This window comes from Malaclemys terrapin, chromosome 2, assembly GCF_027887155.1.
Source record: "Malaclemys terrapin pileata isolate rMalTer1 chromosome 2, rMalTer1.hap1, whole genome shotgun sequence".
Classification (NCBI taxonomy): Eukaryota; Metazoa; Chordata; order Testudines; family Emydidae; genus Malaclemys; species Malaclemys terrapin.
In genome coordinates this window covers 60,646,936-60,753,291 of record NC_071506.1, presented here as the reverse complement: position 1 = coordinate 60,753,291, position 106,356 = coordinate 60,646,936, and the positions used below count along the sequence as shown (strand labels likewise).

The 106,356-nt window shown below is 42.6% G+C and overlaps 2 protein-coding genes, 1 long non-coding RNA gene and 1 other non-coding gene across 5 annotated transcripts; 1 reads left to right on the top strand and 3 right to left on the bottom strand.

Annotated features, from left to right (window-relative positions):
• Positions 1–19,423: 19,423 nt before the first annotated feature.
• MYBL1 (MYB proto-oncogene like 1) lies at positions 19,424–61,986 on the bottom strand. 2 transcript variants are annotated; one of them, XM_054018975.1, is made up of 16 exons: positions 61,705–61,986; positions 55,824–55,929; positions 55,673–55,744; positions 48,097–48,189; positions 44,809–45,029; positions 43,284–43,467; positions 42,484–42,558; positions 39,018–39,122; positions 35,520–35,753; positions 34,502–34,864; positions 33,829–33,971; positions 33,299–33,413; positions 29,167–29,283; positions 28,964–29,068; positions 21,005–21,184; positions 19,424–19,770 (listed from the first exon to the last, which is right to left on the bottom strand). In XM_054018975.1, exons 1-16 carry the CDS (start codon positions 61,722–61,724, stop codon positions 19,642–19,644), a joined length of 2,262 nt encoding a protein of 753 aa, XP_053874950.1. In that variant the 5' UTR covers positions 61,725–61,986; the 3' UTR covers positions 19,424–19,641. The 2 variants fall into 2 exon arrangements, with proteins under 2 accessions (XP_053874950.1, XP_053874951.1); XM_054018976.1 differs by lacking the exon at positions 21,005–21,184.
• Positions 61,987–62,535: 549 nt separating this feature from the next.
• On the top strand, positions 62,536–86,014 carry LOC128831649 (uncharacterized). Its single transcript, XR_008443834.1, has 3 exons — positions 62,536–62,856; positions 83,140–83,209; positions 84,022–86,014. It is a non-coding gene; the product is annotated as an uncharacterized LOC128831649 (long non-coding RNA).
• On the bottom strand, positions 62,757–62,846 carry TRNAY-GUA (transfer RNA tyrosine (anticodon GUA)). Its single transcript is given in 2 exon segments — positions 62,757–62,792; positions 62,810–62,846. It is a non-coding gene; the product is annotated as a tRNA-Tyr (tRNA).
• VCPIP1 (valosin containing protein interacting protein 1) lies at positions 77,955–105,913 on the bottom strand. Its single transcript, XM_054018266.1, has 3 exons — positions 103,066–105,913; positions 92,882–92,968; positions 77,955–83,711 (listed from the first exon to the last, which is right to left on the bottom strand). The coding sequence occupies exons 1-3, from the start codon at positions 105,749–105,751 to the stop codon at positions 82,837–82,839; spliced, it is 3,648 nt and encodes a 1,215-aa protein (XP_053874241.1). The 5' UTR covers positions 105,752–105,913; the 3' UTR covers positions 77,955–82,836.
• Between the last annotated feature and the right edge of the window lie 443 nt (positions 105,914–106,356).

The following is a 106,356-nucleotide window of genomic DNA, read 5'->3' as shown; positions in this document are numbered from 1 at the left end:
ATTCAGTAAACTAGTACATAGACATTTCCAACATCTTGAAATAGAGCTAGCAAGTTGTAGTGCTAATTCTGTTGACTTTAAGTTAGTGCCCAAAACAATCAATTTAAAGTCCCACTGCAGCACACCACCTTACCTCCGATATTCCACAAAGTCATCATTTAATAACAATTATCTTGAAATGACAGCCAGGCCATACAGATGAGAGGAATGTAACGTGCTTCACATACAGGAACTCCTCACTTAACGTTGTAGTTATGTTCCTGAAAAATGCGACTTTAAGCGAAACGATGTTAAGCGAATCCAATTTCCCCATAAGAATTAATGTAAATGAGGGGGTTAGATGCCAGGGAAATTTTTTTCACCAGACAAAAGACTTATACACACACACAGTATAAGTTTTAAACAAACAATTTAATACTGGTACACAGTGATGATGATTGTGAAGCTTGGTTGAGGTGGAGGAGTCAGAGGGTGGGATATTTCCCAGGGAATGCCTTACTGCTAAATGAACTAGCAATTGACTGAGCCCTCAAGGGTTAACTCTCACAACACTCTACCAGGCAGCAGGAAAGGAGGGAGGGCAGACAGAGACACACACCCTGTGTGTGCGAGAGAAAAAAGGCACATTTCCCCTTTAAGTAGCTGACCCCAGGCTTAAGTACATTGCCTTGTTAATTAAATCAGCTTGCTGAGACCTGAGACCGCAGCTACTGCCTAGAAGCTCCTTCTGTTGGTCGCGTGTCCAGGACCGGCTCTGGCTTTTTTGCCACCCCAGGCAAAAAAGCCTCCCGCTGCCCTCCCACCCCCCACAACGGCGCGGCAGGGGAGGGCGCCGATCCCGGCCGCGGGCCACTCTCCCCGACTGGCCAGAGCGCCGGGGGAGGGCGGCGAGCCCGCCGCAGCTCCGCTGGTGGCCGGAGCCCCAGGCGGAGGGCGGCGAGCCCGGCCGGGGCTCCGCTCTCCCCGGCGGCCAGAGCGCCGCAGGGAGGGCGGCGAGCCCGGCCGGGGCTCCGCTCTCCCCGGCGGCCAGAGCGCCGCAGGGAGGGCGGCGAGCCCACTGCGGCTCCGCTCTGCCCGGCGGCCGGAGCCGGAGCACCGCACCGCCCCCCTCCAGGTGCCGCTCCAAGCACAAGCTTGGTGGGCTGGTGCCTGGAGCCGGCCCTGCGTGTGTCCCCCCTGTTCTATGGAAGTTGGGGTAAGCGGGGTGCAGGAGCAGGGAGGAGGGGGAGACACCCTGACATTAGCCCCACTCTTCCCCCCCTCCAGCAAGCAGGAGTCTCTGGGAGCAGCTCCAAGGCAGAGGACAGGAGCAGCACATGGCAGTGGGGGGAGGGACAGCTGCTGCACAGGGAATTTAGAGGAGTTGGGAGCTGATAGGGGAGCTGCTGGTCCACCCTGGTTCCAACCACCCACCAGCTAGCTGCAAGGGGCTGCTCTTCCTCCAAGTAGTGGACAAAGTAGGCAGCTGCCAAACGGACGTTAGAAGGGAGCATTTCACAACTTTAAACAAGCATGTTCCCAACTGATCAGCAACTTCACATCGAAACAACGTTAACAGGGACGACTTTAAGTGAGGAGTTCCTGTACTCCAGATTTCTTACCTTATTTAAAACACAGACTTCTCCTGCATTTCTTTAAGACTTTAAAACCAAATCAATTGTACAATACTGCTTACTAAAACCAGACAGATACATTTAGTTGACTATTCTATAACAAAACAGATTAACAGGGTCAATTTAAGGCATGCATTGTAGTATGACTTCTAGTTCTCTCATGTGTGTAACCCACTGGTCATCATGTTTACATGTTCGCCTCCGTGCCCGATCCACAGAGGATAAAGCTGTTACAGCCCCAGCTACACAGTCTGACTCTAGCCCAAACTGCAGAAACTCAAACTTTTAGCTCTAGCGGTCTCTGGTGTAATCTTCAGCGTGTTAACCTGTGCACTGAGATGATAGCATCGTCCAGTTACAACTGAGGCCCTGTCTACACTGAAGAAATACGTGCAACTATAAGTGTCATTACACCAGTACAAGCCCCAATGTAGATGCACTGCACCAGCACAACGCATGGCGTAAGCACGCAGCTTAATCCAGTACCAGACTCGACCACATTGTGCCACTGCAGCACATCTACATTAAGGTTTTGAACTAGTGTCACTGCATTAATGCAATTAACACCAAGGCATGTACCCTTAAGGTAGACAGGGACTTGAGTATTTAGTATGTTGGTGTGATACAGTGTTGTGATAGCAGCAAGCTAATGCTTGGAGATTGAGACAATGTCAGGTGTGACAACTTCGGATTTCCTTGCTTTTTAGTGTTTGTGTTATGAGGTAATACATTTGAGCAACCTTAACTCAAGATTTTTTTGTGGCGAGGATCTGAGATTAGCTATTTGTCTCCTCCGTCTGCCATCTTCATGCTTTATTCAATGTGTGTGCTATCCCATTCCACCCAACCACCTCTCTAGCATAAGTCCCTCCTAAAAACTTACTTTTTAATAAGTGTATAATAAATATAAGTTCTAGTTATTTTTTCCTTCCCCCATCCCGCATTTGCTCTCCTTTAGGTTGCAGGCCCTGGGAGATAGGAGCTGCCATCATTTTGTATTTTGTACAGTACAAAGCATATTTTATTTACCTGTTTAAGCACCAGTAATATTTGTTTTATAGTCAAATCACTGCAGCACAAACAAATTGTGACGGGTTGGACCCCCTGGGATGTAACCTGGTGGGCTGGGATGCCCCTGAAGCAGACTATCCTGCCAGCCTGGGCCCCCTTTTACCTGGTCTTGCTGGGCTCGGCTCCCCATGTTTTTCCAGCCAAGCACACGGGCAGGGCCACACCCAGCTGCAGAAAGAGACAGAATTCCACTCTGAGAAGGCTCAGCATAAGGGGCTTGCCACAGCACCCAGATGTCCATCCCCCTTGGAGTACAAACCCCAAATTATATAAGATTCGCCTCTTCCCTCAGTGTGAAGAAGGGTGTACACAACGTCTTGCCCCTCTCCCCCCATTAGAAATCAGATAAACTGGGTTATATTATAAACCAGAAATACATTTAGTAACTATCGCAGGTGTATTTTAAGTAGTTAAGAAGGTAGCAGACAGAACAAGGCAGAAAACTAAGAAAAATAAAACAGAGCTTGCAAACTAAGCTTAATACACAAAGAAACTGATTACATGTAAGTTCTCACCCTAAATGTGGTTCTAATAATCTTCTTCACAGGCCAGATGCCCTTCCAGCCTGGGTCCAGTTCTTTCCCCCAGTTCAGTCTTAATTGTTACTAGCAATCATCTTGGGTGGGGTAGCAGGGGTTACCTCACTCCCCACCCTTAAATAGGATTTGCATAAGGCAGGAGTCCTTTGTTTCCTAGTTTGATCCCCACTCCAGCTTCTCCTGGAAAAGAACAGAATTCAAGATGGGTTCCAGTATCAGGTGACATGTCACATGCCTCTGTAGGGCCCCTGTAGCCATTCTTCACAGGCTGACCCACAGGTTCACAGGAAGACTAAGCTCTTTTAGTCCATTGTCTCTTGCTGATGGGCCATCAGCACTGTCGAGCTTTTACATTGTTGTACCTGAAGTGTTACCAGGGGGCATCACCCAAAGTAGCATAGTTGAAATATAGATTCATAGTCAATATTCCTAACTTCAGATACAGAAATGATACATGCATACACATAGGATAATCACATTAAATAAATCATAACTTTTCCAATGATATCTTACATGAGCCATCTTGCATAAAGTATATCAGTTATGTCATTCATATCATAAGCATAGTTTCATAAAGAATATGACATGACATCACACAAATATTGCAGTAAATAGATTACTTTGTACTACTAGACCAAATAGCAGCAGTGTTTAAACCACTCTTCCGATTGGTTCCTTTTATAAATTCATAGATTCCAAGGGACCAATATGAACATCTAGTCTGACTTCCTGTATAGCATAGGCCACGGAATTTACCCAAAATATCTCCTAGACCATCTTTTAGAAAAACATCCAATCTTGATTTGAAAATTGTCCGTGAAATTAACAATTGGTTAATTGTTCCAATTATTAATTACTCACTGTTAAAAAGGCCTCTCTTTCTCTGCTAGACCGAAGAGTCCATTATTAAATATTTGCTGCCCATGTAGGTACTGATAGACAGTAATCATATCATCCCTTAACCTTCTCTTTGTTAAGCTAAATAAACTGAGCGCCTTGTGTCTATCACTGGAAGGCAGGTTTTCTAATCCTTTAATCATTCTTCTTTGAACCCTCTCCAATTTATCAACATCTTTCTTGAATTGTGGGCAGCAGACCTGGACACAGTAATCCAGCAGTGGTTGCACCAGTGCCAAATATAGAGGTAAAACAACATATCTACTCCTAGTCGAGATTCTTCTGTTTATACATCTAAGGATTGCATTAGCTATTTTGACCACAGAATTGCACTGCAAGTTCATGTTAAAAAACAGTTACTTACCTTTTTGTAACTGTTGTTCTTCGAGATGTATTGCTCATATCTATTCCAGTTAGGTGTGTGCGTGCGCCACGTGCACGGATGTCGGAAACTTTTACTCTAGCAATTACCCGTTGGGCCGGCTGGGGAGCCCCCTGGAGTAGCGCCGAAATGGGGATCTATATAAGCCCCTGCCGGCCCAACCCCCCTTCAGTTCCTTCTTGCCGGCTACTCCGACAGCGGGGAAGGTGGGGGGGGAATGGAATAGACATTAGCAACACATCTCGAAGAACAACAGTTACAAAAAGGTAAGTAACGGTTTTTCTTCTTCGAGTGATTGCTCATATCAATTCCAGTTAGGTGACTCCCAAGCCTTACCTCAGAGGTGGGGTCGGAGTCAAGGAACCGCAGATTGAAGGATCGTTTTGCCAAAGGCTAAATCATCCCGAGAGTGCTGGACGATGGCATAGTGGGACGTGAAGGTATGAACCGAGGCCCACGTGGCAGCCCTACAGATTTCCTGGAGAGGAATGTGTGTCAGGAAGGCAGCTGACGACGCCTGAGCTCTCGTGGAGTCAGCCGTAACAGCTGGCGGAGGGACGTTTGTGAGGTTATAGCAAGCACGAATGCACCCGGTGATCCACAAAGATATTCGTTGAGAGGAAACTGGGGCGCCTTTCATCCACTCCGCAATGGCAACAAACAATTGGGTTGTTTTACGAAAGGGCTCTGTCTGGTCTATATAGAAGGTGAGTGCCCTTCTAACATCAAGAGAATGGAGGCATTGTTTATGTATGTCAGCATATGGTTTCGGGTAGAAAACCGGTAGAAAGATATCCTGGCTCACGTGGAAGCGGGACACCACTTTTGGGAGAAAGACTGGGTGAGGTGTTAGTTGGACTTTATCTTTATGAAAGATGGTATAGGGCGGCTCACAGGTGAGAGCGTGTAGTTCTGAGACCTGTCGAGCGGAAGTGATGGCCACTAGGAAGGTGACCTTCCAGGACAGATAGAGAAGAGAACAGTTGGCCAGTGGCTCGAAAGGAGGACCCATAAGGCAGGAGAGGACCAAGTTGAGGTCCCAGGCAGGTACGGGTAGCTTCGTTGGAGGATGGATTTGGATAGAATATCCCATTTGCACCGTGCGGAGGACCCAGTGGTCTGAGATAATATGGGACCAGGCATGGTAGAAACGGGATAGACGATTTAGAAAGGGATAAGCGTCCTGGGTGAGAACTGGTAGTCCGTCCTCTGGCGCACCTTCAAAATGGGCGCTTAGGGCCCGGGGGTGGCTTAGACTGTCTTTGACCTTGTCCAGGGGAAGGACGAGACTGTCTACGTCGAGAGTATCTACCTCTGCGACGAGAGGGGTCTTGCCTCGGTCTCAGAGGGAAAGGACGTTGCTGGGTGGTCTGTGGCCTAAAGGGCTTCCTCTGGGTAACTGGGGTATGCATACCTAAGGACTTAATGGTGTTTCTTGTGTCCTTTAAGGTATGCAGGCAGGAGTCAGTTTGATCCGCAAACAAGCCCTGGCCATCGAAAGGGAGGTCCTGGATGGTATGCTGGACCTCGGGCGGGAGGCCGGAGGACTGGAGCCAGGCATTCCGCCGCATAGCGATTCCCGACGCCAGGGTGCGTGCAGCTGCGTCCACAGCATCGAGGGAACCCTGGAGGGAGGGAAGTCCTAGCAACCAGCTTACCCTCCTCAGCAATGGCCCCCAGTTCCGTACGAGCCTCTGCTGGGAGAAGGTCTTGGAACTTAAGGACCGCAGACCAAGAATTAAAATTGTACCTACTGAGGATCGCTAGCTGGTTAGCAATCCGCAGCGAGAGACCCCCAGTAGAATAAACCTAACCTTTCTCCCAAAAAGGTCCAGGCATTTTGCGTCTTTTGATTTGGGAACAGGTTCTTGCTGGCCCATCTCTCCCTGGCATTTACCGCATCTACCACAAGCGAACATGGGGCAGGGTGGGTAAAAAGATATTCATAACCCCTGGTGGGAACAAAGTATTTTTGTTCCACCCCCTTAGCTGTGGAATGGAGGCTGGGGTTTGCCGAGGGTTTTTGCATTGTTCTGTATGGTTTTGTCCATAGGAAGGGCCACCCTGGAGGGCCCTTCTGGGCCGAGAATGTCCACCATGGGGACATCCTCCACAACCTCCTCAATTTGGAGGTTCATATTGAGGGCCACACACCTCAACAATTCCTGGAGGACCTTAAAGTCCATGGGGGGGGGGGTCCAGACGTGGACGTGCCAGCCACAGCCTCGTCCGGGGAGGACAGGTGCAGATATAACATCCTGATCAGACATGGGTGGCTCCTCCTGGGGAGCTGGAGTAGCCTCTATCGCAGGCGCTGGTTCCACAGTTCCGTCTGTGTCAGGAGGAGGACGGCTAAGGGTTGCCTCAGGAGGCCTGGCGCTCAAGCGAGACAGTGGCCGGGCAACTGAGGGAGCGCCCTGGGCTTGATGGTATGCCCAGGGTGTCCAAAATTGCCACTGGGGTTGCCAGTGGGCTGATGGAACTTGTCCGAGGCTCCCTGGGCGAGAGTGAGGGAGGTCCTAGACCCCTGATGCTCTCTCCGACCTGCCAGAAGGGGATCGGGATTGTGATGGCCAAGGGGGGGGCGGTGCGGGAGTGGATCAATGCAGGCAACCAATCTCTTGGCAGATGCAGGTCACGTTGTGATCGGCGCCGTGAGGCTGATCGTAACTGCAACTGGTGCTGAGCAGGCGAGCGGTGCCGTGATGGTGAGCGCTGCCGCCATGGCGATCGCTGACTCAGGGATCGGGAAACCACAGCTCGTCGGTCCGAGCGGTGCCACGAGGTCACAGATCGAGACCTAGACCTCGAGCGGGACCATGTATGCGCAGTCGAAAACTACCTCGAGCGTGAATGGCTCAGAGGTTCGAGACCGCGGGACCAGCGCCATGAGTCATACTGGTGCCGTGAGTCAGACTGAGACCGGCACTGGGACTCCAAGCGGGACTGAGATGCTGGTCTGGGGGCTGACAGCCGGAACATCGCTGGCTTGCCCTTGGATGGCACCGGGACCCGAATTGGGGCTGGTGCTGGGGCCGGAGGCACTGGAGCCATCATCTCTATGATGGCACCGTCAGACCCATGGGAAGTGTCTCGAGCCTACGAGAGGATCTTCCTACCACTTGCTTCTTGGCAGCAACCGGGGAATGGGAACGGTGCCGAGGTGAGCGTTTTTGAGGCCCAGGAGATTGCCGGTACCGAGATGAGCGCGGGATCTTCTGCGGTGCCGGAGCCAGTACCACCGGAGGGGCAATCCGCACCGAGGCGCTCGGGCCCACATCTTGAAAGGGCCGCAGGGCCGACTCCATGAGAAGTTGCCTAAGATGGAACTCCCTCTCCTTACACGTTCGGGGTTTGAACGGTTTACAAATTTTGCACTTGTCTGCTTGATGGCCCTCCCCAAGACACCTGAGACAGGAATCGTGGGGGTCACCCGGAGGCATGGGCCTGTTGCAAGACTTGCAAGGCTTGAAGCCCTGAGACAGCATGCCCCAGGGCCCTGCAGGGAGTTGTTGACAAGACCGCCCTGTAACAGCTAAACTACACTTAATACTATAGAAAAACAATGAACACTTACTACTACTACTTACAATGAAGATAAGAGAACGCTAGGGATAAGTGGAACTCTTGAAAAGACAAGAGACCACTGTTCCAAAACCGGCACAGGCGGTAAGAAGGAACTGAAGGGGGGGGTCGGGCTGGCAGGGGTTTATATAGCTCGCCATTTCAGCACCACTCCAGGGGGCTCCCCAGCCAGCCCGACGGGTAGCTGCTAGGGTAAAAGTTTCCGACATCCGTGCATGTGGCGCGCGCACACCTAACTGGAATTGATATGAGCAATGACTCGAAGAAGAAGCTGATTAACCAACCCAAGCCCCAAATCTTTTTCAGAGTTACTACTTCTCACAGTAGAGTCCCCCATCACGTAAATATGGACTACAGTCTTTATTTGTAGGTATATACCTTTACCTTTAGCCATATTAAAATGCATAGTTTGCTTTCCCCATCTTACCAAGTATTCCAGATCGCTTTAGATCAGTGACCTGTCCTTTTCATTATTTACCATTCCCTCAATTTGTGTGTCATCGGCAAATGTTATCAGTGATGATTTTGCTTTCTTCCAGATCATAAACAAAAATGTTAAATAGTCTAGGGCCAAGAACCAATCTCCATGGGGACCCCACATAAACACACATCTGCTCAATGATGGTTCTCCATTTACAATTACATTTTGGGACCTATGAATTAGCCATCTTTTAATCCATTTAACGTGGGCCATGTTATTTATATCTTTCTAGTTGTTTAATCAAAATGTCACGTGGCACCAAGTCAAACGCCTTACAGAAGTTTAAATACATTACATCAACACTATTATCTTTATTAACCAAACTTTAATCTCATCAAAAAATATCAATTTAGTTTGAGGGAATCTATTTTCCATAAACCCCTATTGATTGGCATTAATGATATTACCCTTCTTTAAATCTTTATTAATCAAGTCTCGACTCAGCCACTCCTGGAGTAGATATCAGACTAAGGGTACATCTACACTACAGGGGGGAGTCGATTTAAGATACGCAAATTCAGCTACGTGAATAGCGTAGATGAATTCGACGTATCGCAGCCGACTTACCCCGTTGTGAGGACGGCGGCAAAATCGACTTCTGCGGCTTTCTGTCGGCGGCGCTTACTACCACCTCCGCTGGTGGAGTAAGAGCGCCGTTTCGGGGATCGATTGTCGCGTCCCGTTGGGACACGATAAGTCGATCCCCGAGAGGTCAATTTCTACCCGCCGATTCAGGCGGGTAGTATAGACCTAGCCTGAGAGGCCTATTATGACCAGGGTCACCCCATTTACCCTTTTAAAATATTGGCACGACATTAGCTTTCTTCCAGTCTTCTGGAACCTCCCTGGTGTTCCAACACTTATTGAAAATCAACATTTATGGTCCATCAAGCTCTTCAGCCAGCTCTCTTAACACTCTGGGATGTAAGGTATTCAGGGTATGTCTACACTACGGGATTACTCCGAATTTACAGAATTCGATTTTTGGCAACCGATTGTATAAAGTCGAGTGCATGCGGCCACACTAAGCACATTAATTCAGCGGTGTGCATCCATGTACCGAGGCTAGCGTCGACTTCCGGAGCGTTGCACTGTGGGTAGCTATCTCATAGCTATCCCATAGTTCCCGCAGTCTCCCCCGCCCATTGGAATTCTGGGTTGAGATCCCAATGCCTGATGGGGCCAAAAATTTGTCGCAGATGGTTATGGGTAAATGTCATCAGTCAATCCTCCCTCCGTGAAAGCAATGGCAGACAATCATTTCGCGCCCTTTTCCCTGGCTTGCCCAGGCAGACGCCATAGCATGGCAACCATGGAGCACGTTCAGCCTTTTTTCACTGTCACCGTATGTCTACTGCATGCTGCTGACAGACGCGGTACTGCAGCGCTACACAGCAGCATCCCCTTGCCTTTGCAAGTTAGCAAAGACGGTTACCAGCCATACTGTACCATCTGCTGCTGTCATGGGTGCTCCTGGCCAGCCTCGGTGAGGTCGGTCGGGGGCGCATGGACAAAAATGGGAATGACTTCCCAGGTCTTTCTCTTCTTTAAGTTTTGTCTAATGGAGCATCAGTCCTGCCTAGAATATCAGGCAAGCCTACTAAAGAACCAGAGAGGCAAATGGCCGCTCCGGGTCAGAGCCCCAGACATCCTGCAGAAATGATGAGCTGCATGCCATTCTAGGGGGTGTCCCTACAACAACCCCACCCGTTGCTTCGCTCCTCCCCTACCCCTCCCGGGCTACCTTGGCAGTTATCCCCCTATTTGTGTGATGAAGTAATAAAGAATGCATGAATTTGAAACAACACTGACTTTATTGCCTCTGCAAGCAGAGATCGGGGGGGGGGGGGGGGGGGCAGTTGGCTTACAGCGAAATCGAGTGAACCACCATTCTGCACTTGCTCAGCCTATAGCTGAAAATGGGAATCTGTGATAAGTACTAGGATAGAAGCACAGGCAGGACTGAATCTCCATTTGTGTGTGGGCCTTTGGTTGACACGGGTAAAATACAAAATGTCCCAGGATATGTATGTTGGGGGACAGTTCTAAACAGCAGCTTTATTTTTTTATTTGCAGCAAAAATGTAGTGGTCTACGTATCTGATTGTGAGCCCGGGGAGCAAGGGGTAGGCGTGACTGCGTGGTGCTGCCGACTAGGAGAGCAGCCTGAGGCAGAAGCCTCCAACTGGCATGATATTCCAGGCAGGACTGAATCTCCCTTATACAAAACTTAAAGAAGAGGATGACCTGGAGTCATTCCCTTTTTTGTCCAGGCGCCTCTGACTGACCTCAGCGAGGCCAGCCAAGAGCACCCATGGGACGATGATGACAGTTACCAGTCATACTACACCAGCTGCCATCGGCAAGGCAAGGGGATGCTGCTGGGTAGCGCTGCAGCACCGCGTCTGCCAGCAGCATCCAGTAGACATACGGTGACAGTGAAAAAAGGCGAGAAACAATTTTTTTCCCTTTGCTTTCAGGGGGCGGCGGGGTGGCTTGACGCCATATACCCTGAACCACCCGTGACAATGTTTTTGACCCTTCAGACATTGGGAGCTCAACCCAGAATTCAAATGGTTTTCGGAGAGTGCGGGAACTGTGGGATAGCTACAGTCATCAGTCGCCCATCCCTCCATGAGCGTCCATTTGATTCTTTGGCTTTCTGGTACGCTTGTCTTGGCTCCTTAAGTTTCACGCAGCACTGTGTTGAGTCCCTGTTCTGGCTTCTGTCCATCGTGGCCTTGGAGATTTTTTCAAATGTTTTGGCATTTCATCTTTTGGAACAGAGTTCTGATAGAACAGATTCATCTCCCCATACAGAGATCAGATTCAGTATCTCCCGTATGGTCCACGCTGGAGCTCTTTTTTTATTCTGGCTGTGCTGATATGCTCTGCCTGGTCACCTGTGCTGATCAGCACTCCACGCTGGGCAAACAGGAAATGAAATTCAAAAGTTCACGGGGCTTTTCCTGTCTACCTGGCCAGTGCATCCGAGTTCAGATTGCTATCCAGAGTGGTCACAATGGTGCACTGTGGGATAGCTCCCAGAGACCAATACCGTCGAATTGCAGCCATACTAATCCTAATTCGAAATGGCAATGTCGATTTTGGTGCTACTCCTTCTCGGGGAGGAGTAAAGAAATCGATTTTAAGAGCCCTTTATGTCAAAGTAAATGGCTTCGTTGTGTGGACGGGAGCAGGGTTAATTCAATTTAACGCTGCTAAATTCGAACTAAACTTGTTGTGTAGACCAGGCCTCAGATCAGCTGATTTTAAAATGTCAAACTTTAGTAACCTATGCTTAACATCCTCCTGAGATAGTTGTGGAAAGAGTGTTACCATATGATATGACCAAATTTGTTTCTTCTCAACTGCAGAATAGAAATATTTATTGAACATTTGTTTTTGTTCCTAATATACTTTAAATAAACCTGTTTTGTCCTTAATGCTGCTGACCTTAAATTTTTCCCGTGTCCCTTTGCTTCGCTTATCAATTTTCTACCATTTCTAGCATCTGATGTATATTCATTACTATCAAATTCCCCTTTCTTCCATTTGTTATTTTATATATACACATACATACATACATACATACATACAAATAAAAAAATATTTAAGAACGCTTTACTACATATCCAAAAATCCACAATCAAAGAAGAAGGCCATATTAGTTAAAACAGCAACATTGTTTAGAGGGAAAATTTAGGCAGCTATAATATATTATATAAATCCTTCTTCCTTGATTGTGGATTTTTGGATATGTAGTAAAGCGTTCTTAAATCATTTCCAATTATCATTTACATTTTCCAATTAAGTTACTCCTCACAGCTGATTTGGCTCATAATTGTTTTCAGGTTTGTGAAATTGGCCCTTTTAAAGCACCACATATGTATATAGCTGGTCTGGACTTTATGATTTGATTACATTTATAATGTGCAAACAGAATAATCACTTGTATTTAAACTGCCATTATTTTTTACTTCTGTGATCAATTCCTTTTTATCTGACAAAATGAGGTGTAATACAGAATCCCCTCATGTTGTATGAAACACAATTGACTGAGGAAATTGCCATCTACAATATTTAGAAATTCCAAGGATATTTTAGTGATACCTCTCACCTGTCACTCAAATTAGGGTCCCCCTTTATCAAGCACCTTTTCTCCCCCTACACATTATAGATAGGTGTGTAAGGAGCAAGTTTTCCTAGTATGATTGGGTGGTTTATAGCAGAAACTAATATTATATCTTTTGCTTTATCTGTTAGGATATTGATCCATAAGCATTCAAGATCATTTTCTTCTGAGTTCTCAATGACTCAAACAGCTAATGCAATATTGGTGTAATATAATCTTCTGTATTTACTGAGATGGTTCTTTGCTTTGTTAGTTTAACTCCCTTCATGTAACAGTTCTGAAAACAATTAAATATAACAGGCAAGACTGAGTCCATGGGCCAAGAGGTGGCAAATCTCCTGGGAAAAAGTTTTAGCCACAAATACAGCAGCAATTTCAGTTACACTGAGAGGACATAGGTAGTGTGTATAGCTCTCAAATGAGTGGTTTTCTCCAGGAAAGGGAGGGCGAGTTAAGTAGTTCATTCCTGTCTATCTTAACAGAAACCAAGAGACCAGGAGAAGTTACCCAACACCTAACAATGATCTGACTCAATGTAGTTTCAATAGGGAACCACAGCACTTACAGTATGGATGAGTACCAACTTTATGTATAATATCTTTAAAATACTTTTCCACATTTATTCTTAAAAGATTGTCAAGAATTTAAGTACATCTCACAACAGCACTGGAGAAGGGTATATTGTTATTTCTAGTAATATGATCAAGCTGAAATTGCTGGCCTTAGAACACAAGAGTGGTTAATTTCATAGGCCATGTCCACACTACAAAATTACCTCGACCTAACTTATGTCAGCATACAGCTGCTGCAGTTATTAAATCGCTTGTGTGCATGCACACTTGGCTCCTTCGGTCAGCAGTACACATCCTCACCAGAAGTGCTTATATCAATTGTACTGTCAGTGTGGGTATTGTGGAATGGCTCCTGGAAGCCAGTAACAGTTGACATAAGCAATGCTCTGTCTACAGTGATACTGCATCGACCCAATTATATTGACCGTTACTCTATGCCGCTCAGGGAGATGATGTTACTAAATCGGCATTGAGAGGCACTTACATTTGCCCAAGCCAAATTTAAATGAAGACACTTCCACAGCTAGGTCGATGCAAGGCAGCTTATGTCAACCTAACCCTGTAGTGTAGACCAGGCTTTAGCGTAACTTCTGATAGCAGGTTGAAACAACAGATGTCAAGACAGAAAGGTTGCAAATGTGGTTATTGCATGCTATGCTGAGTGTGCATGGTGCATATTGCTGACCCTGGGGGGAAAAATCATCCAGGCTATTTGATTTCAATCAACTGAGACCACCTAGGAGCAATATAAAGCCCCTTTTGTGTACTAGTTGGTTGTGCTGGTCGGCTTTCTTTCGTTCCATCTCAAGCACTTTGTAACTACAAAGAATCCTTTTCCCCATAGAAGAAATGCAAACACTGCTGGCATGAACCGTAGCAGCTTTATAAACCATGGAGAATCCTCTAAATGAAATTATGGGGAAAATTTTAGGTCAGCAGAACTGAAACATACCAACTTTAATATTCCCATTTGAGAAAAGTTCTATCAGAGGCCTTAATCACAACAAATATTCAAGATCTGTTCATCTAAATTATGGCATGGTCAGCAATAGTCCAACACTGGAATGAAAGAAGTGCTATCCGCTAAACTGCCATTCCTACTTCCACAGCAAGAGAAAGTTACTCACCTTGTGCAGTAATATAGGTTCTTTGAGATGTGTGTCCCTGTGGTTACTCCACTCTAGGTGTTCGGGCACTCCTGAAACGAAAGGAGTTAACTATCTATAACAAAACTAGAACTAACTAGGGTATACTATGCTAACTAAGCTCTGAGGCACTGCTGAATGCTTCAACTCATAGCCAAGGGCGGTAAGGAAGAAACGGAGGGGGGAGTTGATCGTACTGCGCTAATTAACTGCCTGAAATGGCGCGAGACAGAGACCATGCATGTGCGATCCAACCAGGCACTGCTACCAAAAATCTCCAATTACGAGCACAGGGGCACCCAGACACCTAGAGTGGAGCACCCAAAGGGACATCACTCAGAGAAGAGCTTAGTTCTGAAGCCTCCAAGGAAAGCTTAAGTATTGGAAGCATTAGACATTTTTCAAGTTTTCAGAGCCCGGCTCCACACAGATTTTGTACTGGTATAATTACTTTAGCTAAGGATGTGGTTTTTTTTTTTAACTGAAGTAGTCATACAGATACAACCCCAAGTGCAGATGCAGTTATACCAGTATGGTTTATTTCCTTTCCTGCATAGGGATAAGCTACACCTGTATAAGCAGTGTTGTAGCCATGTCTCTCTAATATCCTGGGCCCTACAAGATGGATGAGGTAATATCTCTTATTGGACCAACTTCTGTTGGTGAGAGAGAGAAGCTTTTGAACTTACACAGAGCTCTTCTTCTTCAGGTCTGGGAAATGTACTCAGACTGTCACAGATAAATACAAGATGGAATAGATTGTTTAGCATAAGTAGTTAAGACATATTTCAAGGGATGATTCAAGGTGAAGTGGTCTGTTAACAACCCTCCAGTCATTGGGGGGGGGGGGAGAGGGGGTAGTGTAATCTCCTCAGACACTTGCATAAGATCCAATAGCAAACGTTACAGTATCCATAGAGACCGTGACCTCACACAAGTTCCAACTGTTAAAAGTTGCAAGTTTCATGAACTGCATTTTTTTTTAAAATGGGAATTACAGGTTGCATCAGTGAATCTTTTATTCTTTGTTATAACCCACTGACGACCCCCCCACACACCCCCAGCTGCATGTTCTGTCCCCCCGTTTTCCTCCTTATTAACTGGAGGGGTGTTGATGGGCTACTTCACCTTGAATGGTCCCTTGACATGTGTTTACACTACTTATGCTAAACAATCTGTTCCATCTTGTATTTAGCCGTGACACTGAGTTTCTCAAATGTTTTTGATAACAATATATATCCATATAGTTAATTGGCATTGCTGAGATTATGGACATACCAAGAGAACAAATCCTTGCAAATGTTTAAATGCGTCAAACACGGGGTCAAATTCCACTTCTTTATACAGCAGTGCACTCACGGAAGAAAAAGAGGAATTGAGGTACAATAAGTAGAATTATAATAATTTAGCATAGTAGTTCTCAACCTTTTCCATCCCATATTAAGTGAAAGATGTTAGGAGCCTTTACGGTGTAGCCATAAAGAGAGGGTGAGAGTGGTCATGACTCCTAGGTTGAGAATCTATGAATTAGAATAAATTGTAAAAAACTACACCTGTCTGTTCTATGCTGCTAATGGTTGCTGTTCCCACTGCTTTCCATCCCTCCCCACTAAGGCCAAGACAGGAAGAGTAACAGGAGCTATAGTCACAGCTGACCAATCAAAAAACCCTGTATGCAGAATAGCTGATTTTCTAGAAGCCACCTACTGAAAAAAGCAAAAGTAACGTGGAGAAGGAGGACAACAGAAAAAGCTGCCAAGCATCCTAAGCTTGTAGCCGAGACACAGGATGAGGTCACATTGCTCTTACTGAGATCCAGGAAGGTTTGGCTGGGGTATATGGCCCTGTGAAAAGACCAAAGTATTATTTTCCCTTTTAACAAGGCGTGGCTTGAGGAACTGTGTGTCTAAGACCAATAATGAGACTGCCATAAACTGAAATCTCAGACACTTGCATGAGAAGATCCAATAAGCAAAGATTACAGTATCCATAGAGCCAGTGACCTCACACCGGTTCCAACTGTTAAAAGTTGCAAGCATCATGCACTGCAATTTTTTTTTTTTTTAAAAAAAAGGACAATTACAGGTTACATCAGTGAAGCTTTTATTCTTTGAGTCCTAAACTAGATAGTTCTCTTGCAGATTTTCCAGTCTGCCAGTGAAGTTTGTCAGTTTCATCAACTCTTATTTGTTCCACAAATTTTATTCAATAAATCACCCTTCACGTTAATTTAAAAAACCCTGCCGCACGCAGCCTCCCTCAGAAATTAATCATTCATGTAACTAAAAAAAGTAGGGAATGCAATACCAAAATGAGCTTTCTTCTGAATATTAAGAGAGAAGCTAAAAATCAAGGTAATGGAAACCACATTACAACCTCTACTTGACAGTCACGATCACAAATCTATACCAAAAAGATGATCCCCACAGATATGTTTTCCCTTCTCCATACTGATAACTGTGGAATTATTGCAGCATTTCACTCCCTTTGGATGCATACCTAATTATTATTAGACTCTCACAAAATGTGTAACTAGAACATTTACAATAAATAAACCACACAGACTACTCTTATTTCTCATAAAAAACAAGAAGCTTTTCGAGTAACCTTGTACATAGATGCTTTATTTCTGCTGTTAATAGGGTCTGCATTATATGCAAGATTCTCTTACATGAAACAAAGTTTGTAGTACAACCAAAAAACTAAACTTAATCAAGGCATTTGTTGTATATTATATCAAAACCTTAAAACAAAATGAATTATATATGTAGTCAGTTTTCATGCATGTTTGGCTGCTGCATGTATAGTCTACTTATAAACTGAAAGAAATGCAAATGCACACAACATTCAAAAGGTGATAAAAAGATGCCTGACGTCAAAGATTAAAACCTTCTCACTAACGCAGCAAAGAAGCAGTTAACTAGATGATTCAACCAATACCAACTCAAATAAATACTACTTATCATAACTATGTCTAACCTTGACACTGGTGTCTTTGGTGCAACCATTTCTAAGACATCATTCAGGGGAAAATAAATCCAGTTCCTGGCATGAAAGGCTTACAAGAATCTCTCCACATGTTATGCAACTTAATCACCTTCATTAATTCATTTTGTGCCACAAATTGGATTCTCCTTGTGAAATCTACTGCTAGCAATGAATACACCAAAACCACCACTGCCAAGGGGTTCTAACTGGCTCCTCCCATTTGACATAAATGGGGAATAATTCTGGCACAGCTGCGATTTTCAGATCTCTTTTCTACAAGAATTTGTCTTCCTTTTAATCTGATTGCTGAAACTTTTTAAGCCTACTACAGAATCTAGGCATTCAAACATTCAATATTTAAATGTTCCTTTAAAAATACTGGAACCCATGAGCTGTTTTTAAAAGTATTTTAATAACCACACAGAGTGCTTTTCACATACCACATACCAAGTGTTAAAATTAAGTAACAAAAACCATTTTCTAAAGGTCTTGGTATTATGTGGTATAAATTCTGTGGTATGAATTTTGCTACATCCTGCATAGTAATGGTTGATCTCATTAAGATAACTGGAGAACCTGCCATCATTTTTTTGGGGGAAATTTTACATACAGTGCATATGATGCGCGCTCTTTCCATCTCTCATAGCAGCAAGCCGATTCTGCTATTATCTATAGCAGCACACCCAGGAGTGGAGAGGAAGAGTGTCTGAATTATAAATAGCTAAAGCTACAGTGTACAATTCTATTTACTTGTCAGTATTGTTGATAGCACACAATTATAATCTGCAAGAAATTAACTAGATAAAATCTCTACAACAAAAGCAAACCAAAACATTCCTTCAAAAAAGACAAAATAAGTGCAAATACCTAAAATAGGCAACTGAAGCAACTGTTGTAACCTGTAGAGGTTTAAATAAGGACAAAGATTTTCATAAATAAAAACATTCTCTTCTCTCTTCAAATATTTAGTATAGTAAATATACAATGGTCAAACTTCTAAGTGCAGATAAGACTGTTTTAAAAACCAAGGTGCCAAGTTTTTTTTTTTAAATGTAGTAAAATGCATTAATTTTTAATTCATGAATAGGACTCAATAATAGGGTCACATAAAGGACCTCAGGCTTGCTCTTATATATATATATATATAATTAAATTAAAAACAAGTTATTGGAATACTTGTATTATAATAAAGGGATAGTTTAGAACTACTTTGCTGACCAACATGATTTAAAGGGTATATAGTGCAATCCTTAGGTAGATGTAACATATAGTATAGATTTATATGCTTCACAGCCTGTAATGATGCAGCTATTCCATACTTCAAGGTTAAAATTTGTCCTTTACCACTTTAGCTGTTACAACAGGAAACAACGTTGGCTTCTAGACAACCTACATACACATAAATATCTACATTTAAGCTTTAAAATGAAAATAAATTATAAAAACAGACTCCTTTCCAATTTACAAAAGTTTCCCTGCTCCTACATACTGTACAATACATTCAACAATGGTCTCAGTTTCTGAGATTTATGAAGAAAATACTGATGTTTTACACTAATGAAAAACTTAATTCATCCCATTTGCCTACTATCTTATTTCTAGTACCATTCTCAAATAAATATATTTAACACTGTAGTTAATTTTATTGTTTTTGCAGCATACCAAAAACTAGTAGTGCAACTTTCTATCCTTCCTTTAGACTCCTTTCCATTGTGTTTCTTTATATGGTAGAAAAAAATTGCTACATAAGCAACTGAGCACTTAAGCAAAAGCATTTTCATACAGCTATGTATGTTGCTTATTTAGAAATCAGAAGTACCTGTAAACCTACCTACATTCAAAAGGCATTAACTGGAGAGTAGCAATGTATGTTGTGAAGAATAAATGTGAAAAACTGGGCTTAAAAAAAAAAAAAAAAAAAAAAGAGTGTATGTCGACATTTACTCCAATATTTTGGACTATTCTTTACACCCTGCTTTAGATTTAAAAAAAAAAAAAAAAAATCTATTAAAAAAGTTAATTGCAGGATTTTTTGTGCTATCCTTACTTGAAAAGGCAAAGCTTCGTATGTTTGTTTTGTCAATTAAAAAGAAGTTTTCCTTTACAAGGTTGTCTCAAAAAAACAAAAAAACCAAACCACCCAGAGACTTCATTCACATATATTTAACTGGAATGTCCTTCAGTGTAGTGTTAATTGTAAGGGGAAGGGATGGTTTTGTCAGTTGCAGTGATCCTCACAGAATTAGAGCTCTTGAAGTGCTGCCGGAAGCTGTATATGTGCTCAGATACCTTCTTGCTTGTTCGGTCATGATAAGCTGATCTTCTGTTTTTCCATAAACAACTGCTTCCCACTCACAATTTGACTATATAGAGATATATTAAAAAAAAAAAAAAAAACAGTTAAAAGGAAATTTTATTTTTTAAACAGCTGTATCTGAATACTTCAGCATTTAAATACAATCCGAATTCAGATTTTCTTTTAAAAGCTATTTCCACACTAAATTTCACAACAGTTTATGTAATCAAAATTCAAGTAATATCACATTTTATTGTCAGGGCCCATGTATTCAGCAATACTTGGTACATAAATTCTGTGACAAAGCTTACTGCTTTTTCAGCACACCAGCAGTGCCTCTGAGCCAGGTTGAAAGTTCTAAGGCAACGGAAGTAGCGAGAGAGGGGCTTTCTTGAATTGAAATATTCATTGTAATTGATGCTGTAATAGCAAATTCAATAAAACCCCTCTTTTAGAATGTTTTCCCATTTATTTTACTTTGAAGTTCCAAAGGGCAGCAGAATGCAGTATTGACAATGCACAGTAATCGCCGTTCAGAGGAAATGCAGAAAGTAGCTTTGGCAGCTGGGAAGGGTGTGGTGGCTGGAAAGGAGGTAAGGTACTTTTTTTATATAAACACAGAAAGGAGGGTTTGGCAGCTGTGAAGCGGGGGGGCGGGGTGAGAGAGGAGGAGAAATCAAACAGACATTTTGGGATGAATGGGATATGGTGGTGGACATTGGGGCTACCAATATGGGGAGGAGGAGGAATCATTTATCCACTAGCCCACCCCGCAGAAAACCTGAGCACTGAAATTCAAGCATGGGAAGCAAATCTGTAGAATGTCTCTGGATCAGGCCTGACTTGTGGTGGACCATTATAGAGCTAGCATAAGTAGCAGTGAGGAATTCAATGTCCTTTACTGCCATGTAACCACGAACTAGAATCTGGCCCAAAAAAAAATTTGTGACTGCACAGAAACACTTTTCAGAGAAATCTTAGCCATTTAACATTACCAAGTGTTTCATCAATCCTAAAATAGACTGATAAGTCAAATTTCAGAATTTAAGTAGTTTGAATAAAAAGAGTTTATTTAAAAATTGTCCAGAGTTCAGACATGGAGTAAGTTTTCATCACCGAATTACTAGCTTGAACAACAGGAATCATAGAAACAGACCCAAACTAAATAATGGTGGCAAAAATATTGGCCAAGATTCCTATCAGTTATCAAAAAACTGAGGTACAAACTAAAAAATTATTCGAGACCATTTAACAGTTAAAATAGGTAATGAAATTAACAAAAAAGTATCTTGAATCCAGACCTGAAGAGACTTTTCCATTTTGACATTTTTTGAAGTGCAAGAATTCAGTTTCTTTTTAATTACTGCATTTGTTTTGTTTGTTGAAGTTGTAGCCTGTTTCTCCAATGTCAGATTACATCTGTTGTCATGTATTTCCAGCAACGGTATCATTAGTAAAGATGTAGTATAGATATTTTCTGACTAATGGCAAAAAGACAGAGGAATGGGGAAGAGGAATAAAAGTTAGTATTAAGTAAAACAACCTTTAACTGTTAATTTAAAAAAAAAAAAAAAAAAAAGGAAAATAAAGCAACTATGTAGCAGGTGGAATCAATGAGTAAACATTTCTGAGAAAACTAGTGTCAATTCAGTATAAAGTACTAGACCAGGGGTTATCAACCTTTTTCTTTATGAGGCCCCCCCAACATGCTATAAAAACTCCATAGTCCAACTGTGCCACAACAAAACACGGTTACTCACCGTTGTAACTGTTGTTCTTCGAGATGTGTTGCTCATATCCATTCCATTAGGTGTGCGCGCGCCGCGTGCACGATCGTCGGAGAATTTTCTACCCTAGCAACACCGGCGGGTCGGCTGTGGAGCCCCCTAGAGTGGCGCCTTCATGGCGCTGAATATATACCCCAGCCGACCCGGCGCCCCCTCAGTTCCTTCTTGCCGGCTACTCCGACAGTGGGGAAGGGGGGCGGGTTTGGAATGGATATGAGCAACACATCTCGAAGAACAACAGTTACAACGGTGAGTAACCGTCTTCTTCTTCGAGTGCTTGCTCATATCCATTCCATTAGGTGACTCCCAAGCCCAACTTAGGTGGTGGGGTCGGAGTGAGACATTGCTGTGTGCAAAACCGCTGATCCGAATGCAGCATCGTCCCTGGACTGCTGCACTAGTGCATAGTGAGCTGTAAATGTGTGGACTGATGACCAAACCGCAGCTCTACAAATGTCCTGGATCGGAACTTGCGCCAGGAAAGCCGTCGAGGAAGCTTGGGCCCTCGTGGAGTGAGCGGTGAGGTGCGGTGCTGAGACACCTGCCAGGTCATAGCAAGTCCGGATGCAAGACGTAATCCAGGAGGATAGGCGTTGTGAGGAGACCGGTGAGCCTTTCATTCGGTCGGCCACTGCAACGAAGAGTTGCGTCGTCTTTCTAAAGTGCCTTGTGCGGTCAATATAGAAAGCCAGGGCCCTGCGTACGTCCAGAGAATGCAAACGTTGATCCTGGCGAGTAGCATGTGGTTTAGGATGAAAGACCGGGAGAAATATATCCTGGTTGATATGAAACGGAGAAACCACCTTAGGGAGAAAGGCAGGATGTGGACGAAGCTGCACTTTATCCTTATGGAAAACTGTGTAAGGGGGCTCGGATGTAAGCGCCCTGAGTTCAGAAACGCGCCTTGCTGAGGTGATGGCTACGAGGAAGGCTGTCTTCCAGGATAGGTACAAAAGTGAACAGGTGGCCAGTGGCTCGAATGGAGGACCTGTGAGCTTGGAGAGAACCAGGTTGAGGTCCCACGTCGGGACGGGCTGACGTTGTTGTGGGTACATCCGGTCTAAGCCCTTGAGGAATCTAACGACCATCGGGTTAGAGAATACCGAGGACGCGAGTTCCCCTGGGTGAAAGGCTGATATAGCGGCCAGGTGAACTCTAATTGAAGATATCGCCAACCCCTGCTGTTTTAGGGAGAGGAGATATTCCAATATGAGAGGAATAGGTGCCTGTAACGGGGACGTGGCCCGTTGTTCGCACCAACAGGAGAACCGCTTCCACTTGGCCAAGTACGTGGCTCGTGTTGAGGGCTTCCTACTGCTCAACAGAATCTGTTGGACTGAGAGTGAGCATTGTTGCTCTGCCTGGGTGAACCATGGAGCAGCCACGCCGTGAGGTGAAGAGATTGCAGGTCGGGGTGACGCAGCCGGATGTGGTCCTGAGAGATGAGATCCGGACATAATGGAAGCGGGATCGGTGTCTGAACCGAGAGCTCCAACAGTGTGGTGTACCAATGTTGTCTCGGCCACGCTGGAGCGATCAGAATTACCTGTGCCTGGTCTCTGCGCAATTTGAGCAGTACCTTGTGGACCAGAGGAAACGGAGGGAAGGCATAAAACAGGTGGTCTTTCCAGGGAAGGAGAAACGCATCCGAGAGGGAGCCCGGAGCTCGACCTTGTAGGGAGCAGAACACGTGGCACTTCCTGTTGTCTCGAGATGCAAACAGGTCTATCTGGGGAAACCCCCACTTCTGGAAGACGGAATGTATGATGTCTGGACGGATGGACCACTCGTGCGTCTGAAAAGACCTGCTGAGTCGGTCCGCTAAAGTGTTCTGGACTCCAGGGAGGAACGATGCCGTGAGATGGATTGAGTGGGCGATGCAGAAGTCCCACAGGCGAATGGCCTCTTGGCATAGAATTGACGAACGTGCTCCTCCTTGCTTGTTGATGTAAAACATGGCCGTGGTGTTGTCGATGAGAACTAACACACAGCGGCCACGTAGGAGATTGAGAAATGCCTGGCACGCCAGGCGCACCGCCATCAGTTCCCGAACATTGATGTGCAGGGCTAGCTGGGATGCAGTCCACAGGCCCTGAGTATGGTGTTCGCTGAGGTGGGCGCCCCAACCCAGAGATGAAGCGTCTGTAACCAGGTGCAGAGAGGGTTGTGGTGCGTGAAATGGCATCCCCTCGCAAACCACATTGTGATCTAGCCACCAGGTGAGGGAGGTCAGGACCGAGTTCGGGATCGTGACCACCATGTTCAGGCTGTCCCGATGTGGGCGGTATATCGATGACACCCAGGTCTGGAGTGGGCGAAGCCGAAGTCTGGCATGCCTGGTTACGTACGTGCAGGAAGCCATGTGACCCAGCAGGGTGAGGCACGACCTCACCGTGGTAGTTGGGAAGGCCCTGAGCCCTTGAATGAGGCTTGTGATGGTACAAAAGCGGTTGTCTGGCAGGATGGCTTGTGCACGTCTGGAGTCTAGGACTGCGCTGATGAATTCTATTCTCTGGGTAGGTTCTAGAGTGGATTTGTCCTTGTTGAGAAGGATGCCCAACTTGTTGAATGTGTGCACTATTATGTGGACGTGAGCTCGAACTTGCTCTTTGGTGCGACCGCGTACCAGCCAGTCGTCTAGGTACGGGAACACCTGTATCCCTTGCCGACGAAGGTACGCTGCCACGACAGCCATACATTTCGTGAACACTCTTGGGGCCGAGGATAGGCCGAAGGGAAGGACTGCAAATTGATAGTGCACTCTGCTTACCACGAATCGCAGGAAGCGTCTGTGAGGCGGGTAAATTGCGATATGAAAGTATGCGTCTTTCATGTCGAGGGCGGCGAACCAGTCTCCAGGATCGAGGGAAGGGATAATGGCCCCCAAAGAGACCATGCGGAACTTCAACTTTACTACGAATTTGTTGAGTCCGCGCAAGTCCAAGATGGGCCGCAGACCTCCTTTGGACTTGGGGATCAGGAAGTAACGGGAATAAAATCCCCTGCCCCTTAACTCTACTGGAACCTCCTCTATGGCCCCCATAGCAAGGAGCGTGGAAACCTCCTGTATAAGAAGTTGCTCGTGAGAAGGGTCCCTGAAGAGGGACGGGGAAGGGGGGTGGGAGTGAGCGATTGAAGAAAACTGGATATCGTATCCCCTCTCCACCGTGCGAAGGACCCAACGGTCCGAAGTTATAAGGGACCAAACACGGTGGAAGTGGGAGAGGCGATCTCGAAAGGAGAGGGTTGGATCCTGGGGGATGACTGGGGTGCCGTCCTCAACCGCACCTTCAAAAGTTCTGCCTAGGGCCTGAAGGTGGCCTTGGTGGCCCCTGGTTCTGACCGGGTTGAGGGCCAGTCCACCTTCTCCTACCACCTCGCCCTCGCCTTCTGGCAGAGTCCTGTCTCTGACGAGGTGGAGGGGGGTAGAAACGTTGAGGCTGGGGCCTAAATGGTCTGCGCTGGGGACCCGCAACATGCATCCCCCAGGGAGCGCATGATTGTCCTGGAGTCCTTGAGGCTCTGCAATCGAGAGTCCGTCTTCTCCGAGAACAACCCCTGTCCTTCAAAGGGCAAATCCTGCAGGGTTTGCTGTAACTCAGGGGGTAAACCCGAAACTTGGAGCCAGGAGGTCCTTCGCATAGCGATACCTGCGGCCAGGGTTCTCGCAGCCGAGTCCGCTATGTCCAGGGAGGCCTGTAAGGAGGTCCGAGTCACCTTCTTACCCTCCTCTACCAAGGCCCCAAACTCTTCCCTGGACTCTTGGGGAACCAATTCCTTGAACTTCCCCATAGAGTTCCAGGAATTAAAGTTGTAGCGGCTCAGGAGCGCCTGCTGGTTAGCCGCTCTAAGTTGCAGCCCTCCAGCTGAATAAACTTTACGGCCAAACAAATCGAGGCGCTTAGCCTCCTTCGATTTGGGTGCTGCGGCCTGTTGACCGTGGCGCTCCCTTGCATTCACTGATGACACCACCAGTGAACACGGCTGGGGATGGGTATACAAGTACTCGTAGTCTTTGGAGGGGACAAAGTACTTTCTTTCCACCCCTCTCGCTGTGGGTGAGATAGAGGCAGGAGTTTGCCATATCGTAGTGGCGTTCGCCTGGATCGTGCGGATCAGGGGCAACGCCACTCTTGATGGGGCATCCGCCGCGAGGGTATTTACAATGGGGTCCTGCACCTCCACTATCTCCTCCGTCTTTAGGTCCATATTACGGGCCATCCTACGTAAGAGGTCCTGATGAGCCCGAAGATCTATTGGGGGTGGACCTGTGCACGACGTGCCCGCCACTGCCTCATCCGGAGAGGAAGAGGAAGATGCCTCCGGTGGTAAGGGATCCAAGGGAGGATCCTGGGTCGGAGCATCACCTGCCCTTGGGTCCAGGACGTCAGGTGGTGCAGACACGGAGGCCTCCATGCCCCCTGGAGGAGGGCGAGAGATGGTGGACTCTGGGGCCCTTCTATCGGAGTGACCCGAGCGAGAGGTTGAAGTTATTGGAGCCCCTTGCGCCTGATGGTACGCCCACGGGGTCCAGAACGACCAGTGAGATGGGCCATGAACAGGGTCCTCTGCTACCTCTTGCCAATGGCCTATATCTTGCTCCTCGGCTTGCCCCTGAGGGGGGTATGCCGATCTCGATATGTCCTCAGAGGAGCGAGACACCGATCTCGATGGCCATGGTGGTGCCGAATGCGTAGAGACGAATCCCGTGGGATACGGTGCCGCACGGTGCCGGTCTGGAGATGTTCTATCTCTACGCGGTGCCGGCGATCGGTGCCGAGATCGCGATCGGTGCCGATGACCTCACCGGTGCCGGGAGTCGAATCTGGACCTAGACGATGACCTGGAGTAGGCCCGGTGCCGGGAGCGGCCTCTCGACGTTGATCGGTGTCGACGATCATAGCGGTGCCGAGACGTAGAGCGGTGCCGCGATGATCTTGGCCGCGAGTACGACCGGTGCCGAGGTGATATCCGGCGCCGGGACTGCGAGCGGCGTGGGGACCTGCTTTGGGACCTGGACCGGTGCCGTGGTTCCAGCCCCTGCGATGGAGGGCGCATCAAGGCAGGTTTCCCCCTAGATTGGACCGGACGAGTCAACGGTGCCGACGGTGCCGGTGGTTGGGGCGGTGCCGGCTCCGTGAGGCCGATCAAGTCTCTCGCCGTCGCGAAGGTCTCTGGTGTCGACGGGAGGCACTGTATCACCGCCGGTCGCGGTGGTGACTCTGTCTGCACCGGACTCAACGGCCTCGGAGCCGGAGTCGACGGTGCTGGAGGCACCTGTTTTCGGTGCTCCACAGGCGGACGCGGCTCTACCCCCGGCACCGGGGGAGCCGGCGTCTTCGGCACTGAGGTCCCCGTCTTATGGGATTTTTTATGTCCCGGGGATAATGAACGGCGCCAAGGCACTTGCTGTGAGTGCGGTGCCGACGAGGTCCGGTGCCGTGGAGGCTTGTCCGACGTGGTCGGAATGGTCGGTGCCGCCGGGGCACTGCGCACCGAGGTGCTAGGTGCCGGGGCCTGACGCGCCGATGGAGCGTCCGGGCTAAGTGCCGCCTCCATAAGGAGTTGCCGGAGCCGAAAGTCCCGCTCCTTCTTGGTCCTCGGTCTGAAGGCCTTACAGATCTTGCACTTATCTGTTTGATGGGACTCTCCCAGGCACTTCAGACACGAGTCGTGCGGGTCACTCGTTGGCATAGGCTTAGCGCAGGAGGCGCACTGTTTGAAGCCGGGAGCCTTGGGCATGAGCCCGGCCACGCGGCCGGGGGAAAAAGGGGGAGATAACCCCCTTAATCCCCTTCAACTATATAACAACTATAAACAAAGTGAATAACCAACTATTTAACTATAAACAACTAGAACTATAACTATAACTGTGAATAACTGGATAAGCTAGGGAGAGTGGAGAACAGCTACGCCGCGCTCCACAGTTCCAACGACCGTCAGGGGCGGTAAGAAGGAACTGAGGGGGCGCCGGGTCGGCTGGGGTATATATTCAGCGCCATGAAGGCGCCACTCTAGGGGGCTCCACAGCCGACCCGCCGGTGTTGCTAGGGTAGAAAATTCTCCGACGATCGTGCACGCGGCGCGCGCACACCTAATGGAATGGATATGAGCAAGCACTCGAAGAAGAACGGTTTTTCTGCATATAAAAGCCAGGGCCAATATTGTGGGTAGCAAGGAGGGCAATTGTCCAGGACCCCACACCACAGAGGGCCCCACGAAGCTAAGTTGCTCAGGCTTTGGCTTCAGCCCTGGGTGGTGGGACTCAGGGATCTGGGCTGCAGTCCTGCGTGGCAGAATTTTGGCTTTGTGCCCTGGGCCTTGGCGAGTCTAATGCCAGCCATGCTTGGTGGACCCCCTGAAACCTGCTCATGGCCCCCAGAGGGCCCTGAACCCCTGGTTGAGAACCACTGTACTAGACTATACTGGGATCCAAAATATATTGGTAACAACTGAATTTAAACACAGTTGGTGCTGGCATTGTTCTGATGCTAAATCCTTGACCAGGGTGGACCAGTTTTTCTTCTCCCTTATGTTATACATTCATACTACAGCTTCAATTATATTTTCTTAAAAATAAGTTATATAAAACTTGATAGCTTGGCATGGTTTTAGAAACAGTTATAAAAATAAATCTCTGTCCACACTAAGACAAAGTTATACTAGAAGCCTGCTATTAAAACACATGTTTAATACTGATCACCAGTTCTTTGAGTGTGTTTTTTTGTTTACCGATACTGAGGGAGACACTGGACTGATTGTTTCAAAAACTGGTTTAATATATTCTCCCAAATTTTATTCAAAAGCAATACATTCAACAAGCCAGTTTCATCATTGCCATGCACCACTGGCCACAATTTTGGTATGCAAATTTTTACAGAACCATCAAACAGAAATAAAAGAAAACCACTGTGTAGGAAATTCACTTGCTAGCATTTAAAAAAAAGTATTTTTTTTTTTTTAAGCAGTGTTGAATTGCCAGGAATCTTTGCATCTTTCCTCCACAGCGGATCCTCCACGTACTTACTAAGATATTGAAATTCCTCATTTTCCCCCTTCATTTCAAAGGTTGCCCATCCTATAATGACAGTACTACAGCCAACAGCCTTCTTCCCAAGGATGGAACAGGGCTGCTCATCACCATCCTTCCTTAAAACTGACTAAAAAGGCAAAATTTCCCTTGTCCCACTGCCATTAATGTCATCCAAGAATCCAGTGATCCAACAAGCGAAAGTTCAACAGTTGCAATACAATCCATACATTGCCAAAACCCATAATCCCACACACCATAGCATGGAGGCCAAGCGGGTACTGGAGACAACTACTTTTTAAATTGCTACAGGTTTACTCTTACTGGTCAATAGTTAGACCCCAAGGTGACTATTTACTAGCGCTGATAAAAAAAATGGGGAAATATTTCTTCCCTTTTTCATCAAAATTTCTACCAGTTCTACTATTTATTAGTATACCAACCTGTACATCCAAAACATTATCTTCTGTGAAGAGTCGGGCACCAAGTTCTTCTTTTTCCCAAGAATCCAAGACCAATGATTTTCTGACTTTCTTGGCAGAAGTGTGCTGTGATCAACATTTTATAAAGAAAAAATTTAAGATTGCAATTTAAGAGTTGCCATTTTTTGCTACCACTATTATAAAGTAACATACTGCACCATCACCTCTTGCTTGCAGCTTTTATAGACAGAGTCATCTTCCTCCTTAAGGAATATGTCTGTTCCAGTTTCCTCTTTTAAAACCTCTCTAATATCTTCTTCCAAGAAGGCAAGTGGTTGTGACTAATTTAAATAGGAGTGGGGAGGGAAGCCAGAGAAAAATGTATCAGTTGCTGGTTTTCACCACATTTTACATTCGTTTTGGTTATTATAACAAGGAGGTATCATCTACTCCATGGGAGGTAGAAAGCCTCAGTAAAATCCACCAACATATTAAGGAATAAAAATTACTGCATTTGATAACTACAGTTTAGCATTTCAAGACTGAACAGATTTTAACAATGCTGTATTATTCCAAGTTATTTTTAGCCAGCTTGTTTTCTCATTAGGTACACCGCTACCTCAATATAACGCGACCCGATATAATGTGGTAAAGCAGTGCTCCGGGGGGAGGGGGAGCTGCGCACTCTGGTGGATCAAAGCAAGTTCAATATAACGCGGTTTCACCTATAACGCGATAAGATTTTTTGGCTCCCGAGGACAGCATTATATCGAGGTAGAGGTGTATATAAACATATTTTAACCCTAAAGAAAGAAAGTTTACCTAAACTACATACCAGTTTGTGTTTATTAACCAATGGAACTATGAATGATAATTTTCTCCCATAAGAATCACATTGTTTGAAAGTACAAACCATTGTGCTACTTTTTGTAGGAGACATTTCAAACTGAAAATGTACATTATTGGATTAAAGTGCCCAGCTTTATTTTATACTTCCAAATTCAAACCACATACATACATACACACACACACACACAGGGGATGAAGCATCCCCTACAAATAGCACTATGGTTTATGCACTACAAAAATGTGATCCTTGTTGGGAAGAAATTTGTATTTACACCAATAATATATCTTTGCATAAGGCACTAAACTATAAAATACAGTGTATAATTTCACATACAGATGGTCCCTTTATGTACCAGCAGGGGGAGAGGATTCCACTAAGCCCAAAACTTTGGCTTTAAAAGCCAACATAGTAGTGGATAAAAGCAGGAGTGCAGAGCTACTATTTGCATTGTGAGGAGCAGAGGTTAGAATCTAGAGTAAGGGTAGCAAGGATGGTGCCGATCCCGATGGCTGAATCTGAACAGCCTTTAGTATTTGTGGGAACAAAGGAGCAGCCAAAATATAATGGATTGGAAAGGAAAGGGGAAAATGTAAATCAACTAGGGCTGCCAAGCAATTAAACAAATTAAGTTTTTAATCACATGATTAATCACAATTAATCATGATTAATCATGCTGTTAAAACAATAGATACTAATTACATAAATATTTTGGATTTTTCCACATTTTCAAATATATTGATTTCAATTACAACATAGAATATAAAGTGTGCAGTGCTCACTTTATATTTATTTTTATTATAAATATTTGCACTGTAAAAGTATTTTTCAATTCACCTAATACAAGTACTGTAGTGCAATCTCTTTATCATGAAAGTTGAACTTACAAATGTAGAGTTATGTACAAAAAAATAACTGCATTCAAAAAATAAAACAATGTAAAATATTAGCGCCTGTAAGTCCACTCAGTCCTACTTCTCGTTCAGCCAATCGCTCAGACAAACAAGTTTGTTTGCATTTGCAGGAGATAATGCTGCCCACTTCTTGTTTACAATGTCACCTGAAAGTGAGAACAGGGATTCACATAACACTGCTGTAGCTGGCATTTCAAGATATTTACATGCCAGATATGCTAAACATTTGTATGTCCCTTCATGCTTCAACCACCGTTCCAGAGGACATGCGTCCATGCTGATGATGGGTCGATAACAATCCAAAGCAATGCGGACCAACGCATGTTCATTTTCATCATCTGAGTCAGACGCCACCAGCAGAAGGTTGATTTTCTTTTTTGATAGTTTGGGTTCTGTGGTTTCCGCATCTAAGTGCTGCTCTTTTCAGATTTCTGGAAGCAAGCTCCACACTTCATCCCTCTCAGATTTTGGAAGACACTTCAGATTCTTAAACCTTGGGTCGAGTGCAGTAGCTATCTTTTGACATCTCACATTGGCGCCTTGTGTGAAACCTGCAGCAAGTGTTCTTAAAATGAACAATGAGCTGAGTCATCATCAGAGACTACTATAACATGAAATATATGGCAGAATGCGAGTAAAATAGAGCTGGAGACATACAATTCTCCTCCAAGGAGTTCAGTCACAAATGTAATTAACGCATTTTTTTTAAACGAGTGTCATCCACATGGAAGCATGTCCTCTGGAACGGTGACCGAAGCATGAATGGGGCATACGAATGTTTAGCATATCTGGCACATAAATACCTTGTAATGCCGGCTACAAAAGTGCCATGTGAACTTCTGTTCTCACTTTCAGGTGACACTGTAAGAAAGAATTGGGCAGAATTATCTCCCGTAAATGTAAACAAACTTGTTCCTCTTAGCGATTGGCTAAACAAGAAGTAGGATTGAGTGGACTTGTAGGCTCGAAAGTTTTTAAATTGTTTTAGTTTTGAGTGCAGTTACGTAACAAAACAAAAAAAAAATCTACCTTTGTAATTTGTGCTTTCAGGATAAAGAGATTGCACTATGGTACTTGTATTAGGTGAATTGAAAAATACTATTTATTTTATCATTTTTACAGTGCAAATATTTGTAATAAAAATATAAAGTGATACTGTACACTTTGTATTATGTGTTGTAATTGAAATCAATATATTTGAAAATGTAGAAAAACGTCCAAAATATTTAATAAATTTCAATTGGTATTCTATTGTTTAACAGTATGATTAAAACTGCGATTAATTTGAGTTAATCATGTGAGTTAACTGCAATTAATTGACAGCCCTAAAATCAACTAAATTCAAAAGATTCTTGTGCACCAGCAAGCAATTCAGCAGGAAGAGGCAAAGCAAAAATGAGCAGACTTAGTTTGAAAATGCATACGTGTAAAGCTATAATATAGTCACAATGGCAAAGAGAAGTTACCCACAAAAGCCAGAAGAATCAAACAAACACACGGACATTTTATATAAAGATGTGTGACTCAGTTGTACATTTCATGAAAGCTCCCTTTTCTCAGAATATTCCAGATTTTATTTTAAGAACGTATAACTAAGGATGAAAGATACTCCACTTCTAAATATTAAATCGAGAGCACCACAGTGCAGTGATAGACTATGCTTGGGTCAGAGAGCAGAACCTTAAGGACCAAATTCAGTCTCGGTGTGAAGGGGCTGAATTACCACTGACTAGAAATTGCACCAGTTTACACCAGGACTAACTTGGTTTTTAAGTGTCAAAAAGTGAGAGTCACCCACACTTTCATCTGCACCAGCTCAGAAAGTCTCCATTGTCATACCCTCTGGCCTGGAAAACATGGTTTGATTCAAAAATAAAGACAACAATTAAAATATTTGTAGATCATGGCATTACCACATGTGTAATTTCAAGCTATATGCATGAGAATTGATTAATGTATAGCGATTCAAGAAAACAAATAAAATGCTTAAGTCTACCCTTGTTGATATTCTTAGGACTTGTCTTCACTACCGCATTGCAGCGGCACTGACGTAGTGCAGCTTATGTAGGTGCTCTACATCAATGGGAAAGCACTCTCCCGTCAACATAATTACTACACCTCAATGAGAGGCAGAAACTATGTCAATGGGAGAGTGTCTCCCGCTGACAGTACAGTGTAGCCTCCGCTTTAAGTCAAAGTAACTTACATCACTCGGGGGGTGGTTTTTTCACACCCCTGAGTTACGTAAGATATCGACTTAAGCAGTAGCGTAGACAGGCCCTTAGAGGATATAAATTGAATGAGCCTGGGATCTAGAGATGGTCCCTTCAAAAAATGATTGGAGCATACTGGTGGGGCAGAAAGGGGAAGACTGCACTGTTGCTGCCCTAGGCTGTAACTGTCCTGTGGATAAACAGAAGACTATCTTTCAGCATCGGAAAGTTCTACACCTTTCAACAACACTAATAATTTTACTTTTTTTTTTTTTTTAAATGTTCACATTAAGGCTCACTTTGTAAGTCAATATTTTGTATGGTGAGGGCATTCAGACTCACTTAAGAGAAACATTAACGAACAGGCAAAGAGATCACATACCACAATTTTGAGAGGGCCATATTTTTTCTCCTGAGCAGCTAGAGCATTCTTAAAAGGAGTTGGAGTCCTTGGTGTGGTACCCAGTAAAGATCTTCTAATTGTTGGAGTTCTAAAACTATCCAAGCAGAGAAAAATGTTCATATGTATTTTAACATTTCATGATTCCTGATAGAGTTAAACTTATATAACAAATTCATCAAAATTTGCTATTCTGTTTACTTCTTTATACAATGGAATACATAGGCACACAAAAATCAATCAAGCAATACATCACTGTGCATTTGCCCCAAGTACATCTGAACTAATTTTCATTTAGTACAATATTAAAAAGATTAAAGGGAAAATTAAAATTAAACATAATAAAGTCACTTCTTGGGAAATCAAAGAAAAACAAGGCCGAGCTACGTTTGCATGCAAATATTTAAACTTCCTTTTAAAAATATTAATAGTTGTGTATACAGCTAAATTGGCTTTGCATAGTCTCAGGATCTTGCTTTTATTTCAACATCTGATCTTTAGTGTCATCCTACCCTGCATTTTCCTTTTGGTCTTTTGGTGTCATTTCCTTGTGGAGAGGAGTTGTAATAAGGACTTTCTGCCCACAGATTGGAGTTGATGTAAATGCAGGATTTTCAAGGTTAAATGGTTCATTTCCGGAGCATGTGTTGAAAAACTAGAAGAAAAACTAAGCCAACTTACAAAACATGAACGCTTACATTATGTTGAGCAATAAAAAAAAAACCAATTTCCCAGGTGATGTCCATTGAAAATGTCTAACAACTTGTTTAAAATTTATATGCCTCTATCCCCACAATATGAGCTGAATTTACCAGTGAAACCTCAATCCGAATTTTCTTTAAAAAAAAAAAAAAAAAAAAATTCACAGAATGTGGCAAGGCCCTGTAGCTACACAGTCAAATCTGAACAACCTCCAGTATGTGCAGGAAGAAAATTGAAGCCCAGTTGTCAAGCCGCAGTAGAGGTCAGTCCCAGAAAGGAAATCAGGTAACCAATTCCACCATTTTTAAAAGAACCCATTTCTTCCATATTAAAACTCTCCCTTAAATTCGGCCAATCCTTTAACACGTTCTAAGCTGTTTCCTAATACATTCAATTAAGGTACAATGTACTATTCAAAAAATCCCGTAATTTGTGTCGGTTCATTGCAATCTTAGCTTTCTAGCTGTATTAAAAAATTCATACCTGTGATGGGGAAAAGGGTAGTGTTTTTACGGGTGTTTGTTTTAGTGCAACATTGACAGCATCATTATATGACCCATCATTCAGCTCATTGACTGGTGACTGTCCAACTCGCAATCTTTTTTTCTTCCTTAGGATAGCAGGTGGAGTGCTGAACTTGGCTATGGAAGGAGATGTTGAAAGAATCTCTTCTTCTCCACTGCTACAACTATTTTTTTTGCCATCAAGAACAACACTGACATTAAACTGGCACTCCATAGCCCCTTCATTGTGTTGAATCCTCAATGTTACTGGAGCAGGTTTGACAGGGGAATTAGCAGCCTCAGAAAGGTCAAAGCTGGTGACATCACTCCATGCTACTGGATCCTACAATGTAAGGATACAAGACACTCAGGCATGGACATACTCACGTTTTAGCTAAATTTTTGCTTATCTGAAATGTTCCAAGTGGAAGTTGTAGATCGCAAAGTTCCTGTCTGGAATATTTCAAGTCAGCAACAGTTTCTCTCATTATATTGCATTCTATATATGAGCTTTGGAAGCCAGTTATAATTCACTGCAAGCATTCAGAGAAGTTATATATTGAGTATTAATTCTCACATTTTAAAAGCTACAAAAATATATTCATTACTCACCCCCATCACACACACAATCTAATTTAGGGATACATTTACAGTCCAGACAGAAGTAGCTTGATGCAATTAAGATTGGTTGTTTGGTTATAACAACCAGCTACCCCAGCTTCTGGCATTCCAGTAAAAAAATGTCAATTTAACTCAGTTATATCAAGCTTGTAACTAAGGCATTACACTCTGGATTAAATATTTCCCCTACCCCTCTTACACAACCAGATAATTTTATATAGTTTGTTTTCAGTACAATTCACTCATGACTTCCAATAAAGCAAAGCAATCAACAGCAGTGCAACTATACCTATCAGTACTGTGCAAATATGAACATACCCAAATATAAACGGATTGCATCTTTATTGAAAACTAGAGAATCACACATCCCAACTTACAGATTCAATAAGCTCTAGTGTCTCTGCAAATTCTGGAATGGTCTGTAGAGATGACAACACTGCATTCGCCTCCACAGCTAGATACTTGGTGGGTGAATTCTGCTGCGCAGATGTGCCCTGGGCCTCATCCATACTGTAAAACTCACTTGTTTGTTCCTCAAGGCTATTTAGAGTATTAGACATGCTATCTTCCATGATGAAGCTTCCAGACCAGCTAGAGAAACTTCCAGTTTGCTAGTAGTAGAATAGAAATGTGTTGATGTTTTATTCAAATTAGAAATTGAAAATAAAACAAACAATTTTGGGGCAAGTTTCATAAACATACTATTATGGACACATTGTATAGTAATATTTTGTTTCAGACTGAACTTTTACCATTCTCCAGTGGATGTACTCTACAACAGTTTTATTCAGCTCAATGATCTCCCCACCTTTCCCCAGCCAACTTACTTTTTGAAGTAATGCAATTACATTATTTCCCATAAGTTTACAGGACACATTCAACTTTCCCCTTCTCTTACATTTATTCCTTTCCTACCCTCTACTCGTTACTATGATTGAAATTCTATTTATGTATGGTTCCCTATTGCTCACGTCACTGGTGATGTAAGCTTCCCCACTCTCCTGAACATTGAGACATTATCAATGTCATCTACATAATAGTTCAAAGGCACATTTTCAGGTTAAAATATTTCATTCTTAAAAATTTTCTATTTTAAAGTTGACTTTACTTTTTACTGATTATGCTATTTTGTTTCATTGCTGACTAATAAAGGGATGTTATTTTGTTTATAGCCTACTTCTTTTCCAGCTTCTCATGCACCATTATAACATAGTGCTTACGAAGAGACATTGGAATTATCATACTGGATCATACCAGAGTCCATCTAGTCCAGTATCCTATCTCTGATACTGGCCAGTGCCATATGTTTGAGGAGGAAAGAGGAAGAATTCCACAATAGGCAGATGTGGAATTGTCTGCCGTTATCCCCTGGACCTCAAAGATAGTTATCATCAGGGTCTCCATCAGAGAATCGTTTAAGCCTGAAGCACAAGGTTTCATATTCCTTCCAAAATTCATCATTAAATGACAACTCTGGATATTTTTGATATCCACATTAGCATCCATTCCCTTTTGCAAACGTGCCAATTTCTTGGTGTCAACAACATCCTGTGGCAACAAGCTCTATAGTCAAAATAAGTGTTGTGTGATACAAAGTATTTTCTTATCAGTTTTGAATTTACCACCTTTTAATTTCATATGATGTCCCCTTGTTCTTGTGTTGAGAGATGGAGAACGGAGAACAGAAGTTCCTGATCTACCTTTATATATGCCATTCATTATTTTGCATACTTGCATCATGTCCCCTCCCTCTTATCTGTCTCCTTTCTAAGGTAAACAATCCCCAACTTTTAAATCTCTTTTCACATGATAGTGTTTCCAGGCCCTTGATCATTCTTGTTACTCTTCTCTTTTCCCCTCCAATGTGCATTACTTTGCATTTATTGACACTGAACTTCATTTGTAATTGTGTTGCCCACTCACCTAGATTGTTTCAGTCTTTCCTGAGGTTCCTCACAGTCCTCGCTGGTCCTGACTAACTTAAATAACTTTGTCTCCTGCAAATTTTGCTGCTTCACTACTCCCTTCCCCTTTATAGATCATTAAAGTTTGCATGGCAGGTGAAAGTATTTTTTTTTAAATAAATGTCCCCTTATGAACCCTGTGGTGTTTCAGATTGTAAATACATGTAGGAACTGCAGAGGACACTAATGTTCTACTGGACCCATAGGTAGGGCCCTACCAAATTCACAGCTATGAAAAATGTGTCACAGACTGAAAACTGGTCTCTCCCGTGAAATCTAGTCTTTTGTGTACTTTTACCCTATACCAGAGGTCTCAAAGTCCCGGCCCTCGGGCCATCTGCGGCCTGAGAACCACCCCAATATGGACCACGGGGCTCCAGCACCACACGCTGCCCCCACCCTGAGTGCTCTTGTGGCCAATGGGAAGCTGTGGGGTGGTGCCAGGGGGCAGCAGCGTGTGGAGGCCCTCCGCCCCGCCTTGGATCCCCAGGTAAGCACCGCACCCCCTGATCCCCTCCCAGAGCCTGCACTCCCTCCCCACACCCCCTCCCACCACCAAACTCCCTCCCAGAACCTGCACCCCGCATCCCAATCCCCTACCCCAAACCTCCTACCCCACCCAAACTCCCTCCCAGAGCCTTAGGCAAGTGGTGGGCGGAGTTTGGAGGGGGGAGCAGGTTCTGGGCGGCATGAGTGACATTATTGGCCCATTGGGAGGATTTGAGGACTGGCACTAGCCCTAAGATAAATTGAGCTTGAGACCCCTGCTCTATACTATACAGATTTCACGTGGGAGACCAGTGTTTCTCAAAGTGGGGGCCCTGACCCAAAAAGGGGTTGCACGGGGGAGGTCACAGTATTTCCACCCTTACATCTGCACTGCCTTCAGTGCTGGGTGGCCAGAGACCAGCAGCAGCACAGATTTAAGGGCGACAATACCATACTATCCCAGCCTTACTTCTGTGTTGCTGCCTTCAGAGCTGGACAGCTGGAAAGTGGCAACTGCTGGCCAAGTGCCCAGCTCTGAAGGCAGCAGTGCAGAAGTAAGGGTGAAAGTATCATACCATGCTATCCTTACTTCTGCAGTGCACTGCATTCAGAGCTGGGCTTCTGGCCAGAAGCCACTGCTCTCCAGGCACCCAGCTCTGAATGCAGTGCTGCCACTACCAGCAGCACAGAAGTAAGGGTGGTAATACCGCAAACCCGCTCCCCTACAATAACCTTGCGATCACCCCCCTACAATCCTCTTTTGGGTCAGGACCTCTAGTTACAACACCGTGAAATTTCGGATTTAAATATCTGAAATCATGAAATTTACAATTTTTAAAATCCTATGACCATGAAATTAACCAAAACGGACCATGAATTTGGTAGTGCTCTAACCATAGGTCTCCTTTGCTATCTTTTCTGAGAGTCAATGGTAGAAAATCAAATATAGCAAAATACTGAAAAACATTTTTCATTATCTATGTTGATCAACTAAATGGTTTATCTATGGAAATAAGTACTTTCAATTCTGGGCTGTTCTTAAACCAACAAAATTTTGCAGCCCTTATTCACATGGTTACCCCTTCAAAAGTAACACAATTACTCAGTACATGAAGTGTTGCTGGAGTGGATCTCAAATAAGGGCTGAGTGAAACCAGTAGCAGGTGAAATTACCATTCTAAAAGTCATCTCTTTCTCTAGGATTACGAAAAAAAGCACTTGACTATACTACAGTATTATCACCACATTAAAAGAAAAATAATGTACATTCCCCAAATTAAAGTCCTACATGTACACCAAGTTTGATCAGTTTTGGAAGAGCATATTAAAGCTATTATAGAATTACTAGCATCCATTAACGAACTGCTGATCAATCTTTGTGTAAAGCCAATGCACGTATTTATACAAATGCACAGTCCTTACAGATGATACTCGCTTTCTTCTGATTTCATTCTCAGCTGACATAAGGAGCAACTCAAGTTCCTTTATTTTCTTTTCTTTATCAGGATCATCATCAACAAATGGATGCTGAAAAGGGTATTAGAAAACAGGATAGAAGCTGTTAATAGAACGTAATAAATGTAAGGCTTCATAGACTTTAAGGTCAGAAGGGACCATTATGATCATCTAGTCTGACCTCCTGCATGATGCGGGCCACAAAGCCGCCCCAACCCCTTTCCCTTGACTCTGCTGTTGAAGTCCCCAAATCCTGTGGTTTAGAGACTTCAAGTAGCAGAGAATCCTCCAGCTAGCAACCCCCGCCCCATGCTGCGGAGGAAGGCGAAAAACCTCCAGGGCCTCTGCCAATCTACCCTGGAGGAAAATTCCTTCCCGACCCCAAATATGGCGATCATTAGAACCCCGAGTATGTAGGCAAGATTCTCCAGCCAGACCCTCATTGGCCATTGATACTATTTACCAGCGATGGCACGCTGTTCATCTGACTAGAATCATGTTATCCCATTAAACCATTCCCTCCATAAACTTATCTAGCTTAATCTTAAAACCAGACAGGTCCTTCGTCCCCACCGTTTCCCTCGGAAGGCTGTTCCAACATTTCACCCCTAACGGTCAGAAACCTTCGTCTAATTTCAAGCCTAAACTTCCCCACAGCCAGTTTATATCCATTCGTTCTCGTGTCCACATTAGTACTGAGCTGAAATAATTCCTCTCCCTCCCTGGTATTTATTCCCCTGATATATTTAAAGAGAGCAATCGTATCCCCCCTCAGCCTTCGTTTGGTTAGGCTAAACAACCCGAGCTCCTCGAGTCTCCTTTCATACGACAGGTTTTCCATTCCTCTGATCATCCTAGTGGTCCTTCTCTGTACCCGTTCCAGTTTGAGTTCATCTTTTTTAAACATCGGAGACCAGAACTGCACACAGTACTCCAAATGAGGTCTCACCAGTGCCTTGTACAACGGAAGCAGCACCTCCTTATCCCTACTAGATATACCTCGCCTAATGCATCCCAAGACCGCATTGGCTTTTTTCACCGCCACGTCACATTGTCGACTCAGTCATCCTGCGGTCTACCAGGACTCCGAGGTCTTTCTCCTCCTCTTACTTCTAACTGTTGTTAGTTATCCCTAAATGCATCACCTTACACTTTTCACTATTAAAATTTCATCCTATTTGTTACTCCAATTTACAAGGTCATTCAAGTCTCCCTGCAGAATATCCCGATCCTCCTCCGAATTGGCAATACCTCCCAACTTTGTGTCATCCGCAAACTTTATCAGCCCACTCCTACAATTGGTTCCGAGGTCAGTAATAAATAGATTAAATAAAATCGGTCCCAAAACCGAACCTTGAGGAACTCCACTGGTGACCTCCCTCCAACCTGACAGTTCACCTTTCAATTCGACCTGCTGCAGTCTCCCCATTAACCAGTTCCTTATCCACCTCTGGATTTTCATATCGATCCCCATCTTCTCCAATTTAACCAATAATTGCTCGTGCGGTACAGTATCAAATGCTTTACTGAAGTCAAGGTATATTAGGTCCACTGCATTTCCCTTATCTAATAAGTCTTATTTTCTCAAAGAAGGAGATTAGATTGGTTTGGCACGATCTGCCTTTGGTAAAACCCTGCTGTAATTTGTCGCTTCCCTTTACTAGCTAGACTTCTACTTTCTTACATCCTGCACATGCTGAGAGCAGAACTATGTAAGCTACAAAGCCACACTTGACAACCATTTTAGAATAAGGTTGTCAATTGCACGGTTTTGGCACAATTTCAGTGCCCAGCACAGACAGATGTGTGATTTTCAATTTATGCATGTAGAAATCATGCTAGCTCTCTAGTAAGTTTTAGTACTGTTTGTGAACATTCAGCATGCTATACTAGGCTTCTCTGACAAAAGTTCCCCAGTTCTAGCTTTAGTGGAAGTACCCGGGGAAAGAGAAGTATAGAGCACACTCCAGATGACCACCTGCATTTTAAGCAGCTGTGTGGCTAACCCTACTCAAAATAGATCTGCATGACATGGGTTTCAAACATTGAGAGTTGCTGGTGTTCTGTCTACACTAGTGCTCCCACCAGTGGAAGTGGATTGATTGTAACAAAAACAGGGAAGTTTCTGGAGAAACAAGTATAGCTTAGACAAGTTTTAAAATCACGGTCAATATGGTTCTGCAGGAATTAAATTGTGTTAAACTGTAAATGATAAATTTCAAATATAGTTACTAAGTCAGAGTTTAAAAAGGGTCTTAAAAGAAGGCAGCATTTTTAATTTCTCTCTCTCTCATATATAATAATATCTAGAGTGGGTTAACAGTGTCTCCTGCTTCTTTCAAGGCTATCCTAGGGCATTCAATCATGGTTTGCATTCACACCAAGGGTGTCAGGAAGGAGGAATGGACAATTTTATTTAAAGATGAACTACATAGCAAAAATCAAAGTTAAAGGCGTTCTTCACAGAAATCCATGCCTATCTAACTGTGAGAGGAACATGCTGTACAAAAAAGTTAGTTTATTTAGCTTAGTTTTTCCAAATGTATGCATTTTCTGCCATTTCTTAGGCTATTAACAATATCCCAGAATGCCACCTCACAAACAGAAGGCTCCTTGCAGTGCCCAATATTTATGATGGTACTGAGTGTATCATGAGCATGTCACAAAGGAAGTTTTTCTTCTAACAAGTTAATTCAAACGTATTTCTGCTCTGAATACCAATACAGCCAACATAAAACTTTTGGTTTTGCTTTGTGAAGATTGACCACTGTTTAGATTACCCAGAAGAGGTGAGAAAAATTATATGAATAAAATAAGCTTACTGATTTATTTACTACATGGGCTTAATACATTTTAGATGAATCTTTCAATTGCTTAGGTCTACAGTAATACATATGCTGCACACATAAAGAGCAACACACAGCCTTTGGCTAAATTTAATGGGAGCTATGCACGTAGTCAGGGACAGAAGTTAGACCAAAGGATTTAATTAGTGAGCAGATCTGAATTAGTTGATCACATTTCCATATATCAGAAATAAACAGGCATCCTCTGATGAGCAACTGCAGCCTGCACTTGAAGGGGATGGGGACTCCTTTCATTTCTCAGTACAGTACTATGATCCTGTAAAGTCGCAACAGCTTTTTCAAGAAAAAAGGCACAAATACAATCTTAGGCACCAATCCTGCAACTAGATCTATGCAGGAAGACCTCTGCTCCTGTACAGCACCCCTTAAGTCGATAGGGTTCTGCATGGCGACAGAGGTCCACCAATGAAGATTTAGCTGAATGGTCAAGGCCTTAAATTAAAAAAATGTGATGACTTACAACTTTAAAAATAAATAACAGAATCCTTGTGTTATCAGGCTAAGAAATGAGACAGAATAAGTTAAACTCTAACCTCATTTCATTTACAATAGCCAATGAAAATTACCTGAATAAAGTTTGAAGAAGTTGAAACATGTTCTATACAGCTGCCTTCTGATGACACATACTGGTAACTTGGAATCTAAAAGAATTCAAAAAATTATCTTTGCACATTATAAAAAACACAGCTTTAGAGACTGATTCAAATTTTAGAAAATAGTATAGTTTTAATTAGAGAGTTTAGAAAACAAATTACTAAATGGCTGAAAACTGACTTAAATTAAATGATCTTTTATTTTACAGACTGTCTATTTTCAAACTTGATAAATAATTTTGAAACTGGAAAAAACTGCCAAACTATGTAGCCTGATTTTAGCTTGAGCAGAAGACTGACATTTGCACTGCAGTCACATTTTAAAGCAACATTCAATTTAAAAAAATGTTTTAAACATCTTACTAATACTTGATACAGTTTAAAATCCAGTCTGCGTTTCTACTCTGAAGTATTTTTTCAGCGTGAAAATAAAAATGAAGGAAGACCGTTGCATTTTCCAGCTTTTCGAATTGCAGGGTTTGATTGGGGAACACTGCTAGGAAATTTTAGTTAGAAAACAACTACCCTACTGAATTTAAAACATATCATGGAAACAGTTCTAACAGTAAAAGGTTTTTATGTTTCCTTTTACAAAACGTAATTTAGGTCAAAATTAATAAATTTTGAAGTCTCTAAGGTGCCACAAGTACTCCTGTTCTTTTTGTCGACAGGTGGCCTCTTCAGAGACCAGCTTATATTTTATAATATGCCAACAGTATGGAAGAAATATACAGTGCAATGAATGAATTTTTGTATGTACATTTAAAACTTACTTGTGCCTGAACAGGTATGTAAAACTGATTTTGGGTTTGTAAGTGTTCTACAGTGGCACAAGGTTTGTGTTGAAGTTTTGATGAACTAGGCTGCTCAGTCTTGATTCCATCTTGTAAGTATCCTTCCTGTTCCACTTTTCTTCGCATAGTGGAATTCCAATGATTTTTTATTGAATTGTCTGTCCTAAAACAAAGTCATGTAGTAGGAAGATATGGAAATAAAATTATTTCAGGAACAAATTTTTAATTAGGTAGATTCCACAACTTTACAAACCACCCCCATCACATTGCAAACTTCATAAATTACACCAATATTTTTTTTACTCATCGCATACATTTCACCACTTCCCTAACTGGTGAGGAACATCTTTTTCTTGACTGGATACCTCAACAGCTGGATATGCTATATGACCATACTTTTTTCACCTCTAACTTTATCAAATATAAAGTTGTTAAAAAAATACCCCACAATTTAATTCCTGCAGAACTTTGGACAATTACTTTTGGATCTATAATTTCTTTGAAAATGAATTAGAATCACCCAAAAATTCATTAGATACTTTCTCAGCTAACTACCACACATGGACGCCAAATTCTTGCACCACTACTCAAGATGAATACCCTGCTCTTCAGTCCCACTGAAGTTCATTAGACTACTTGCAGAATAAGAGTAAGGATTTAAATAAAAAAAAAATGAGGGTATCTACAGATTTTTGTAGAATACATTTCAAAACTTGTAACAAATTGACAGTTAGCAAGCCCTTTACTCTCTGTTGAGCAGTTACATAAGAAGTTCCACTAACTTCAACTGAGCTACTCGTACAATTAATTTAGCAGTCTGAGTAAGGGGCTCACAATCTGACTCTGAATTTGTCACAAGTTAGCTAACCTGTGGAGAAAAGTAAATAAAAAACTAGAAAGATTAGAAATCACACTTTTTAAAAACACTAATTACAGTAAGCTTGCCCAAGATCTTTTTCAAAGTCTGTTTAGGATTGGGTGTTTTGGGGGCATGTGTCTTCAGTGAAAAGCCAAAAATGTATCCCCATCACATTTAACCACCTTTTTGGATGTCAGAATATGCACATATTCTAGCAACATTTTGCCTTGCAATGTCCTTAAAAACAGATGGAAAAATCAGGATGTGATAGGTATTGTATTTATTAGTAAAACAGTTAACAGTATTGGCATTTGAACGATATAAATGGAGGAAGTTCACATTACTCCAGCTGATAATGTTTTTGTGGGTCTGGGCAACAAACAAGAAATCATTGCTTAATCACAAGTGTGATCTTTAACTAGAAGACATAAGCTTTGTTTTTTTAAGCAGAACTTAAATTTTGGCAAACACCACAAAAATCCATAGGAAGACAATTAGGTTTCTGTGGATTTTTTTTTTTTTTTTTTTTTTTTTTTTTGGGTTTACATTTAGATTACCGTTACATTAGTTACATGGATTTTGGAAAGACCTTGTAACAACTGGCTTTCATACTCTTACATTTAATACAAAAATGTTGAAAAGCACCTTCCAGGAAGAAGTTTTGCAATTTCAGCCCATCTGTTTCCCAAACGCTTGTGAGCTTCATAGATTATTCTGTCTTCATCTTCTGTCCATGAAGATTTCTTTACCTCAGGATTGAGGTGGTTATGCCATCTCTCTCTGCACTGCTTGCCTATTCTCCCTTTTAGGTGTTTTGCAATTAAAGACCAGCGTTTTGGACCATACTTCTGAACTAGTTCAATAACCTGGAACACAAATCAAACAGTAGCAATGATAGACAGTTTAGTATGTTTGAAAAATTAGATTTGAAATCCCATTAAAGAGCATTTGTAAAATTAACATCTCAAAAGATGAATAATAAAACTGATTTGTTAAAAACTTAAGTTAAGGATTAGAAAAGGCCTATAGAGGCAAAGAGTCATGGTGCTTTCAAAAGTCATTGGCAGGAATCCTGGTTTCAGAATTATGTATAAACTCCTGCTTCTAAAGTTAAAGGAGACTATGTTGTGACGGCAATATTACCTATAGAAAAATATATGCTAAATTAGATTTCTGCCAACTGATGCACTGGCACTGGGAAATACTTAAATTACTTGATTAAATGATTAAAGGCCTAGAAAACAGGACCTTGAGGGAAAATTGAAAAAATTTGGTTTGTTTAGTCTGGAGAAGAAAAGACTGAGGGGTCATAACAGTTTAAGTATATAACTGGTTGTTACATGGAGGAGGGAAGTAAATTGTTCTCATTAACATCTGAGGATAGGACAAGAAGCAATGAACTTAAATTGCAGCAAGGGCGGTTTAGGTTGGACTTAAGGAAAAACTTCCTGTCAGGGTACTTAAGCACTGGAATAAATTGCCTAGAGAGGTTGTGGAATATCTGTCATTGGAGATTTTAAAGAACAGGTTAGACAAACACCTTTCAGGGATGGTCTAGATCAAGGGTTCTCAAACTTTTTCTTGCTAAGGCCCCCCTCAACACGCTATAAAAATGCCAGGGACCCGTGGGGGCAGGGAACTCAGGGCTCTGGGCGGGTCTTGGGCATAGGCATAGTTTTACTTTTAATTTGGGGGGGGGGGCAAGGGCTGGCAGGGCTCAAGCCAGCTCTGCACAGCGGGGTCCAGGGAGCACCACCTCCACCCCCTGACTCATTACGGTGGCCACCAAGCCTGTCAGGGCTGTGGGGGGATGCAACCAAAAACTATAACTCCAAGGGAGGACACAGTTCAAAAAGTTTGAAAACCGCTCAGGGTGCAGGCCGGGGGGGTAGTTAGGGGTTGGGAGGGGGCTCCCAGCTTCAGTGGGGGTTGGGCGCTGGGGCTCCCAGCATCAGTCCCTCCTTGTTTGGGGGGGGGGGGGGGGGGAAGGGGAGGGAGGGAGGGAGGTTTGTCAGCTTCAGCCCCACACCGCTCCCTGCTGGAGATGAGGGACCGCCGCCAGCTTCAGCCACATGCGCCGCTCCCAGCTTGGGGGTGAGGGGGGACTGCTGCCAGCTTCAGCCCCAAGTGCCGCTCCCAGCTTGCGGGGGGACACTGCTCCCAGCTTTTTGGGGGGGGGGGACCGCCACCAGCTTCAGGCATGCATGCCATTCCTGGCTTCAGCACTGGGGCTTGGGGCACCAGGTTTCAGCTGCAGGGCTCCGCGGAACCCCTGAAAGGGCTCGCGGACCCCTGGTTGAGAACCACTGGTCTAGATAATACTTAGTCCTGCTTGACTTCTAGAGGTCCCTTCCAGTCCTACAATTCTAGAACTCTATACTTCTTGTAAAGAAGTGTGTGCCAACACTGCTTGTTTTACACATTAGTAGTGAAAGGTCTTGTCTGTTTTTCCTGGAAAGCTATATGTAACTGAAGAACTGAGATCATCACCAAATGAGATATTAAGTAAAGCCATACGAGGAGGGGATGATTTTTTATTCCAACTGTTTAAAAACGGCATTTCTTTCTTTTTAAACACTTATGGGTTTTAAACAGTTTGAATAAAAATCATTTCCACTCTCACTCAGGTTTCACTTGTTTGGTATCTGTTATGTCGATCCTCTTAGTTTTCCAGTGATTCTGTTTTCACAGAAAACAGATAAGATGTGAATTAATACTATATTAATACTATATGTAACAGGCAGAAAAAGGGAAGGGTTTTGTTTTCATTATTTTTTTTTAAGTCTTATAAGCGTCTTTCACAAGAGAATACAAATCCATTTTCCCCCCATCAGGGCAGGTCATCTGTTACGTCTGGTGGTCTGGGGGAGCACAAGGTGTAAGGCCTGGTCCCCACTAAGCCCCCACTTCAGACTAAGGTACGCAAATTCAGCTACGTTAATAACATAGCTGAATTCGAAGTATCTTAGTCCGAACTTACCGCGGGTCCAGACACGGCAGGAAGGCTCCCCCGTCGATGCCGCGTACTCCTCTCGGCGAGCTGGAGTACCGGCGTCGACGGCGAGCACTTCCGGAATCGATCCCAGAACATCGATTGCCTGCCGCCGGACCCTCCGGTAAGTGAAGACGTACCCAGAGACAGGCCAGATTATGGCCTATGAATGTCAGTTCCAAACACAGAGGTCTCTTCTACTCAGAGAGTTAGAGAAGCTGTTCAACTAGCATGGGGAAATGATAAACCCCGGAGCAGGCCTCGCATTTTATGTCATCCAGGGAAGTGGCATATACCCAGCGTAACATAGTGAACTAGCTAGTATGTACAAAAACAACAAGGAGTCCTTGTAGCACCTTAGACACTAAGGAATTTATTTGGACATAAGCTTTCATGGGCTAAAACCCACTTCATCAGATGCATGGAGTGAAAAATACAGCAGGCAGATTATATTATATATATATATATTACAGCACATGAAGAGATGGGAGTTGCCTTACCAAGTGCAAGGACAGTGCTAACGGGGCCAATTCAGTCAAGGTGGAAGTTTCCTATTCCCATTTGCGTACCTTAGTCTGAAGTGGGGGCTTAGTGGGGACCAGGCCTTACACCTTGTGCTCCCCCAGACCACCAGACGTAACAGATGACCTGCCCTGATGGGGGGAAAATGGATTTGTATTCTCTTGTGAAAGACGCTTATAAGACTTAAAAAAAAATAATGAAAACAAAACAGTTGACAAGAAGGGGTGAATATCAGAGGGAAAATTACTTTTTGTAGTGCTAACAAGGCCAATTCAATCTAGTATGTGTCATCTGGGATCTGAGAATCCAACAAAACCATGGTAATTGGGGTAGGGTGGAGACAACACAGAAAGAAGTCTTGATATGCTTTTGCTACAGTCAAAAAATAACCAAGCACAATGTGAAACAGGTTCCATTACCCTCTGATCCTCTTCTTTAGTCCAGGGACCTTTAATCAATTCTGGATTTAGAACCTTCTGCCAGCGATGCTGGCACTGAAAATCCGAACGATTCTGAAACAGTTTTAAAAAACAACTTTGCTAAAGATTATCTTTATAGACAGTTTTCTAGACCATTTTCCTAGCAAACAGTAATAGTTTTGACTAATGCCAAATGTACAACTAAATAATGAACTATAGATGATTAGCATTACACAGGTTATTCCAAAGTGGCAAAGACTCAATCACGGAGCTTCCTAGCCACTATTATAGTTGAGCTCTTTTTGTTATGAAAAAGTTACTTACCCATTCTGTACTTGTTCTTCGAGATGTAGATGCAGATATGTATTACACTCAATATGTTGCTGCCTTGTGCACAAAAAGCCAGAGACTTTTTTTTACTACAACAGTAACCATTAGGGCACTGCACATGCACTTTATGTCCTCATGGCCCCTCCCAAGGTCACATAAGACAAAGCACTTGGGTACTGCCTTTGACCAAAAAATGAGCTGCATTTTGGTCAGGCTTAGCTAGCATGATAGCTACACTCTGCCACTTTTTTGGTCAAGGCAAAGCTAAAGAGTTTAACAGACTGACTACAAAACCCTTTCAAATTCAGTGCCAATAACCTGTCACAGAACCGCAGATTTTTGTAAAGGTCATATCTACAGAACACCCTAGCCTGCCTACTTTTTTTTTTTTTTTTTTAAATAAAGAATATCCGCAACAGATCACAGCTCCAGTTCCTGCCCACAATTACTATTTGACTTTGGGAATGATGCTTGATCCTTCCCCATATTTTTCCCAGGCTGGTTGGGGGGGGGGTCCCCTTAACTGTTCCCCTCACTGCCACATAGCAGCTAAATAACTTCTCTTTTCAGAAGTTAGGCTGATTTCCTTTGATGCTACCAAAAGGGAGACTTCGGGGGCACCCACCCAGCTACTGAGGTGAGATTAGTCCTCAAACCAGGCAGACCCCCATAAAGACTTAAAAAACCACAAACAACCCCAAGTTTTTAAGAGTTAGACTCACATTGGTCTATAATTGATCCTGTCCTTGCCTTTAAAAAAAAAGTTAACCACACCTTTATCAATCTCGTCAGCTTTGGCTCATTTCCTTCTCCCTACAAGTAGGTTTTAGGAACCTCTTAGCTTGGGGAAAGTTACCGTATTTCCTCCCTTTCCCTCTAAGGTCCTAAAGTCATTTTGTATGTTGAAAACAATTTACAGGCATTAACTAATTAGACTTCTCCAATGCAACTGCACATCATTAAGTTTGGTCATACTCTAACCTATTTGTATTTTTTATTCAAGCATCTTTGAGAAAATACAAGAAACACCCCTACTTGCACTCACACAACCCCCCTTCCCCCCCACCACCACCACCACCACCACACACACTATCTCCACCAAAAAAGGTTAGTCTCTGATGGAGGAGGAGGAGGAAGGAAGAGAAAAGCCAAAAGTTTTCATACCTGCGTGCCTAAGGATAGTCCCCTAAGATCCATAATTAGCCACCTGTATATAAGGAGCCTTAGATTCAGAAGCACTAAGGTTTCACAAACGCCATTGAAGCCAGCATGAGCTGCAGGTGTTCAGCAGCTTTGAAAACTTCTGTCCACTTTTATTTAGGAGATGAATTTTAAGCAGCCAAATTTAATTTTAGCCAGTACTTAAAAAAATTTCTTGATTGTTATTTTAGTAAATTGTCACGTTGCTATCATGTGAACTTCCTAAAATGTTTTTGAAGTTAACACCTCATTCAGTTTATAACTAGAACCCTGTGTAAATCACATTTTTTTTTTTTAAATTCACAACTGTCTAAATGGCAAAGTATTGAATTTCATGGAGGTTGCATGGAATGAATTTTGTAACTAAATTTAATCCTTGAAATTGACTAACGTTACTTGTAAAATTTATTCTCTCCTTGAAATTGACTAGCTAAGGCAGTTGTTTCTGTTAAAAACTGTTGTAGACATTTATCTTTTAAAAGAATATTTAAGAGATCATGGTTTGAGGGCATTTCCATGCCTTCCAAAATTGTGATTTACAGCGGGCCTTATTATATCAGCTGCTGTAAACACATTTAAAAGACGTATTACCTTGTATCTAGTCATTATCTGAGATAAAAACCTAAGATGGAATTCATCACCAAGACAGCAGCACTGAAAGCAATGACTATCTATACAATCACCCATTAAGGTGACTTTCATGATTGCTGTAGGCTACCAAAGGGCACCTGACATACCTCTCTGTCCTCTCCCCAACCCCAAGATAAGAACACAGAACATATGAACGGCTACACTGGGACAGACCAATGGTCCATCTAGCCCAGTATCCTGTCTTCTGACAGCGACCAATGCCAGGTGCTTCAGATGGAATGAACAGACCAGGAAATCATCAAGTGATCAATCCCCTCGCCTATTCCCAGCTTCTGACAAAACAGAGGCTGGGACACTTCAGAGCATGGTTTTGCATCCCTGCCCATCCTGGTTAATAGCAATTGATGTATCTATCCTCCATGAACTTATCTAGTTCTTTTTTGAACCCTGTTATAGTCTTGGCCTTCATAACATCCTCTGGCAAAGAAATCCACAGATTGACTCTGCCTTGTGTGAAGAAATACTTCCTTTTGTTTGTTTTAAACCTGCTGCCTATTAATTTAATTTGGTGACCCCTAGTTCTTGTGTTATGAGTAAATAACACTTCCTTATTTACTTTCTCAATACCAGTTATGATTTTTATACACCTCTATAATTTTCTTTTCCAAGATGAAAAGTCCCAGTCTTATTAATCTCTCCTGATACGGAAGCTGTTCCATACTCCTAATCATTTTTGTTGCCATTTTCTGTACCTTTTCCAATTCCAGTATAACTTTTTTCATATGGGGTGACCAGATTTGCATGCAGTATTCCAGATGTGGGCATACTCTATAAAAATCCATGGTATGATATTTTCTGTCTTATTATTTATCCCAGGGGTGGGCAAACTACAGTCCGTAGGCCACATCTGGCCCGCCAGCCGTTTTAATCCGGCCTTCAAGTTCCCGCTGGGGAGCGGGGTCTGGGGCTCGCCCCACTCCGGCGCTCCAGCTGGGGAACAGTGTCGGAGGCCACTCCTAGCGGCTCCAAGAAGCAGCAGTATGTCCCCCCTCCGGCTCCTACGCATAGGTGCAGCCAGGGGACTCCACTCTGCACACTGCCCCCACCCCAAGCACCGCCCCCGCAGCTCCCATTGGCCAGGAACAGCAGCCAATGGGAGCTGCAGGGGCGGTGCCTGCGGATGAGGCAGCATGCAGCAGAGCCGCCTGACCGTGCCTCCGCATAGGAGCCAGAGGGGTGGGTGCACATGCCGCTGCTTCTGGGAGCTGCTTGAGGTAAGCACTGCCCGGAGCCTGCACCCATGAGCCTTCCTCAACGCCCAAACCCCAGCCCTGATCCCCCTCAGTCCCAGCCTAGAGCACCCTCTTGCACTCCAAACCCCTCATCCTCAGTCCTACCTCAGAGCCTGCACCCCCAGCCCTCACCCCCATGCCCCAATCCCCCTCCCGCCCTCCAAACCCCTCAGTCCCAGCTTGGAGCACCCTCCTACAGCCCAGACCTCTCATCCCCAGCCTGCACCCTCACCCGCTCCACCCCAGAGCCCCCTCCCACACCCTGAACTCCTCATTTCTGGCCCCACCCCAGAGCCTGTGCCCACAGCCAGAACCCTCACCCCCACCCACACCCCAACCCCAATTTAGTGAGTATTCATAGCCCGCCATACAATTTCTATACCCAGATGTGTCCCTCGGGCCAAAGAGTTTGTCCACCCCAATCTATCCCTTTCTTAATGATTCCCAACATTCTGTTTGCTTTTTTAACTGCCGTTACACATTGAGCCAATGTTTTCAGAGAACTATCCACAGTGATTCCAAGATCTCTTTCTTTAGACCCCATCATTTTATATGTATAGTTGGGATTATGTTTTCCAATGTGCATTGAATTTCATCTGCCATTTTGTTCCCCAGTCACCCAGTTTTGTAAGATCCCTTTGTTTTCACAGTCTGCTTTGGACTTCAACTATCTTGAGTAGTTTTGTATCATCTGCAAATGTTGCCACCTCACTGTTTACCCCTGTTTCCAGATCATTTATGAATATGTTGAACAGTACTGGTCCCAGCACAGACCCCTGGGGGACACCTCTCCATTCTGAAAACTAGCTATCTATTCCTACCATTTGTTTCCTATCTTTTAACCAGTTACTGATCCAGGAGAGATCTTTTCTCTTATCCGTTTACAGCTTACTTTGCTTAAGAGCCTTTGGTGAGGGACCTTGTCAAAGGCTTTCTGAAAATCTAAGTACACTATATCCACTGGATCCCCCTTGTCCACATGCTTTATGGCACCCTCTAAGAATTCAAGTAGATTGGTGAGGCACGATTTCCCTTTACAGAAACCACGTTGATTCTTCCCCCAACAAATCGTGTTGATCTATGTGTCTGATAATTGTGTTCTTTACTACAGTTTCAACCACTTTGCCCCCTACTGAAGCTAGGCTTACTGGCCTGTAATAGCCGGTATTGCCTCTGGAGCCTTTTTAAAAAATTGGCATACATTAGCTATTCTCCAGTCATCTGGTACAGAAGCTGATTTAAATGATAGGTTATACACACCACAGTTAGTAATTGTGCAATTTCACATCTGAGTTCCTTCAGAATTGTCGGATGAATACCATCTGGTTCTGGTGACTTATTACTGTTTAATTTATCAATTTGTTCCAAAACCTCCTCTAATGAAGCCTCAATCTGGGACAATTCCTCAGATTTGTCACCTAAAAAGAATGGCTCAGGTTGGGGAATCTCCCTCACATCCTCAGCTGTGAGGACCGATGCAAAGAATTCATGTAGTTTTTCTGCGATTACCTCATCTTGAGTGCTCCTTTAGCATCTCAATCGTCCAATGGCCCCACTAGTTGTTTAGTAGGTTTCCTGCTTTGGATGTACTTAACAGTTTAAAAAAAAAAAAAAATTATTTTCTGAGTCCTTGGCTAGGTGTTCAAATTCTTTTTTGGCCTTCCTAATTATAATTTTATACTTCCACTTTTTAAAGATGCCTTTTGCCTCTAGCTGCTTCTTATACTTGGTTGTTTGGCCATGGTGGCACTTTTTTGGTCTTCTTACTATGTTTTTTAATTTGAGATATACAATTAAATTGAGCTTCTATTATGATGTCTAAAAAGTTTCCATACAGCTTGCAGAGATTTCACTTTTGGCACTGTACCTTTTAATTTCTGTTTCACTAACTTCCACATTTTTGTGGTGCTCTCCTTTCTGAAATTAAATGCTACTGTGGTGGGCTGCTTTGGTGTTTTCTCCCTCTTCCCTCCCCCCCACCCCTCCAGGATATTAAGTTTTACTATGTTATGGTCACTATTACCAAGTGGTTCAGCTATATTCACCTCTTGGACCAGATCCTGTGCTCCACTTAAATCTAAAGCAAGAATTGCCTCTCCTCTTCTGGGTTCCAGGACTAGCTGCTCCAAGAATCAGCCATTTAAAGTGCCAGGAAACTTTATCTCTGCATCCCCTCCTGAGGTGACATGTACCCAGTCAATATGGGGATAGCTGAAATCCCCCATTATTATTAAGTTTTTTATTTTTATAGTCTCTCTGATCTCACTGAGGATGGTGATAATTTCAGTCATTATCACCATCCTGGTCAGTAGTATATCCCTACTGCTATATTCTTATTCTTCAAGCATGGAATTACTACCAATAGAGATTCTATGGTACAGTTTGGTTCATTTACATTTTTTACTTCGTTTGACTCTATAGTTTCTTTCACATACAGTGCCACTCCCCCACCAGCAATAGAACTAAAAGCATCAATGCCTTCAAAAGGTTAACTATTACTATCACTTTAAAAGGCAAAGATTAGTCAACCATGAAATCTGCTCTTGGCATCAATAACCTTGACATTTATTGAATATATTCCAAACCCTCGTTTTCTTAGTGAAGTCACTGAGAAGGTAGTGGCACCCAAATTCCAGCAGCACTGTCATCTTCATCATCCTGGATCAATCACAATCACATTCCAGAAGAGTACCACACAAATTCGCCAAAGGCGACACGCGAGCTGATTTTCAGTGGCACTCACACTGCCCGGGTCCTGGCCATCGGTCTGGGGGGGCTCTGCATTTTAATTTAATTTTAAATGAAGCTTCTTACACATTTTAAAAAAGTTATTTACTTTACATACAACAATAGTTTACATACAACAATAGTTTAGTTATATATTATAGACTTATAGAAAGACCTTCTAAAAACGTTAAACTATATTACTGGCACGCGAAACCTTAAATTACAGTGAGTAAATGAAGACTCTGCACACCACTTCTGAAAGGTTGCCGACCCCTGAGCTAGCATGTTAAAGATAGCTGTGTGGACGTTGAGGCTCTGAATTTGAAGCCTAGAGGGTTGGGTGTGCTTCAGAGCCTGAGCCCCAGCCTGAACCACAACATCCACACTGCTATTGTTAATGCACTAGCTCATGCTGCGCTAGTGCAAGACTATCTACCCGGACTGTAAATTTACCCTAAGCTTACAGTACTGTGTAGATCTGTCACTTGACACCAGTGACCATATGGTGCTTTTGACATGCAATATCAGAAAGTACTCATTCTATTCATTTGTTTGCCACACAAATCCCAATACCAAAATGAACACCAGCTCTGCCTCACCCAGACTGATCATGCCATAGCCCACAAGACTCAATACTCACTCTCTCCCCCTCGTCATCATGAGGAAAATTGGGAAAAATAAGAAGCCATGGACTTCAGTGCCATCAATATGCACGTGGCAGTTATTCTCCATTAATGCAGCCCACCACCATATCCCAATGCGTGGAAAAGATCCTCAGATGGATAAAGCTGCTAGTTTAAACTCAACTCCACAAAACAGGTGGAGGGATTTTAGTAGGAAGGGGGTGGGGGAGAGGATTGGAAACTGGATATTACGCTAACCCTATCAACTGAGGGAGTAAGACCACAGGTTGCCAAATTGGTACAAAGCCTTAGGTTTGAGGTGGTTTCCTCATAGCTCCCGGACACAGATTGCCACAATGATAAAGAATCCTCCTTTGGTCAAAAAACTAACCTCTTTTTCCTTTCACATCTGAAAGGAGGATTTTGATTGATTTGCACTTTTATCACCTCCTAGTTAAGCTACTTCAATCCACAACATGGACTTGACTGTAACCCCACATGAAGACTGCAAATGATTCAGAATGCAGCAACCCACTTCAGATATAATGGCAGACATGAGCATAGCACACTGGTGCTTCACAAGCTGCTGGCTTCACTCCTGAAATTAATAGGAAGTCAAAGTCTTGGTCTTACTCAATAAGCCTCGAGGGTTTGGGACTTGGCTGTCCCAGCCCAAGTTACGGGTATCCATAGAATAGTCAAATATAGCAGTCATGTATGCCTCCCCATATAAACTGCTTCATAGCCAGTCATCTCCAAATTAGACATATCATGGTAGACCCTTTCATTAAAAAAATTATACTTCACACTTACTTGTAGATGACTAGCAATGAAAGTCCAATCATCTGTACCATTTTGTTCTACCAGCTTCTTTAGCTTCTCATCCTGTAAAGACATAATATCAGCTGAGAAATATAGCATTTTGGTAGGATATAAAAAGTCAAGTTATCTGGTCAAGTATTACCTCATCGCGTGTCCATTTTACTCTGTTACATATCTTCTTCAACCCTTTTTGCTGTGGTACTTCATAGTCATGATCTGCATACTGAAGGTTGTCATCTTCTTCCTCACTGCAGGTTTAAACAAACAGAACAGTTTAAACAAACTAGAAATATATTTTAAATTAATACTGACCACCAATAATTCAAGAAACCAGAGAGGATTTTGGTTGTAATCTGTGCATCTGGTGCATCTCTGGAAGATATATAGAATGAAGTATAAAATTTGTACGAACAAAGTCAGAACATTGTCTTATCCAGTATAGTATCCTTCCACTTCATATCCTATGCTTCAAAGGTAAGTAATAAACCCCACAAGGTACCTAGTCAATTTTGCAGAACTATATATTGTGAGGAATAGGCAGAAAATTTCTAAAAACTTAAACTGAAGCAAAAGATTTGCTTAACCTCACTATTTAGGCTTTTTTTAAACATAGCATCCAACAATGTGTCAGCGAGGCATAGCAAATAACTAGGTGCATTAGGGCCATAACAAAATGGTTTTCTAGTCTAGTAAATCCACAGATTAATGCCATGTTTCAACTTTCTTAATTCACACAGACATGCTATGACATGTACTTTGATGTACACAAGTGCAAGTTCTAGGTTAAAACACCAATTAAAGTATGTACTTTAAAAAAAAAATACTTAGGAATTTAATAGAGTATATGACAGTCACACTATGAGTTATGGCAGGTGCCCCGCTTTGTTTAATCTAAGGATGTTACTCTAGTGGAAGCAATGTCTTCTAGATTCTTTTTTTTTTTCTTTAATCCTTTCATGATCACTAAATCCAGACCCACAAAAATACACTCTGCTATACAATGTCCATATCGGAACCTAGATAAAATGCTTGCAACAAGCAGTAACCAGCGTATCAGAGCACACAACCAAGCCTGAACCTTCTTACTGTGAATCTTAGAATGGAAGAGCTGCAGAGGAATAATTCAGTCTCTGAAGATGGGAGGCAGGAAAAAATTATGAGATATACACGCTTATCTAGGGGTCAACTTAAGAAAAAATAAGAGCCAAGCAAAAGAAAAAAAAATCCAATGGAATCCTGAAAAGTCAAACTGAGACCATGAGTAGGGGTTCCTTTCAAAAATAAAAGAAAAATACAAAAACTAATGACGAAGTATAATATCAGATGGACAAAATTTAGCTGAGCAAGCAGAACTGAAACTACAGTGCTGAGCTCCTTACCTGATAGTCAGAGGAAAGAAATGGTAGAAACAGGTAGTGACCTTTGTGCCTTCGTGTTGAGTATGCTCCATCTACTGGAGAAGTGGTATAATACTTCACAACCTTCACTTTGCGAACAAACTCAGTTACACAGAGGAGCACACAATGGTTTAACTCATTCTTTCCCCCCCTCCTTTACAACTGCATTATTTTCCCGCTTTTAATTTGTCACTAAAAGTACTTTGATTTTTTTAATCACAAATATACATGTTTAATGATCTATAACAAATCCTTCCCACTACTTATGAAAGTAGATTACACTCAAAGTGATCACTGTAAAATAATCATGCTGTCCTTATTTGTTTTTCAATTTTACTGTAATAAGAAATATCCAGTCTATAAAAAAGAAAATTCAAAAATTTTCAAAAGCATCTAAGTCCCATTAATAGTCAAATATAAAAAAAAAGTACATACGTTTGAAGTCAATGGAACTTTGAAACCTAACTCTCTTAGGTTCTTAGGAAAGTTGTACCCAAAGTTGTAAAGAAAAAAGACTTAAGGTTTTGGATACAGCTTTCAATAGGACATAAGTCCTATTGACTTTCAACATAAATCCATTTGGCTTTTAATGGGATTTAGTCTCCTAAGTGCTTTTGAAAGTGGTACCCCAAGCCTTAATTTCTTTTTTCTCCCTGCCCACACCTCTACCCTCACACACACACTCCACCTCTACACTCAGGCTCAGCAATTGCATGTTGATACTACCCTTTTTCACCTCAAGTAAGCCACAAAGTACACTTAAAATTACAACTCAATTGTCTCTATGTGGTTACACTCTGTGAACATGATCTCCGTAATTTAAGCACTGCATAGTGGACCAAAATTAAGTTAACAACTCACAAAAGGAGTCTAAAGCTATTACAAAGAGTAGGCTGCCGAAAAAGGGCCAATTCATCTGAATCAGGTAATGAAATAGACAATAAGATACTGTTTTGTATAGTTCTCCCAATTATGTTACAGTACAGTTAATCTCATTTTTCTCATTTCCCACATCAAAAAGGCATCCTTTAAATGCTTTACGTTTGAATGACTATTTTACCAACATTAATTTTTAAAATATTCATAATTAATAAGCAAATATCTTGCTGTTTAAATGGTTTACAATGAACACTTGATAATAACCTCTAATATTAACCCCTTAAAGATTATTCTGACTTGAAAGAACAGAAAGCTTTGTGCTTAGGCCACCTGCAAAATAGTGGTGACAGAGCAAACAAAGCATACGTCTTGAAGTATCTCTTCCTGTTTTAACACTGCCCAACACACACAACCCACTGGTCCAGAGACACTAGTCTTACTAATCTACACCTTTAAATACTACCATTTCTGGGTCAAACTATTTAATACAATACTGTTTTGAAAGGCAATAAAAAAAACTAAAGCTTATCTGTATTTGAATTATAGCCAAGAATCAGTACACTCTGTGAAAAGCCTGACAAAAATTATGTAGCAACACCACAGTTCCTGGTCGCTGTGGCATTCTAGTACGGTGAATAGAAAACTCTGGAGCAACTTTGATATATTTTTAAAATGTAATTTTTTTCTCAAATGAAATATGAAAATGAATATAATCAATTGTTATTTGATATTAAACTCAATATAATTTACACTACCCTACATTCCCAGTAGACCACGGGATGGATGGGTGCGTGTTTGTTTTTAACAAACAAAAGTCACACTGTAGAAGTTTCTATGAGTAAAGCTGGATGTTTTGGCAAGTGGTAGGGCACAGTTGGCACTTTTGACACCAGATGTGGGCGATAACATGGAATTATGCAATAATATTAGTTGGATGTTTCTATTAAAACAGACAGCACTAAAATAATGTACAATGCTTACATCTAAACTGTCAATTAAAAATCAGAATTAACATCACTGAGGTGAATGGGGCAGGTGACATCTTTGGAGCATTATTATGTCTACAGCCTCAGGAAGACCACAGAGAATCTTCTTACATTTGTTTTATATATTTAAGGTTCTCTTGGCTACCGTGTGCTAGGAACAATTTTTTTAAAATAATATCTAGATTCTGGAAATGGAGCATATCACAGCCAGCAGTGGATTCCTCAGCAGTTCAAGATATACACAGCCCTGCCTACAGTGGCAGTTAAGAACTATTCACTTGAACGTTCTACAAAAAGACAAATGCATTCTACGCAGTCCAAAGATTGTTTACATTTCACAGAGAGAAGAGTATCTACACTAGAGTCCACATATTAAAATTTTTTGTACCCCACCCATCTCAGTCTGAAAACAAACAGGAATTTGTAGCGTATAGATTTGCTTAGACTAGGACACAAACAGGTTAGGTCCAAAAATTACATATGTGCTTAAGTAATCAAAAAGTAGTTTAAAAAAACCCTCACAACCTAATATGAATGGATTTTTTAAAATTTCAGTGATTACAATTTACTTGATCATTCCTCTGTAGTGTTGTGAACTGAAACTTTACTGAATTAGTGCATGAAAACAAAGTGAAACGGAGCCATTTAATTTCACCAAGCTGTTTGAAAGAGTAAACAAAATACACCTCTACCCAGATAGAAGGCGACCCGCTATAACACGAATTCAGATATAACACGGTAAAGCAGTGCTCCGGGGAGTGGTGGGGAGAGGGGGGGGGGGGAGAGGGCTGCACACTCCGACAGATCAAAGAAAGTTCGATGCAACACAGTTTCACCTATTTCACAGTAAGATTTTTTTGGCTCCCGAGGACAGCGTTATATCGGGGTAGAGGTGTACATAAGTTAAATCTCAATAATTCAATTCTAATAGTCAAAAGACTTTTTAAATTAAGATTCTAGGCTTCAGTGTCCCTTTTTATTATGAAGCTGAAGAGTTTGCAGATGCATTAAGAAATGAAAACTTCTCTCATTTTAAAAATCAAAGACAATATTATACCTACCTGGAACTCAAAGATCAAGATGCCTCCTTACTTCTGTACTAAATTAGCAATCCCAAAAGCAGTTTACACCCATTCTTTCAGGTCGTGTTGTTATATGCCAACATATAATTTTTGTTCTGGTGTTACCAATCTGTAGCAGATGAGTTCATCCTCTATGCACAACTATTTTAATTATCTAGCAAGAAATGTAAATTCTTCACAATTCAATATTCACTGACAGCCTGTTAGCACTTACAGAAAGACTAGCAAGTCTTGCTTAGCTCCTAAATGCCAGAGAAACAAGGTGGATGAGGTAATAACTTTTAGTGGACCAACTTCTGTTGGAAAAAGAGAGAAGCTCCAGATGGTATACTGGGTACAATATTGTCGATGGAATTTCTGATGTTATATGATACCTATATTAAGGTAGTTGATCATCTCTAGTTTCTCAGATATTTGTGTGTTCCTTGAAACAATTACAGGGCAAACATATTACTTTCCTCCCCCACTGCAGTTTTTCAACAAAAACTATGAATTTATAGCGTACTTGTAATAAACCTGATCTCCTCAGGAAGAAAAATACAGTATCAGATTCTTATGTAGCAACCACCAAACTATAATTTCTTCACTCCTATGCACAATACGAATCCACAGCAACCTCCAAATAGTGTGGAAGGTCAAAACCTAATAGTTTTCATAACTAATATTAACCATTTACCCTGCTCTTCCTTTATCAACCTTGTAAATCCCCTTCTGTATTTCCTTATCAGTTTTCAAAAATTTATTTTTTAAAAAACAAGTAACACTACGGAAGTCCACAGCTAGAAAAATACTGAAGACAGCAGTAACTATATTAATACCTTTAGTTTCATTTTATATTCAAAATCTGAATTTTTAGGAAACACACAGGCTCCTGCAAAATTGAGGATTTATCTAGAACAGCTCTCAATGTTTGCAACTGAATAAACACACTTTCTCTCATAGATCCCCAGCTAGAGAGAAAGAACCCCATATAGCTTTCTTTCAATCAGTGGACATGCCAGGACTAGAGAAACAGTCTGTGTTTTTTAAAAAAATTAGGAATTAGTGAAGACAAAGAATATTAAAAGCACATGGTTGGTTATGGTCAAGCCTAGCTTCCCATCAGATGTGTGTGAAAGCAGAGAGGGAAAGGATCAGGAAGGTTATGGAAGAAGTAGGGAAAAGTGACAAAAACAACTATTGTGTGGGAAGTGTATTACCTGCGGGAAAAGAGAAGATGAAGTTACCTTTATATCTGGGGTACGGGGTAACATGGGAAAGACATGGATGCAGCGACTCCTGGGGGATCCAACATGCAGCGAAGATGGAAAAGTCAGGGAACACCTGCGTAGTGACAGGCGGGTGACAGCAGATGGGGGTGATGCAGATGGGATGGGGACCGCTGCGGGGCGCGGAGAGTGGGCAGTGACAACTGAGCACGGGGAAGGTCAACTGGGTAAAAGGAGAGTCTGCGCCTCTGGTCTGGGGAGAAAGATGAAGGGGGACGAGGGATGGGGGCAGGGCGGACTTACCTGCCCCACAGCGGAGAGCGGACCCGGCGGGGAGTGCAGGGGACAGGTACCACCTGGGCGCGGAAGACAGAAAGCGCTGAGACCGGGGAGGGAGCAGGGATTTGGGACCAAGACCCGGAGATACCTGAGCCAGGGCAGGCGGGCCGGCCAGTCGGGGGCGTTACTCACCTGCGCGGTCTCTTCGCCATCCTCTAGGCGCACCATAGGGAGGGGGCGGAGGCGGGCTGGCGAACAGAGCTGCGCGGCTCCCCGCCCGGGCTCCTCACGCTGCCCCGGGGCTCACGCACGGGCTCGGGAGTCTGTGCCGGTCGTGGCGCCCGTCCCCGTCACACACCGTCCGGGGGGAGGGGGAGGGGACGGCTCCCTCTACCGCTCCCGGAGACTCCAGCGCATCTAACCCCACCGCCTCCACCGGCAGCAGCTCCTAGCCCCGGCCTGGCCCGGCCCCCCGCACACAGAACATGGCTTAGCCCGGCCCGGCTGTGGGGACAGGATCGGGGGCTGCGGACGCTTCTTGTCCGGGTCCAAACTGCGGCTCCAAGGCCCCGTCACAACGGCCCCGGCTCCAGCTGCGTCCCCCGCCGCCGCGGCTTCCCCCGTGCCCGTCCCGGCCGCGCCTCTCCAGCTGCTCCGCCGCTGCCACACTCGCTGCTGGTTTTGTCCGTGCCGCCGAATCTCGCGCCCAGCCTCCTTCCAGAGTCACCGTTTGAATCTGCGCACGCGGACTGCAACCCCATTGGCTGTGGGGGCCGCACGAGATCGAGGCGGGGCACCGCGCCAGCGGGGAAAGGGGTGCGACCAGTAGGGAAGGAGGAGGCGGGGCATAGAGCCAGACAGGGATGGACCCGGAGCGGGGAGGCTGGACATAGCGCGCTGCATGCTGGGGGAGTGAGTTTTCCCTCCCGCCAAGCCTCACGGTGGGAAACAGTGGCTGCTTGTTCCACTGGGGCTACGCAATAAGCTCACAGCCCTGTCCGGGCTCTGCTGCTGCCGCTCTTGGCTCCCAGGCCTCGGCCCTCTCCCCCTTAGTTGCTAGGGCTGGCGCTTGCAGGGAGGCAGCGGGGCTGGTTGTGATCAGTAACCACTTACACTCAGGAGCTCTTTCGCATGCCAGTGACTCAGGACTAATAAAATGCACGTGACCCGCACAGTCTGCAGAGGGAGGAAAACAACCCTTCTAGGGCAAATGTTACTGACAAGGGATTCTACAAAATCATGTCTCCTTCGAGCCGGAATCGAACCAGCGACCTAAGGATTCCCACAGGCAACACCTCTACAGTCCTCCGCTCTACCAGCTGAGCTATCGAAGGGACTTTATGAGTAAGCTTGTTTCCTCTGTACACAAATCTCACTTTCATGACTCAACTAGTCTAGTATAATTTAGTTCATAGCATTTAAGAAGCTAGTCTGGGGCAGTAATAAATTTAGTGAGGGCAGCTTTTCTACCAATAATAAATGGAGAGAGAAATGGAGGTTTGGAGAGGACAGGTGTTGACTATTGCAGGGCAGGCTCCAGGGTTTTTGCCACCCCAAGCGGTGAAGGAAAAAAAAAAAAAAGCCATGATCACGATCGGCGGCACTTCGGCCGAAATGCCACCGAAGGGCTGGACGTGCCACCCCTCTTCATTGGCTGCCCCAAGCACCTGCTTGCTGTGCTGGTGCCTGGAGCCGGCCCTGGACTATTGATGCAATATTATGGTAGCCAAACTTACAGTTTTTCCCCCTATAAAAACAAGTAAATTCTCTCTAGGGAGATTTTCCTTCCTTTCATGTATATTTGCCTGACATAATATGGTATGATATAATGTATAATCTGAGGCTTGGTCTACAGTACAAATTTATATTGCCTGAGCAAAATAGTAATACCAACCTAGCCCTTGGTGTAGACAGCACTACATTAATGGGAAAGCATCTCCCATTGACATGGCTACCATCTCTTGGGGAGTTGGAGTACCTATGCCAAGGGACAAAGCTCTCCTGTCAGTGTAGATAGCTTCACTAAGAACCACAGCTGCATGGGTGCAGCTGCAGCACTGTAAGTGTAGAGAAGCCCTAAGGACCCTCCCTTACTCCTGTGAAAAAAGCATTAGGAGTAAGAAAAGGCAGAAGATCAGCCTCCTCAGTTATAAGGTACTTTGTATTGGGGAAGGGAGGTTAATTATGAAAGTCAAAGTGGTATTATCTTTTTGCCTTTTATTTAAATCAAACACTAATAATAGGTGTTCAACCTAGTCTAAAAAAAGCAACTTTTCTAACCACATTTTCCGTCTGTCCCCCACACCAACTGTTTGCAACCCAAGCAAAATAGTCTATAAAAACTAAAGAGGAAATGACTAGACATTGAAAACAAAACTTATTTATCGTTATTGTCTACCCTGAGAGAAATGAAAGTACAATAAAACCTCCATTACTTACGAACAGCCTCCATGATTTAGTTGGGGATTGGTCCTGCTTTGAGCAGGGGGTTGGACTAGATGACCTCCTGAGGTCCCTTCCAACCCTGATAGTCTATGATTCTATGATTCATTCCTGAGGTGTTGGTAACTCTGAAATGTTTGTAACTCTGAACAAAATGTTATGGTTTTTCTTTCAAAAGTTTACAACTGAACATTGACTTAAAACAGCTTTGAAACTTTACTACGCAGAAGAATAATGCTGCTTTTCTTTTATTTTTTTAGTACTTTATGTTTAACACATTACTGTAATGTATTTGCTTTTTTTTATTTTTTGTTTATGATGCTGTCTGACTGTGTACTTCTAGTTCCAAATGAGGTGTGTGGTTGACTGGTCAGTTTGTAACTCTGGTGTTCATAACTCCGAAGTTCTACTGTAGTAAACAGCATGTAAAAGATCAAATTCTAAAAATTGTTTCACTTAATATACTGATTCGCCTCTATCACATATGTAAGGATTTTACAAATATTTTAACTCATGGTGTCTCTAAATAAAATATTTTATCCTTTATGAACAGCATTTAGTACCTAATGCTTTTACACCTTTTATTTAATTAGTTAACTGAACATAAGAACAGCCATGCTGGGTCAGACCAAAGGTCCATCCAGCCCAGTATCCTATCTACCGATAGTGACCAATGCCAGGTGTTCCAGAAGGAGTGAACCTAACATGTAATGATCAAGTGATCTCTCTCCTGCCATCCATCTCCACCCTCTGACAAACAGAGGCAAGGGACACCATTTCTTACCCATCCTGACTAATAGCCATTAATGGACTTAACCTCCATGACTTTATCTAGTTCTCTTTTAAACCCTGTTATAGTCCTCACCGTCACAACCTCCTCAGACAAGGAGTTCCACAGGTTGACTGTGCGCTGTGTGAAGAACTTCCTTTTATTTGTTTTAAACCTGCTGCCCATTAATTTCATTTGGTGACCCCTAGTTCTTATATTATGGGAACAAATAAATAACTTCCTTTTTTGACTGCCGCTGCACACTGCATGGGCGTCTTCAGAGAACTATCCAAGATGACTCCAAGATCTCTTTCCTGATTAGTTGTAGCTAAATTAGCCCAATCATATTGTATGTATACTTGGGGTTATTTTTTCCAATGTGCATTACTTTACATTTATCCACATTAAATTTCATTTGCCATTTTATTGCCCAATCACTTAGTTTTGTAAGATCTTTTTGAAGTTCTTCACAGTCTGCTTTGGTCTTAACTATCTTGAGTAGTTTAGTATCATCTGCAAACTTTGGTACTGTACAATTATTTAAATGAAATAAAGCATGATTTTAAAAAGGAAAAAGGCAGGAAACTAAAACTAAGACAGGGGGATTGCCTAAACACTGAGGCCTTCATCTTGCAAAATAATTATGCACATGGTTTAGTTTAAACACACAGACACACAGACCCAATGTGTGCAGTACTATACATGTCCATAGGTCATTTCAGGACTGGATAGGGTTGCCAACTTTCCAATTTCTGGAAACTGGACACTCCAGCTCCGCCCCCTCTCCCTGAGGCCCCACCCTATGCTCCAGCCCCTGCACCAGACACCGTCAGGTGCCATTTTCAACTGGAATTTCCGGTCAAAAACTGGACATCTGACAACCATAGGACTGGGGCAGCGCCGGCGCAACCCATTAGGCGACCTAGGCGGTCTAGGGCACTAACATTTGGGGGGCAGCGACCGCGGCGGCCGGATCTTCAGCCGCCCCGGTCGTCATCGGCATTTCGGGGGCGGAAACTTCCGCCACCTAGGGCGGCAAAAAAGCTGGCGGCGCTCCTGGACTGGGGCCTTAGTTCTCTTTGTGATCAATAAGATGCTTTATTTCTGCCATTTAGGGGTTGAACAACTCATTTATTTAGCTCCTATACCACTTAACTTGTGATACCAAATATTGTTAAAATTTAAAGAGAGCAGTTATCAGATTTCTCTTATCTATACAGGAATTAGAAAAATTGTGTGTGTATACATAATTTATTACTTTATAATCTAATGCCCATGGTGCCTTACAATACAGTACAGATAAAGACAGATTGTAATCTCTTTGGGACAGGCACTTCTGCAAACATTTCTTCCAAGCAAAGTATCTCATACTGTGACTAGTCCTATCGGCAGTACTTTACTGGAATTGGTAGTAGGCACTCTGAGTCAGATCCTGCTCATGCTATCAATGGGAAAACACCCATAAATTTAAGGTGTAAAGGATCAGGTCCCATTCACAGCCGTATGCATTTGGAGGACTGGGCTGAGCAGAAATAAGACACCCAACCCCGACAAGGAAGAGAGTCTAAGGAAGAGGACAGTATCATAATATCATGACTTGTCTTCCTAGCAACCACCCCAGCTAGGTGGCGGCTGCTTGGGGAGGAGGGGTCCAGTTGACGTGCTCCAAATTTGTGGCTCCCTTTCCCGGTAGTCCTTACCCAGGAGCCTCCATTTCAGCCACTCTGAGGTATTTCTACACTGCAATTAAATTCCCTGCTGGCCTGGCTCAGCAGACTGGGGACGTAACATTACAGTGTAGACATTTGGGAACTCTGAATCCCTCCCGACTCGGAGGTTTCAGAGCTTAGGATTGAGCTAGCCCAAACAGCCCCACAGTGAGACAAAGTCAGCAGACAGAAGGCAGGCAGCTTTAATTGCTATGAAGATACACCCACCCCCAGCCCTTCCCAGCAAGCGGGACACAGCAGCTGTGCAGGCCAGTCCCTCCCTGCAGGAGGAGCATGAAGGGTGTGTGTCTATTAAGGCATACAGGGGCAGTGCACTGGGGCTGGTCCAGTGGGGGTGACCACTGCAACCCCAGGGCCGGTGCTACCATTTAAGCAAACTAGGCGGTTGCCTAGGGCACCAAGATTTGGGGGCGCCAAAAAGCGGTACCCCCAATTTTTTTTTACAGCCCCCTCCCCGAGCGCGCTGTCGCCACTCCACTTCTCCTGCCTCCCAGGCTTGCAGCGCCAATCAGCTGTTTGGCACCGCAAGCCTGGGAGGGGAGGAGAATTAGAGCAGGGGCGGCGTGCTCGGGGAGGAGGCGGAGCAGAGGTGAGCTGGGGTGGGGAGCTGCCGCACGGCTTCCCAGGCCGGGGGGGCGGGGCAAGGCCGCCCAGAGGATTCAGGGGGCCTGGGGTCTTCGGCGGCAGGAGGCCCCCGCCGCCGAATTACCGCCGAAGACCCGGCACTTTGGCGGCGGGTCCCGGAGCGGAAGGACCCCCTGCCGCGTGTCTTCAGGGCAGTTCGGCGGCAGATCCTGGGGTGGAAGGACCCCCCCGCCACCGAAGACCCAGAGCAGAAGAAGCTCCGGGGGCCTGGGCCCCACGAGAGTTTTTGGGGGGCCCCGGAATGAGTGAAGGACCCTGCTCCAGGAGCCCCAAAAAACTCTCATGGGGGCCCCTGCGGGGCCCAGGGCCTGGGGCAAATTGCGCCACTTGCCCCCCCCCTCTGGGCGGCCCTGGGGTGGGAAGCTGCCACGGGGGTGCCTCAAGACAAGGGGACAGCTGCCGCAGGGCTCCCCACCCCAGCTCACCTCTGCTACACCCCCTCCGTGAGCACGCCGTCGCTGCTCCACTTCTCCCGCTTCCCAGGCTTGTGGCGTCAATCAGCTGTTTGGAGGCAGAGCAGAGGTGAGCTGGGGTGGGGAGCTGCCACACAGCTCCCCAGGGGGGAGCTGCCGCAGGGGGGGCGTCTCAGGGCAGGGGAGGGGAGAGCCTCAGGGCGGAGGTGGCGGCGGGGAGCTGCCGCAGGGCTGGGTGGCGGAGGCGCAAGGTGGAAGTTTCGCCTAGGGCGTGAAACTTCCTTGCACCGGCCCTGTGCAACCCACCTACTCAGTGGAGCACATCAGGAACCATGCCAGCAGCTAGACATCGCTGTGCGCAAAGCCTAGCACTTCACACTGGTGGGTGCCTGCAGGAGTCTGCAAAAAGTAAGTGAGTCATATGGTCTGATGATACCAACACCCTGGGCAGCACAAAAGGAGCCTGGCAACAGGGAATGCATAGCTTCACTAGAATTTATATTCCTGAAACAGAAGAGCTAGTCCCTGGCTATGGTAATCTCCCTCACACCCATATATAGACCCTTTTTGTTTCAAATAAAGGACAACTTGGAATTATGGGAGAGAGTTTATTTTTAAGGGCACCTCCCCAATGTTTTATTTGTGACACACATTTATATACAAACAACACACTGTATTACAGTGTACAATCCTTTGTATGATTATTGGTGGATACAAGACAATATTGATTGATTTGATGTGCACTGTGGAACTTTGGACACCGAACAAAGGACTGGTGGTCATGTTGTGTGAGACATTCTAACATATTCCCTCTCAACCTGCTTTGGGTCAGCATGAATTACATTTTATTCAACCTCACCTTCTTAACATTAAAGAGCTATAATGAATTCATAAAATAACACCAATGCAATATTAAGGTTATATATTTAAACATAAGTGTCAGGGAATGGTAACACAAAGACCAGGGCCATCCCTAGGGGCTTGCAGGGCCAGGACATAGATGAGGAGCTCCCTGCCAGCTTCACCCAGCCCCAGCCCCAGCCCCTGCTCCCACTCCACCCCTCCCCCCCCCCAAGTCTCCACACCTGCTCCTGCCCCTTCCCCCCAGCACCTCCAGATGCCATGAAACAGCTGACCAGCGGTAGGCACTGGGAGGGAGGAAGAGCCTCTGCTCGACAGAGCCCACAGGCGGGCAGGGGGCGCTGGGGAGAGGGGTTCCTCCTTGTGCCCCCCCGACTCACACACCTGTCTCACCTCCCTGCCCACCTCCTCACAAAGCATAGGGCTCCCCAAAGCACAGGGCCCAGGGCAGTCACCCCGATTTGCTGTACCCTAGGGATGGTTCTGACAGACTCCCATAACATTAATTTGTCCACGTTGCATATATTGTCTATTAAAGCATACATTTTAACAATTTAACTAGTCATTAAACATGGAACAGCATAACTTTTTTTCCTTGTTATACAGTTCATTGTTAGATAGGGAAGGAGTCCGTCAATGACTTCAGCTCTACTGATCCCCTACCGGGACAGTTGGGTGAAGGCAAGAAAAATGAAGCTCCTGCAATACTCTCTTCAGTCGCTCATATTGAGAGAGAGTAGGACTCTTTTAGGCAGCAATTAATTTTACAATAGTGTTTAAAATCCTCTCCCTGGTGAGGTGAAGGGTATTTGAATCACACATTCCATCTCCCACATTCAACCTGTTGCAGCTCCTGGCCTTCTCCTGACGCCTGCTTGAGCCTTGCAGTGAAAATGTGCAAGTGAGCGAGGGGAGACCAAGCGACAGGGATAGGTGCGGGGGTGGAATGAGCAGGGCATTGGGGAAGGGTGAGGCCTCGGGGGCAGGACAAGGGTGTTCGGTTTTCTGCAATTAGAAAGTTGACAACTCTAGTCTCAGAGGTAAGTTTTAATACTCTATAGAAAATAATGTTAGGTCACTATCCTTCAGTGAGAGGGACAAATTGCTCTATCCAACACATTCCTTCATGAAAGTCCCTAGGACTCTGCTCCAGGATCTTCCTGCACAGGGGACACTGAAGGATCAGGGTTTTAGAAATTAATGTAATTTGTTTCATGCTGTATTACAGTAGCATTTTATTTCAGAGGGTATGTCTACACTGCCAGGTAAACAAACACTCACTGGCTCTGCTTGAGCTAGCACAATAAAAATAGTATGGATGTTGCAACACAGGTGACGGTATGAGCTAGCTGCTCAAGTACAAGCCCACCAAGACAAATGTTTATTCTTCACTTCAAAACTAGGTCTACTTATAGTTACAAAATATAGTTGAGCTTCTTGTTCAAGAAACAGGTATAAGCATTGTAAACAAGCAACAGTTTGAGTTTCATCTTTGTAAATTAAGGTACAAAAAGACTATACATTTGCTTATTCTTTACCCTACATGGCAGTCTTTAAGTTATTGATATAAGTAACTTACAACAAAGTCAAAATTTGAGGTCTTATGAACCTAGGGAAAAGTTACCATTCCAGTGACTTATGGCACAATCCTCAATTCCAAGTAAGGGGGCCATATCCAAGAACTACCATTTTTACAATTTGGTGCACAAAAGGAGGATTTTTTTGGGGTGGGGAAGGAGGTGGCGTAGGCAGGAACAACAAGACGATTGGGTACTGAACTGTGAACACAGCAAGTAGAAAAGTCTTTACAAAGGCTACTGCATCTGGGCACCAATCCAGCATTTAAAGCTCTGGATTGGAGAGGGATTTATCTTTTTATATGGAATTATATTCAATCACACAATATCATTTGGCCTCCTCTTACCAGTTGTTTATTAAGTGCTTTAACCTCTTCCTGTTGTGTACCCACAAGGTACAACCCCATATTATTGCAAGCAGTACAACTTTCAAAACACAATGGCTGCAAAATAGCAGGTAATCTTAGGTCTTGTCACTGGTGTTGCTCCAGCTTCAAGAAAAATAATGTGAATGTAGAAAATTAGTTATGCAGTCTATCCTTTCTCAACAAGCATGCAGAATTACTTATGGAATTATAGGTAAAGTTCTCCAGAAATGTGATCAGTTATTAACAAAACTATGGCATCATTAAGGGGATGCAATTAGGTAACATTTGGCCCAGAATACAAGTTTTTACAAATCCTACAAGTAACACCATTTTTGCCCATGTTTTTGTTTGTTTTTTTAAATTCCAACTGAAATTTTTGTATATAAAGTACCTGTTTATAGCAAGTGACATTTCCCTTCAAGGTTTGCAAGCAAAATATTGCAACATTATGCTAAGCTATGAAAACTGAAGTGAAAGTGATTAGAAACTGATAGTAAACCAATGACACAAAGTAATTATTTTCATTATCCAGGACTAGTGCAAAAGTTAAGCAAATAGCAAAAATACTTACACATAAAACTGAGTTTAAGTTCTTCACCTTTTGGTATCCTATCATGTCATTAGTAATTCAAGGCAATATATACTATATATAGTTTTAACAGGATTTTTAAGTTGCACATGGTTTGTGGGGAAAATGTATACACACATTTTATCTGGGGAAACTCAAAGAAAATACAGTTGTGTGAAATTTTCACCTAAACATTATGCTTTTAAGCACTGCTGATCATACATTTCTGCTCAGAAGTGAAAGGCTTCAGGAAGATAAACATTTTATTTCTGAGTTTTTCTTCTGTATTGGAAGCAGATGTGCAGCTTGTACCAAACAAAATGGTAAATCTTAGCTTGTAGCGCCCCCTACACTTTCAAATAAGAATCTAAATTCTCAGCAGTTGTTCCGAAAGTCCATAGGTAAAGCTGTGGTAGAATAGTAATGCGGAAATGGTTCTATTGTTCTGTGAGGAAAAAACAAAAAACAAGACCATAACCTGATTTTAAAATTATCACACAATTTTATAAGCTTTTCTTGGCTTATGTACTATGTCTGTTCAGTGCCTAGTTGCATAGATATGGTTGTGCTGTACCCAAGAGATAATACCACAGCATGTGTCCACACATCAAGGTCATGACTAAAACCTTTGAACTACACAGGCTGTTTGTTCAAGATCTATATGCAACTAAAACTGCCTTTTTCAGGCAGTTCCCATGTCTTTGTGTCTGCTTGTACAGCACCAAACATCTGAACTTAATAAATACTTTAATAAAATCATCAGATATAAAGTACAAAGGGCCTGAAATAGACACTACTGGGTCGCAAAGACAAATTTCATTATTAAAGCTAGCATCTTTTTATGGGTGTACGCTAGTATATATATAATTTTCACACATTTTATTTTAATATACACACACGAGATTCTGAAGTATTAGTCTTGATTATAGATTAAGAGTTGAAGGTCACAATATTCAAAATTTAGTTTTGCCAAGGTGTGCAGTAAATATTGTTCTAGGATTATGTTTTAATGTGGATCCCATGCACACAAGAGCAGACTTTTTTTTTTTTTAAAGTAGCAACGTCCATCAGGGCTGCGCAGGCACCCTGTGCTTCCTCATGCTCCCATCTGAGGCATAAAGGTCATGGTAGCCATGTCCCTCCCTCTGTTCCCTTTTACTGTAGGTGGCAGTGAAACAATCTGATGAACACGTGTACCATTACTCTTCAGAAATCCTAAACCGATTTTTCTTTCCAGCCAACTTGGTAAGAAATTTTATCTAAAGCATGTTCCTTTAAATAAATAAAAAAAGAAAGATAAATCAATTGGCAACCCCCAATACAGCACAGCAAGGTGCCTGCCACCAACCACCATGACTCATGGCAGAATCCAAACCCTCAGGGTTTAAACCCTGCCCATGCTGTGATCCCCATGAAGGACAGGGGGTATCTACAGTCTCCAAACATTTCTTCCAGGAAGTGACTGCAGCCTTTCCCAGCAGATACTTTAGTGGCCCACTTCCTGGTTTATATAGGCCACACCTGTTCCTGCACAGATGACCTTCTAATTTTCTCTCACTATCTTAATTCCCCCCAGCTTGCTGTCTAATAGGCTAACTGGCCCCACTAGCCTGCCTTAACCCTTTCAGGGCAAATGTAGGGAGAGCACCCCATCACAGGCTGTTTCTGAGAAAACTGAGGAGGTTGGAAAGGTGGCAAGGTGATAGGCAGAGTTCAGTCAGGGGAGAAAAATAGGGTTAGCAACTTTCTACTCACACAAAACCAAACACCTTTGTCCCACCCCTGCCTCCTGAGATCCCTCCCTGTCCTGCCCCTTCTCCAAGGCCTTACCCCCTGGCTCACTCCATCCCCCCTCCCGATGTGACTTTCTCTCCCCACCCTCACTCATTTTCACCAGGCCTAGGGCAGGGGGTTGGGGTGCAGGAGTGGGTGAGGGCTCTGACTAGGGGTGCGGGCTCTGGGGTGGGGCCAGAAATGAGGAGTTCAGGGTGTGGAGAGGGCTCTGGGCTGGGTGTGCAGGCTCTGGGGTAGTGCCAGGGATGAGGGATTTGGGGTGTAGGAGGGGGCTCTGTGCTGGGACTAAAGAGTTCAGAGGGTGGGCAGGGGATCAGGGCTAGGGTAGGGGGTTAGGACATGGGGGGGTTGAGGGCTCTGGCTGGGGGGTGCAGGCTCTGGGTTGGGGCCAGGGATGAGGGGTTTGGGGTACAGGAGGGTGCTCTGGGCTGGAACTGCGGGATTGGGAGGGGGATCAGGGCTGGGATACGGGGTTGGGGCAGGGGAGGGGGTCAGAGGCACAGGCTCTGGGCAACGCTTACCTCACAGAGTTCCCAGAAGCTGCAGCAGCATCCCCCCCACCCGCTCCTACGCACTGCCCCATCCACAGGTGCCATCCCCGCAGCTCCCATTGTCCATGGTTCCTGGCCAATGGGAGCTGCAGAGCTGGTGCTTGGAGCAGGAGCAGCATGCACAGCCTCCTGGCTGCCCCTACTCATAGGAGACAGAGGGCGGACATGCCACTACTTCTGGGAGCCAGGCAGAGCTGACCGGACTTTTAACAGCCTAGTCAGCATATGGCAGGGTCCCTTTTCAACTGGGCGTTCTGCTCGAAAACCAGACACCTGGCAACCCTGAAAGAGTCAATTAATGGAATGGATTTGATGGTAGCATAACAGCTAGATTGGAATGAGAGAGCCTGAAACTAGCAGAAAACAGTGCCAGAGCCAGCAGAATTAAAACTAGTTTTCTGCCCTTCCCTTTACTGGAGCATCCCTGTTTTTCAATTCTGACAGGGAGAAGGAAGAGGACACTCTTATCTTCCTACTTCCTCAACAACCTCCCTCATGCCACAGAAACACACTTCCTTGCAACACCCCTGACCAGAGTGAAGAGCATTCCAGTAATAATCCCCATACAGATTGCAGGGAAGAGGAGAGGGGGAGCAGAAGGAAGAAGAGGGATAAGGATTGCTAGCTACCACCACTGATCTTCGGGCCTAGTTTCAAAAGTGTGTGTAACTGTATGGCTGATGTGTGTGTCCCACAGGTCCACTGAACACAAATACTATTTGGACATGCAAATAGTCATATGCATTTTAGTGATAAAAGAACTGTAATTTAATGCACAAATTAGGCATGCAGATGCGAGAATTGTTTTGAAAAATAAGTCCTTAGCCTTTCTCTGCTTGTTTTCCCTTCTCTCAAGTGAATTGTCACTCACCTCACAGGATTGTTGTTGGGATTAGATTATGGTTGTCCAGCAATGTGTAAATGATTAATCGTTTATCACGTACTATGCTACATATTAGACCTAAATTCAGCCCCAAGCGTCCCCTGCCAAATTTCTGTGGAAGAGCCACACGGAAATTTGGGGTGGAGGGGGGTGGGGGGAGATGATGGACTTTCATTGCTTTAACAGATTTAAAAATCATTTGTTCTGTTCATTTTTATCAAAAGGATTCTAAAGGTGCACTAGAAGGTGAGTATATAACCAATACAAATGCATTAACATCGCAGCAGAGAAACACCAATTTCACATAGCTAAGAAGCTGCACAGTATGGCTACATAGTTGCCATGTGGAACTGCTAAGTGGCTTATAAGCACTGCATGATAGCTTCCCTTTTTCCACAAAGGGCAGTATTTCAGTCTTCTGTTGGCCCTGCCAGCTATGCTGCACCCTCCACAAATGCCCACCTCTGAAAGTCCAACAGGGCAAATCGCTCATTTCTAATGATCAAATCAGTTTGGCATCTGAGCTTTCATCTTCGCTCGTGGCCTGAATCTTGGAGAATCGTTTTGTCACTACCTCCCATTGTGTCTTTAGAACAGTAGTATGGGGAGAAGTACAGAAAACAGACTAAAACTCCCATTATGAATACACAATAAAAGCCACACAGGCACAGAGAAGAAAGGCAAATGGCAGGCAGATAAGCAGAAAGATGGCAGGAAAATATTTAATGGACTTCTTTGGGATTTGCTGCACAAAGTTTGGGTGGAATGCATGGTAAATTATGCATTCATCTCTACAACTATGTAACTGCACTACGCATGGGGCTCTGGTTTTAAATAAATCCTTACATGTTGAGTGACTATACAGCATATACACCTGAGTTTCAAAACAATCTAAAGAAAAGGGTTTTTTTTTTTAAACTAGAGCTTGAAATTTAACAGATAATTCTTGTGTGTTCTGCTTTCAACAAGAATAACTCCTGTCACTAAATTAAATAAAAAAAATTAAGGGAGATATCCTGTCTCCTAGAGCTGGAAGGGACCTTGAAAGGTCATTGAGTCCAGTCCCCTGCCTTCACTAGCAGGACCAAGTACTGATTTTTGCCCCAGATCCCTAAGTGGCCCCCTCAAGGATTGAACTCACAACCCTGGGTTTAGCAGGCCAATGCTCAAACCACTGAGCTATCCCTCCCCCACTGTTGGCTGAGAGAGGCAATATTACCAAAAAGAGTTAATTTTTAATCTATTTACTTTGTTGAATAAAAGCTTCTGGCCTAGGGCACCTGACTTCTGCTAAATTAGTTAAGTTGTATTCAGTTTTGACCCTCAAACTGATTAATTCTGATTTTTGAAGTAAAATTGACTTATTGGCTCTTTACAGTGAGGACAACTGGGAAGTAACAGTTTCAGTGCTGGAACAAAGTTGTGGAGGTTCATCTGATTCTCTCTTTAAAAAAAAAAAAAGTATGGTAAGCACATGAAATTACAGTATAACCTTGTGCGACTATATTATTGCTAATGCATATGCCTTCTGTTTCATCTAAAAGGAAATTTAAGAGATCTCAATGAAGTCAATAGTTGTGTCACCTTTTTGGCTGGTTATCACAATAAAGAAGACATTTATATTCAAAGTAAGATTCTGATCATACCACTAAATTAGCAAATACATTGATTAATATAGATTAATGTAGAGTCATTTGCAATCAGAATAAGAAAGAAAATCATTAAAAGTCAGAAATGCAGAAAGTAAAGAGCTCCAACAATGTCAACTTGGCCTTGAGGCCCATCTACATAGTATTTTCTGTTCCTATTTTTCTTATAAAATTTATACTTCCAAATATTACATATTCATTTCTTCAGTTTATAAAATGCAGCTATCAAGCTCTAGACTTATTTATAAAAATTGTAATGTGTTACAATAGGTAAATCAACCCACGGTATGTATGAAACAAGAAGCAAAATTACACACAAACACCCCCACCACCAAACATCTTTTGGAAAGTCTACCATTTCTACTAGCTTCTGCAAACCAATAATAAATAACTAGCCCTTTTGCAACATCAGTAAACGTGAGTCCTGACCTCAACGTGGAGATAATGTGCAATCCATGACAAGCACATGCTCTTCTAGTCCATAAAGGCTTGTATACCATGTGGTATCTGAGTTCTTTCTAGTAATGTGTTAAGCAGTGTGAATATCTGTTTCAGTTTGTTCTCTCATCGTCTTCCAAGCAGAAGGGTGTATAGTGGAGTTTGTTTTTTGGATGGTTCTTTGTTGTTTTTTTTAAATGTGTTACTACGTAATTATGGTAGAAAAGGCAAGGTCAAAGAACTGTGCCTTCACTGCCCTACCCCTCCAATTCCAGTCCAAAGCTAAAATTTAGACAAGCTTTATGAGTTGAACCAATGTAGCCAGGTTAACATAGGAGTATTAGCTTTCGCATTTTTTCCTCTAACTGTCCACCTTTGAACATTGCACTAATGAAATTAGTGAAACTGCCTAAACCACTAACATACATTAAGTGCACACACCTGTGAAATACAACTCTATAAAAGGGCATCGTTTTCAGTTGTGCAAAGTTTTAACATGCAATTAATTCCACTTCAAATTTGATTCTGGACCTACTCAGAAAGGACTACATACATGCCATTCTTCAGAGTTCATTGAGGTACCTGTGTGGCTGTTTTTTCCACCCATACAAAATTTGAAAATGGCTGAAGAGATTTTTCCCAGTTTCCAAAATAACGCTTCTTTGGCCAGGACCAAAAACTGAAAGTTTAAACCCCAAAGATGAATTCTCCCAGGAAGATACAAGCTTGTGAAAACCCTCATCTCAAACTATTTTGTCTCAAACACAAACACCTCCTTTGGCAGTTTTGTGAATGTAGCCCTTCTTTTCCTCTTACATTAAAAACTGTTTTTAAAAAAAGGGTTTGTTCCAGGTCAAACAAAATGTTTCATTCAACACAAAATGAAAATTTTGTTCTTTTTTTTGATTCACCAACTTTTTTGGATTTTCAGATCAGGTTTAACTTTTTTCTTTTTTACAATTTTTCAGAATTTCCAGTGAACTTAAAAAAAAGCCAGCTATGTGCACCAGCTCTAATTCAGACCCACGTGGAACCTTACAATGCCATTTTTACCAAGCCCATTTTCAGAGGAAAATTTAACTTACAGCAAGTGGAACTAGCAGAGGTATTTTAAGCATTAGAGATATAGCAAACATAGTATGACCCAAGTATTGCTAGTATTTCTAAAGTTTAGGTTCCCCACCACCACCAAAATAAACCATTGCTATTTTTATTATTTTATATTTACCTAGACACACACACCCTTTGTAAAATTTTGCTTTAAATTATAAGGTTTTTTTAGTTCACTACTTCATATCTCAGGTTGCATATTTACTTTGAATGTCTTACTTGGTCTCATGTTGATTTTATTACTTTCCTCTCCAAGCGACATCTTCTAATGTTTGAATCAATAATTCTTCAGAGTTCAGCTTTAGTGCACATTAAATCCTATCTTTAAAGCATCTTTGACAGCCTTCTAAGTGAAGCTGCATTAAATACTTATTGAAGTATTCAAAATAGGTGTGAGGTTGAAAGGTCCCACTATCATTCTAAAGAGTGAAACATTTCCTTAAAGCAGAAGTGTCACTAAACAAACTAATACATAATGAGACAAGAGAAGTTATTTTCCCCCTTATGTATTACTACTACTGTGTGCAAGTAGCATGTGATTTTAATTTAGGTGTACTAATTAATGACATTAAGACCCCGCCCTTAACTTTTTTTAAAAAAGAGGCAAGCAATTGTAATAAAAAAAATTAACAAAATCTGAGATGTGAAAGGCTAGACAAAAAGTTGTACTTTATAAAGAAGCAGACATTTTAACTTATAGTTTTAATATAGCAATCAAAGGAAATTCCAAATACTGTACAGTGAAGTGTAGTATAGTACACTATATACTGTTATAATACACTATTGTTACATTACAGATAAAAATCAAATGTAATTAGTACAAGAATCACAAATAAAACAAACCAAAATGTGCTGGATAACAGCCAGTGCTGTGAAGATGGTACAATGTCTTACGCTAATTTATTTTTAATTCAACATGTAAAGCACTTACTGTTTAAAAAGATTTGTTTTCTAAATATATACACTATTAATGCTTATTTATACATATTTTAAATAGCATTACCTCCAAATAGTGCACTCTTTTTAGTTTCTTGGCAATAATCCTCATTAAAAATAAAATAAATCTGAAAATACCAATCATGTTTCAATCTTTTATTGCTCTACCACAGGCATAAGGGCTCAGAGGGAATTCTGCATTCTACAGATTTTAAGCAACATCTTAAAATTTAAAATACTCAATAACTGATATTCACAAGCAAAACAACATTAAACAGATCACTACTGGTGTTCTTAAACAGGAGGCTCAACTTCATGTTAATATTGTACTACAAATGTATGTAGACTCCATAATTTAAAAAAATTGTCAGGTGCCAAACAAATGTACAAATAATGGCATTTTCCTCATTCACATTTTGTTCAGTTATGCTGAAGCATAGTGCTGAAACTCCCACACTTCTAAATATTGAATTCTGAATTGTAATATCCAGTATTTCAGCGTGTTCCAAAGAAAAGGCAGAATTAGTGAGCTAGTCTTAGGGGACAGTATAGTTTCCCCCACCCTCCCTTTTTAACCATATTTTGAAGATTTTAAATTAAACACTTTGGTTTTAAATATATATTTATATATATACACACACCCTTTGTATGGAGTTAGCACACAGCTTTGAGCCAGTGTACTTCTGTGAAGTTTGCCAGAGTATTCTCTTGGAGGCTACAGAAACCTTGTTTAGACATTAACACAGCCATACCTAAATATCATTCTTACAAAGAGCTGTTTTATGTTCACATGCTTGATCTGTGGTTTTAAAAATTCCACATAAGTATTAAACCACACAATAAATATATGTGTAAAATAAAGGACTGCCTTTAATTTCAAATATGATCAGACTCCTTTAAGTTCTGCTATATTTTTACATCTGATAAACTTGACAAGCTCAAAAAAACCCCAAAAACATGTATGAATAAGTGTCTTTGTGATTGCAAAAGGAAAGTTGTGCCAAAGAACGTATTATAGTAACTAATGCAGCATTTTAAGAAAGGTATATCAATCTCTACTTCACTCAAGCAATGAAATTCAAATATTAATTCCCAGAGAAATATAAGACAGTAGCAAGTACTTATTCATAGCCAACCATTATAACAATACTGTTAAAATCTTGCATTTGGCTGGAAAGCTAACTGCATGCTGTACTCCAGTGGTTTCCAGTGTGCATACCGATATTGATTCAAAAGCATTTGTCCAATAGTCTGGATTTCAATCTCTACGTTAGCAAGTCTTTGCACTGGGCCCTGGCATATTGCCACTGCCTGCCTTGCCTCTCATTCAAATTACATACATTAACCAGCAATGGAGCTTGGGATGCTCCAAAACTTAGTCTAATTTGTCATGCACACTGAGTAAAAGTTGGCAGGCTATGGCTGGGATAGTAACTGGTACAGTTGTCCCAAAATGTGGGAACCGCTACTGAATTTCACACTGGTGACTCTGTAGTAAGTACTAGTAGGTCTGATGATAAACAATACTGACTGATCTTTGCACCTTTAGAGAGAAGCCCTAGTCACACAGCTTTATTAATCACTATTATTTTACTAAAGCTTTCCTCCCACCAGCATGCCCTCCTCCCCCGTCCCCAGCATTTCCCTGACACTCTTAGGGAAAGATGACAAGCACACAAGTGGCAGAAAAACAGGCACATATATCTCTCAAACTATATTTGCTTCTATTAGGCCCACTAGAGTTCAAATGAAACACTCTCCCAAACTTACAAGTTTCAGTGCTCTTTATTTATTTTCTTTCATATGGATACACACCTCCCCAGGTGTAGATGAAATCTAACTTCATTTTGGATATGTTGGAAACTGATGTTTAAATGCATCAGAAAGTTAAAGGAAAAAGAAAACTGCAAAGAAATATGCCCATTTATCGCAAGCTTGCATGAAACTAGGGAAGCTCACATCAAGCTAAAAAATGAGCTTCAATTACAGTTCTCATGCATCCTGGAGTTTTATGAACATTTAACTATACCTTCTTCATATTTCTTTATTTCACAAAGTGAAGGGTTCTGAGAGACATGATTATTGATGAGTGCCAGACACATGACACTAATTGTGGGCCAAAAAGAAAGAATGAATAATCTGCATCTATGTAATTTCTGTTTATATAGGACGGATGTGTGGAAAGATTTAACAAAATAAACCAAACAAAGTCAAAGTCAAAGTCTTCCTCTTCAAGCAATAAGATGTGCACACACACCTACTTATGCAGTCCCCCTGAAAATGCAATAGGTAGCTGACAGGTACACACCATCCCTCTGAATAGGATTAAGAAATAATGGGGTGTAATAAATTTGAGGTATTTCTATGCATTTTTATTCTCCCCCAGCACCCTACACATACTTTACTTATGGGGAAGGTTTCTCTCTCCTTTTCCTTGAAGATATTTTAGTGTGTGTTTAAGAAATTCTTATATCAGCTAGATTCACTAAAATCCAAAGCCACCCATGTACCTCTTCTCTCAACCCTACTCATTTATAGTGATGTCTGGGAACACTATACTGCTGCTAGTCCCTTTTTCTAACACCTCTCACCATGTGGAAGCTTGTGCTTTCTGTCTCCACATTCCATTTCTGTCTCTAGCCTCCAAACAGCCAGGCTGCAGCAAGGGACACTAATACAACATCTGAGGTTATGGCAAGCTTCCAGCTGCTTCATGTGCATCCTATTTCTCATTGGATAAGCACGGTCAGTTAATCAATCCACCAGAGAGGTCAATTTTGGTGCCAAGTTTACTTCACGTATTGCAATTCTCAACCAAATGACTAAGTTAGCAAAAGGATATCTTTTAAATTAGCATTTATTCATGAAAAGATGATTTTTGTTTCATATGTAAGTAGTGCACTACTTTATTAAATATTTGTTCCCTGTATGAAAAGAGAAAGCCAATATATGATGTTTTAATTACTAGTAATTTAACTAAATTGGGACTATATTTTAAGTGACTTGCTTCTGGTACTTTTCCATATAAAAAAATATGTCCTCCCTTAATTAGGGCATTCTATCATAACAGTGCTTAGAATTTGTTTCTGTTGATGTGACTATAAATGTAAAAAGTAAGGAGATTTTTCTGAATACAAATATGTTTATAATAAAAACTTACTATCTGTGGAACTAGTAAAAACCCATGTGTGTACACAAACAGACTTCAAGATCTAAATGTTCTAATTTCCTTTGAGGCTGTTTTAACACTTTTGCCTAATCCACTTTAGCTTAAATCAGAGGAAGCAGCAATAATGCACTTAAAATATGAATATACAAGTACAAGGCAAAGTGAAATATCAATATAAAGATAAACATCCATAAACATCTTTATGGAGCACGCACCGCGGCTGCTTCTTAAGAACTAGCATTGTAGATCTGATGATATGCTACTTAAGCAGATACCAGCTTTATCATGAACTGATGCAGGGAATTTTGCATCACAAACTGAAGAGAAACCAATAGAAACAGTAGTCTTTATGGGCATTGAAACAGTACATATTTCCTGTTCCATGGCGTTTAAAAAATGAGCTTCTAGAAGCTCAACTATCACTGGAGAACATTTTAGAACAATGCAACTCATTCAAGAGCTATTTCTTTCTAGTGAATTCTGTTAATTCCTCATGCTCTGAAAATATTAGCCATTACTTAACTATAGCCACCATTTACCAGTGCTAATAATCAAAATCTTTAAGAACTGATTTGCTATTGATCTGTTGTAACTTCTTACAACACTTTCCAACCTCTTTCTCCCATACCCCAATATCAAAAAAATTGCATGGCAAAAAAAGTGCATGCTATCACTTACTAAGAGAGCACTGAAATGGCTGTGTTGGCTCAGACAGCCATGCGTAACTGCACCGCATTCGCTTTGTCTTCATCTTACACTAAGTAGCCTTTTTTCTAATCTTGCTCAAACTGACAATATGAAGAAGTTAAAGAGAGCTTAATTATAGTAACTCTTATTCCAAGGTTCTGACAAGCACATACAGGAATATGGATGCAAAAGTGTTTAAATCTAAGGGAATGCCAGCATCATGTAATTAAAGTGTTGTATATATTGTTTTATGAAGTTTAACATACAATTTAATTTCAGTTGCTCTTCTGAAATTAATGTAAATGTCTGTTTACACTATAATGTTGAGTGGACACAGACTTCTGGGATAACACATTAACTTTGTCAATTTTGTATTTTTGCTCTGTTCTAGCCTTTTTGGTAATCTTAAACTAGCACTAAGAATCTCACATGGGCTTAAATTTTAAGACTTTCATGGAATTAAAATTACAAAGAACTTTCAATAACCCACATCTACAGCAGATATTCATCTCAGTGCATTCTCTAATAGCTAATTTACAGGTCACTGAGAGCCAGCCTGGGCAGCAGCATGGAATATTAAAAGCTATTGCCAGTCACACACTTGCTATCATGCACTGGATAAGAAGATATAATCTTTGAAACATACAAGATTTAATGACTAATCATTTTATGTGGCCCAGCCAACAAACATTACATTTGAACAGTAATCTCTATCCTTATCAGCTTTCAACCAATCAAGAGTGATCCATCGGCTCAGTTGTATTAGCAATTCCTGCATCTTGGCTATCCATCTCCTCAGCCTCCTCAACAGAATTTCCTTTTTGTGCTTTAGGTCTTGTGTGGAATGTTGCTCCCATTGAATTTACCACGTTGCCAGCAGTTGTTTCTGTATTTGAATGTTCAGTGCCACCTGTTACGGAAAAAGATTCTGGCAAATTAGCCTGAATGCTGCCAGTTTTAGGTGATGAACTCACCGCTTCTACTTTCCTTTGTGGCAGATCAATTGATGCTGACTGCTCTGCATTCTGATCCCGCAGGTGTCTGTCCATTGATGCCTGAATAGAAGAAACCATTTCCTGTAACTTTTTTCGCTGTGCCTCAATCAAGGTAGGGTCAAGCTGCCTGCTGTCTCTCATTGTCACTACTCCAGGAGCTATGCGGATAAGCTCACTGTTACCAGAAGCAGCTGTGAATATAGAAGGCTCTATTTTAGTGGGACTGGGATTGAAGTCTGTGTCTGTGTTATGCTTTCTTAAAAGTGGTGTTTCCCTGGATTTCTGATCAAGTTGTTGGCTATTAGATGCAGTTCCTAGTGAGTGGCCCTTTCCTTGAAATGCAGTTACATTATGCAGTTGCTCAGACTTCTTTTTTACTACTCCACCGCTACCTAATTTCAGAAGTCCATGTGAAGGACTCGCTTCCCTGCTTCTTGAAGTAGCCTCTGCTCGTACTTGACTTAATGCCTCTTTAACCAAGTCTTCAACATCAGGACCAATAGGGAAATGCCCAGCAGCATCTACACACAGCTCTAATCTATCTTCTGCTGCATTATACACAAAGTTTTTACCAGGCAGATATGGAAAAGTACAGTGCTTGCCATCAGCCAGACCTATAGAAAAGATAGGGGGAAAATCAATAGTGTTATTAAGACAGACCATTTTTTCTAAAAACATACTTATATTATGCCGTCAAATTCAAAATATTAGTTATGGTATCAGAAAATGGCAAAGTGATTATAGTAGACCTATTCAAGTGTGATCAGAAGATTTATGCAGGCTTTTCCTGCAGTGACCACCACATTAGGAGTAAACATTCTGTGCTGCTCTACAGCAAACACACAAAGATGCCCCACAACAGGTTGGAACAAAGAATACATGGCAAGATACACAACTGTAATGTGTTATTTGCTTACTCCACAGAGATGGCGAGGTATGAAGCTGAAAGCTGCAGAATATGCTTCCAAGAGTCCAATAAATGCTAAGAACCAAGACAACTAATGGCTGCAAACAGCTGATTTCAGGGCAAGGAATTTATTTTCAGAAATGACTTCATTTTTAAATAATGCAGCTTTTGAACACAAGTTCTAAGTTTCAAGAAGCTGACTCTGATTTAGTGGTAGAGTATGTACTACCGCTCAGGATTAGAATTCAAGTCTGAATACCAAAGGCTGGGTAATCCTTTTTAGGTAACATGCTGAGTGTCTAGAGGCTGTCCCCCACTGAGGACCCTATCTACCAGTTTTAGGAGCAAAAGGTGAAGTTTTCAAAAGCACCTAAGTGACTAAGGATCCTAAAATTCAATGAAAGTCAATATGACATAGGCTCCTCCTACATGCCTAAATCACTTTTGAAAATGGGACTTCGATGCTTTTAAAAATTTGATCCAGGGTCTTTTAGTACTCTCTCTCAGATTGTAAACTCTTTGGAGCACAGATTTTCTGTCTTTATAAATCAGACAGCACTGATCGCATTGTCATCACTAAACAAACAAAGATTGAGAGAGTCATATTAGCTGGAGCAAGTTACCACAACACAGGGATGAATAAAAGATAGGCAAATAAAGGGAGAATCCTCAAGTATCGGAAGACTATCTTCACAGGGCAAGGAAGAGAGTTATACAGATCACAGCATACAATCATTTTCTGAAATTCTAGCGATTTTGAAGAGATCCAGTTTTCCTTAAATTGTTCTAGTGTCTTATGTGTAGAGGCAGCACAGCTTAGGTTAAAGCAGCCAGTTTCATAAGAGCATCTACAGGATCCTAACACTGCTTTTGGTTTATATTAAGTTAATATTAAATAACTAGTAAGGCAGTGTTGAATTGGGGATAGTCTAAAACAGTGTTTCTCAACCCATGGGCCATGACCCAAAAATGGGTCACAAGAACATATGAAAGGGTTGCAAACAAATTTTAAAAATAGATCATATTTGGATACTTTTTTTTTTTTTTTTTAAATAGATGACACTTGTGCTTTACCGTATGTTAACACTGTGCATACCAATGGTATTGCCACCCTTCCTTCTGCTGGTGGTGGTGCTGCCTTCAGAGCTGGGCAGATGGAAAGCAGCAGCTGCTGGCTGGGTGGTATGGTATTGCCACCTTTACTTCTGTGCTTCTGCTGGCAGCAGCTTTAACTTATTATTTCTATTGCTGTTATTACATGTAGTGGGTAATAAGTATTTTGTGGCCAAAATACTTGTGTTTTCTACTTAAGCTATTTACTGGGTCAGTATTGGCCATCAATGTTTACAAACGGGTCCTGGTCCAAAAAAGGTTGAGAACCAGTGGACTAAAACATGCAAGTGTTCAATATAGAATGGCATGAGCCCACAAGAACATGACACATTTCCAGATGAGTATTACAAGGAGGCAGCAATTTGAAATAAAATTAACTATAAACTGAGGCCAGACAGAGGTAAAATGTCAAAAAATGTAGTCAATTTTTTCCAGTCAGAGACCTGTAGTAGATATACAAGTCTAGCAACTGACAGGGGTATGTCTACACTGCAGTTAGACACCCGCAGTTGACCTGTGCCAGATGACTCGGGCTCACGGGGCTCAGACTAAGAAGCTGTTTAATTGCAGTGTAGACATTCTGGCTCAGGCAGTTGCCTGAGCTCTGGGACTCTCCCACCTTGCAGGGTCCTACAGCTCAGGCTCTAGCCTGAGCCAGAATATCTATACCGCAATTAAACAACCGCTTAGCTCAGATCAGCTGGCACAGACCAGCTGCAGGTTTTTAACTGCATTGTAGACATACCTTCAGTCACTAGAAGTAGGAGGGCAGGGAGTGTGTGCTATCAGGAAGGTTTCTATATTACTGGGTTTTTGGGAGGATTTTAGTAAGCTGTGTTCCCGACAGCATTTAGGCCTCAAGAATATGGATTTTAATTGTTAAATATCTTCTTCTCAAAAAGAATCACAGAATGATGTCTCAGTCCACTACATGCAGTGAGCCTACAAAGTTGTGTGTGGGTTTTGGTTTTTTTGTTATTAAAGAAACATGATTTGTGTTATAAAACTATGTTTGGTGATCTACTGCTCCATTGCCCATCTGATTCTGCAGTGTTCCTGCCAGGGCTGGTTCAAGCAAGGTTGGAGTGCCATGCAGTCATTTTGATTGAGCTTCCAAGCTGCTGTGTGGAAGAAGGGGATATATCCTAACTTCTCAGAATGTTCTAGTTGTCACCACAGAACATTCTTGCATGAGCTATTCTGTGTTACATGCAGTGCTGGACTGTAAGCAATAAGACAGCATTTTAGTGGTGGTGGTGTCCTGTCGCTTAGGGACCATCCGTCAACGAAGACTTTGCAGCACTGCCTGAGCCAGTTCTGTTCACTGCAGTTCTTGTAATAGACCTACAAAATTTACAATATAGAAAAGCGGCAAAAATTGGCATATTTGTGGCATTTTCTTTATATTCTCTTGCAATTCTTGAGAAAAAAAGGCAGAAATTATTCAAGGTAGAAAAATACAAAAAAAAACCCACAATTTCTTTATGTCAAACAGAATTAAGTCAAGCAAGTATTTTGGGAGCATCAACAAAAAAGGCACTAAAATAATTTTAAATATGTTAAATTCATTGTTTAACATTGAACACGGAAAAGATGACAAGTATAAAAAGTTGATCACTTATTACATATCAAGTCAATATAAGGGCCTATTTGGCTGAAAATATCCTCCACTGCTACTGGTCCTGAGACCTGCAGCTGCAGAGATGGCAGGCCAAATTCGGTCTTCAAAAAAATTACATGCACATAGCTCCCATGATGCCAGTGGGAGATACACACCTTCACATATACCCAAGAGCAGAATTTGGCCTCAAATTGCTACCCTCCTCAGTGGCCTCTAAGGGCTTCAGGAATTAAACATCTCTGTCTTACCTACAATGCAGTCAGACTTAACACACCTGGATTTATATACGCGCACACACTCACACCAATAGTGTCAGGTTCTTGAGATTAAAATAAGAGGCCTCTAATGCACATGCTCATGATATTTCCCAAATCTCTCAATTTGAATGGGTTCTTCCCTAACTCACTGAAGATCACTCATCTGGAGTGTATATGGACCCAGAGACATTACACTCATTTCTTGATGACAGGATTGTTCCAGAGGTAAGCCTGATGAAATATGTAGCTATGCAGTTCGAGAAACAGCTCATATGCTTGAGTTCTTTCTTCACTGGTTCTGCAACTTTCATTTAGTCTTAAGAACGTTTCCATAGCAAACTATTTAATCTGAATAAGTGGTCCTGCGGTTTGAAGGCCATGGACAGGATCTGAGAGATTAACCGTATCTATACTCCACTATAAAACTTGATTTTGTATTACTATCACTTACAGAACTTAAAAATACGTGCACTCCTGTTTCTCATTTGAACTGATGATACAAAAATTACAGCTTTAACTTCCCTAGCTTGCACAAAGGAGTAAGTTCCTTCACTGTGTATTACTAGTTACATGACCATAGCAATTTAAAATATCCATACCACTTCAAAGCATTATTTGTAATATAATGTTGATACTTATCCTATTTGCCTACCGTTTTAGACACTAATACTGGAAAAATAATTCATGGCAATGCAGCAACATTCAAATACAAAAGGTGTCTCTCCCCTCACTTTCTTTTCATATTTGCTTAGTTGGCAATAGTGACTTCTGGGTCAGGCATTTCCTGTCAGTTAATCACCAGCTGGTGTTTGCCTTTAACGCAGGCCCTCAATTCCAAGTGGTTATTAATGAGGGAGGAACAACAATATCAGGAACTGTGGAAATGGCTGAAATGCTACATGACTTTTTTGTTTCAGTTTTCACCAAAAAGGTTAGTAGTGATTGGACGTCTAACATAGTGAATGCCGGTGAAAATGAGATAGGATCAAGAGGTTAAAATAAGGAAAGAACAAGTTAAAAATTACTTAGACAAGTTAGATGTCTTCAGGTCACTAGGGCCTGATGAAATACGTCCTAGAATACTCAAGGAGCTGACTGAGGAGATATCTGAGCCATCAGCCATTATCTCTGAAAAGTCATGGAAAACCAGAAAAATTCCAGAGGACTGGAAAAGGGCAAATACAGTGCCAAATATAAAAAGGAGAATAAAGACAACCCGGGAAATTACAGACAATTCAGCTTAACTTCAGTACCCAGAAACATAATGGATCAATTTGAAAACACCTAAAAGATAACAAGATAAGTAACAGTCAACATGGATAACCTAATAGCTTTCTTTGACAGGGTAACAAGCCTTGAGGATAGGAGCAAAGCGGTAGATATGGTATATCTTGACTTTAGAAAGCCTTTTAATACGGTCTCACATGACCTTCTCATAAATGAACAATGGAAATACAACCTATATGGAGATACTGGAAGGTGGGTGCCAGTGCTTAATTTGTGCCAGGGCTTGCCAGGACTGAGCCCTGGCACTTCTAGGCTTGCCAGTTCATAGCCCCACCACCAATGGGCTTGGCACGTCAGTTATGAATGTAAAAGAACTGCTTGAGTCCCGGCACTTCTTTCATTACAAATTAAGCATTGGTTGGTGCATAACTGGTTGGAAAACCTTCCCAGAGAGTAGTTATCAGTGGTTCAGAGACAAGCTGGAAGGGCATATCAAGTGGAGTCTCGCAGGGATCATTTCTGGGTCTGATTCTGTTCAATATTTTCATCAATGATTTAGATAACGTCAGAGAGTACACTTATAAAGTTCGCAGATGATACCAAGCTTGGAGGGGTTGCAAGTGCTTTGGAGAATAGGATTAAAATTCAAAATGATCTGGATAAACTGGAAAATGATCTGAAGTAAATAGGATAAAATTCAATAAGGACAAATGCAAAACACTCCACTGAGGAAGGAACAATTAGTTGCACACATACAAAATGGGAAATAACTGCATAGGAAGGAGTACTGCAAAAAGAAATCTAGGGGTCATAGTGGATCACAATCTAAATATGAGTCAATAGTGCAACACTGTTCCAAAAAAAGCAAACAAGGAGTAATTCTTCTGCTCTATGCTGCACTGATTTGGCCTCAACTGGAGTATTGTGTCCAGCTCTGGGTGCCACATTTCAGGAAAGATGTGAACAAATTGGAGAAAGTCCAGAGAAGAGCAACAAAAATGATTACAGGTCTAGAAAACATGACCTATGAGGGAAGATTGAAAAAATTGTGTGTGTTTAGTCTGGAGAAGAGAAGACAGATAGTGGACATGATAACAGTTTTCAAGTACGTCAAAGGTTGTTACAAGGAAGAGGGAGAAAAATTGTTCTCCTTAACCTCGGAGGATAGGACAAGAAGCAATGGACTTAAATTGCAGCAAGGGTGGTGCAGGTTGGACATTAACCACCCTGACAGGAAGCTTTTTCTGAGGTGGAATAAATTGCCTAGGGAAGTTGTGGAATCTCCGTCATTGGAGATTTTTAAGAGCAGGTTAGACAAACACCTGTCAGGGATGGTCTAGATAATACTTAGTCCTGCCATGAGTGCAGGGGACTGGACTAGACCTCTTGAGGTACCTTGCAGTCCTACGATTCTGTGATTCTATAATTGCCCCGAAATGTCCTCTCCATCAGCCATTGTTAGAACAAATTCACTAGCTACACACAATATACCATTCTCCACAGCATAGATTAAGCATGCAGAAAGATGGAAAACCAGAAAGAAACAGATTGTCATAAGATACTTGTCTACAAGTTGTTGGTGCCAAGATTAAGAATTAAGTTGAAAATAATGGGTATGAAATATCACTGAAGTATTAATGAACTTTACAGATTTCTGTAGAAGAGAATAGGATGAGTTGTGTAGTCTTTATTAATCATAAATCATGCTCATTGTTGCAGGGCTGTCTCAAAGCAAAAACACTTTTCTATACACTATGATAAAAGTGTATTTAACATACAATGAAGAGATGATTGATGTGGTACAGCTGTTTCAAGCCAGAATCAAGAGTTTAGCTGAGATTGGTAAAACAGAATCTAGAAATAAATCAAGTGGTGAGAAAGCAGAAGAGTGAGTGCTACACTGTAGATGACACCACAAGAACTAAGTTGTACTGCGAGAGCAAAGACTTGGGTAAGAAAAGCCTAATATTTCAGAGAAGGAACTTAAAGAGAATCAGGTACTATTAATAGCATAACTTCTCAAAAGGAAACATTATTTCACTTGTAGACAACTGTTTTCTCAGATTCTAAAATTAGTTTCTGAAGAATATAGAACAAATTTATATTCTTGCTTTGGTCTTTAACACATCAGATTATTGGCATTTTCCAACAATACAAGAACATCCACGTCATATATGGAAACGAACTAACAATATCACCTATGCATTTTAGAGCATGAAGAACAGAACTTTGAAAGCCTTTATATATGAAAAAAAAGTCACTATTTCCTCAGTCTGCAGCCTCATGCCATGCAAAGTTATGAAAACCATGGCACTTAAACCCAGTTATCTTGCATTCAGCAAAGAAGAGCAGCTAACATACAGAAACTATTTTCCTTATTTATGCAGCTCAGGAAGCTTAACTGGAGATACATAGCTAGGGCGCTACCAAATTCGTGGCCATGAAAAACACATCACAGACCATGAAATCTGGTCTTTTGTGTGCTTTTACCCTATACTATACAGATTTCATGAGGAAACACCAGTTTTTTTTCAAATTGGGGGGCCTGACCCAAAAGGAAGTTGCAGGGGGAAATCACAAGGTTATTTTAGGGGCATCACAGTATTGCCACCCTTACTTCTGCGCTGCCTTCAGAGCCGGGCACCCAGCTCTGAAGGCAGCGCCCTGCCAGCAGCAGCACCAAAATAAGGGTGAGAATACCATACCATGCCACCCTTACTTCTGCGCTGCAGCCTTCAGAGCTGGACAGCCGGAGAGTGGCGGCTGCCGACAATGGCCCAGCTCTGCAGGCAGCAGCATAGAAGTAAGGATGGCAATACCATACCATGCCATCCTTACTTCTGTGCTGCTGCTGGCTCTGCCTTCAGTGCTGGGCTCCCAGCCAACAGTCACCGCTCACCAGATGCCCAGCTCTGAAGGCAGTGGCACCGCCAGCAGCAGTACAGAAGTAAAGGTAGCAGTACTGCAAGTCCCCCCATAATAACCTCGTCCCCCGCCCCCCCAAACTCCTTTTTGGGTCAGGACCCCTACAATTACAATACCGTGAAATTTCAGATTTAAATAGCTGAAATCATTAAATTTGCAATTTTTAAAATCCTATGACCGTGAAATTGACCAAAATAGCCCATGAATTTGGTAGGGCCCTATACATAGCTGTACCGAGACAATTTTAGAATTGAAACTTAACTCTGGGTAACTTTCCTTCATGACTGTGTAATTTTACCTGGAAACAGCCACCAACCTTCATAACCTCAAAATATTTTACACAATTACCAGGCTTACTGCTATTGGAAAGTATCAGAGGGGTAGCAGTGTTAGTCTGGATCTGTAAAAAGCAACAAAGAGTCCTGTGGCACCTTGTAAACTATAAGGTACCACAGGACTCTTTGTTGCTATTAGAAAGTATCCCATACATAATTACTTTATTATACCCAGATTAAGTTTTAAAATAAATATTATTTAGTCATGTAAACTATCTTTAGGTTCCTACGTTGTGCCCATCACTGTGGCATCTGAGCACATTCTATTCTATTAGTAAGAATGTAGGGAAGTTACAGAAAAGGCCAAAAACAGTGTTCTATTGGCCATCACTGGTAGGGTTTGCCTCTTCACTGCTGGTTTCTTCTGCAACCTAAGAAGCAGTATAAAATGCAACTGCAGACTCTGAAGTGCTAACCTTGCAGTGAATCAGTACTTTGAGAGGGAAGAATGGGTGGTCACAATGGAGGTGTGATTTACTCCAGATTCAATGGGATTTTCAGACTCTTAACACATAGCCACTTTTAGCCGGTTCCCCCTGTAAGATGTAAGAATTTCAGAATCCTGCCAAGTGCCATGCCATTTTTAAGGAGAAAGTTTCTTGGAGAAATTCAGAAGGGTTGTTTCCATGACTGAGAAAGATTGATTGCAAGTGACTAAGCAAATCTGCTCCACATGACTAACAAGAACCGAAGCCAGTTTGTAATCCCACAGACAACTGTTGGTAACCCCCTTTGTGAATCACAATCCAAATGTTGAGAACCCTTACTCTAAAAAGTTAGAGAGTAGTATTTCAAGAAATAGAGGCATTTATTCAAGCTACCATGAAAACCAACTATCGGTTGGTTCAGTTTATATGATTGCAGTTAGTGAAAGAAAGTGAATATGTACCTGGTGCATTTTAATTGTGTTTTAAAAACCAAGCAAACGAAAAGACTCTTGCTAAACCTTGGTTTTTTTTGGACACAATCAGCATCTACACATGCAAGTTCCAAGCCTAGGGTCTGAGGTTTCCATGGTTCAGCAGTCACAGATCTAAATGTTTGATGCGTGAAGTCCTACAGATTTAAATAATTTTAACCTGAACATGTTGTTTAAAATGTTGTTTTCTCAAATAGCATGCTTTTTACTGCATTGTCCCCCTATTTTGGTACTTTACTAATTTTTTCCATTTAATTTATTCTAAGAAATGAGGGAGCATTAGAAGTTGGTATGGCATTATTAAATTGAGAGAATGTGTTATGGCAGTGCAGCTTAAGATCTTGACTATATTAAAAAATACAAATTTAGGATGCTTGAGGTGCAAATACCTCAGTATCAATTTTCTCATTCTTAATGATTTGAGAAGATACACACCAAGATTTTAATAATTTTAACCTCAAAGTTAGAAACAAACTGTACCGGTAGTTTTCTTCATTATGCTGTAGAACACCCCACCCTGCTGAAACAAGTGAGGAAGCCCCTTTGCATATGACCAAACATCTTCTCCTGTAAGACAAAAAACAGAGTAATAGTTAGAAGCAAGCAGTCATATTTAATGACACAGGGTAAAATTTTCAATAGTCACTGTTTAATTTATGCCAGGGCTTACCAGGGCTGAGCTCCAATACCTCTAGGCTTGGCAGTTCATAGCCCCGGGACCTCTGGGCTTGCTGCATCAGTTATGAATGTAAAAAAATTGCTTGAGCCCTGGCACCTTTTTCATTACAAATTAAGCACTGTCAAGAGTGTCTAAGGGATTTAGCAAAAAGAACAGGAGTACTTGTGGAACCTTAGAGACTAACAAATTTATTAGAGCATAAGCTTTCGTGGGCAGTAGCCACGAAAGCTTATGCTCTAATAAATTTGTTAGTCTCTAAGGTGCCACAAGTACTCCTGTTCTTTTTGCGGATATAGACTAACACGGCTGCTACTCTGAAACCTGAAATAAGGGATTTAGGAACTTAAGACTTATTGAAAGATGATAGGACTTAGCACCCAAAGTAACTTAGGACCTTTTGAAAAATGTTACCAACAGTCCAGACACAAGTACTCTTTACACTTAAGAACACAAATAGAAAGGAAACATTAACCCTGTTGTCCAGCCATCTCCTAACTCAGGTGGCACGATTTTATATCTCATTCAAAGGATACCACCTTTAACAGTGCAGCACCTCTTAGGACTGTAGAGAGGCAGCATAGTTTAGCATGGACCATGTAAGGGTCTGGAATCCCAGAAACCCTGGCTTCTGGTCCCAGCTCTGCCAATGATTTATGAAGGGAGCCCAGCAAGTCAGTTAATATCTCTGCTTCTATTTCCCATCTGCAAAATAAAAAAAATGCCAACCACTTACCTGCCTCACAGGAATGAGAAGTGATTTAATTAGCATTGTACTGTGACCAACTAGGTCAATAGACATTATTACTGCCCTATACAGGGCTTTGGAGCTGTGCTCCGGCTCCGCCCCAGCTCCAGGCAAAAACCAGCAGCTCCACTGCTCCGCACTCCAGCACTGGGCTCTGCTCCAAAGCCCTGCCTATCAGTATTTAGTATCAGCCCAAATTCTGGAGTGGAATTTGAACCCAATCTTCTGGCCCAAAAACAAACTTAAACTGGACAATTGATTTTTTCATTCTAAAAAAGTGAAATGGAAAAGTTTTCAGAGACTTAAAAAGGAAAAAAATAGTCTAAGAGCCACCTTCTGCAGATCTTGCGTTCTAAACAGCCACGTATTTCTCTGTCTTAACTCTCCATCAAATCTTGTCAGCTGAAGCAATGTCAAATAATAAATAGCACCAAGGAAATAAGTTAACTGTATCTGCTATTTGGGGAGACAGTATGTATGAAAGATGCCATAAAATATCACCCTTCAGTACTTTTTCAGTCAGTAGGGGATACAAGCTAAAACATAAAGTAAGGTAAACTAGAGAGTAGCACACTTCATAGCTTCTTTAGGCTGAGCTCATTACCCACACCAGGCGCTTCTTGCATTCCTCCATGTCCCCACCCTGGTTCACAAGCTCCATGCGTGCTACTCTCCCATCCCCCTTAATTTCAGGGACTCCCTGCAATTCCCTCCCAACCTACCCATGCTAAGAGCTCCCTCCTTCACCGCATGGCAGGTGTTCTATGTGTCACCCATTAGGCCACCTCCCCCAAGCCAGAGGCTCCACGCATATCCCATTCTCCCAGTCCCACTTTCTCCTCCACTCCCATTTTTATTTCTTTTCTTTCTGTTTGGGAGAGAAAATCATTTAGGGTGGCAGCATTTTAAAACTACTGGGAAGCGAGACAGAGTTGAGATGGTGAGGTATTGTTATGCTAGAAGTCAAGTGTCAGGAGGTAGCCATATTAGTCTGTATCCACAAAAACAAGGAGTCCGGTGGCACTTTAAAGACTAACAGATTTATTTGGGCATAAGCTTTCGTGATCGAAATGGCCCTGTCAACACTGGTTCTCCACTTGTGAGGTAACTCCCTTCTCTTCATGTGTCATTATATAATGCCTGCATCTGTAATTTTCACTCCATGCATCTGAAGAAGTGAGGTTTTTTACCCACAAAAGTTTATGCCCAAATAAATCTGTTAGTCTTTAAGGTGCCACCAGACTCCTTGTTGTTTTTATGCTAGAAGTTGTTAATGCCTGTCATCAACCAGATCTTTGATCTATAGACCCTTGCAGAGGGGGTTGAAGCTAATGCTCAATGTGTCCACACCCACACCCACCCTTTGCTTTTTCTGATTTTCACAAAAATCAATTGGGGTCTGACAACTGATGCCTAGACCATTCCCTGAAATTCTGGAATTGATCAGATGCACTGTTCAAAAATTATCATGTTACAAATAGATAGAAATGCCATTGAGTTGAGCAGAAACCTTGGTTCTCTCAACCGACAAATAGGATGACGCACTATTGATTCTGTTCAAATATTTTCTCCCCTACTTTTTTTAAAAATACTTTCTATCACTTCAATCAGAGAAGTTGCCACTACTCTTTCAGAAGCAATTATATTATAAGATTTCACAGTTCCTGCAATGCAAGCTCCACAAATCTAGGCAAGTCTTAGGGCACATTTTCACTGGCAGCGCTTTAATGCTGTTTAGTCGCAACATAGCACTGGGAGAGAAAAAAAAAAAAAAAAAAAAAAAACACACACACACTTCCACGAGGGGGAATAGCTCCCAGCGCTGGTGCACTGTCTACACTGGCACTTTACTTGCAGCGCTCAGGGGGGTGTTTTTCACACCCCTGAGCAAGAAAGTTGTAGCGCTGTAAAGTGCCAGTGTAGACAAGCCCTTAAGTTATCCAAACAAAATGTTAGCAGCTAGTAGAAAAACGATCTGATACACCTCTGCCTCAATATAACGCTGTCCTCGGGAGCCAAAAAATCTTACCGCATTATAGGTGAAACCGTGTTTTATTGGACTTGCTTTGATCCACTGGAGTGCGCAGCCCCGTCCCCCCCGGAGCACTGCTTTACCACGTTATATCCGAATTCATATTATATCGGGTCACGTTATATTGAGGTAGCTGTGTATTTACAACTCACAGCTTTGCCATGCTCATGAACTATGACACTGTAAGCTCTTTGATGTAGGGAGTGTCTTTCTGTTCTGTTTGTAAAACACCTAGCACATTGGGGTCCCAGTCCATGACTGAGACTTCTAGGTGCTGTGATAATACAAATTAATAAATAATAATAATAATAATATTCTAAAGACAACAATCCAAGATAATGTTCCAAAATTTAATCAATAAGGTTGCAGAATGTATATGAACTAAAACAGACCAGATTAAATGGCTTTAATGCCATACTTCCTTATCCATCGGCTTTTAAATTGTTTGATTTCAAACCATCATAACACTTCAACAAATTCCACTGCACTTCTTAAAAAAAAAAACTCACTTTAAAAAAGTGTATTTTCCCTACTCTTTGTAGTCAAAGGCTGAAAGGTGTTTTTTGCACAAACTTTCCAGAGTTCATCCTCTGGCTGAGACCAGAACTGGCAAATTTCATCCTGGCAGGTGAAAGTTATATGCAACTCATACATGCCATTTACAATTAAAAATATTTATGCAACCTTAACTATAGGTCTTGCTATATTGCATCTATAAAAAGCTGCCCCTACTATTATATATATATATATATATATATATTATATATAAATAAAAGAGGAAGTTTAAGAAGGGCTGGTAGTTGATGAGGTTCCAAATCAAGAAGACTGTTTCTTGATTCTAAATACCTGTTCAAAGCCAGCAAATACCTAGTACAGGGGTAGGCAACCTATGGCACGCATGCCAAAGGCGGCACGCAAGCTGATTTTCAGTGGCACTCACGCTGCCCGGGTCCTGGCTACCGGTCCGGGGGGCTCTGCATTTTAAATTAATTTTAAATGAAGCTTCTTAAACATTTTAAAAACCTTATTTACTTTACATACAACAATATTTTAGTTATATATTATAGACTTATAGAAAGAGACCTTCTAAAAACGTTAAAATGTATTACTGGCACGTGAAACCTTAAATTAGAGTGAATAAATGAAGACTTGGCACACCCCTTCTGAAAGGCTGACGACCCCTGCCCTAGTATCTCAAGTGAAGCACTGATGGAGATTTTCAATGGGCCCAAAGTCCCTTTGGCTGGTTTTTACTAATCATAAAGACCACGGAACCATCTCATAGATCAGAGGTGGGCAAACTATGGCCCGGGGGCGACATCCAGCCCTTCAGACATTTTCATTTGGCCCTTGAGCTCCTACCGGCTGGAGAGTGGGGTCCAGGGCTTGCCCCGCTCCGGCGCTCCAGCCAGGGTCTTGCCCTGCTCCATGCGTGCTGTGGCTCCGCGCGCCTCCTGGAAGCAGCGGCATGTCCCCCCTCCAGCTCCTATGCATAGGGGCAACCAGGTGGCTCCGCATGCTGCCCCTGTCGAGAACTGTGGCCAATGGGAGCTGCAGGGGCGGCGCCTGCAGACAGGGCACAGAGGAGCCGTAGGGGAGATATGCTGCTGCTTCCAGGAGCTGCTTGATGTAAGCGCCACCTGTAGCCTGCACCCCTGACCCCCTCCTGCACCCCAAACCCCTACTCTAGCCCTGATCCCCGCTCCTACCCTCTGAACCCCTTGGTCCCAGCCCAGAGTACCCTTCTTCCCCCCCCAACCCCTCATCCCCAGCCCCAACCCAGAGCCTGTAGCCCCAGCCCGGAGCCCCCTCCCGCACCCTGAACTCCTCATTTCTGGCCCCATCCCGGAGCCCTCACCCGCTCCCGCACGCCAGCTGGAGCCCTCACCCCCTACTGCACCCCAGCTCCCAATTACTTGAGCATTCATGGCCCACCATACAATTTCCATACCCAGATGTGGCCCTCGGGCCAAAAAGTCTGCCCACCCCTGTCACAGATGGTTGCTCACCTCTCTAAGTGCACCCCAAATCTTGGAAAAGCTAAAAAAAATACAGTAAATATTCTTGCTTTATAGATACTCATTTTCATTTAGCCTAGGATTTTAAAGGAAAATAAGGGAGTTAGGAACCCAAATCACATTGAAAGGATTTGAATTTATTTCCCATAGGTGCCTTTGAAAATCCCCAAACATTAAGCTACAGGCTAGTTTTTTTTTAATCTAATGCACCATTATAAAGAGAAGCAAAATTAAATTCAGATAGGTGCTCTTCACTTTATACAAAGGCATATTATGATGACATTTAAGTGTTCCCTTTAACATATTAAAAAAAAAAGAACATTTTAAATGTACTTTTCACCCTTATGATATGCTGCATTTATTTTTTGAATATTAACCTTAGTCAGTAAAAAACTCCTAATAGTTTCACTTTCTCTCTCATCAGTTTTGCTTCCCAGTTGTTACACACTACAGTATTCTTGCTGAGTTCACAACACTGCCAGGAAATAAAACTTCTGTTTCCATTTATTTAAGATGTGGTCCTAACAATTCTGCTCATATTAAATTTAACAATCTTTTTATTTCTTTTTTTAAATATCTAGACTGTGTATGAAGAGAGTCTAATTGCAAGAAGTATGAATAATGCCTCTGAATTATAGCACATAGAGTCCATCTTACACTTTTACAGTTATTGATTAATTACAGCAAGGCAGAGCTTCAAAAATTAACATCAGTATCAATTAATCTAGAGATCAAGGCTACTAATCATGGTGAAAAATACTTTTGCTACCATGCCTCCTGCAATTTAAAATGACTAACATTTGTGCACTGTTCATTCTGTACTGTATTTAGGTTTGGCAGAATTTTTTTTTTTTTTTTTTTTTTTTTTTTAAATAATTTTGACAGATAAACATCTGCGGCTGCCGTACGTCAGATGACTTGGGCTCGCAGGGATCAGGCTAAGGGGCTGTTTAATTGTGGTGTAGACATACAGGCTCAGATTAGAGCCCAGGCTCTAGGACCCTGTGAGGAGATGGGACACAGAGCTTGGACTCTAGTTGGGCCCAAACATCTACACCACAATTAAACAGCCCCTTAGCCCTAGCCCTGTGAGGCCAAGTCAGCTGACACAGGCCAATCACGGATGTTAAATTGCAGTGTAGACATACCCTTTATGGATCCAGAGCACCACTCTGCTGCTCAGAGCTTTCCCAAGCAGCAGCAAGCCGAAATCATGGTTGCCCACAGGGTTCTGAGTAACTAATACATTGATAACTAATGAAATAGAATTTTGACTCTGCTGCAGCTTGGGAGCACTATGACCAGCAGCAATGCAGGCATTACAGCTGCACAAGGCTTCAGACAGATAGTACTGCATCATTTTACACTCTGTTCATATTTGAAAGGTTCTCTTCTTTCCACAGTCTCTTAAGAACTAGAAACTTTTTAAACTAAAAGCTTTGATTTTGCTGAATTAAATGGCATTCAGCCAGGAAAGATTCCTGTTGCCCCAAGCAAGTGGATTTTTGAAGCACTGCAGCAAAGGAGTTTCTTAGTTTATATGCTCTTTTATGTAACATTAAGAAGGACTATGTATCAGGAAAGAACAAGGATGGAGAAGAGAGCTCACACTATAATAGTGTCAGCCATTAGAAGAAACATATGAAAGGGTTGTGATGCTTTAATGAAGAGATCTCAGATGAGAGGAAGAAAATGTATCATTGCATCTGGACAGATTTATTTTAGTGGTACTATAATGCGGTTTGCAATTCAAGTATTTGTAACTTACCTTTGGGGTCTATACATTTGTCCTATGTTGCTGGGTTAGGTTCTTTTCAATGCTCAGAAGACGGGTTTAATGAAACAGACCATTAATCTGGCAGATCATGCAATAGGATTTAGAAACTGCCTCAGGAGTCCACATATCAGAGATGATACTCTTAGTAATATGTTGGAGTATGCTGATTACACAGTGGTTATGGATTCCTTAAGAGCAGACTTCTGTACTTCAACTTCAGATATGGCTGCAAGAATGGCAGTGTTGTATTCACAGGAAGCATATGCACCTGCTTTTTTTCAACAATAGGAATGAGACAGCCTAACCTATATTTATTTTATATATATTTCAATGACACCCCAACAGTCAGTTCATGCACTGGTAGGAGAGGACACACAAAAAAGTCAGCTACCTGAGCTTTCAGCTTAGGCCTGTCTACACAAAGAAGTTGCCTTGTTTTAACTGAAATCAGTTTTAAAACCAGTTTAGTTAAACTAATGCAAGCCCCTATATTGACACACTTAGCAGTTTAAACCTGGTTATATCAGCTTATCCAACACCTGCTAATTTACCAGCACAAGCCAAACCGATCTAAATAGATTTAAATCTGGCTTGTGAGAGCCCACAAAGGGTTTTTGCAATGGTTAAACTAAATTGGTTTAAAAAGATACCTTTAGTTAAACCGGTGCAACTCTGTGTTTAGAGTAGGTCTTTGGGAACAAAAAGTAGTTCCTGTGTATGGTGTGGGCTTCTAAATTTTGAGCCAGGCAAAAACGGGGAAGAAAGCCAGAGCCAATTTTTCACAGGTCAGATATAAAATGTAAAGCAAAAGTCCAAAAACAAAATAATGCAAAGTATCCAGTTTAAAGCTCTGTAAAAAACATCACAATTTAGAAGTTAGTTGAACACAGCATAATGCTCCAGAGAGAACTTGTCAAGATCTTTAATTAACTTGTTGATCTAGAAATACTTGCACCAGAAAGAGAGCTTTTAGTCACTCAAATAGGCTGAACTGGTGTCCTTCCATTAAAAAGCCTGGATATGGTTTTCCCCAGTGTCGAAAAAAAGTTTTCCAGCATCCAGAATGATAAGCAACAGATTTTCCAAAATGGATTTTCCTTGTAAGCATGAAAATGTAAAACAGAATTTTCAGACACGTCTCTTCTCTCTCTACCTCGTCTAATTCAAGTCTACAGGATTTTATTGACAAAAGCAAATACTATGCTATCCTCTCTCACTCTGTAAAAAGAGGCGCACAGACGCTTCAGAATTTGTAACACGGTAGCTAGGTGGCAACTGAGAAACTATCACTTATATAGCCCCATATAGCATGATGGCTGAAAGCATCACATCTGAAATGCTCCCAGTCCTCTGCATCCCAAGAATATTACATTCTTTTCCTGTGAAAAATTAAAATTGTTTTTATAAAATTGTTTGAAGTCTTAGCTGCCTGCTCAATTAATGAATGGAACTAAACAGCTGTAATACAGTAGCAAGCAGCCAGTTGTCAGCACAAATTCCCTCCAGAAGTCATTAGAATAAAGTACAGTACGGTTTTGATCAAAAGAGCGACTATGTAAAAATAGCATCTTACCCAATGGCTTTGTTCTGTGTAATCTGTCATAACTGTTTGCTTTTAAGACAAAAAATAAGTGTGTGCTACCATTTATTCTATTAACCCTGAAAAGCTAATACAGCCACAAGAGAGTGAGCTGGATTCTTTTTCTAGCTTGTACATCAACAAAACTGTTAACCAAGCTCCAAATGCAGAATCTTGAACTAGTGATGTGAGAGTCAAAGAATAACTTGAGTCTCTGATCCCAGGCTGAGCTTGCAGCATTCAGAATTTAACAATACATCTCTACCTCGATATAACGCTATCCTCGGGAGTCAAAAAATCTTACCGCGTTATAGGTGAAACCGCATTATATTGAACTTGCTTTGATCCACCGGAGTGCGCAGCCCAGCCCCCCTGGAGCACTACTTTACCACGTTATATCCAAATTAGTGTTATATCGGGTCGCGTTATATCGAGGTAGCAGTGTATTTACTTGTAAACAAAGCAAGTTTGATACAGAAGTCATTGGAACAAATGTAGAATGCCAGAGTGCTTTTTTGAGTATCAGTTATCACTGCATTTTCAAGAGTATTTTCTGGGGATCTTGTTATACATTCTGAGTGAGTATTTTAGAGCTCCATCTTAAAGGAAAGCAGTTTTTAACCTAGACTATTCCAAAATGGGCCCTTGAGGTTGTAGCACATATGCCAAGCTAATGTCTTGGCTGGTGGTTCAAAATGCTATCATACAGGAGATCTGGGTGTAGACAGACTCATAAGAAAGCAAAATAATAAGGTGTAAGCTTCTGTCACTGCACTCTCAGGATTATGAAATTGTTTTGTTTTTAAATATTATGTTTTACTTTGTGTTAGCCAAACTAATTCCAGGCAAAGGAGAAGGCCCATTCCAACAAAACACTCTAAATATTACTACTCTGTATGCTTGTCCAGCTAATGTACTACAGTGAACGCTGTAATTCCTGGAAATAAGTGAGAGGAATTGTTGCACTGAGTAATATAAAGCCATTTCAGCTTAGCACACTGGTACATTACTGGGACAAAAACAGAGCAGAGACAATGGGAAAAGAGGAGGCAGAACAGAAATAAAAAGAAGAAAGGGAAAATAAAAACTATCAGTACTAGAAACAGTCTCTCGTCAGCCACCAGAAGTTTAGACATCAGGAAGTGAGAGAAGCACTGAAAAACGCCTGAGTCATCCGAGTCAAGGTAGGAAAAATGAAAATGAAATGACAAGAAAAAGGAAGCGGTGAAGAGTCCCTTCTTCTGTCATTATGAATACCTCAAATTCACATTTTTCAATTGTTTTCAATTGAAGCTTCGCTAACTTACTGGTTAATTTGGGACTCAAGTATATTCAGCTTCTTTCTTTGGTATCTATTGCATCTCCTCTGCTTACATTAAGCCAATTACAATACCCAACTACTGTTCCTCACTATGTCTCAGTCTACATATAAAGTTGCACCAACTTAGCCAAGGTGCAATGTTGCATTGACTTCACTGACCAGTGTAACCTTTTGTGTGGCAAGCTGTAAGGCTTTATCTCTGTACAAAATTAAGAGTTTAGATAGCATCCAAACTTCCAATTAAACAAAAGCTGTCTAATTATTTTCTTATCCCCTTAGCCTGCATCCATCCTTGCATCCTCTGAAGTCTGGGTGAGGATGGGAAGAGTAACTTATGTATACACCAAATTTTACCTTCAGAAGGGACTGGGGGGGAAAAAACAGAATGAGCTCAGAGAGGGCTCCACAAAGGCACAGAGTAGAAGGTATTTTTTGTATTGTGTTAAAAAAAACAATGTATGAACTACAGATACCTCACAAGACAAATTAAATACAAATTAAAGTTAGTCTTACCCATTAATGTTGCTAGAAGACACAGTGAGTACATTTCTTTATCAACTTGCTCTTGCAACTCCTTGGAAGATATTTTACTGGTTACTGCAACATCTTCATGTTTCACAGCATGACTTGAGGTTGCTGAAGTAGACTGACTACCTTCTTCCTTACCTTTGAAGATCTCTATAGTTATTTTATCACCATGCTGCAAGGGAACTGGCTCGTTTTCCATTCCTTCCTTGGGTGGCAGAAGCTCTTTGGGAGGAAAGCCATAGCGAATACATTGCAAGTATGGAGGAATATTAAATTCTCTGGCTATACTTTCCTGCAGCTCCACGAATGTGGTTGTGGACTTCAATGTAAGCATAGACTGTCGCCCATCATTTGTTGTTATTCGGATCTTCTTTTCTTTTGTAGAAGTTGGAGAGTAAGGGGTCTTTGTAGGCGTAGCAGGAGCAGATGATGGCCCATCACGAACAGCGGCAGGGGAAGTAGTCCTAGGTTGCCCTTTTTGTTCTTGTTTTAATTTTTCAGTTTTCCGTTTCTGCATCACAGAAGCCTGGTCTGCAATGTTCTGTTGAATAGTTCTTTCAGTTTTACTCATATTTAACTCTTCCTTGTGCAAAGTTTTCATTTTCTGTCCAGTAAGAATAATTTTGGTTGGAAGTTGCGAATCTAAGTCTTGTCCTTGTTGTATATCATCAGCTCTTTGCACATGAGCACTATCAATATTTACAGGAGTATAATCATCAGGGTTCTTTTTGGCAGTCTGATGTAATATTGTATTGACAACTTTCTGAACAAGAATCTCACTACCAAATTCACCAGGAAAATGTTTGGTAACAAGTTTCATTGCAACATCATACACATTACTGTTAAGAGTTGTATCACTTTCATACTGGAACCAATATACAGTCTCTCTCACCACTCTTCCACCCCATTCTAAAGTAATAGGAAAGGCTTCAGGGAGATTGTCATATTCTTTACCATCCCAATAGTGCTTGAATCCACAGCCACATTTGCCACCAGTGGATCTAGTATTAGTTCTGTCCCCATCCAGATATACAACAGATCCATCTCCCCTGACACGACGTACCAAGGTACCATGACACCAGTTACAAGCAGTCAAACTACTCAGACTGTAGTCTGGTACCAGAACATCCTTCACAGAATTATAAGAGCACACCAAACTGTTCAGAGGGAAACTGTAATTTTTGTCAGGCCTCAGCTGGCCATGGGTACTTTTGGCCAGGTTATATAGTTTCCCTCCGGGAGCCAGCCATTCTGGAGGAACATGAAGCTCTGAAAGGGCACCACAGATTAGACACTTGTGAAGGCGGTTATCCACGACTGCTTTTTTGGCAGCTGCAGTAACATCTTCAGGCTGAACTCCTATTACACCAGTCCTTCTGTAAAAATACTGATGTACATCAGCTACTAAACTGGGATGAATACCATGCTTATTCATGAAAACCTCTTCCATTGCAGCAACCAGCCTCAGTAAGTATTTGTCTTGCAAACTTCTATCTCCTCCAATCACACAACCATCCTCCTCCAGTTTGATGTACTTTTTGATGAGATCCTGAGGAACTCCCCAAGCTTTAGGAAGTAATTTCATAGGCAGTTTCGGTAAAGCAGCACCTTTTATTCCAACCAGAGGAATATAATGGTTACGTCCAGAGCTACTCCATGCAATACAGATAGGTTTGTTCAACATGCCATCTTTTCCCATACATTTCTCTACCGGTACCAGCCCAGGGAGGAAAGTGGCTGAGTAATCTCCAGAACTGCGCATTCCACTCAAGGAATCCAGCAAGATGATGGGCCGGTGAAGCACATTGGCCAAACCAAAGATGTGAATGTTTCGCAGGCCCAATGGCACACCTTCTGGAGGGACAAACAAAGGGTCACACTCATTGATTATGTCCTCCCACTCTACTGCGTCAATGAAATCATGGAAGAGAGCCTTGTAGCGGCTCAGGTTCTCCTTGAAGTGCTTCTTCAGGTTCTCCCGAAGCGCATGCCAGAACAGCTCCCTGCCCACCAGTGCCCGTGAGACAGCATGGACCAGGCAGTGGCCGTCACCATCCACGTGGACAGGGATCAGGCAGTCCTGGCTATTGTTGGCTTTCTTGATGTCCTCCAGGGTGTCATGCAGGTAGAGGAGGCTGCCGGAGCGGTCCTTGCCATAGCCCATAGTGTCGACATGCTCAGGCTCGATGAGGAAGGCGCGGTCACCCAGGAGAGCACAGTCAAAGATATCCCCCTGGTTCATCTCGGTGAGAAGCTTGGCCTTGCCCGTTTGCTTGTCCATGCCATAGCGGGCCAGGATGGGGGAAAGCAGCTTGCAGTGGTAGTTGGACAGGCCCATAACTTTGACCAGCTCCGTGTTCTTCCTGGGGGGCCCCCCGCCGCTCACCCCCAGCAGCGCGTTCCGCAGCAGGTTGTGCAGCACCAGGTCCGGGTCCGTCACCTCCTCCACCCCCAGCAGCTGCCGCTGCTCGTGGCGCTGCCCGCAGTCCGTGCACTCGATGCTGCCGCTGCTCAGCGGCCCGTGGGCCGGGAAGAACAGGCGCGCCTGGCAGCTGGGGTCCGGGCAGGTTCCGGAGAAGATGCGCCGGTCCCGCTTTTTCGAGACAGGCGGCGGCGGCTGCTGCTGCTGCTGCTGAGAAGGCGGAGGAGGAGGAGGCGGCGGTTGGGACATCGCTCCGCAGTGGGCAATCTGCCCCCCTAGCTTCTCTCCCCTCACGAGCTCATCCCCTCGCCCCGGGTAACGGCCGGAGCCCGACGGATTCCGCCCCTTCCCCCAACCGCGGCGCACCAAGCCCCCCACGGAACGCGGAAGCCACCGGCACCACCGCTTACTGCTTCTTCACTGCCCCGGCCGTTGCCTGCAATGCAACGGCCTTCCACGCAGACGGCGCAGGCGCGACGCTGCTCAGCCAGCCGGGAATTGTAGTCTTCTCCGCAGAGGAGCCAGGCTGTTGGGACTAGGAGATTGGATAGTTCCAGAACTACAAGTACCCTCATGCAATGCGTTGGGAAGGGTACGGGAGAGAGGAGAGGTAGGCGAGATTAGCTCCCAATGGTTTCTGGGAGATGTAGTCTTTTGTGTTGGTCACCGGGTCGGCAAGGGAGGAAGCTTACGGAAGAGGACACAATTCCTAGAATGCTTTGCGGTATCCTGTTTGCTTCCCGTTTTTACTGGGCTGGGGAAGGGTAGCTGCTGCACTTCAGATGACACACGCCCGTCGGCCAGTGTGACTCAGAGCCTGGTCTTAGCCAGCCCAGCACAGGCGGTGGGGACTG

What these genes read in the sequence shown, in the direction of transcription:
- MYBL1 (XM_054018975.1), bottom strand. Translation starts at nt 61,724, where the DNA reads ATGGCGAAGAGACCGCGCAG. An exon ending in TAAAATGGACACGCGATGAG is followed by an intron (nt 55,745 to 55,823) that starts GTAATACTTGAC and finishes ATGTCTTTACAG; the next exon opens with GATGAGAAGCTAAAGAAGCT. An exon ending in GAAGAAAGCGAGTATCATCT is followed by an intron (nt 35,754 to 39,017) that starts GTAAGGACTGTG and finishes TTCTACTACTAG; the next exon opens with CAAACTGGAAGTTTCTCTAG.
- VCPIP1 (XM_054018266.1), bottom strand. Translation starts at nt 105,751, where the DNA reads ATGTCCCAACCGCCGCCTCCTCCTCCTCCGCCTTCTCAGCAGCAGCAG. An exon ending in TCTTCTAGCAACATTAATGG is followed by an intron (nt 92,969 to 103,065) that starts GTAAGACTAACT and finishes TTTGTCTTACAG; the next exon opens with GAGAAGATGTTTGGTCATAT. An exon ending in CATAATGAAGAAAACTACCG is followed by an intron (nt 83,712 to 92,881) that starts GTACAGTTTGTT and finishes TCTTTTCTATAG; the next exon opens with GTCTGGCTGATGGCAAGCAC.